We start from the raw sequence: 144,179 nt of genomic DNA on the forward strand, positions 1-144,179 counted from the left end.
AGGGCTTGATATATGGTGGAGGTAGACTGCTGCATATCCAAAACAACAAAGTCTACTAGGTAGTAAAATTTGTCAACTTGAACCAACACATCTTCAATAATGCCTCATGGAACTTTTACTGATCTGTTTGCGAGCTGTAGTATCATGGATGTTTTGTTCAACTCACCTAAACCCAACTGCTCATATATCGAAAATGGGAGCAAGTTCACACTACTCCCCAAATCAAGTAAAGCTCTCCTGATACGAGATTCACCAATCATGATAGAAATAGTGGGAGAACCAAGATCTCTGAGTTTTTGAGGAGTTTGACTCAATATTAACGCACCTTGCTTAGTCAAGAAAGTTTTCTTCTTTACGTTCAGTTTTCTTTTCACTGTGCATAGATCCTTCAGAAATTTTGCATATGCTGGAACTTGCTGTATGACATCCAAAAGTAGGATAATAATCTTCACTTTCTTGAATATTTCTTAAATCTCAGTGTGATACTTATTCTTCTAGCTAGATGTCAACTTCTCAGGATAAGGTACCACAAATTGATACTCCTTAATAGTTTTATCCTCCTTATTACCCGACTTCTTTAAATCTGAGCTTGCTTCATCTGATTTTTATTTTGCTTCATTTATCTCAATTGCAACTTCAGGTGTTTGAGCAACTGTTTGTTGATCAATAGGTATTTCAAGACGAGAAACTTCTTTTTCAGCTCCTCAAGGTAATGACGGCCTTTGCTGACTCTAAAGAATCCCTTAAAACATTATGCACTGGTTGTTGTTGTTGTTGATATACTTGGGGATTAAGTTGAGGCTACGCTGGAAATTTCTCTTTTTCTAAAGCATTCAACTATATACTCATCTTATTAATAGTACCTCGTACCTCATTTATGGTTTGAGTGTTATTCTGCATAAATTGTTAAAGAGTGTTCGCTATCTGTGCCACACTATTATCAGAAGGTTTCTTTGATGGAATAAGAGCTAAATTAGGTTGAAATCCTGGAGGTGCATAGCTCTGAGAGATTTGTTGCAGCTGATACTGCTATTGAGGAGCTGCAATTGGATGATATAGCGACTGCGGAGGCGGTGCATATGACTCAGGAAGTTTTTGAAACTATGAGGAAGATGGACTAGACTGATCATTCCTCCATGAGAAGTTCGGGTGATTCCTCCATCCCGGATTATAAGTGTTCGAGAATGAATGATTTTGAGATTTTTTGACCCAATTTGCTGATTGCATCTGATCAGATCTACTCTCTTGCTATACTGGTAGAAATAGACAATCTTGAATCTTATGGTTAGGGGTCTCACAAATAGAACATACCTCCGCTGATTTCGTAGCTTTCGCTTTCTCTAATTCCATAACCTCTAGTTTCTTAGACAAAGTAGCAACAAGAGCTTGTAGATTAGTCTCCTCTTTGACCTCATATTTACCTCCACCACCGATTGTTATGAGAGGTTATACTGCTATTGGTGCTCAATCATATCTTGTGTTCCACTATTGGGCACTTTCAGCTAAATAATCAAAGAATGATAAAGCCTGATCTAGTTCCTTGCTAAAGAACTCCCCGTTGCATATAGTTTGGACAAATTATTTACATTCAAGGGTAAGAGTAGTATAGAAATAATTGACTAACCTCCTAGATTCGAATATGTGATGTGGATATATATTCATCAGATCCTTGAACCTCTCCCAACAAGCCTGGAAGGTCTCATCACCTTACTACATGAAAGGACTGATTTTCTTCTATGGGTATTGGGTTCTCTGAAAAGGAAAGAATTTGTGTAAGAACTCACGCTGCATTTCAGCCCAACTAGTAATAGAGTTAGGTCTCAGAGAGTTAAACCATATTTTCACCTTATCTTTCAAAGAAAAAGGAAATAAGCGAAGTTTAACATACTCATTAGTTCCAACCCTATTAATGAATACGGTACGGACCAACTCAAAATATGTCAAATGTTGATATGGACTCTCAGAATCCATCCCGTGAAACTGGAATATCACAAATAACATATCATGCTTAATTGTGAAATTCGGTGCATCTTGTGGTAAAACAATGCAAGAAGGAATAGAAGTGTGCATAGGCTACTAAAAATCCTGAAGTGTACATGGTGCACCCATAACTCCCTAAAAAATTTCTTCAAAAAGATTACTCAAATCAATTTCAAAATTATTTGTAAAAGTAATAGGAGAACAATCAGATTTTGTGCTCTGTTTGTCACTACTGGTGCTAAGTGAAATTTTAAACAGTCTATATTGACTTTGGTGTATTCCTAAGAGGGGGGTGAATTGAAAATTTAAAATTTCTTCCTAGGTTAAACCAGATAACAGTATAACACAACCTAGGGTCTTTCTAATCATACACCAATTGAGCAGATAATGATATGTGGAAATTAAATCATGCGCAGCATTCACCATATATCAAATATAACATTCATGTGCAGTAAATAAATTGCAAAAATATAAAAAGTGCACACACAATATGATATCGGGGTTCAGCCAATACTGCCTACGTCCCTGCCTTGGCTCACATGCACAAGGATTTCACTATAAGCTCACTTCACAGGTGGAGCGGCACCTAATACAACCAGGTCAATTAACGAGGCTGACCTCAACCTACAAACACACCTTACCAGGATGGTGCCTCTAGCTTTCCTAACCGGGTCTAAGCCAATCCGAGACTATTCAACAGGCCTAGTCTCCCTCTTTTGGCCCATGCCTGGAATACAACGAATATTCAATATAAATTTTACGTACATGGAAATATGCTTCTCAACAAGCAGAAGTATGCTCAACCAAACAATGCACTCACATATGATAGGATATTAAGCTCAAGTGAGATTTTGTTAATCAAACTGTTAACTCTCAACAGAATATATATCAATGTGTGTATGTGAGAGTGAAACTTTCGATCTTAAGCTAATATGCTTCTTGTGCGAATAATCAAATCAATCTCTACAACCCTAAACAAATATCACAAAAATATTCCTCAAATGTAAAGCAGAGTAGATAATAGGGTTTTAAGCTTTCTAAAAATATTTTCTCAAAGCACAAAGCAAGCTTATGAATCTTGCAACGAGGATGCAAGATCTTAAGCCAAGTAAAGGTTTTTTCCAATCAAATATTTATGAATGAAATATTATAGGAAAAACCTTAAGCAACTCTCCAAAAATCAATGCACAATCAGATATGAATAAGGGAAAGTGTGAACTTGTATAATGAGTATGTAAAAACAATCTCACTCAAAATAAATGACTAATGAATATAGGGAGGGGATTTGGCAATGGATTTGAAGAGATATGGGAGTATAAATGATTTTGGCCAAAAAGATTTTCAAAGGAATTTGGCTAATCTCAAAACCCTAATCTCCTGTTAATTTTACAAATGAGGATGTATTTATAGAGTTGGGAAGAATTATAGTCGTTGGGGATATGCTGAGTATTTTGAAAAAAGATTAAGTGAGTTTAATTAAAATTAACCCAATTTACCTCGGTAAAAAAATGACCAACCCGAGAGGTTCAGTCGACCACTTTTGTGGTTCGGTCAATCGTGGTGCCAAGTTCGGTCGACTAGGGTAAATTTGAACTACAAGTACGGTCGACCATATTTGAGGCAATTCTTGAACTCCGAGGTTCGGTCGACCAGATTGAGTTCGATTGACCGAACCTGATGAACTTCGGTCGACCAAGTCGTGCATTGGGACTTCCCACATGTCCGTTCGGTCGACCAGGGCATTGCTTTACATTTCTGGTTGGTCAACCGAAGGGTCAAACTATTGACCCTAGGGAGGTTCAGTCGATCAAAGGGCCCTGAGTATTAGTGTTCAGTCGACCGAACATGTTAATTTGGGCATTTCAGTCATTTTCTTCTTATAAGATTGTCCCTATTCATATGATGATTAATTTTAAGACAATAAGACACATTTTTATGCAGAAATGAGGGTCCTAAGGTCTGTCTAAGTCCTTTAAGCATATGCCTTAAAAAATCGGTGTCGGTCGACCAAATCCCTAAGGTCCATCTATGGTCTTGAGCATTCATTCCTATCACGCATGATATGTAGTGATCATTAAAAACCTTTCCTACTTTACTATTACAGACCTTTGAAATTATTAATATTACAGACTCAGAATGAAATATAAATTACAAGACATAAATATGTTGGGTCTCCATTTTCTTCAAGTCCATGTGCATCATATGATACTGCTAATTTATCCTGCACACAAACTAGATCACACATAAGATCCTTGTGTTTCATGAGCATCAAAACCAGAAATTGAACTCAAAAAATCAACATTCTATTCGAAAGATCTCAGACCCAAGGCATCAAACATCAATTCAAATAGCAAACATTCACCAATATAGCAACAAACAAACGTGATCTAATTTTTCAAAATTTTTAATTTTTTTAATTAAAAATAAAAAAATAATTGGAAAAACACAAATTTTGAAATTAAATCTACCACTTCCGCGGCAACGGCGCCAAAAACTTGACTCACTCTAAAAAAGAGCAGCTTAGAAGTTATCCCAAGTATAGGAGTTCAGTTGTGTAATAATTAGTCCTAGGGTCAGATCGTCTCCTCAGGGAATGCAGTTTAATTCCAAACTTTGCGCAAATCCAAAAGAAAATAAGAAAAGAAAATTTTACTGAATATAGTTCAGATTTGGGTTCTTGAATTTTTGAGACTAACTAAAAATTAACCATGCATAAATATTACCAATCAACTTACTAGTAACTAATTTAAAATCAACCTTAATGTAAGAACAAAGACCCAACTTGACACCAGAATATTGAAATAATTAACTCCTACAATATCTCAACTAAATAAAAATGAACTAAACTAACTGATAAATAAAACTCAACTAAATAAATAAACTAGCTTTAATAGAAAACAACCCAAATAAGATTCAACTCCAATGTATAATAATAAAAGACTAAACTTGATAATATGAATAAACACCAACCAAATAAAAGTGCCAGATTTTATATTAAGACTAAGCAAAGTTAAAATCTAACAAGATTACTAAATAATAAGAAAAACAAAATTTATTAATAAAATACCTAGAGATAATATTTAAATCTCTACAAAGATTTTTGAATAAAAGAAAGAAAAAAAATAAACTCAATAACCCAAACAAACTTAAAATTCAACAAATATTCTAAAGCAAGAAAAATTTATTCTAAAGTAAGAAAAAAAAAAAAACAACTTGAAGCTAATAATATTCCCAAAGAAATAACTTTAAAATAGAATTAAGAAAGATAAAGAGATGAGGTATTAAATAACGGCCGTTACGTAACGGAAAATCATCTCTCTGATACCGTTACAGCCCGCATTAGCGGTGAGCAGAAAATTCACGTGCGTAACGCCCATTACAGAACCGTAACGGCCGTTACACTAACGTTATGACACATTACAGCCGACAGCCCCTTACACTACTGCGTACCTTCCTTATCTCCTCAAATCTGCTCCATTTTGTGTGTTTCTCTCCATCATCTAGCTTAGATCTCCTCATTTGAAGCCTCCAAAGAAACGAAAGCAGTTTCTTAGCTTCGATTTGTTGTGCTGTTCCCTCTTTCACTCTTCGTCTCTTTCGTACAACTTCAATCTACTGATCTGAAGCTTCAAAATCCCCAAAATCAGCTTCGATTTTTGCCTTGAAGATGTTCTTCGCAGTTCGCAGCCATCGCAGGTCAGATGACTGGCAGTTCGTCTTGAAGGTGTTTAATTTTTCCTTTAAAGGTGTTTCGATTTTTCCCTCTTCCTCAGTTCGTCTCCTTTGTCTAGTGTAAGAACCCAAAAATCAGCTTCCAATCTTCGATTTGTTGCTTGAAGGAGCTGTGCTCTGTAGGTCACCTCCATTTGCAGGCTCGCAGTCACAGCTCCAAAAATAAGTTTTGAAGCCTTCGATTCCCCCAAATTTTGGGGGCTTGCAGGTTGCATTTCTCTCACAGCTTCGGTGGGGACTCGGGACTCAGGAGTGGGTATGTTTCTTCAGTTCTTCTACTTCATTGGTTAATGTAATTTTAAATTACCAATTTATTCTAAATTAATAATTTAGTTTATTTTATAATTTCAGTTTATATTTATTATTTAATCAGTATGCAAATTTATAAATGATTATATAAGTAGAATTTATTAATTAAAATAAAAAAATTAGTATAAAATTATTAAAACATAAAATTTATAAAGTTACTTAGAGAGTTAGAGTACAACTTTTGTAAAAAAATTATAATTAATATTCTACATAATTATTTTTTACAAATACCTTGACTATTAATAATTTAATATTAGATCTAAAATTTATAATAAATCCTAAATTCTACACAATTAGTCAAGTCTCAAGTGACTCAAGTACACTACCTTTTAAATAATTAATTGTAAGATTTACAATTCCATATTTATTTTTTAAATTGTAAATTGTAATATAAGTTATTGTATTGTAATATAAATTATTGGGTCTATTGACTCATTTTAAGTAACTTGTGATCTTTAATCAATTGATTCTTTATTTTAATTACATTTCTCATCTTTTTACCCATTAAACTAATGCAAACTTTAAAAAAATATGTCTTTTTTTGTAAGCAGCACACGAAAAATTAATATAAAAATCATAATGTCTATAAAAAGCATTTTTTAGGTTGAATGAAGGTTGACAAAATTCATTAAAAAATCATGCATTAATGAATTTCATGCTTATATTTTTCGATTTTAGGCATGGTTGTTGCTATGCCGTGAAAAAAATAACAGCCTGTTAAGCCTGACTTTCCCGTTACGTAACCCACCGCTACCCCGCTTCTCCCTCGTCCGTCCCGCGGCACGCCATCGACCGATACTGCGACTGTTACCCGCTAGCCCGCGATTTTCGAACCATGGATGGATGAGATGGAGAGAGAGGAGATGAGAGACGGGAGAGCCTCTGCGAAGAGAGGAGGAGAGGACGAGAGAAGAAAGAGAGATTGACGAGAAAGAGAGAGATGAAACAGAAGTGATCAGGAAGAAGCCAAGCAGCAGCGCACATAGTGCCACGGACAGCAAAAAGACACAGCAGCATTGAACCAGATCGAGAGCACGCAGCAGTTGTAGCAACAGGAGCAGCAGTTGAAGCAGCCCCTAATACAGTTTCTGATAGCAATTCCATGAGGACTCCTGAATTGGTAGACTCCCGAGAGAGAGAGAGAGAGATGTCACGAGAGAGAGGATTAGGAGAGAACGAGAGAGAGAGAGAGAGGAGGGGAGAGCGGTGGGGAAGATAGAGAAGGAACCCGCGAAGAGGGACAGATTTGTTTGAGGAGAGAATGAGAAGGCCTGAAGAGAGAGAGGAGGTTGAGGGATGAGGCGGAAATGAGAGGAGAGTAGAGAGGAAAGGGGGCAGAGAGACAAAAAAAAACCAACCCCCAACCCTACTTTTTTTTTTATTTTAAATCAAAAGCAACTTGCCCCCACGTCTACTGAAGACCCAGGGCAAACGAGCCTCTCTTCTTTATCTCACGACCAGCATGGCTAGTCTTTTTTTCCAATTCTTATTTTGTCCGACCAGCTCACGGGAGCTTTACGTGACTTAGAATATGAACATCAAGAACCACACGAAGGGCCCCAAAAGAGAAATTCAAATTTGAGCTCACGGGAGCTTTAAACTTGGAAGAACGGCGCCAGCTTCAAGAGACACACCAGCCCCACCAGTGACACGACTTCATGCTTGAGTACCTATCCCCTCAGCAATATTAAACACATGATCCCTGTAAATGCATCTTTATCGTGAATGTTGATAATATTCTCAGCATTATACTTTATTAATAATGACTACCACAAAAATAAGGAATTTCAAAATTTATGATGAGGAGGAGAGCATAACTCAATTTTTATTAACACCAACGCTAATGATTCTGTTACAATTACTTATTTTACAGCAAGCACGAAAATTTCGGCCCCCCCCAATCTTCTAAGCTTATGAGAGCGAGTAATATTGAGGAAGGACTCAGTTAAATAAGCTTTATTTGTGTGGCTGAGCCTGAATTTCGAAACAATAAGAAAAAAAAGATATGCTTGGGATGAGAAACGCTCAGGAAAAGAGTAAATTTAGCATGAAGGGGGCCAAGAATTTCAAAAAACCCTATAATGACATTATAACTTTTGCTTTAAACATAATATTGAACAACATATTCCTTATCAATTCAACTTATACATATAGCAAACCTTGAAACCGACCTTCAAGTATTTAATCTTATGATATATTGTCCCACTTTTCCTTATCCGTTTCTATAGTCATATAAGCACCAAAATGATCCTTTTCCCAGCAAGACCTTTCCTTCCAGATACAGCCCCCCAACGTAATAAATACGAACGTAAACTTAGGCCTAAGGGAAGTCAGTCCGATTAGAAAGGACCAGTGTGGGTCACTGACGACCAAACATATAACCACCTAAACGTACGGTGCTCTTATAAGACTTAAAAGAGGAGTCCGAATAACACTCTGTGAGAAACAGTCGTTGTGCCATAAGCGCCCGAGATAGGTTTTAACTTCGTGCCATCTCACCAATTTAAAATAATACGTGAAAACTCATCACCGTTATCATATTTCTTAAAATGCGAAACATAGAATAAACTAACACAATTTTTGTGTTAAAAATATATATGATTTTATTTTTTGAATAGAAAGAAATGCTGAAAATTTACCCGAGGGGATTGGAACATGTCTTAACCCAAAATAGATGCAAGTATATTAAAGATAGTAGAACTGGTATAAATTAAATATGCGTAAAATAAACTCATGGAAATTTTATGGAATAAGTAACATAATTAAAATTTACGTACAAACATAAAAATCGGGTTAGAATTTAAAATAAAAAGGAACTAACATAATCAAATTTACTTACCTTCTTCTTTTACCGGGGTGTGCTACGAACACAATAACTATCTTTAAGATATGGAATCGGGAAAGAGTGGGTGAGTGATGAACTTTACTCAAATTCTCACTTCCACCACAAATTTCTTTCACTCACTAATCCTTCTCTTCCTTAGAAAATTGTTGTGAAAAATGAAGGTTGAGAGCTCCCTATTTATAGGAAAATTTTGGGGAAGAAATAGAATTTATAAAAGTGTGGGGAGATGGTGAAATTAAATAATTTTTTTAAAATTAACGAATGGGCAAGGGATTGGCAATGTATGGGTTGAGTATGGGTTGGGGATGGCTGCCATTTGGGAGTGCTTGCCACCATTCCCATTAAATAAATTTTTAATTAACTACTTACCTAATTAATTAATCATTAGTTATTAATTATTTTATTACTTTATTATTTTTTCTTAATCATTATTGTCATTATTATTATCATTGTTATTACTTATAAACTATTTTAAGTATTTATTTATTTTATTATTTATTGTGAAACAAGAATTAAATTTAATTTGAAAACTCAGGTGGGCCCCACATGATCTTGTGGGCCCCACACAACTTCGAGACCCGAATGAATCTACGTAACTCGAATAACTTCTTTATACGATTTTATGCATCCTACATAACTTTGAGACTCGTGTAAACCCTCCATACGGCTTCGGGACTCATGTGGGCCCCCACACAGTCTTGTGGGCCCCGCATAGGATACCTATATTATTATTATTTTATCATATATTCTTCAAATTATATCAGTTAAAACATTATTTTATGTACTTATTTACGTATATAAACAGTGTCTTGTGGCTCCGGGACTTATGTGGACCCCACATAGTCTTGTGGGCCCCACATATGATACCTATATTATTATCATCTTATTATGTATTTCTACAAATTATGTCTGTCAAAACACTATTTTATGTATATATACTTATTTACGTGTACAAACAGTGTCTATCCTGTTTATCCTATGAAATTCCATTTTGACCAGGCCGACCTCCAGGGAGCGACTGAGCCGCAATGGTCTCTGAGCACTCGCTAAGACAAGGTCTTTCTTAGGCATCAAACATGGAATCAAGGATCCTACAGAAAAACACTTCCGTATTGATATTAACTTAATGACTATTTTTATTATTTTATTATTATTATACTTTAATCATATATATATATATATATATATATATTTTTGGGTCATCACATATAATCTTCAATGCATAATTTTAAAGGCCTAATTACGCAACTTTGATGCGTAATCAGTCGTTGTCGACCAAGTCGCCCTTCTGTCATTCTTTTGTGCTCCCTAGTCGGATCTCGCGGGAAGTCAAGGATTCGAATCTTCAATATCTTCGACTTCATCGCGCCTCAGGGTCTTGATGGTTGAGCTGATGGTCAAGACTTGCAGTATCTTGAACTTTAAGAAATCTCAATATCTCAACATGGTCGCCCCTGAAGGTCTCTTGGTTAAACACTTCGTCGAGACTCTCAATACTTCTGAATTCTAGTTCTATTTCAGTATCTCAATGTGGTCGCTCCAGGGTGTCACTGTCATGCACTTGGTCGAACCTTACAGCATTCTGATCTCAGTCTGAACCTTGGAGTTTGCAGTGGAAGACTAAGTTGCCCTTATGGTTTGCTGGTCGCGCGCCACATGGTCGAGCATCATCTTCATGTCTATTCATGATCTGAAGCTTCTGGAGTTTGGCTAAATGACTAAATTTGAGCTTTGAATCCTTCAAATCCTCCTTAGCTTCTTGTAATGCCTAACTCCATGGTTTTAACCTATTTTTTCTGAAAAGACAAACAAACCTTGCATAGCTCTGAACAATGATAATTATGGGTAAATACCTAATAAAATGAGGATAAAAAAAGGTAAATAAGGGTCTGCAATCATGTATTTCAGGGACTCATCACATACACATCGCCATCTTGCATTCGGTTCCCGAATGTTCAGGTGGCACAATTTGAAATAAAGACTTCAATCATCGCGATGCTACCCAATTTTCAAGGGAACTCGATATAAAATCCTTATCAACATCTAGATGAGTTCTTGGAAATTTGTTCCACCTTCCGAATGCCTAATTTCAATGATAATGCTCTCCATTTTAGGCATTTCCCGTTCTCTCTAAAGGATAAGGCCAAATATTGACTGACATCCTTAGAACCGAACTCGGTGGCCAACTAGGCCACCATTCAACATGAATTTCTTAAAAAGTACTTCCCAATTGGGAAGACTAATAAGCTTCAGAGAGCCATCACAAGTTTCTCACAGATGGATGGGAAACTCTTTTTTGAGACTTGAGAGCACTTTAGGGACTTGCTCCGAAATGCCCACATCACCAAGTCCCCAAGTGGCAATTAGTCTAAACTTTTTATGAAGGGTTGGCTGAGAAAGATAGGTCCATGGTTGATGCATCGTGCGGTGGTGCTTTCCTCACCAAGAATAAGAATGAGGCAAGGATTCTCTTTGAAAATCTGGCTGAAAATTCTCAGCAGAACATGGTTGTCACTCGTAGACTACCTAATCCATCAAACTATAAATCAAAGGGAGTTTACGAGTTGGGCACTAGCCAAGACCTAGCCCCTATCTTGTATGCTATATCTAAAAAATTAGACCAGTGCTTGTCCCTAGGACCGCAAACAACGACGTATGCAGAGATATGTGCAATCTGCTCTGACCCTTCCCATACATGTTACAATTACCCTCACGCGCATTCCCAGCCTGAGCTTGTGCACGAGGAAGTAAAGGCCACCCACAATTGGTATGATAAGCCAACTAATGACCCCTACTCGAATACCTACAACCCTAGGTGGAAACAACATCCCAACTTCTCGTGGAGGTCGTAAGCTCCGGGTTTTCAAGCCCAAAGACCTCCACAAGCCCCGAATGCTTTGCCTCCATGACCATACCAAAATCTCCAAAGTCATCCTAATTCAGCCCCCAGATTTTAAACTGCCCAGCAGTCGACCCCCTCATAACCCAAGTACGACACATTTCAAGAGACGGTGCTAAGGTCCCTTAAGAATATTGAAGCTAATCACCAAGTGGATCAAAAACTCCTTCACTCTCACTCCCAATCCATTGCGAAGCTAGAAACCACTTTGGGACAACTAGTTGCCACCTTGAGTCAGAGAGATGAAGGCAAGTTGCTAAGTCAGCCTATAGTAAATCCTAAGAGACAATGTGGGGTAGAAAGTGAATCGGACACTGGCCCCTCATCATATTCTGAGCAGGCCCAGGCGGTAACCACATTTCAAAATGGCAAGCTGACAGCTGAAAAAGGCAAGGAACGACTGAGCATGGGGGGACCCAAGATGAAAAAATGCAAGCACCCAATGCTGATTCATGCACTCTTTCTTTCTTTAGTTGGGTACACAAATCATTGAGTCTCACACCCACCATAAGAAGAACCACACCTCACTTCACCCCCCATAGGGCTCTTCACGGCTACCTAATGACACATACGGCAGCCTCACTTGCACCCTCTATATTTAGGAAGGAGGCTTCCACTGAGTCCATTCGGGACATGTTTAAACAAGTGAGAATGGATAAGCCTCTCCTTGATGACATTAAGCAATCACATGTGTTCATAAAATTCCTTAGGGACTTGTCAACGTAGGGGATAGAATCAAGGGTACACATGGATGGTTTGGTTAAGCAAGTCGAGCATATGAGTTCCACAATACTAAAGCACCTTGTTCCTAAACTAAAAGACCCTGGCTCACCAACTATTTCATGTGTAATTGGTGATTACACCATTGATGGGGCCCTTCTAGATTTAGGAGCAAGTGTGAACATCCTTTCATACTCGGCCTATCAAAAACTTAACCCAGGAGTGTTGCAACCCACCTCGATTTTTTTATGCCTTGCTGATCGATCTTTTAAGCAACCTCGGGGTGTGGTAGAAGACATGGTATTCAAGGTGGGAGATGTCCATTACCTTGTTGATTTCATCATTTTATACCTGGAGACTTCCACAAACCCAATCTCTGTCCTTTTGGGACGACCATTCTTAGCAATGGCTTATGCTTGCATTCAATGTAGAACGGTGATTATGGACATCTTATAGGGCCATAAGCAACGTAGGCTGAACATATTTCATGCTTCCCAACATCCTCTGAATGTCGCCTAAGCTATGGACGAAGACGTGATTGACAAAATTGTTAGGGAAGCAACTCCTTCAATGCTATGGCAACACCCTTGGGAAAGTACGCTTCAACTTGACAACCCTACCACTTCTAAATTTGTGTACCCTTTTAAGCAAGTTATAATAGAACATGAGTGGGTCCCCAATTATGAACGTAAGTTGGGGGTATGCAACTTCGTATGTGAGGAAGAAAAGAGAGAAGCCAATGCTACTTGGGAACTAGGATGAGTCTAAATTGAGCTTTAATGCATTTGGCTGAAGACGATAACCTTAGTGCTTTTGGGAGGCAACCCGATAGCTTTCCTTTTCCTTTTAGGTTCTTATAGTATTTAGATTAGATTAATTAGAAGTTAGAGTCCTTAGAGCAGGTTTTAGGATGAGTTGGGGATGCGGCTAACGCGGCGACCATCATACACTTGGGCGATTAGGTCTAACCCTTGCATTGTGCTGAATTTCAGTATTTTTTAAGAGGGTCGTCCATGTCCGTGACCAGCACCAAACTGTGTGTGCCCTAGTCAACATCACAGCAACATCATTTAAAACAAGCTTTCCCACTCGACTCTTTTCCTATTTAGTCGTTCTCCTTTCGACCTTGTCACTAGTATCAGTCCACACTCACCATAATGTCTTCTCCACCATTGTACCAACTGTTGATACTAATGACATATACATGGTGCTTTTGGCTAGCATTGGTCTTTTGTGCTATAGGATATGTCTGCATGCATGCTATTCTGGTTATTGTATTTTGAAGGTACACTGTTTGTTCTTACTGGCACATTGCACTGTCCTATCCTTTACTCGAGTTCCTTTTTCTGTCCACACTTCCATAAGGACACTGAAGTTCTAAGTTGGGGGTAGGGGTGGCATACTGCATGGCACATTCATGCACAAAAATGACATAATTTTAAATTTTTGAAAATAAATTCCAGTGAACTATGCTAATATATTTTATACCCTCTACATACACCTATATAACCTAATGTTACATGCATAAGCTTTTAAGTTATATGATTTCATTATGCCCACTAACAATGTAGTAAATTAGTTGCGTAAAGATCCCATAACATGGCTAACAACTTGATATTACTCTAGGTCGTTGACTAGTGGTTTGTTCGGGTTAATACTGCAATGTAAACTCTAGTATTTGCATGGTACTTCACGGGGTTGAAAACACACTTACACATGATATGTAACACTTAGGATTCTTTGAGAGCATTGAGAGAACAACATTGACGACTGTGACACCGTGTGAGGTACTGTTGAGCCATCCATTCATTTCTCGAGTTTTTGATGTCAAACTCTAAGTTTGTAAAACTCAACTTTCCTTCTTTTGTTGGATTTCCTTTGTTAACTAGTCTTTGTTCTTGTATTTGCTAGCCTAGAGGTGACATCAAGTGGGGATATATAAACCTAAGTCTTGTAGCTTACTCAAGACATAAAAGTAAGCCACCCTTAGAGACTAACTTTTTCCATTGACTCCTATTCGAGCTACATTCCTATTGGAAACATGAAGACAAGATAAGAATGTGATGATTGTCTTAGCTGACCATGTTAAAAAATGAAAAAGAAAGAAAAATCTGAGTAGCGAATGTAGACACCCTATTTTTGCTCTAACCAAATAGAACAAGGGGTTCCCTTTTTATTATTATTTTATTATTACTTTCTTATAATTATTTTATTTATTTATTATTATTGTTATTATTAATTTACTATAATTATTATTATTACCTTATTATTATTATTATTATTATTATTATTATTATTATTATTATTATTTTATTCAAAATTGATACTTTATTATTATTATTATTATTATTATTATTATTATTATTATTATTATTATTGTTATTAATTATTATTATTATTATTATTATTATTATTTATTTTCCTATATTATTATTATAAGTAATTTATTATTATCACTATTATTTATTTATTATTATCATTATTATTATTATTATTTTATCTTTATTATTTTTATTTTTACTATAATTATTTATTACTATTTACTATTTAGTAGTACTATTATTATTATTACCTTATTGATATTTATATTATTATGATTATTATTATTAATATTATTTCCTTTTTCATTATTACCATAAGAATAAAAGCATAAAAAAAAAGAGAAAAAGAAAAAATAAAATCAAGAAAGGAAAGTTTCTTAGGGTTTTCAAAAAAATTCTTTTATAAAAGAGAGGCCAAGGGGCCAAGGAAGGGGGGGGGCGCACACACGGGCAGCACAGGACAAAGCCAAAGAAAATAAAAAAATCGTTCTGCTCTTCTAATTCTTCTTCTTCTTCTTCTTCCATCCTCTCTGTCTCTTTCATCTCATTCGTCTATCTCGTCGCTGCCTCGCATCCATACCCACAGTACCACTCGCAAAGCAGCAGTCGTCCTCTCCCATTCCAGCCATCAACTCTGGCAACGACCCACTGCTCCGACCACCGCTGCAACTTCGGCCAACCATTAGTCTCCTCTGCAGCAGCACCCGAGTCACCTTGCTGTGTTACACAGTCACCCAAGACTCCCAGCCGGCTGTCTCCAATCTTCTTCGGCAATCCATCCACTCCGCCTTCAGTTCCCCTGCATCACACCAGTCACAGAACGCCGCGGCAAGACGACGTTACACCAGCTCCGCCGGAGCAGAGCTCTTCGCACAGCCGCACTGCTGCCGCGGCACCATTGCCGAACACTCCATCGTCGCCGTGGCCATCTTTCCAGAACTAGAACTTCACGGCCAGCCAGCAAAGCCACGAGCCATCACCGCTGCAACTCCCCACAGGCCACCGTCATCTCCGACGAAGCCTCCACAGCCGCGTCAGCCTCGACTCCAGCCACCGGTGGTCTCCCCTGCTGCACCGACCACCCCCACAGTAGCCAACCACCAGAAACCCGAGCAACTCCATCATAGCCGCCCCCTGCTGCCAACCTGCTGCCCTCTGTAAGCCCCAGTAAACACACACGCGCACATATATATGTCTATATATATACATGTACATGTAAAGTTTAAATTTTTTATTATACATTTAATTGGGTTTATATATATACATATATTGGTTTTATTTTAAGTCTTAAAGTTCAAGTTTTTATTTTTATTTTTTCTCTTTTCTTTTATTTGCATGTGGGTACGTATTAAAATAATATCTATTGTGGTATTTAGTGTGCGTATATTAATATAATATTTGTTGTAGGATTTAGAAATATTTATATCTAGGCTATGAGTATATGTATATTAATACATTATTTGCTGTAATATTTAGTTAATGTTTATATCTAGGCTATGTATGTGTGTATGTTGATATAATATTTGTTGTAGAATTTAGTTAATATTATTATTATTATTATTATTATTATTATTATTATTATTATTATTATTATTATTTTGTTAGTTTTGGTTTGTCCTAATATCTAATGTCTTGATTTTTGCCTATGCAGGTATATAGGTTTTTATGATTTTTATGGTTATTTTAATTTTTGGTATACAGGGTAAGTTTTGATTGTATTATTCATATAAGTTAATTGTCTTTAATGCGGAATTTTTATAGTTGGAATTTGTCTAGATATTTAAAGTTTATTTTCATTTTATTCGTTGGATTGTTAATATTATTATTGCATGTTTAATACGTAACTAGAATAGTTATTGTAATTATTTACTTAATCCATATGTTTAGGGCTATTTAGGGTTCTCATTGTTGATGTATGTTCAATTTTAATTACTTAGGGTTTTCTTTATTGTATGTGTTATCTATACTAATATTAATATTTTCTGATATTTAGTATTCGTATTCTAATATTTTATCATGTTTACATATAAAGGTATCAATCATTATGGTAAGTTTAGTGTTTTGGTATATATTTTGCTATTATATTTAGTATTATATTGTATATAATATTATGGTATAATTATTATTTAGCTTCACTTATTAAGGCATTTTTTTTTTATAGATGGTATTACCTTGTATAGTATCTTGAGTGTTTTAATATATACATACATATGGTATTTTATTGCCTATTTTGAAAGTTGTAATATTTTAACAGATATGCTTATTATCATTACTATTTTTATATGCATTGTGATAATTTAATATTTTAACTTATTATCTTATTAATATATAGTAAAACCTCCCATACTAGTATTTTCCTATAAAAATTTTATATACAATTTCAAAATTTGGGAGCGTATTTTCTTAGATATTTTATTGATTTTTAATCCCTATGATTTTATTGCGGGGGTATGAGCCTTCGAGTATCACGTACCCTAAGCTCTGAGGGAATATATGTATATATATTATATTTATTTATTTATTTATTTTTCATGTTTATTTATAAATTCATAAAAAGGAGTAATGTAAAGACTTATTAGATTAACTTAGGGATAATTTCAAATTAATTAGGTACCGTTCGTAAGAACGGGCGCGTAGGGGGTGCTTGTACCTTCCCCTCGCGTAACCGAACTCCCGAGCCTAACTCTGGTAACGTAGACCCATTCTATCCTAACGGGGTAGTAATCATGTGTTCTAACTACACTAAAAGGTTAGTGGCGACTCCGATATTCCCTATTTTTCCTTGAAAATTTAAAATTGATTTTAATTTCGCCGCCCGGGGCACACGCGCTCCCGGGACGTCGCGACAGCGAAAATATATATATACACCTGCTCTGAGAAAAGATAAAAAGGTCAAGTTGAGGACACACACTACGAGTCTGCACGTATGAAGGATCTTCTGACCAATGCATTTGTTGAATTCACGCAAGTCTGGGAATAAGTTCATCTAGGGTGGTCTTGATTAAATGTGATGAGTGAGTGAGAAGATGCTAAGGTGAAGGACTTGACACCTCATTAAGGGCTGGGTCCCTTTCCTATAAGACTAGTCCACTCCACACTTCTAACGCTAGTTCTTCAAATATGTGGGACGTTTGATCATGACACTTTTCCTCACATATGAGAGTGAACCCATTTTCTTGAGTGAATTGTGAGGGAATAAACTAGTGAGGCTGATTCAAGAAAACCGTTCTGTAGGTGCCTCCGAGCATTCTGAGTGAGACAAATCATATATCATTCACATGCCCTATGAGGTGGCCTATTCATGCTTGGATTTACATGCTAATATTAACTTTGAATTATAATCATGGGTTAATCCTCTATGAGTAGCATCTTGAAATGGTTGTGTTATGTTGAGTTTTGCATGATTTAAACACTACGAAGTGTGTGTATAATGGAGTTGTGTATGAAGGAATCTTTATGTAATAAAGTTATATCTTTGCATGTAAAATGGTATGATTGTGTTGCATGCGTTTCAATCTTTTAAACTGGTGTTTGTAGGTATCGCCCTGGAAACCCTCAAGAGACTAAAACTCATCCACTAGGTTCAACCTAGGGGTTTAAAACCTTATTGCATACGGTAAATGCAATTGTATTTCCCGCGAAAGAGGATATAGGTGGGATTTGGTAGTTTTCTTAGATTTTACTTTGCTCAAAGACTAGCAAAGTGTAAGTTGAGGGTTGTGATGAGTCCCTAAAATACATGATTTTAGACCCTCTTTTACCTTTGTTTATCCTCATTTTATTATGTATTTACCCAGAATTATCATTGTTCAAAGCTATCCAAGGTTTGTTTTTCTTTTCAAGAATAAAATAGGTTAAAACCATGGAGTTAGGCATTACAAGAAGCCAAGGAGGATTTTGTTGACTTTTCAGTCCAATCCCTGGTTTTGATAATGAAAAACCACATGTTACTAATGTTTGTGTTGAAGTACTTGAACAGGTTAATCATTCAAAACATACACAAGAAAGACATGTGGTTGCCAGAAAGATCTCAACGAGCACATACTCCTGGTATAATTCATGGGAATATGAAGAGCAAAAGAAAGAAGAAGAAGTTTTCAGCGTATTCCTTTTAGTTTTTCAATTTGGTCTGTAATAAATTGCATGAATTGCATGATAGATTGCATAAGGTCAAAAAGACCATAGAATGACTATAGGAATCCCTCAAATAAATAAGCGTGTAACTCACTTTAATAGGTATTTAACTTAGGTCTTTATTTGGGCCAAAAATAAGTTGTGGACTAATTTGGTCAACTGAATCCTAGCAGTGTAAAATGCCTCAGTCGACCGAACTGAGTGGAAGTCAACATTTTGACTTCACTCGGTCGATTGAATCTTTTTGAACGTATTTTTCTTAGTCAATTGAACTCACACATGTGTGCTCCCTAACAACTTAGTCTACTGAACTTCCAGTTCATTTTTGATTGAATCGACCAAACCATAAAGTATAGCAGATTGAACTCAGATACAGTCGATCGAACCTTGAAGGGTTCAGAAATTGCCCTTAATTCAGTTGACTATATATATAGTTCAAAAGTGCCTCGGTCGACCGAACTTGGCAATTGGGTCGACCGAACTTATAATATAATCGACTGAACCCTCTCGGGTTGAACATTTTTAGCTGCAGTAAAACAAGGTTGATTTTATTTAACCTTCATTAATCTTTTCTAAAAAGACTCTTATGTCCCTCAACGGTTATATTTTTATGAATGTCTATATATATATATATCAATTCATTTGGAAAGATTAATGATGGATTAGAAAATATCATTAGCCAAAATTCTTTAAAATTCATAACCCTTATTTTCTCATATACAAGCTAAAAATCCATCTCTTACTCATCCTACTTGCTAAAATCTTTTAGTAAGAGTATTATTGAGATTGTTCATATTAGCTCATACTTTCATTGTAGCCGATTTTATTAAAAGTGAGCTTGAGAGTTCCCTTGTGATTTAATTCATGTCTTTAGTGGGAATACTCTCTAAAGCTTGTGAGTTGCATTATCGTTGCAAGTATTCAAAGGCTTGTTCTTGTGCCTTGTGAAATACTTTTCAAACAAGTTTGATTTCAAATATCTCGTATACTTTATACTTAATATTTGTTCTTTTGAATTCTTTGTGGTTATTGCTTGTGATTGATATACACATTTTTAACACAAAGATATACTCACACCACTCTCACATATTGCTTGATAATATTGACATTATCTTGTTTTTGAGACCAAAGGATCAAGCAATTAGTAAGGTGACCAAAAATCAAAGGTGCCCCAAGGTATATTGTTGGAAAATTTCCTTTTGCAAAACCTGTCAAGCGTAAAAGCCCCTTTCTTCTAGAAATGTTGATCTTGTTGGATAAAAGGAGAACTAATTTCTCCTTGTTGATTAATTGGTTAGACCAACTTCTATACAGATCCAACGACTTCAAAAGAATCTTCAAATATCTCTTTTCCCCGTTGGCAAAGTCAAGCAAGTCGTCCGCATATAATAGATGAGAGATTAAAGGAGTTCCCTTCAGAAGATAAAAATTTCCAATCCTGCCTTCCTAAAAAATGTTTTTTAATAATCTAGAAAGAATTCTTCCATCAAAATAAATAAATATGGAGATAGTGGTTCACCTTGTCGAAGACCCCGTTGAGACTTGAAGAAACCCCTATGTACCATTCATCATGATCGAAAACCAATTAGTCTTAAAATATTCTTCTATTAAGTTGCAAACATGACTAGAGAAGCCAAAACCCTCCAAGACACAAATCAAAAATCTTCAGTCAACCCTATCATAAGCATTTGCCATATCCACTTTTAATACTACATTTCCCCCTTTACTCTTTCTGTTGATTGAATGAACCATTTCCTACATTAGAGTAATATTTTCAAAAATACTTCTACCCAGGAAAAAAGCCCCTTACTCTGGAGAGATAATTCTATTCAGGCAATGTGTCAATCGACCTACAATAATTTTTTGAAAAAATTTTGTATGCAATAGAACATAGGCTAATTGGTCTGAACTTTTCAAAACTTCGTGGATCCTTCACCCTAGAGATAAGAACAAAATATGAAGATGTGAAAAATCTAGGTAGAGGTGCTCCACTGAAAAATTCCTTGGCAACTTCCGCAAATCCTCTTTAACACAATACCGACAAGATTTGTAAATCCTTATCCAAAACCATCAGGTCTTGGACTACTATCTTTTGGGATAGAATTTAGAACTGTTTTCAGCTCCATTTTTGGAGGATCTTTGACCAAGTACTCATTTTTTTTCATTAGATATCTCCCTAGAGATAAGTTGGCTCGAATCAGGTAAAGCTCTATTAGGCTGTTCCAAGAGAAAATTTTGAAACTTCCCAACCGCACCTTCATGAATTTCCTTGAGGGACGCCAAAACCATACCATCCTCTAAGACCATAAAATTAATCATCGAAGAGTTCCTTTTTTGGTTAATAACCGGATGAAAAAACTTGAAATTTTGATCACCCTCCACCAACCAATGCTTTTTCGCAAGCTGAGCAGCACGAGTTTCCTCTCTTTTTTCCTAATAATCCAATTCACATTTTGTAACCAAGGAAGTCTTCTCCACCTCCTGACTATATCCCCTTTGTAACTACTCCTCCAGGTGTATCAACCAATTCTCTAAATCCTTGATATTAAGGTCCACCCGACCAAAGACCTCTATATTCCACCTTTTTTAAAGAGACTTTAGGCTTTTTCAGCTTAGCAACCAACTTACATATGCCCAAAACCTAAACTGGTTCCATCCGAATCTAACGAATAAAAGGTAAAAACTTTTCATGGGAACTCAATATATTTTGATACCTGAAAGGAGGTGGCCCATGTCTTGTCGAGTGATTTGATAAGTGTATCAGCATAGGTTTGTGATCCGACGTCTTCCTCGTCAAGTATTCCAACTTAGCAATTTGAAAACGATTAATGAACGACACATTCACAAGAGCTCTGTCAAGCTTCGCCCATCTCCTAGTTGGACCAACATGCCCACTAAACCAAGACATATGCCCACCATGATATTTTAAATCAACAACACCACAATTGTTTAAACAATTATTAAAATCCTCCATAGTAGCCAAAGGTCTAGGCTACCCCCCAATTCGTTCCCTATCCTCCCAAATAATGTTAAAGTTCCCTACAATAAGCCAAGGATTCAACCCTACTTGTAAAGCTTGTAAATGTTTCCAAAGACCCCTACGCTCATAAAAGGAGCATTTCGCATAAACAAAGGTGACAAGCACTTTTGTCTCATTTAAGACCACCAATCCCGTGATCATTTGATTCGACATACTCACTATTTCAAAATCATCATGCTCATTCCACATTACCCACACTTTACCTCCCATTGCTTCATTCGAACAATAGTTAGGAAAATCTAAAAATTGAGCGAACGAAATATAAAGTCCTCAATGACCAACATAGAAATCGAACATTTCCTAACCAATTTCCTCAAGCGTTTCTTTGACGTGCCTATACCTTGCACATTCCACACCATCATTTTTGTGCTCATAAATTCAGTCTTACACGACGGGTAATAACCCATTGGGACTACCTCGCTTTGTTATTAGAAGCTTTTAACAAAGGAATTCTAGGTTGAGAAAAATTACCTTCCGAATCATAGCCTTTGTCAGAAGCCAGACCGTGTATTTTACTCTCATTCTCCTGAGCAAGCTGAAATTGTTCTAGGTCCAACCTCGTATCTCTTATGTCAGAAGCAGGTTCAACATTCTCCCCTTCCTCTATCACAATATTCTTTCCAAGTATCCCTTTACCCTGCGCTTTTCCACTTGACCGATGCACAACACAATCCTCAACCACCTCTAGGATTTCTTTTCCTCTCTCACTATCTTCATCCATCACCAATGTGTTATACTCTCTTTGCTCTTCAAGCTGAACCATATCGCTCTTCCCAATTGTGTAAAAATTATTGCTAGACCCAACCACATGCAGTCCCTTGTCAATGAGGACCGGGCGAGGACTACCCTCCTCTAAAATCTATTTTCCTTTATCCGTAACTAACTTTACCTCCTTTCGAATCACCTTATTTGTAGACACAATAATAGGATCCACCTCCACATTTTTACTTGCACCTTCTTTTAAACTCTTGTCCTTTCTTCGCACCTCTTTCCAAGCTTTGACCTCCTTTTTCTTTCCTTCAATCATCATCTCGTTCTTATTAATTGGTTTCTCCTTGATACGATCACCCAACCTACAAGAAACCTCTATATGGCCCTGACGAAAACACTTTTTGTAATAATAATCCTGCTTCTCACACACCACTTCCTACCAAACTTGATGTTTTTGGCCTACCACCAATGGAAAGCCACAATCTGGCTCCTCTTGCAAATCCACTTCCACACAAATTCTCGCCCTCGTAACGCGAGTTCTATATAGTGTGGCATTATCTATTCCAAGAAACTTTCCAAACCTTGTTGCCAAAATTTGAAGACAATCCAACTGATAAAAGAGCAACAACAAACCCGGTAGGAAGATCAATTGAGGAGCCATGGATGATTCTTTCTTGACATCAAAATCAACCGTCCAGTTGAACAAACGGAACTGGCAACTAGCCACAACCCATCCCTCCCTCACCTATGCTTGTAAATAATCTTTCTCATTCTCCAAGTGCAGCAACACGTGGTATTCATCCATAAAGCGAATCATCGAAACCTCATTGAAACCCCATGTCTTAATAATTTGAAACCACGACACATCTATTGACAGTCTCTTCGATAAGAATTTAAGAACAAGAGCAAACTTTAGATCCTCAGCCACTTTGTCCATCTCAACATCCGAAAACACAAATCCTAATTCACCGTTGATTATCTCAGGTTTCCTTAGTACTAATCAAAATTTGGATTGAGGTACAGGTCTTTGAAGTGCCTGCGCAAAAGAACTTCTTCCACCAAAGGTGTTGTTTTCCTTCTCAATGACTTTCCCATCCCGTATAGAATCCAACCCATCCATCTTAGGTCCAAACTTGATAGCCCTCTCAATCCCGCTGGTGACAAGGGTCACTAAAGGGCCGCCCATGAAGGGCAAGGATGAAACCAAGTGTACACTATAATATGTGATTTGAAAATTTGGGTTTTTGGATCTAGAATCTGGTTTGTGGCTTTAAAACTTTTTTTTTTGGGTTGAAACTTTGAGCAAATCGCGAGATCCCTAAAAGAAAACAGAGAAATTTAGGGAAGAGATCCATACCTTTGCTCATTGGACATCAGGAGACCAAGCTGTTCAGAGATTTACCTACAAAGAGGCAACGTCCAGTGATGGAGGCTGCAAGCGGTCGCGAGCAAAAGCAAAGGCTCCCAACACCTGCCAAACAATCGTGTTTGGGAATCATAATTTTGAAGTAATATTTTCTTAAAAATTAATTCATAATATATGACAAGTCCACCTATGTCCCTCTAAAAATCTATTTACCATTTACATGCCCAAAGCCTCAAGCATTTTTCAATATTCATCCACACTGGAGACTAGATCTTTTGTTGAAGTGACATTTAAGGAAAAATAAGAACTTGATATTTGGACCACAAATTTTAAGGTTACCATTTAAATTCATATGGTTTTTGAGGGAAAATACAATCAAGTATTGAGTATAAAATAAATATTTGTGTGAAAATTTCAATATATCCAAATTCAATATCAATTCAAATCCAATTCCTTTTCAAATATGAGGTGAATCTTTTTTCAAATATGAAAATATTCATATTCAATAATTAAAACGCTAAATTACAGTATACCTTAATTTTTTTTCAATAACAATTTTAAAACACTAAATTACAGTATACCCAAGAACAATTACACATACAATATGTTGACTTTTAGAGTTCGATTCCTGGTTTTGATTATGACAAATTGCATGTTACTAATGTATGTACCAAAGTACTTGAACAGATTAATCATTCAGATCACACACATGAAAGTGAAGTGGATGCCAAAAAGGATTTAAAACACATTATTCTGGTTGATTCCATGAAAAGTCAAGAGCAAAAGAAGAAGATATTTGTTTTAATTGCATATGCATTTTTGTCTCATTATTTGGTCTGAAATAATTTATGGTTTGTAATAACCGCATCACATGCATAATAAGTATTCATGCTTAACATGACCATAGATTGACCATTGGGAACCAAATGACCATTCGGTCAATCGACGCCGGATTTTTAGGGTTAGCTCAAAACGACCTTAGAAAGACCCTAGGACCTTGCACGGACACCTAGAATAAGTCCCCACTTTCATATATGCAATCTGGGGGAAAAAAAAAAGACTTAGGTCCTTAAAATGATAAGGCTTCGAGCGACCAAACCTTGGCGTTGAAAAACGCCTCGGTCAATCGAGCATTTGAAAAGTCAGAACGTTGACCTGACTTTGGGCAACCAAACCGAAATGAATGTAATGTTCTTGGTCGACCAAATCTTTAATTTTGACTTTTCCAACGACTCGAGTGCCCGAACTCCATGGTCATTTTGACCTTGGGCGACCAAACTTAAGTCCAGGAGACCAAACCTCAGACATTTTGAAAATCGCCTAATTTAGCAAACTGAACATCTTTTCGGACACCCGAACATGAAAAACTTACTTTTTCTCATGTGTGTGTTCGGGCGACCGAACCTATGGCTTGGTCAACCAAAACTCTCAGGTTGGCCAAAATTTACCAAGGGTTAAATAGGGTTAATTTGCTTTAACTCACTTAAAATAATTTTAATAATTCCCCTAGTGTTCCCAACTGTCATAATTTGTGGCATGTCTATATATATGGCCTAATTTGCTCAGATTAACAATGGATTAGCAAGTAAATTAGCCAGATATTCTCTCAAACTTTCTCTACAGTTTTTATTTCACATCTTTTAAAAACAAGCATACATTTCAACTCTCTTATATTCTTGCATTGCAAAATCTTTTAAAAGAAGAGAGAGCTCCATCTATTCATCCTCTTCACTTGCAAACTCATCACAATATAAAGAGTGATTGTGTTGCATTGTTGTGAGCTTACCTTCATATACTTCAAAAGATTAAACTCTCTCATACTCAGCATTTTGAAAAATCTTTTGAGAGTTTGTTTATAAAGTTTTCCAAAGCATTCATTCAAAACATCATCTGGGAAAACTTAGTATAGCTTGTAAACTTTGACATCTTCATTCCTAGATCTAAAAGCTTGCTTAAATTATTTGACAAAACTTGTTTTGCAAGCTTAAACCCTAGTCTCTGTTGTGCTTATTATCTGATAAATATCTGTTGATATTTTTGCTTAGGGTTTCATTGCTCCTTTGGTTATGTTTAATTGCTAGATTATTTGAATCAAAGGAATTCACTCTCATGTATATACAAGTATATACCCATTGGTTGAGAGTTGAAATATTGCTTAACCCAATCTCACTTGAGCATAAATATCATATCATATGTGAGTGTATTAATTGATTGTGTGTAGTGGTACATATTTGCTTAGTATAAGAAGCATATTTGTTTGTACGAAAAATATCATATCTATTGCATTCCTGACCTGCGGTCGGAAAAGGAGGACTTGCCTTATGAAAAGTTCCAGACTGACTCAGACATGATTAAGAGAACTAGGTATACCATCCTAGTAAGATGTTGTATTAGGTGTCGTTCCACTCATTAAGCGAGCCATACTGGAATCCTCTTACTTGTGAACTTGATGTAGGGACGTAGGCAGTATTGGTCGAACATCGATAACATATCTGGTGTAGCCTTTATTTTTTCGCACTCTCAATTTCAGCATATGTATGTTTTACGCTTGATTCATTATATGTAGTACATGTGTTTGATTGTTTGAATATCTGATTAGGTTTATAATTATATATAAAGACCCTAGGCTTGTGTAATACTGTTTGTGGAATTTGAATTAATCTAAGAGAAAAGTTTTAAATACTCAATTCACCCTCTCTTGGGAATACACCAATTACAACACAATATATAACAAATTCAAGGAAGTAAAATAGGAAAACAAAATAACCCTAACCTCAAAATTGGGAGTTTCCAAATGATGCTTCCAATCAACAAATTGAATGTGTTAGATACTAATTAATGAATCAAACTAACGAATATTTGAATCAAACTAACAAAATTTTCAATCAAACTAACAAATCTGAATTCAATAATATAAGAGCTTAAGGGTTTAAGAGTTAAGCTACATACCTTATCTCCCTTTTTTATACCTTTCTCCCCAAAGTTCGACGAACAACATTGAGCTCTCCAAAGGTCACCTGCTCAGGCATCCAATCGTTTGATCACTGTTCCTCTGCCCTCTGTTGTGCAACACTCCTCTACAACTCCACGATTCGTGAGAAAATGAAGGAGGAAGAAGACTTTGAACAAATGAGCGTCAAACGCCGTTCCATTTTTCAAGCAAAATTTATTGGGTGGTTCAGCGAGATTTAAACATGTCATGCGTTAAGAGCAGGAAGTCCTTTTCATTTAAAACTTATATAATAAGATTTGAGATGCATCAATACAGGAAAACAGTTCCCAAAAATTAAAAAAGGAAAAAACTCTTTTTACGAGGCTCTCTAAAAGTTTGGACTTTTAAAATGATCTCATGTTGGAAATTTATGGGGAATTGTAATTTTGAGTTCGCAAATCGCCAATTTGATAGCTTCTCTGCATTGAAATACTCAAAATTCAAAACCTGGTTTTACAGAGGGGTTGGCGACCTCCTTGTCTGTCCATTTAGCTAGTGTCCTCTGTTCGCTGATTGAGATTGGTGCTTGGGTGATGTTCAGCTGAGAATTGAGACAAGTAATATGGCAGGGATGGGGAAGAAGGTCGTAAGAGAAATTAGTGAGGCTTCTCGCTTCATTTGTACTGTAGGGTTCTGGAGAATGGCTGTGTTGTGGATATTCTCTCTTCTTATCTCCTACTTCAAGTTGTTGACCCGAACCTTCTTCTCTGGAAATCGTGACTCCTATACCCGATGCCCTCCTCTGCGTATGCCGCCATCAACCACTGCTGCTTGGCCCATCTGCATCATCACTGGTGTAAGCCTTCAATCAGTTGAAATATTTCCACCCCAATTGATAAATTGTATTAAGGGTTTCTTACAAATCGTTCTCCCATGTTCTTGCTGAATATTATGTTCATAATTCAACCACATTCCTTATTGTTTTTTTTTTTTTTTTTCCTGGGTTTGTTGGTTTCAGGCTACATCAGGTTTGGGAGCAGCGGCTGCCCATGCTCTTTCAAAGGAAGGTTTCTATATTATTCTGGGTAATCTGACCATCCTCCATTATTTTAATCCACACTCACTCAATTCAGCATGTTGTATGGTACATTTGCTTTCAGCTGTAATCTGATATACTTTGTCACAAGCACTGAGACGAACAAAACAAATATGTTGCATGAAAAGGTACTTTTTAACAACTTCTTACTCTCCATAGGATAACAACCTCTTACTCTCCATAGGACAGTATCTACCTTTCCCAGGATCTGTTAAACTACCTGAGAACTAGTGGCCTAAATTGAATTAAAGAGACCCCCCATCTGCTACAAAAAGGCAAGCCTCTATCCATAACTTGCAGCTCAGATAAACCACTGAGCTCTGTAAATGCAAAATCAAAAGTTGGTGTGCATCTGAAATCTCTTAAATCCACCCAAAGATGAACTGAATGAGGCATCAGTATTTAGAACCATGCAGCCTGCATCAGGAGACCACTGCCTGCAAGCATTCCTAGAAATTTGCAATACCAGCATGAGACGCAAATACAATGCAATGCCAACATGGCAATACGGAAATTTTTAAAAAAAGAAAAAAGAGAATACGGCACACCAAGGATACATTAATTAATTAGTATATATATATATATATATATTGAGGAAATTTTTTCATTTTAGATGACAAATATTGAGACAATTTGAATTTAAAATGAAACATAAGCATCATTCACACACAACTATCAATAGCACATTTTACAAGCTATAGTTATACAGTCATCAACTGCATTCATATTATAGAATGCTTTTTGCGACCTCTTAGCTTGGCCTTTATTGTGCGTTGGACTTCTTTTAGGGGGCAATCGTTTGTCGGATGCTTTTTGAGATCAAGAGAGTAGGGAGGAAATTAGAAGGTTGGAAGATGGTTTGCCTTTCGTTGGGGGTAGGATCACTCTCATTAGTGCTTCCCTTTCTAATACTCCTGTTTCCTTTTTATCCCTTTCCAAAATTCCTGCTAGAGTGGCCAAGACCCTCAAGACAATCAGGAGATATTTCTTGTGGTATGGTTTTTGGGAGGATAAGAGGGATCACCTTGTCAGCTGGGAACCTTGATATTGATATGAGACACAAATACAACACCATATTGGCACTACAATACGACAATTTTGAAAAAATGAAGATATGCCATGGCAAGGATACGCTGATTAGGTTTTTCCTTTTAGATGGAAAATATTGTGGTAATTTTGATTTAAAATGAAATATAACCATCATTCATGCAAAATCATCAATTACACATTTTACAAACTAGATTTGTACAATCATCAACTACATTCATGTTATAGAATATTGGTCCAACTAAAAAGAACAAGTCAAGGACATGGCTGACATCTTGACTTTCAATCTCTCAACTTCTCCTCAGGTTTTTTGGGGGCTTTTGTTAACATTGTTAATGGAGGCAATGAAACACCATATTTCGGTGTAAGAAGTGTCCCACAGTGTCGTCTTTTTGTTAGGAAGTGTCTGGAACTGGAAGTGCCTCAATGGTGTCCAAAAATAAAAATTAATTAATTAATTTCCTATGCATGTTGGATACATGTCAGAGACTGTCAGGCAGGTGTCATTATCTGACAGTAGTCAGATACTAACACTTTAGGCTTCCAAAAATGTCAGTGTTTCCCAGTGGGAGGTGGTCAGGAGACCTAAATTTGAAAGGAAGGTGGGGGGTGGTGCTTGGAAATATGGTTTCTAAAAGAAATCTGTTTAATTGGAAAATGGTTATGGAGGTTCCCCAAGTCTAGCTCCTTCCTGCATCAAGTTATTAAGAGCAGGTATGGAATGCAATAGAATGGGTGGGATACTGAGGGGATTGGCAATGTTACTCATGTGAGCCCCTGGAAGTTTGTTTTCTAGGCTTTTCTTTTCTTTCCTATTACTCACTTTATAGTGGGTAATGGTAATAGAATTCAATTCTGGGAGGATACTTGGGTTGGTGAGACGTTGGAGCTGTTGGTGCCGCATTTACTTAAATTTTCTCCTACTCATAATGCTCCAATTTCTGCTTCTATCTCCCTGAATGGGGATCTTTTTCTTGGGATTTCCATTTCTTTAGGAGTCTCAATGAAAGAGAGGTCTATGAGCTTACCTCTTTATTGGATTTGCTGGATTCTTTTTTCCCTAATTTGAGGGGGGATATAATGCTGTGGGTTGGGGATTCTTCAGGTCTTTTTCTTCAATTTTTTTTTTCTTAATCATCTTTTAAAATCTTCAAATCCCAGCTCTTTTGCCTGAGCAAAGCTGTTTGGAAAGCAACAGTTTCTTTCAACTGGGCTTTTATCTGGACTGTTGTCCTAAATAGAATTAATATAAATGACTTGCTATAGAATAGGAGACCTCATAGTCCAGAAGTTTGTGTGCTGTCCCATGAGGCAAATTAAATTAATATTTATCTTTTTATTCATTGTTGGGTAGCAAGGTGTCTTTGGAATTCTTTGTTCTCCTGTTACGGTGAGGATTGGGTAGCTCAGCAGAATGCATATGATTTTTTTTTGGTGAATTTTTGGGGTCTTGGAACGAGTAAAAGAGGCAGGATTTTTTGGACATGTGCTCTTTTTGCTATTTTGTGGGTTCCTTGGCTCAAAAAGAGTGCAAGGATCTTCAAAGATTGGAAGACTCCTCTGCCTTTTCTTTGGGAGAAAGTTCCTTTTTTTGATTATTTTTGGGCACATTCTTTTGGGGTTTTGGAGGAGTATTGCTGTCGGATGTTCAAAGGGATTGGAAGGCAGCATTGCTGTAATTTTGTTTTTCACTTTTCATGGAGGATATCTTATCCTCTTCTTCTTGTAATTATTTCTTTTTTGAATGAAGTTGTTTTATTTATCCAAAAAAAATGACAACGAGAGAATAAAAGCCGAATCTGGAAACAAGCCTGCCCAATACCAGGTGATGCCAACTAACCATAGGCTGAGAATTTCTCATTGCTTGCCAAGCACTTTTAATAAAGAAGAAACCTTGCTTGTCTGGCACCCATGCAAATTATCTTCTTCCTGATACTTCATCAAACTGTGCCAATAAGTGGGCTAACTTCTGCATGTTTGCATCTTTTTCCCTTTGTCGTGAAAGGAAAAAGTTTATTAGTAAAATATGAATTAGAACTATAGTGTCAGTAAAGCATAATTACAAGCAAGAGTAGCATAAACATAATGAAAGTTCTGGTGTGTTGCGGAATTGGTTCATTTATGACATGTGTGAGTTGGAAGTGGAGATGGCCATAGATGGTGAATTTGGGGAAGAGAACTCATAAATGTTGCAAGTCCATAGCTAGAATCATAACTCCGATGCAGAGTTTTGCAAGGGCTCAAGTATCTCCTGAAATGGTTAATGTGGGATGGAAACATGAATTATTAACCCATCAGCCATAGCTTGGGTAGCATCACTCTGCATTGATGAGCATAGGGACGATAGCAGTCACCTGATGTATTGTGTGGATGTGTATTGCTATTCTGCCTCCTTGCATATTTTGTTAACCGCCATGCCAACCTTGCCATCCCTATTCCCTTTTTAATAGCTAGATGGAGAAATATGGTAGGCATCCACATTGTAATGAACCGGATAAGGTGTGACTCATGGGCATGGTTGCTGAGATCCAGATTCACAAAGAAAGTGCCATTTTGGAGCAGGTCCTGAGTTGCAAGTGGATTTGTTCATGTTGACCCAAAACAACAATCATTCTGATGCCCCAATGGTGCCATAAGGCCCATAACATAAATTTGATATGGCCAAATAGAACTACAGCTGATTCATCCAACATATTATGTGGTAGAAGTTCAATCAGTCTTGAGCTTGCATGCTAGTTGAGTAATCCTGAGCAATAATTTCAGATGCAAACAAAACACCGGGGCAATTTCAAAATAGTTGTTCCATCATTTCCTCACATTGTAAATAGATTGGGCATATGGCCATGTTAATAATATAATTGCCAGACAGACTCAGCCAAGTAGGTGGGATACCCATAAGTATCTTCCACAGAAACGTGTTGAGGTTAGGGATCAATGGTAGTTTCCACATTCTTGCCCAGGTGGCTTCTGTGGAGGTAATTAGAATGATCTCTATTTGGGGAATATAACCCATCAAAGCTATGCTTCCAAATAAGTGATGACTGTATAGAACTATTTGGAACCAAGTTTGGAGCCAGCGATCAGTGAGTTCCTCCATGAACAGAGTCCCCCAACAACTTCAAGCAGAACTTGTCCATGCTCATTGAATAGGACACACATATAATCATTTTCAAGGTGGGTATTGTTAAAGCAAATGTTGGAAACCCCCAGCAGCTGCAAACAGAACTTATTATTGATCGTTGAATAAGGCATAGAAAAACCACTGATCTCTAACTGAATAAACTTCCACCCATAAATAACACTTGTCCAGCCGCAAGATGCACTGGAAGAGGGATGTAGTGGTAAGCCAGTGCCGGAAACCATATTGTGACAGTATTTGGCCCGGGGGAGGCTGCAGGTAAGTAAATCTGCAGATATGGCCATTTGCCATGCCTGTTTTTCCAGTAGAGCCTTGTTGAACACTTAGTGTCACGAAATCCCATGCCACTGGTAGTTTTGGGGCCACATAAGATAGACTATCTACACCAATGCAACTTCTTCTGCTAGTCATAAACTGAGTGCAGTGGCAACAGATGTCCTGACATATTGATGCAGGGATCTTGAAAGATGACATGATGTACACTGGTAGAGTTTGCAAGATGGATATGATTAAAATTTCATGGTTTGGGAAGAAGAGGGACTTCACCTTTGAGCCTGGAAGTTTCTGAGAAGCCATCACCCATCCATATTAGCTCACTTGTACTTATGCCATGTAATAGGAATTTCCAAATATGGATTGGGTGTTTGAAATATTTTGACTTTCAGGCTTTTAGCTGACATTGAAATATCTTCTTAAAGCAAGGCAGTGTGTTCAGACTGGAAAAAAGTTCATGCCTGTGGAATTTATCGCTTGCCCTACCAGACTACTGTAAGGACACAAGATATGGGATGATATGGCACAGCTATCAGAAGTGATCCTGAAAAAAATGTACAGCATTGGCATACATGAGACAATCAATAGGAGGGATATTCTGTGCCAGAGAAATAATGGGCAGTGCTGTAAAATGTTGGTGCATTCCAATGAAGCGACAAAGCATTTGCACAAATAATGATTAAATGGGTGATAGGGGATCACCTTGATGGAGTCCCTTATGTGGCTGGAGTGGTGGAGTAGGCGATCCACTAAATAATACTTGATAAGAAATTTAATACACTGATTGATATACTGAATCCATGATGTTGGCAATCCAATTTTGACCAAGAACCATTCTAGAACCCTTCAACTGAGTTTATTATAAGCCTTACTCATAACTATTTTAAATCCAACGAAAAAATCTTGACCATTCTTCTTCCGGTTGGTTTCCAAAAGCTCATGCTCAAGAAGAATATTATCAGAAACAAGAGACAACCCTGCCTGGAACAAACATCATTCGATGAGCAGAAATAAGTCCTGGGATGATGGATTTGAGCCAGTTAACCATGATCTTGGGTATGATTTTACAAAGGATATTAGATAAACTAATTGGTTAAAACTCAACTACTGATTTCAGATTATTAGTCTTGGAATGGGAAGTAAAAATGTCTTAAATGTTTCTTTGATAAAACTTGAGGGGGAAAAAAAGCCAATTTCCATTCTTGCGATAGCGATTTTTGTCAGGGTTAGAAATGTTGATGAAAAAATAGCAGGTATACTATCTAGATCCCATGCTTTAGGTGTACCCAGTGCAAACTGGTTTGCTACTTAATGCAAGCAGGTACCGGCCTATGAACCCATCTATCATACTCCCACTGCTCAATGATCTATGGACTCATTGCAAGCTGGTAATTCCGTACAAGTTCCATGAGAGATTCAGCCTGAGGGAGGAAGATGCCAAAAATGTCTGTGCAAGATAACAACCTTTATCTAATGCAGTTTCAATTGGCGCAGACTTCAGCCTTAATAAAGGTCCATAATGTTTGCTTTCGAGGACTTTTATTTGATACTTGTACTCCATAAACCGCAATATTCTGTTCAATAATTCTAGAGTTTGGAGGATCTTCTAAATGCCATGCCTCACAATATTGGCACCGTGTTTATGGGCTGTCCCACCAAAGCCATGAAATTTTTGTCTTGAAACTGTACTGTTCACTGCCTTACTAGCTCGAGGCATTATCAACCTAAGTTTCGTTACCTAATGGATATGAAGTTTACTTCATGCCCCAGGCTTCACAAAGATTTGAATGATTTTGGCTTGTCTAATTGTTTCTTTTGTGACTTTCGTCCAAATGTGCACTTTAGTGGTGCTTTGTTGTTGGCATGGGATTAGGAATTTCTTTTCGTCTCTATCCTTTGATGAGAATATGTGAACACTATATGAAATAGAATGGCTAACTCTATCATAAAGATAACAAAAGAGGTTTTAAGTGAATCTAGAGGGAGATACTTGGGCAGTAAAGAAAGTTGGTAATGGGATCAAGATGTCCAAAAAGTCATAAAGACAAAAAAAAAAACTGGTATAAACCATGGCAAAGTTGTAGAAATATAGAAAATCTTAAAAAGTATAAAGAGGCAAGAAAAAATGCAAAAAAGCTATTAATGAAGCTAAACATAGAGCTTATGATACTTTATATACTATACTAGATACAAAAGGAGAAAAAGACATTTATAAACTCGCTAGAGTTAAATAAATAAAATGCAAAAATTTAGGCAATATAAAATGTCTAAAGGACGAGAATGATAATGTCTTTATCAAAGTAGTAGACATAAAAGAGAGGTGGTGGAGATACTTTAATTAGTTGTTTAATGAAAACCAAGCTAAAAGCTTGAGCTTGGAAGTGACAAATGAGGAAAATACTAAAAATATGAGATTTGTTCGCAAAATTAGAGTCTTGAAGTTAAGATGACTTTAAAAAAGATGATAAGTGGGAAATCTATAGGACTAGATAACATACCAATTGAAGTTTGGAAAATTTAGGGGATAAAGAAAGTATATGGTTAACTAATCTATTTAACACTATAATTAAAACCAATAAAATACCAGAGGAATGGAGGAAAAACATGTTTAATACTTTTATACAAAAGCAAAGGCGATATTCAAAATTGTAATAACTATTGCAGAATTAAGATTATGAGTCATACGATGAAACTATGGGAAAAGGTAGTTGAACTAAGAATAAGACTTGAAATGAGAGTTTCAAAGTTGGTTTTATGCCTAGGAGATCGACAACAGAAGTGATTTATCTTTTAAGAAGATTAATGGAAAAGTTTATAGAAAAGAAGGGAGTCTGCAGTAGATGGAGTCACAACTGATGCTAGGACTGTAGGAGGTAAATCTAGAGAATTTCTAGTCACAATAGGTGTACAAGGTTCTACTTTGTGTCCTTATCTTTTTGCTTTAGTGATTGATGAACTAACTAAAGAATATCCAAAACGAGATCCCTTGGTCTATGTTGTTTGCAGATGATATTGTCTTGATTGATGAAAGGATAGTATGGAATTTAAGTTAGAACTTTGGAGAACCGTTTTAAAGTCTAAACTCTTAAAGGTTTTAGGATGAGTAGGAATAAGACAAAATATATGAAACGTAATTCAATAATGTAAGGTGGAGTATTGGAGAGAAGATTAAACTTGATAATCGAGAAATTAATGGCACTAGTAGATTGTGATATCTTGGATCTATTATAAAAGTCGAAGGGGAAATTGAAGAGGGTGTAATACATAGAGTTAAAGCGGGTTGGGTAAAATGGAGGAATGCATCAAGCATGTTGTGTAATAGTCGAATACCCTTAAAATTAAAAGGAGTTCTATAAGATGGCTATAAGGTCAGCCATGCTTTATGAATAAGAATGTTGGGCAACTAAGAAACACATGTACATAAAGTAAAAGTTTCTACAATGATAATGTTAAGATGGATGAGTGGTATAACATTATAAGATAAATTAAGGAACGAACATATACACAATAAATAGGCATAGCACTAGTCAAATACAAGATAAGAGAGTGGCGCCTTAGATGGTTTGGGCATTTGAAACATAGGCTTAGTAGCAGACTTGTGAGGAGGAGTGAGTTAATTATTGTTTTTGGTATTAAAAGGGGTAGTGGTAGAATTTAATAGTTCTTAAGCTAGAGGAGGAAAATGCTTTCGATCGGGGTGAATTGGTGGAAAAGGATTCTTGTAGCCAACCCCACCTAGTGGGACTTAAGGCTTGTTGTTGTTGTTCTTGTATCCTTGATGCGTAGGATCATTGCTTTTCTTTTTTTCATTAAATTGGATCATCATGATATCTCAATAGAAGATGTATCTTTTATTTGTGAGTATCCTAAACTGCATTCCTGTTACTTGCTTTTGGAGCAAATAGTTGGAACTCTCTAATAGACCTACTGTGGTTATATATAGGTGATTTTAACCAAATCCTATCCCTGTGAGATTAATTAAGTTTCCAGCTATCTACAATTTTGGGCACGAAGATTTTCAAACCCATATTTTTCATGCACATTGAATGGATTTGCATACTGGTTATATTTGGAGTTTGGACACATAACTGACAAGGCAATGCTTGTGTATAGGAATGCCTGGATGGAGCAATGATCAATGCCTAATGGTTATAATTTGGGTATTGTACGATCAGATCGCTCGCCACTAAGTCCCATCATAGAACTCGACCCTCCTATTGGGCCTAGACCTTTTTGATTTAAAGCTATATGACTGCAGCACCAAGACTTTCACCATCTTGTCTTTTCTGCATGGACCCAACAGTTGTCTGGATTCGCTGCGTATCAAAACAAATTGCTAAGAAATTGCAAATACTATGAAATTAGTTGATTCAGTGGAATCGGCTGTGTTTGGATGACTACGAGACTATTAATCTTCTCACAAACTTTTTTGCATCTTACTCAGCTATATCTGAATAATTAGTAATACTGCATGTAGGATAGTTTACGTGAGACGAACTGAAATAATTAGTTGGATTTTGAACATTTTTTCTGGGAACAAAAAGCATACGTTCGTTGATTTCTCCAAGGGGATTGAAATACAAGATATTTTCACTTATCTACCCTTAATGCCTCTTAGTGAATTGCATCTTAATGCTACCGGACAATAATGCAACTTGGATACGTGATCCCATACGGCTTCCCCAGATGGTTAGGGACCATTTTCTGTCAAACATGATACATCTCCAACTGAGGATTGGGATGCATTCTGTGAAACTGTGGAAGATTTGGAATGGCCGACACTTCCTGCAGAGCAATGTCACCAGTTGGACTGCCCCACAACATCTATCAAAATTGAGACAACTTTTTTTCAATTGGGTTCATTTAAAGCACTGGGTCCAGATGGTATGCCTGTTATTTTTTATCATCTCTAACATCTAACCATGCAAAAAGTGCTATCACAAGACTGGTAATTGGCTTTTTTTTGGTCAAATTTTCTCTTCAAAGAAATGAAGAAGACATTTTTAGTTCTCATTCCCAAGACTAATACCCATAAAATTAAAAGGAATGAACATATTCGCAGTAAGTTAGGTGTAGCTCTTATAAAAGATAAAATAAGGGAGGGACAATTCAAATGGTCTGGACACTTGCAACATAGGCCATATAGTGCGCCAGTGAGGAAGAATGAGTTAGTTGCTGTGAGGAGCAATAGAAAGGGTAGGGGCAGACCTAAAATAACTTGGAATGACATAGTAAGGATTTAATAGCCTTGAATCTGTAAAAAAAAAAATGGTCCATGATCGCATAAATTGGCAAAAAAGGATTCATATAGCTGACCCCACCTAGTGGGATTTAAGGCTTGGTTTTGTTGTTATTGTTGTTGTTGTTGTATCCAAGATTATGTTTAACTGGCTTAAATTGATCATTCTAGAGCTTATTTCTCTCCATCAAGCGGCGTTTTTACCAAGCAAGGTTGTCCCTAATAATATTCTTCTTGAGCATGAACTTTTGGAAACTATACGGGAGAGAGGCAGTGATGATTTTCCAGTTAGCCTTAAAGATGTCATGAGTAAGGCCTTTGACAAACTCAGTTGGAAGTTTCTGGGATGGGTTTTAGTCATGGTTGCATTTTGGAACAATAAATAGCTTCTAAGTTCTAATTAATGCCACTGCTGATTTTTTGGTGTAGTTGGCGAGCATTAGACCCTTTTTAAAAAATATAATCATACAATATGAATCAATGTCAATATTGAAATTTATTTTTAAAAAACATTCAATGTTTGATGATAAAGTCTGTCCACCTCAGAGACCAATTCTACCCTTACCAATTTATTGCACTAGTTTCATCACTGTAGATATGAGGGGCGGGATCTTAGTTATGCAGATCACACCTCATTTTTGTTTAGTGATGAAAAGCTGGTTTGTTTAAGCATCATGGAAAGCATTTTAGCATTTTCAAATCATGAGTCTAGTGTAGTTCCTCAAAACTGTGGTCAAGTTACATTCTTGAGCAATGTAATTTGACTGTCAAAATAACTTTCCAAGAAAAATAAAATTAACATTTTTCTCTTCCATCTATAAAAGGATTAAGAAACAAAAAGACACATACGGCATCAATTTTACCTTAAAATTGGGATTTAATTGGTATGCAGTAAGTCTAGAAAGTTTGAAGCCATTTACTCTAAATTAAAGAGAAGGAACTCATTTACTTGGCACAAGCTAAGTGGTAGTAAATTTGGACTTATACAAATTGATTGGAATGCTAATACAGGAGTCAATATTACTTGCTCGAGTCCTTTGAAATTTGTGTCTCAAATCTACCGTTTTTTCTTTCATAATGTTCATTATAAAGTGGATAATGGAGAGAGAATCTGCCATTGGGAGGATCATCAGATTGGGGATGTGCCTTTGTCGATTGGATTCCCTTGTCTTTTTTGGTTATCTACCCTTCATGAGTCCTATCTCAACCTTCCTCATTTTGCAAGAGGATGGCCATTCATGGGATTTTCATTTGGGAGGAATCCAAATGAGAGAAAAACTAATGAGCTTGCTTCTTTGGCTATTGTGCTTGATTCTTTTCGTGTTCAATTTGGAAGTAATAAACATATTTGGAGTTTGGATTCTTGTGGGGATTTCTCACGCAAATCTTTCTTTCCTCATTTGATCCATGACCCTAAAGTTAGCCCTTTTTCCTTTTGTGTTTAATCTCGAAAGCTGAAGTTTCTTCAAAGATCAAGGCCTTTTCTTGGACTGCAATCCTGGAGAAAATCAACACTAATGATTTGCTTTAGAAGTGAAGACTTAACAAAGTCCTGTCACCTGATGTTTGTGTCCTTTGGTTTAGTTGTGGGAAAACTGTGTCACTTGTTTTTATATTGTCCCTGCCCTTGGGTTCAATGGAATTACTTAGAATTTTTTGTTAGAATGGGTCTGCCCTGGTTCTTTGAAGAGTAGGCGTTTTGGTGAGGGGAAAGGAAGGACAGTTTTGTGGCGCTGTTCTGTTCTGGCTATTATTTAGGGTGTTTGGTTGGAAAGAAATGCTAGTTATCTTTAGAGGTGTTGCCCCTTCCAGTAGCATGCTTTGGTGCAGACTGGTTTTCCTTGCATCCCTTTGGTGCCTCAGCAAATGGATTCTTTCTTCATGTTTGTTTAGATGATGTGTAGTGGGATTATTTAGTATTAAATAATTAGAATGTCTTGTATTTACTTTCTTTTTGCTCAGCTGTTTTCCTTTTGTTGTGGGAAGATGCCTTGTTCTCCCTGGTTTCTTTGTTGTACCCGCCCTTTCTTCCTTTAATATAATTCTTTAGTTGTGCAAAAAAAAAAAAAAAAAACAGAAATAGTTTTATTTAGGTAATTGGAATCTTCTCCATAGTTTGACATTCCTGTATCACCAAGTTCCTTTGATATTTTTTCAGGAGGATTAAAATTATTGGCTGTGATTGTTTTCACTTAATCATGCAGATATCATTTTTCTCTATTTATTAGCAAGATTGACTTCTTATTAATATCCAAATTTTATAAGGGAAATTCATTTCATGTCTTCAGCTGGACGTTCTTCTGATTTGTTATCAAAGGTAAAACTCATTCATATGTTTTTTTGTGATTTTGCTTCCGCAATTATGCATATTTCTCAATATTTTCTCTTCCTGTTTGTGTGATAGACTGTGACAGAGATTAAACAATGGGACAAAGATGCACATATCAAATGCTTTCAGGTTGACTTTTCATCCTTCTGCTCAATCCTAAAGTTCGTAGAGTCCCTTAAGCAATGGCTTTCAGATTCAGACATGCATCATTCAGTACAGCTCCTGATAAACAATGCAGGAATACTTGCAACCTCGTGTCGATTCACAGTTGACGGACATGATCAGTAATTATCTCAAATTTTATCTTTTCAACTTTGATATGCTGTTCCTAATATGCTTTGACAAATACTTCATCTATTATACAGTGTCAAGTTGACAATGATTGCACTCAGGTGTATGCTATACATTATACTGCTAATTTATACAACTTGACATAGCTTATAAGCTTTTGGTAATGTTTCTTCTTATGAAAACTGCTCAATCATGCAGTTGCATTACCCTTTTTTTTTTTTTTTCATTATAAAAGAAGGATTCATTAATAGAAGAAGACCATACAGCTAAGAGAATAAGACATCTCCTTAACAAAGTCTGGAAAGTCCAGATAAAAAAACACAAAGGAACAACTTGCTAGAGAACAAAAGAGAAAAAAACCATCATGAATCAACACTCCAGCTCAAAACGCCAATTGCGCTGAATATCAAACAAGCTCACCCCCTTAAAATTCCCTTGTCCCACACACCAAAGAGAAGCCAAGTAAATGTATCTTTTCCCAAAGCAGAAACTGAGCCTTCTTACTCCCTAGAAAAATGTGTGCATTACCCTCAATCCACAGCCCCCAAAAATTGCAAAAAAAAAGCACATTTCCAAAGTGTTGCCCTATCCCGTTTCCTGCCAAATCCAGCAAAAGTCACTGCCAAAAAATCCTCCACTGTCTTAGAACTCACCGAACATTCGCATAAAATACCAAATAACTTATTCCAAACACTCCAAGCATAGTCACAATGAATGAATAAATGCGATGATGATTTTGAACAATTAAAGCAGAGAACACATATGTCTGGAGATATAGCCTTCAAAGGTCTCCTAACCTGCAGCAAGTTATTGGTATTGATTCTATCAAGCGCAACCAACCAGTTGAAAGCCTTAATTTTAAAGGGGACCTATTCAAAAAATCACAAAAAGATTTGCACGAATATACCCTCAAAGGATTTGAAGATGTAGACCATCTATCCTCTAAAGAAAAATGTCAGTTATTCAACAGGACTAGCAAAGAGGATAGCTCTCCCATCTCCCTACATTTAACGATCTATGGAAGTGGAAATCCCAAGAAGGCAAAGGACCACTTGGATCAACAACAAAAGAAGAAATGGACTCATAGACAGAAAAAGGCATGGAAAGAGGTGGATAAAACTACAATCCCCAACCAAGGATTTTTCCAAAATTGGATTTTATTACCTCTTCCCACTAGGAATTATAACTCTGAGAGATAGCTTTCTGCAGACTCTCCAAAGAACATCTAAATCTCAATTTAGTATCTCACCCATTTTTGTCTAATCCATACTTAATTTTAACAACCAAATGCCATGGAGATGAGTTCTCTAGTGGAAACTGCCAAAGCCATTTAGCCAAAAGAGTTGTGTTTTTAGACTCCAGATTTCCCACCCTTCTATTTAGACCTACCCACCACTCCCTAACTAACCAGATGATCCCTACTACCCCCTTCCTCCGACCATAAAAAATCTCTCATAATCTTCTCAGTCTTATTAGCAACCCCTGCCAGAATCTTAAAAATCAAAAGAAAATATAAAGGGATACTAGAAAGATAGACCTGGATTAAAGTGCTTCTACCACCAAGAGGAAAAAGAGCACCTTTCCACCCATATAATCTCTTAAGAAACCCTTTCCACAACAAGATCCCAAAGCGAACAGATCTAGGGTTACCCCCCAAAGGAACCCCAAGATAGGACAGTGACCATGCCAAAACACTACACCCCACCTCCGTAGATAGCTGCCTAACATTCTCAAAAACCATATTGACAATTGCTGATAACGCTCTTACCCATATTAATCATAAGTCTAGAAACTTTCTCGAAAAAATGGAGATCTAAAATATTCTTAAAGGATGGTTCATGATCCTCTGGAAAGAAGATAGTATCATCAGCAAATTGAAGGTGCGAACCCTTGACCCCTTCTCTCCCCACTTCCAAGATTTTCACTAAACCTCTATCCATTGTCCTATCCGCCATCCTGCTCAAAGAATCAGCCACTAAAACAAACAAAAATGGGGAAAGAGGGTTACATTGCCTAATCCCTCTCGTAGCCTTAAACTAACATTTATACTCACCATTTACTAATATCGAGTGGCTCACATTAAGCAAGCAGCCTCTAATCCAAAGTTGCCATCTCTCTCCAAACCCTTTCCTTACAAAGATCTTACCCAGGAACTTCCAATTCACTCTATTATAAGCTTTATCAAAATCCAAGTTAAAGATGATACCCTTCTTCTTCCTCCAGTGAATATTCTCCACAATTTGATTAGCAACCAAAACAGCATCCACAATTTGCCACCCCCCACAAATGCACTCTCAGCCTTACAAATTGTCCTATCAAGCACCATACTCAGCCTATTAGCTAACACTCTAGTGATTGAAATGAGGAATAGCTTCCCAAGAGGGGGGGTGAAGTGAATTCTTTTTAAATTTAATGATTTTTAAGCTATTGATTTTAATTACCTAGAAAACAAGATATATAAACGATAACTACACTTAAAAATACTGAAATTTAAATTCACAAGTCAATTAATGAAATCAACATAATTCAATCATTCAACCAAAAATATTAGAGTTTTAGTTGATTTTGCAGTAAACTCTTAGTATGCACTTTACTTGATCAAGATTTCCGCAGATTAACCAACGTATTCCCTTTTTGGGTTTCCGAAAATGATTAATCAAAACGTACTTTCTAAATATCAAGTACCTTTATTTCTTTCTCACTTAAGAATTTGCAACCTGCACATTTAAATCATACCACAATAGCAAGTAAATAATATAAAGTAAAGCAGAGAGAAAGACACAAGATTTTTACTAGGTTCGGCTTCAACACAGCCTACGTCCTCGCCTTTGGCAAAACACCAAAGGATTCCACTATATCAGTTCCGTTACCTGGTGCAACAATACCAATTTACAACCACTCCTTCTGTCAGGCTAGAGTCCGCCTCTCCAAACAATAACCCCTTTTTTGGTCCAACAATTCAACAACTCTGAATTATTTAAGAATGATGATAAAGAAATTTGTGTACAAAAGAGAACTCTCACAATAGAGTAGATTAGTACAATGATCAGCTCACTTATACTCCAAAGTAATTCAAATATAAGAAATTTGAAGCTCAACGCTTAGTATGAATTACCAAATGATTTTTCAAAGAAAATGAAAGATTCTGATTTTTTAAAGCTTTGCTTCAAAAATATAAATCAATATCAGATCAGAAAGTTTAAGCACAAGAAAATTTTAGATCCTTTGAGAAATTTGAATATTTGAAAATCACTTGATCTAAAAACCTTTGAAAAGTAGCTTGATCTAAAAACCTTGAAGGTTGCTTGATCTTAAACTTTGAAGATTGTTGGATCTAAAACTTTGAAGATTTCTGGATCTGAAACTTTTGAAGATTTCTGGATTTGAAACTTTTGAGAATTGCTTAATTTCAAAAACCTTTCAATATTGCCTCTATGATCATTATATTAAACCTTTGAAGCTTTTGACTATTTATAGATGTTTTTAGATGCCATCCATTACTCCCAAAGATTCCTAAAATTCATTTCCAAATATTTTGAAATAAATATGTTTAAAAACATGGTTTAATAAAATCTTCCCTTCTTAAGCCCTTTTTATTTATTAAAAAAAAATACTTTTTAGAGTATATATGTTTAAAAAATCTTTTTTGATTTTCTATGAGCTTCAAACCACTTTATATTTGAGTTTAACCTTTGAAGTACTTACATTAAGAACATCCTAAAATATAATTCTTTAATCTTCAATCTTGTTCTTCCATCATCTTTGTTGTTTCAATCTTTTATTTGAGTTTTTCACCAGTATAATTTTATTCCTTATGCTCTTTGTAATCCATAAGCTTTTCTTTTTGTTCTTCAAGGATTCTTTGTAATCCATAAACTATACTTGTGTTCTTCAATAATTCTTTGTAATCCATAGGCTTCTTTATGCACTTGGGCTTTGTCACTTTTCTGAAAAAATTTACTTGAAACATATTAAAGATATCATTGATTTGTTATCATCAAAATAAGAATTGTAAGCCTTATTAGGCCAACAGTGATGATTTTATAAACACTGGAAACTAAGCTAATAGGTCTATAGTCCAAAATCTTAATAAATTTATTCTTCTTCGGCACGAGAGTTATGAAAGTGGAATTGATATTCTTACATAAAATCCCATTCTCGTTAAATTTATTAAATACCTAAAGCAAATCATCCTTAAATCACCTTCCAACAATCTTGGAAGAAAGCCATATTAAAATCGTGTAGTCCTAAAGCTTCATCATTCTCCATTCCAAAAAACGTGGCCCTCACTTCCTCTTCCTTGAAAGGTTTTTCCAACCAACCAATCTCCTCGCCAGATAAAGGATCCCACTCTAAACCTTCAATTATTGGTCTATTAACATCCTCCTCACAATACAAATTAGAATAAAAATTAGTGATTTCAGCAGCAATTTGACTCTGATCAGTTATGATGACCCCCCCTATCCACTTCCAACTCTTTGATCAAATTCTTCTTCATTTTACCTGTCACTATCCTATGGAAAAATCTAGAATTACAATCACCATCTCTGATCCATTTAAACTTCGTTTTTTGCCTCCAACTTCTCATTTCTTTGAAAATCACCTCCTCCAACTCATTCTTCAAAGATACTCTTCTCATCTCTTCCTCCCCCGATAAAGTATTATCTTCTTCCTTGCTATCAAACTCAACCCACTCTCTTAAGGTGCTAGCCTTTGTAAACTTTAAGTATCCGAACACCTTCCTATTCCATTCTTTCAACTTCTCTTTTAACTTTTTAAGCTTTTGCATGAATTTAAAGCCTTCCCAACTCCTCTCCACATCCTCATTCCAAGAATTCCTAACTAAGGGCTAAAGGGAATTGTGATCCAGCCGCATATTTCCAAACCTAAAAGGAGTAGGTCCCCAGGAAACCTTTCTCAATTCCAACAAAATGGGGAAGTGGTCAAAAGTGGGCCTAGGTAAAATAGATTGAGAGAGATTAGGGAACTTGTCCTTCATCTCCTTAGAAAAGGAATCTATCAAGCATACTCGCCACCGCTCTAGCCCCACCCACCAACCACGTAAAATTAGCATTATCAAGAGGAAGGTCTCTCAAACCACAACTACCTAATAAAAGATTCAAAACTCAGCATAGTAGCAGTAACTCTATCACCTCCTTTCTTCTGTCAAGGAAACCTGATCACATTGAAATCACTTCCCATATCCCAATTAGGAGCACAAAAGTCGTACAGATAACCAAGCTCATCCCAAAAAGAGTTCCTAAGGGTTATGTTTGGTTCATGGAATGCTTATTCGTAGGAATAGGTTGGTTATAATAGGTTAGTTACAATTAATTATACACAAAAAAAGAAAAAAGAAAATTTTGTTACCGTAAAACAAGTAACAAAGTGAAACTTTTTATGAATCCATAAAAGGAATAGACGAGGAATAACTATTCCCAAATTTCACCATGGGAATGTCTATTCTTTTCTTATTACATGTTGGATGAAATAATAAGGAATATACAAGGAGTAGCTATTACATTTATTCCTAAAATTTCTCATTATATTCCATCTTATTTCAAGGAATAGTTATTCTGCGAACCAAACATAACCTAATAATTATATTTCAGTTGCTTCAGTCTTCTGTATTTAAGAACTTATGCATGTTGTCTTTTCTTGTGTTTACTAGTTACATACTATGATTACAGGCTCTATATTTTTCTTTATGTCTATATACAAAAATATACTGTGTCATGGAAATTGAAGTAGAAAAGGCATATTTTTGTCACTGAGGCCTACGGATTGTATGCTGATAACTTCACTATGTTTTTCAGAATGATGGGAACAAATTACATGGGTGCATTCTCTGTGACCAAGCTTCTACTACCACTTCTTGAAAACAGCCCAATTCCTTCTCGGATAATTAATGTTACATCCTTTACACATCTAAATGGTGAGAATTATTTGGTTATTTATGTATGTGCCCTTTTTCAGTTATCAATTAATGGAACAATGCATTCCTCCATGTTATCATACCCGAAAATTCCAGTGGAGCAATATGATATTTGATCTCAGACACAGCTTTGAGTATGCCAACATGATAAAATATTGGTCTTGATAGATGTTGCATGCCTGCGAATGTGCAGAGAACCAACTTGGTGAAAAAATTTGCCTGCCCCATATCAGGCAAAGAATGCACTGAAATGGTTGGTCATTGGCCATTTGACAATGACAAGATGCTTGATATATCAACATGAGAGAGAGAGAGAGAGAGAGAGTATATTGTGTTTGAAGTGTTATCCTGCATGTTGGCGTCCAAAATGGCAAAAATGCTCATTGGCATGTTTGACATGGCAAGAATTGCTAGTTTGGTTGTTCTTATTTCTCAACTTATTAGGATGTGTCAGGAGTTTCTATATTTTCTGGAGGGAGCAAACTCACATATTGTCTCCAGTATTTAATGTACAGATCAACAAGGAAACTGTTTCTGGAAAGTGCTTCTCAAAAGTGAAACAATACCCTTGTGCTCATATATATGAGTTTTCCAAGTGTAAGCCACATCATAAAGTTCACTCTTCTTATTCTTTGTATTAATCTTAACTAAAACATGTCATATTCTTTGTTGATAGTATGTTTACTGCTGTTCTCCTATGAGCTTCATCGGCAACTTGCATTGATGGATAAATCTCACCTGGTATCTGTCAAGTACGCCCACAAATTTGCTTTATTTTTTTTCTTGGTAAATTTACAAGTACTTCGTGAAAGTGAAAACTACCTGTCATTAAGGTGCATTTTTTTTGGAAAAAAAAATGTAGATGATTTTATAGGGAAGTATGAAGGGATTTTATTATACTTATGTATGTTTTGGTCCTTCGATGGATGCTTATAGTTGACAAGTTGCAGTTGAAAGGATTTCTTTTGGGTGGTCAAACACATTCTTTTAATTCTAAAATGAAAAATACCAGAAATGCATATAAGAGATCATAGATGATAGCTTGGATTGCTAAGCTTTGCCCATGAACAAGAATGTGGTTTTGAGGAGTATTATTTTGAGTGATTGATGCTTATCTCTCTATATCATTAAAGACATGGCCGACATTATGTACGAGAGGTGGTTGTGGCAGACTGCAATCTGGGTTGATGTGCTAAAGCATAGGGAAAAGTTAATAGAAGGCTAGTTGCCTAAAATTTTTTACAATGATCGTGAAAGTCACAAGTAGTTGCATGCAGAAGATAATCATTAGGTTTCAGGGTTGATGGCACTAATATACTTCATCGCACATAGGTTGGACATTGTTAAAACTAGGCTATTATAAGATGATGGTTGAATGGAATTGAGGACTTGGAAAACTAAACATCATGGGCTGGATTATTTACATATTAGATAAACTACAGAAGTATGTTTCACAAGCTTTTCTGGCAATGTTTGTTCTTGGTATTGGAAATAGTTCGCATTATATTCTAGTTCACTTCTGAAACTGTGCACTGTCTTATTACCTGTTTGGTATAGTTGATTTCTTTAATGTAGTGCTGAGACAAAAGACCATGAGTTGCACATGGAGGGTAGAGATTCTCATTGGGCTATTTGCGGGGAATCTTTTGGTCAAATGATTGCATCAAGATATGCTGGTTTCTTGAAAGATTTATGTTCTATAAATGCATCTATTTTTTTCTGTCCCAAATAAATTCAATAATTTGCATATAGTTATTATGTTATTGACTATTTATGAGTTATTTGCTTTTAGCTCTTCAATCATTTGAAAATTCTCTGCAAATGCTTCTCTCTGTTTCTTATCTCTTTCTTTTCAAGTCTCAACCAGCATAATAGCCATTTTTCTCTGTTCTTGCCACTTTTAACTGACATGTTTTCTGACAATTAGCTTGTGATAGCAAATTCTCTTACCTAAATTGTTCCTGGGGCCTAATAAATCCTCTTTTTTCAATACTTGTTGCTGAGATGTAACTACAGTATACTTGTTTCTTTGTTTATACCATCTGGTGAGATGTATAGGTGATTTTGCCTTCTTTCTTTCTTTAAAGCATCCAACTGAATATTATAGAAACCTTTCACTGCTGTCACCCCTTGTGTTCAATCTTTGATTCTTTCTGATCTCATGCATTATGTTATAGGTCTTTTTTTCTATATTTCTTATGTCATAACTTGCCTGATACCATAAACAGCACATTTCTGTTTCAATGAAGCCTTTGTTCCCGCTTTGTTGTTTTGAAATCATGTTAAATCTTACCCTGTATTTGGGAGCATGGTGAATTTGGACCTTGGATTTGGATTTGTGTGGTTTGGCAATACGTATTTTCTTCCAAATACATATAAATTTAAATCCGAGCCATGAAATCGGTGCTCCAAACACTATTTATCATTGAAATTACAACTTTTCTATCCAAAAATACTCTTAATCGTATTGGTTTCTGACTTGAATAATGTGCTTCTGATTTTGTTCATTATTGAAGTGCCGCGGATCCTGGAGCAGTGGAAACCAACATCATGCGAGAAATTCCTTCATATCTTTCGCATATAGCATTTATAGCGTTGAAACTTCTGGGTCTGTTGCAGCCAGCTGAAAGTGGGGTCAGTTCTATTCTTGATGCAGCTCTTGCCCCTCCAGTAAGTTTCTCATTTTTTTCTAATATTTGCTTCATCTGAATTGCAAATCAGAGTGAAACAAGTTGGTATTCTGATTAGGTGTGTGTAGAAATCCCGAGGATAATTAGAAATCCCGAGAATAATGGGCCAATGATACTAGAGATTGTATAGGGATTTCTAGTCTAATATTTAGGCAGATTTCATGCTCCTATTTTAGGCAATTCTTTCCTTATTGATATACGGTTTGTATTATTTATAGAGGAGTGATTGTACAGAATTAATTCAAGAAATACAGAAATTATTCATTCTGATTTCATGGTATCAGAGCTAGGAGATTAAACCTAGCTATCAATGGCAGAAACTGCCAGCCAAAGCAGAGGGTTGATAACCTCTGAATCTCACGAAGGTGAGAACGAAGCTATCTCCACCATGGGCTCAACAGGACTCGACAACTCGTCCTTCCAGCTCACGGTGGAGAAGATGAATGGCAAGAACTTCCGAGAATGGGCACAATCGATCAAACTTGTGATCGATGGCAAGGGAAAGTTGGGATTTCTTACTGGCGAGACACAGAGACATGCCCCAACCGAAGCTGCTGCCCTTCAAAAATGGAAATCGGAGAACTCCATGGTCACGGCGTGGCTGGTGAACTTCATGAAGCCTTTGATCGGGAGGCCTTATCTTTTCTTGCCGTTGGTGAAGGAAGTTTGGGATGCCGTCTGTGAGACTTACTCCGACGCCGAGAACTCCTCCCAAATCTTTGAGCTTAAGACAAGACTTTGGCAAATGAAGCAGGGAGAAAGGGAGGTTATGGATTACTATATGGAGATGATTGCTCTTTGTTAGGAACTTGATCTGAGTTTCGAAGAAGAGTGGGAATGCTTGGGAGATAGTCTCCAATGTAAAAAACGCCTCGAAAATGAATGGGTGTTTGAGTTTCTTGTTGGTTTAAATCGGACCCTTGATGATGTCTGTGGAAGAATCCTTGGTCGTCGTCCTTTACCATCAACACGTGAAGTTTTCTCATAAATGAGACGAGAAGGAAGTAGGCGTAAGGCAATGCTAAGGGAGACTGTCTCTATTGGATCAAAAATGTCTGCCTTGGTGTCTCGAGGGACTCTTCCAGGATCTAGCTCAAGACAACAGAAGGGACGCATGTGGTGTGAACATTGTCGAAAAACTGGCCACACTAAGGAGACATGTTGGGAGATACCCAAGAAACCAGTTGACTGGAAGCCATGGTAATGCAACAAAAATCGGGGCTACCAAGCCACAATTGATAATCCAATCGAGAAACCTCAAGGGGAGAAAAGCAGTAATAGTTCCAATTCAAGCGGTGCATTTAACTCTGAGCAGTTGGAACAACTCTACAAGATGTTCTCTACCTTTTAGACTTCGGGTCAGTCTTCCACAAATATTTCGTCGGGTTCTTTAGCCCAAAGAGCTAATTTTTTGCAAGCCTTGAGTATAACCTCTAGATCCAAAACTCCTTGGATTATTGATTCTGGTGCCTCTAATCACACGACCGATGCATATTATCTTTTCTCATCATATTTACCCTGTGTTGGAAATTTGAAAGTTAAAATTGTAGATGGATCACTCTCGTTTGTCGTAGGTAAAGGGAATATCCGACTCTCTAACTCTATCACACTAGAGTCTGTTCTTCATGTTCCTAATTTATCCTGCAACTTACTTTCCATTAGTTAGTTAACTAAAAATTCCGATTGTTTTGCTAAATTTCTTCCCTCTCATTATGGTTTTCAGGACCTATCATCGGGGAAGACGATTGACAGTGCTAAGGAGTGTGAGAGACTCTACTACTTTGAGGAGGCTAATGTGAGTGAACAACATCAAATTGCTATCTATGATTCTGCATCTGTTCTTAAGGATAGTGATATTTTGTTATGGCATTTTAGAATGGGTCATCCCAATTTCCAGTATTTGAGAAAGTTGTTTCCTTCCATTTGTTCGAATAAAACATCATTTAATTTTCAATGTGAGATTTGTGAAATTGCAAAACACCAACGTACTTCTTTCCTAAAGTCCAAATACAAACCAACCTCACTGTTTACTATGATTCGCAGTGATGTATGAGGCCCGTCTAGCACTCAATCGTACCCACACAAAATGGTTTGTTACTTTTATTGATAACCACGCTTGTATTTGTTGGGTATACTTGTTGAACGACAAAACTGAAGTGCGTTCTGTGTTTATTAATTTTCATTCCATGATTCAAACACAATTTCACATGAAAATTCAAATTATGCATACAGATAATGGCACAGAATATTTTAATTGTATTCTGGGAAATTATCTCCAGGAACATGGAATAATTCATCAAAGTTCTTGTGTCGACACCCCCCAACAAAATGGGGTTGCTGAACGAAAAAATAGACATATCTTTGAAGTAGCTTGTGCATTGTTGTTTACTACAAATATGCCAAAAATGTTTTGGGGTGATGCCATTCTCACAGCTACATATCTCATTAATAGAATGCCTAATCGAGTTCTCTCTTTTGCCTCACCCCTTCAAAATTCCAAGCATTTTTTCCAAACTCTCATCTTAGCTCAAATCTCTCTCTCAAACTGTTTGGTTGTACTGCGTTTGTCCATATACATCATCGACATAACTGGATCCACGCGCCCTCAAGTGTGTTTTTCTTGGCTATTCTCCTACCCAAAAAGGGTACAAATGTTATGATCCTGCAACAAAAAGGGTATTTGTTAGTCTTGATATTACTTTCTTTGAAACTACTCCTTTCTTCCAAAAGCCCTCGCTTCAGGGGGGAGACTTTGAGCAGTAAAGAAGCTCAAGTTTTGGACTTCAATACCTTTATTACTGAACCTGAACATGTCCCAAACACTGAACTTGTCCCAAACACTGAGCCTATCTTGCAAAATGCTTCTAATATGCCAAATACAAAAGAAAACTTGAATTCAGGGGGAGATTCCGGAAAACAATATAACAAGGAGATACTTGTCTACTCAAGAAAGCCAAAATTAAAGGACACAAAGAATATCATACCTAAGGCACCAAAAGAGTCAGAATCAGTGATAGATCCAAGCAACCATGAGTCTTCATCCACTCCTGATCAAGTAATGTCTTCAAGAAATCTTGGGTCCTCCTTTGATAAATCTACAGAAGCTTATCTCAATTTACCCATTGCTCTCAGAAAACAAACTCGGTAATGTACTAGACATCCTATTTCAAAATTCATGTTTTACAATACTTTGTCTATAGGGTGACCTCTAATCTTGACAGGATAAAAATTCCAAAGAATATTCAGGAAGCTCTTGAGATCCCTGAATGGAGAGAGGTAGTTATGGAGGAAATGCGGGCCTTAAAAAAAAATGGAACGTGGAATGTGATGAATCTACCGAGAGGGAAGAAACCAGTGGGCTGCAAATGGGTGTTCATTGTGAAATACAAAGTTGATGGGCAATGGAACGGTACAAAGCCCGCCTTGTTGCAAAAGGGTGTACTCAATCCTATGGCATTGACTACACAGAGACTTTTGCACCCGTGGCAAAACTAAATACCGTCCAAGTTCTCCTAGCCTTGGTAGCCAACCTAGATTGGCCACTCCAACAACTTGACATCAAGAATGCTTTTCTAAATGGCGAACTAGAAGAAGAAGTCTTCATGACAATACCAGTAGGCTTTTGTAAAAGGGGTGGAGAAAACAAAGTATGCAAACTCAAAAGGTCCCTGTATGGACTCAAATAGTCTCCAAGAGCCTAGTTCGATAGATTTACAAAGGTGATTAGAAGCCAAGGATATCGGCAAGGACAATCAGACCATACTATGTTCTTCAGGCAGTCTAAAGATGGGAAGAATACGATTCTGATTGTATATGTCGATGACATCATCCTAACTGGAGACAACATAGCATGGACATGTTGAAGAAAGTCTTGGCCACTGAATTTGAGGTAAAAAGATTTGGGACAAATGTGGTATTTTTTGGGGATGGAAGTTGCTAGATCAAAGAAGGGAATCAATGTTTCTTAGAGGAAGTATGTCCTAGACCTCCTAACTAAAACCGGCATGCTTGGGTTTAAACCAAGCGATACTCCCATTGAAGCAAGAAAAAGAAGAGAAGACATCGGGAAACCTATTGAACGAGGAAGGTATCAAAGATTAGTTGGCAAACTAATTTACTTATCACACTCTAGACCCGACATTGCATTTCCAATAACTGCGGTGAGTCAACACATGCATTCACCAAGGGAAAGTCACCCAGAAGCAGTGTACAGGATTCTTAGATATCTCAAGGGATCTCCGGGCAAAGGACTATTCTTCAAAAAATGTGAAAGGAAAGGTCCGGATGCTGATTGGTCCGAATCAGTAGAAGATAGAAGGTCCACTTCCTGGTATTGCACCTTTGTATGGGGAAACTTAGTGACTTGGAGAAGTAAAAAACAGAACATAGTGGCCAGAAGTAGTGCTGAAGCAGAGTTTAGAACAGTGGCACAAGGGATATGTGAAGGATTGTGGTTATGGAAACTCTTGGAGGAGTTGCATGTCATGGTAAAGTTCCCTATCAAACTCTACTGTGATAACAAAGCAGCCATTAACATCTCTCTCAATCCAGTCCAACATGACAGGACCAACCATGTAGAAGTGGGACACTTTATGAAGGAAAAGGTTGAAGAAGGAACCATTTGCATGACTTATGTTCCTACCAAAGAACAAACAGCCAACATCTTCACCAAAGGACTACCTCGACAAAGTTTTGATGATTTCACATACAAGTTGGATATGGTCAACATTTATGATCCAACTTGAGGGGGAGTGTAGAAATCCCGAGGATTATTAGAAATCCCGAGAATAATGGGTCAATGATACTAGAGATTGTATAGGGATTTCTAGTCTAATATTTAGGCAGAGATTTCATGCTCATATTTTAGGCAATTCTTTCCTCATTGATATACGGTTTGTATTATTTATAGAGAGGAGTGATTATACAGAATTAATTCAAGAAATACAGAAATTATTCATTCTGATTTCAGTGGGAGACCCCCTGCAATTGCTAATAGCACTGTTGGGCATATTAGTGTAAGATGATTCGCAATAAATTAGCTGGTTAAATATCTTATATTTCTTTTTACTACTGTCTACTGGGTGGCATAATGTATATACTATCCACTTTGCAGTTAGCAAGGTGGTGTTATATTAAATTTTTTAATAAAGAGGCATGTAAAATTTGTTCAAATTTTTCACTGATTTTGATACCCGCTTATAAATGGAGTCGTTCCAAACAAGGAATTGAAAATTCAACAACTTTAAACACATTTAATTTCATAGACAAATGTTAGGTCCTCTATTATATAGATGCCTCTATATGGATGGGATTGTCCTTACATCAGAAATGATGGGTTTGTGGTTTTGAGCTTCTTGGTGTGACCGAAAAAGGAAGAAAAAGAAGATAATGATGCATGATGATGAAACGGTACTTGACATGAAGTTGTGTTGACCTGAGGAAGAAATAAAAAGAAAAAAGGAACCTCATAAATTATCCTAGATTGAGTTGTATCAATTGTGTTTTCATATGCTAAAAAATAATAATTCCTTCAATATATGGTTTCTTGATTTGGTGTTCTTTAACGGTGCATTTGTTTTGCAAGCTAAAGTGGATGTGTGCCAGTTTTGGCTCAATTCCCTCGAGGAGTCGAGGCATTGTTCACTCTCATGATTTTACTCCATAAAAGGCACCTATTCAAGCTTGAACCATTCTTGTATGTCCAGAGTGGCTCACACCTTTGTTCAGGACCAATAGTACCCTCAAGGTGGCCCAAACACCAGTGAGGTATTGTTTGTGTTTGGTCCACTGGGGCTCACAAGATTGAAGCCTGAACTATCTTCATATGGTCAAGATATCCCTAGACTTGTCTGATGCAGGATCATGATAATAAGCTTGATAAGCTCATGTAGCTTTTGTTTGGTGATGCCATGTGACGGATTGGACAGGTTAAGGTAGGAGATGGCATCCAGCTCCCTCCCTGATGGGTAGCAAAAGTGAAGGTATTCTGTAGGTATAAAAACCAAGAGTGATAAAATAAGATTCCACCCACCGATGCCCTCATATCCCTTGCAGATGACAAGCTGAGTGCGGTATATGGTAATTATTATAGCCAAGTCTAGTTGACTCCTGCAAAACAAATGCACTCTCAAGTAGTTAGCATGCTCTCGATTAAGTGCTATAACTGGTATCCTTTTTCTGAGCTTAATAACAGTATGCTGTTTCAAAATTTTGGATTGGATTTGGTGTCATTCTATGCTCTCTAAAGGAAAACTTTATTAGCAATATATCTGATGAAGTTTGTGCTCATCTTATTGTTCAGGAGATATCTGGAGCTTACTTTTTTGGTGGGAAGGGTAGGACCATCAACTCTTCTGCTCTCTCGTACAGCACTAGACTTGCAGAGAAACTGTGGGCGACCTCATCTGACTTGTTCCTAGAGTTGAGGCTGGCAACAGATAACATTCCATCTGCATCATCTGATTAGATATTAGTGTGGCTCTTAATAAAGGAACTAACACTGCATCTTGTAGCACAGAGTTTAATCTTTTGTTTTATAAAATGTTCAAATTTGACAAATTCATGGCAATTTTGTATTGTAATTTGTTGAGATTCACACAAATCAAAATCATGGCTCAATGTGCAAAAGAGAATTTTGGTTGTAAGAGAAGCAATCCCATAAGATTGCTAGGTAGGGGTGAGCAAACGGTTGGTTCGGCCAAATTCGGTTAATTAATCGAAATAACCGAAATTTTTAGTTTATAAAAACTGTTAACCGAATTACCTTTTCGGGTAATTTGGTTAATCGAATTTAACTGAATTAATTTGAAATTAATTAATAAAAACTGAATATAATTGTCGATTTTTTATCAATTCCAGCTTAATTAAGCACCTCATCTATTAATTTTATTAATAAAAAATATATTTTGTTATTGAACTAAGAGTGGAATTTACATTGTTATGTTACCTACCATTAGCTTAATTAAGCAGCTCTTAACATATGCTAATTTATATTTAAATTTTAATTGTTTTGATTAACCGAATTAATATTCTTATTAATCGAATCGATTAACTGAATTTTGTAAAACCATAATTGAACCGATCGATCCTGTTTTTTTAATAGAATTGAGCTGACCAATTTTGGTCAGTTAATTCGATTAATTTGAGTTTTTCCAAATTATGCTCACCCTAACAATCATTCATTTTAATCTTGCGTCTAATTGCTTAAGTTATAATTTATTGGTTTTTCTATTTACATAAGTAATCTCTGTCACCATTTTGTTGTGAAAAATTATTTGTATTTTTTATTTTGGTTTCTCAAAGAATTATTAAGAATCATCTGTATAACATTTGAGTAAAATAATGAGTAACAATAAATAAAATTTGATACTATTTACTTACAGATTTTTTGAAAAATTTAATATCACTTTATTTTAATTTTTAGCATTTTTCAAAAAATATTTTATTATTTTTAATTTTTTTGACTTTTTAGTTTGCGTACGAAAATGTAGAATTTAAATTTTGGAATTTGAGTTGTGTAAATTATGTATTTTCATTTTAAAAATTTATAGAAACTCATATCTATTTAAAAATTATATAATTTTTAAAATTTTATTTTTGCTATTATTTTGAAATTTAAAAATGAAAAGAGAACATTATTTTGCACAACTAAATAATTTTTTATTTTCTACTTCTTGATACAAATATTAAAAAAATAAAAATTAAAAAAAAAAAAACAGAATGAAGTTTTTATAATTATTTGAAAAATTAAAATAAAAAAAATCACAACTAAAGGAATAAGTTTTGTTAAAAAGTGGATAGTGAGGTTTGATTGTATTTAAAAATAAATATTAATTATTATTGTTGATAAAATAAATATTGTTATTATAAGTGTTATATGAATTTAAAATATTTAAAAACAATAATATTGTTTTTCAAAATATAATTAATAGGATACATAAAGGTATTAATTATTAAAAAATTTTAATAACAGCCCCAAAAAATAAAATGATCTTTTTAATTAACATTTTTAATTAATGATTTAAAAACATTATTAATATTTTAATTAGAAATTTAATTTTTTTATGTTAATTAATATTTTAAATTATAATTTTAATATTTTTCATTAAATAAATTATCATTATCATCTAGATTATCTAGTTACTATTTTTATTAACACTATAAATAAAAATTTTCATCATGATTTAAATTTATAAATAAAAACATTTTTTTTTTTTAAAAAAAGTGGGCTGTCACAGGAAGTCTGGGTTTCTTTAGACGAAAGCAGAGGCGGATGGGGGCGGAGGAATCGGTCGGATGGTGGAGGAGGAGGAAGCTGGTGAGGAAGGAGAAATCTTTTCAGATCTTGACAAATGGCGAGGAAAGAGAGGGCGCAAGTAGGAATCTTTGAGGAGGAAGCCGGCGAGGGAGAGGAGGAGGCGGTGGCGGCGATGCGAGGAGGTAATGGCAGTGGCGATGCGAAGAGGAGGCAACGGAAAGAGAAGGGATTATTATTCTATAAAATTACAAACTTGCCCTTGAATTTCTTTAAATTATAGAATTGCCACTGCGTAAGTACCCACTTGCAAAAAATCACCCAAATAATTTCTCCAAAAATTACTTATTTTTATTCCAATAAAGTGATTTACAAAAGTACTTATATTAAGTATTTATTTTTGTTTAAGTTGAACAATACTTATTTTTATTATAAAAGATGTAGGAAAATTAATAGAGATGAGACGAAAATTTTACGTTATTCAGCTATGCCTACTCCACGAGCAGATGAGATCAAAAATTTACTATCTCGAGAGGAATTATAAGACGATTTGGAACCGACTTTGTACAAAATATCTTTCTTCTCTCTATCTCTCCTCTTCTCTCATCATTTCTATATGTCTACTTACTTTAAGCATGTAAAGTGTTTGTCAAAATAAGAGAGAGAGTGGAGGATAGTAAAGAATTTATGATGGTGGAAAATGAAAGGGTGACAACAATTAATCTTTCATGGTTTTCATAACACTTCCCCTTGTATATCACCATATATTAACTCCTTCTACTAAGATTTTTAAGATGTCTCATTCCGATGAGATAAACTAATTTCTTGAATGTTGTAGTAGGCAAACTTTTGGTGAACAAATCTACTAGATTATCACTTGATTAGATCTGTTGAACATCTATTGTTGATTTTTTTATTTTGATATCTATTTTGATGCTGACAAAGTACTCGTATTTTATGTATGTGCTTAACGTGTGAACAGGTCTATAATTCAGCACACACATAAAAGAAAAAAAAAAAAGTGAAAGTCAAGACAGGACTTAAAGCTCATTCTAGCGTATTCCATAGAAGATCAAAGAGTAAAAGAAGAAGAAGAATACATTTGTTTTATTTGTAATGCATTTTGTTTCTATTTGGTCTATAATAATGCATATTTTGCATTATGTGGATGAAAGGTCAAACATGACCATATACTAACCTTAGGGAACCAAAAATTTTCTGGAAAAACTTTTCATAAAATGTCATACTCATACTCAACAGGTTTGAAAAGTTTTTGGGTCAAAAACAGGGCAAAACTTGCATTTTAAAATGACCTTGGTTGGCCAATCCTTTCGCGTAATAAACGCCCCAGCCGACCGGTGTAGTAACCGGGAAAAATAAAATTAAAATAATTATAATTATAATAATAAAATTAATTAATTAAATTAACAAGTAAAATGAATAGTATGATAAGGAATATATATATATATATATATATATATAAATAAGTTATTAGGGTATACATGTAATACATATAAGTTAAAAGTAATAATGATATATATAATATATGTAAGTTATCTTAAAGTTAGCTTCTCCAAGAAGCTTTGTTTAATTAATAGTTATCATGATATTAATATATATATATATATATATATATATATATATATATACATAATAGTGCAAGCTTCTCCAAGAAGCTTGCTTTAAGTTTGGAAGTGCTCTCTCTCTCTCTCTCCTCTCTCTCTCCTACTATTCTCTCTCTCTCTCTCTCTTCGATTTCGGGCCAGTTTTACGCTGGATAGACAAACCGAAGTCATCATGATGCTCCTGGTAAAGTTCTCTACAAATCTATTGGAGCAAATCTTTGGAGAAAGCAATTTGGAAATCATCCCTAAGTTGAGGTAAGACTTTTTAAGTCAAATTTGAAGTTGTGTCAGTTGAGAAAAGTGTTATACGCATTGAAATATTAAAGTTTAATACTGGGAGTTTTCGTTTCTAGGGGTATTGATTGGGAACGTTGGGAATCATCCCTAAGTTGAGGTAAGGCTTTTTAAGCCAAATTTGACTTAGTGGTAGTTATATAAAATGTTGTATGTACGAAAATACTGAACTTTAATTCTGCGAGTTTTCATTTTCAGAATGTTGAGTTGAGAACCCTGCAGGTGTAGGGGAAATTTTCTTATGGACATTTCAGGAATCAGGTAAGGGGATAAACTAAGTTAGTTTTGTTTTGAGAAAATGTATGTGTATATATATATTTAGCATCTGATTTGCGAAAAATGTATATATATTTATATATATGTTTTATTTGCAAAATACTGTGAAAATGATCGTATGATTGAATACGTGGAAAATTTATTCAGTGTGACATGAGTATAAAAATGTTGTGAAATACTGTTTTCTGGGAATGGGGATGATATGGATTTCTATGATGAAAAATCGGCGTACGGGCCGAGATATATATATATATATATATATATATATATATGTGTGTGTGTGTGTGTGTGTGTGATTTGCCGGCGTACGGGCGTGCTATGTGGATATGTTTGCCGGCATACAGGCCGTGCTATGTAGATGAGATTTGCCAACGTACGGGCTATGCTATGTGATTTGCCGGTGTACAGGCCGAGCTATGTGATTTGCCAGCGTACGAGCTATGCTATGTGATTTGCTGGCGTACGAGCCGAGCTATAATAAAATGTGTAATTCCGGCGTATGGGCCGATGATTTTCATGAAATATGTATATGTGAAAAATGATATGATTGATTTGATAATTATTGATATGAGATATCCATGTATCACGATTTTTAGTATATGTATATGATATCAGAACTTGGTTGGCTTGGTCTAGGCTAACACTTGCACGGTACCGTTACTATGTGTCCATGGTCCTCGTGATCATGATATCTGTGTAAACGTCGCTGTACGAAGTGGTGTGAGATTAGATGATCGATGTGGTTATTTTCAAGAAGTATGCTGTTATCGCCCCTGGTGTATGGATCAGTCTGGGTAGACCTATCGGACCTACAGACTACTGTTTGACTTAGTAGGGTCGACCAACCATTGTCAGGTCCCGCCTTCGGGTCACACAACCCAGTCATGTGGGGTAATACATGACAACAGCTAGCTAACCTACCAGGATTGTTTTATGTTATTATTATTATATGAGATGAAATATGATTATGAAAAATACAGTATGTTCTGCCATGTTTTGATGGTATATGTATGTTTTTCCCAGATTTGATAAACAGTACTGAACATGTTATGTATGATATATGTTGAACACAGAATACTCATTTGCCACACACTAGTATTAGTTTATTTTCCCTTACTGAGAGGTGTCTCACCCCTAAACTTTACAAATTTTTCAGGAGTCCCAAATAGGAGAGCATGAAAAGCCCCGCTGACATAGTATGGTTTATCTGCCCTTTTTGAAGGGTAAGTTTTTGGTAGGGATAGTATGGCTTTGTGGGAATTGTCCCTAGATTTCATTTTTGGGATGTATATATGGAAGTACAGTGATTGTAGTAACTCTGGTACATTGTGATGTATGATATGATGGTATGTATATGATTGTACATTTTCTGCTGCGTAGGCTTCTATTGTATGTTCTGATGTATCCCTGGTACTCACGGGTCCAGGTGAATTGTGACCTGCTGAGCTAGAATGTGAGATCATATTTGGCTTGTTTTAAAGTGCCTTGGCCAACTAACCTATAAAGCCCCAAACCTACCATGTGGGGCCCGGAGTGTTATGAGACCAATCATATGTCTCTGATACCATTCACACAGTAGAATTAATTAACTAACCTCAATTGAAATACCAGAGTTCTATATATATACATATGCAAATCCATAAAAGGTGCAATCGAATCCTCCATATTACATAACTAGGATAATTTAACACAAAACACTACATAAACCTGTTCTTTTATCCACACACCAACAAAACCCCGCCCAGAGCTTTCTAAGCTCGATCACCTGGAAGACCTGTAAATATTAAATAATCATCGGGGTGAGACACCTCTTAATAAGAAAGAAATAAGTTACAGCGGTGTGCTGCTGAAGTGTTTAATATAATTTCAAAATACCCATACAATCATATTTCACTATCGAAAGCAGTTGAGAGAAAATGCACCCTTAATCACCTCATTGTCAACTTCTCTATCGCCCAATCACATACACACGTACATAATTATTTTTTTACCAATAACTCCCAAGAATAGGGAAGTCTACTCGCCCGAACAAGTAGATTCCCTCGGCTCTAGTGCTAACATCAGGGCACTCACCTTCCTCAGTAAGCCATCGAGTTATGTATCCAGGTATAGTATCTAAGAATAGGGAAGGTCATGCACCCATACAAGTGGCTTCCCTCTACTCTTGTATCCACAAATAATTACCAGAGTACTCGCCTTCCTCAGCAAGTCTACTTTTCCATGTATACTTAAGTAATTAAAGTCACATGCAACCAATAATAACCATTTCACAAAGTTCCACATGTACACACATATCACAATCAATCCACACAAGATTTACACATTCCACATTCTCACCCACACAGAGTCTATATCCACACAAAATACAACGTCCACACATGACTCTAATCCATATAAAATACATATTCACACAGGATTGATCCACACAAGACTATCATATATACAACATATATGTCCACACAGGACTATCAACCACATAGGTAACACGGTCCATATAGGACTAATCATCACACAGATACAATACAAACCACCTTGTTCATGGTAAATAAGTAAAACAAACTTCTCATACCACTGTCAATGTTTTACCCCTCAATATAAAAGCCCATATAACAACCTCCTCATACCACTACCAACGTTATATAACGATTATATCATGTACGATATAACGACCTCCTCATACCACTGTTAATGTTATATCGCAATTTACATGAACCACAACACAAATCAATATCAAACCGACCACTCAAACACATCAATGCATCTACCACAGTATACGCAATCAGACAGTATCCACAACCAACCAGTATTTTCATCCAAATAGAAATCGCAGCCCAAACAGTATTCATAATCACACCATAAATCATAATTCCACAGTACTCGCAACCATTTAATTATCAAAGTTGTTTTCAAGCCACATGATTTTTCCCCGTATAATATATAATCAAAAATAGTATTTTTAGTACTTGCACTATTCAAAAAATTATACCTAAATATATCGAATTTTATACCCAAAAATTAACCAGTTTAAAATTAATAAAAATTTTTTATAAAGTATTTCCCCTTACCCGCTCCTCGGATTCAGCCTAAAATCGAACAAACACGAGACCCTGTAATCCAAAAATCCCAACTTACTCAAATCTCAGAAAAAAAAAAAAAACACTCATTTAATACTTTCTAGACTCTAAATAATTATATTTGTTAAGAAAATTTCAAAATAACTCACTTACCCTGATTTTAGGATGTTTTCCAAACTTCTCAAATCAAAATTCTATTTTGCCTATGTTGTAGAGAATCTTCCCAAGAGTCTTGTTGTAGCTTCCAATCGTCGAATTGGGCTAAATTTGAGCCAGATTCGAAGAGAGAAGGCAAAGGGGCCATTTTTAGAGAGAGAAACAGAAGGAAAAATGAATCTTTCCACTGAAATTCTAATTTTTTTCCTATTTATAAGCAACTTGCCACGTAGCCTCGTCGACGAGGCATCCGGACTCATCGACAAGCCCAAGAACACCGCTAGTGGAAGAAACCGGGAGCTCGTCGATGAAATTCATATATATGATAAATCTCTCTTGATAAACCCTTGTCGACAAGATATGCATACTCGGCGACGAGGCTTAGAAGATTGCTCATCGATGAAAAAAATCCAGTTCGTCAACGAACGCCTGCTTATTACCCTTTAAAAAAAAATTTTCCCCTTTCCCTTTTTATTATCTTTCTTATTATTTTAAATAGTTAAAATTTTCGAGGTCGTTACGTTACTTGAGTGCTTTAAATATGCTTAGTCGACCAGCCTTTGTATTTTGGCCATATTTGCGTGCCTCAAGCGACCAGCCATTTTAGAACAAAATACCCTAAGCCGACCAATCTTCAAAGCTCAGCTGACCAAACCTTTGCTCGACAGGCTATTTCTCGCAATTTGCAAAATCACCCAAAGGCCAACCGACCTATGGTTTCCCCAGTCAACCAATTCCCTTTGAAATTTAAATCTTAGCTTGAGTCAACCGACCAGTGAAGCCTATAGTCGACCGAACTTCTCAGGTTTGACCATTTTTCAGTGCTTAAATGTAATTATTTTTAATTAAACAATCCTTAAAATTCCAAGCATGTCCCTAATGGTCAGAATTAACAAGAGGCCTATATATAGCCCACTCATAAGTTTAATTAGCAACGGGATTAGCTTGAAAAATTCTTTAAAATTATTTTGTGCTTTATTTCACATACTCTCTCATATTCAAGCATAATTCTTTCTCTTTCTCATATTCTTTGTTAAATCATTTTAGAAAGAGAGCATCGGTTTTCCATCTTCACTTGCAAATTTATTGCAACTTGAAGATTGTGGTTGAATCAATATTGTGGGCATTCATTAAATTTATTCATAAGCATTTACTCTCACTTGTTCATTAGTTTTTGAAAATCATTTTTGAGAGTATTTCCCATATTTTTTTTCTTTGATAAATATTTGTTGGGAAAACTCTTCTTTGCTTGTGAATCTTTGAGCATATTCATTGCAAGATTCAAAAGCTTACATCGTGTTTATTGGATAAATATTTTTGTAAGTAAATCTCCAACATCTCTAATACTTTATTTTGAAAAATATTTTAGGAGATATTATTTGGGTTATAGATCATTGAAAAACACTTCTTGAATACTTTTTATTTAGATCAAAGATCATTATCATCATTTTCTCTTACATTATTTCATAAATATATTTTTGAGAGAAATACCACACACACTCACTTGAGCTTATTTCATATCTTGTGTGAGTGCATTAGCGTTTCATATTGTACATCTCTACTTTTGTAGAATCATTTTTATTTATACAAAAATTTATTAACTTTGTATTCCAGGTGTGGCTTGAAGAGGAATACACCGTACTGTAAGGTGTACAAGTTTGGCTCTAACCCGATTAGGCGAGTTGAGGAAACTCCGCCTCGTAAGGAGATTTGGTGTGGTTCCACCCAATAAGTGAACTGAGGAGACTCCGCCTCATAAGGAGAACTGGTTGTGGCTCAACCCCATAATTGAGCTAAGGTGACTCCACCTTGTAAGGAGAACTGGTCGTGGCTCAGCCCCGTAATTGAGCTGAGGAGACTCCACCTCGTCAAGATTGTAAAAGGCGTCGCTCCACCCAGTTAAGTGAATATATAGTGGAATATTCTAGATGGTTGGCTTGAGGTGGGGATGTAGATAGTATTGGCTGAACCTCGATAAAAATATTGTGTCTGTTGTTCTTTCGCTACGCTATTTAATTTCCGCACTCATATGCTTATATTAAATTTATTGTGATTTTTATATTTATTTCAAATATCTGCATACGTTTATTTTTGTGATATTAGTGTTTGCATAGAAAAACCTTAGGTTGTGTAATACTGGATGTGGTTTGAAATTGAACACACTTAAGCTAGGAAAAAAATTTTAATACCAAATTCCCCCCCCCCTCTTGGGAATACACCATAACTGTCATCTATATCACAATTCTTCTATAGTTCATGTGTATAGAAGAAATTTGGAGAGATATGCTTCGTTCCGTCACCCTTTATGTATCCTCCTCTTAGTTGAGCTATACATGCAGTGTTGTCTTCATGTAAAACTGTTGGAATACCCTTGATTGATTGAAGACCACAATTTTCTTGGATATGAAAAATCATTTATTTGAACCACACGCATTCTCTACTAACTTTATGGATAGTTAGCATTTCAGAATGATTAGAGGATGTTGCTGTAACCATATGCTTTATTGATTCCCAATAAAATATAGCAATTTTTTCATATAAAAAAATATATATATATCCAGTTTGAGATTTAACATTGTAAGGATCATATAGATATCCAACATCTGCATATCCTACTAATTGAGACTTGGAATCAAATAAGTAGAATAGGCCTAAATCAGATGTACCTCTCAAATAGCGTAGAATGTGCTTAATTCCATTCCAATGTCGTCGAGTAGGAGTAGAGTTATATCTTGCTAGTAGACATACAAAAAATGCAATGTCGGGTCTTGTACAATTGGCTAGATACATTAAAGAGCCTATAACACTTAAATATGGTACTTCAAGACCAATAAATTTCTCCCGTCCAAATGGATCCTTCTTAACATCAAGTGATCGCACCATCATTGCAAATCTCAAAGGATGAACTTTGTCCATATAGAATTGCATTAATATCTTTTCAGTATATTTAGATTGATGAACAAGTATTCTGCCATTTATATGTTCAATCTATAGGCCAAGACAATATTTTGTCTTTCCTAAATCTTTCATCTCAAAATTCCGTCATTAAATAATTAGTAACTTTATTGAGCTCTTCAGGAGTCCTAACTAAATTCAAATCATCAACATAAATAGAAATTATAGAAAATTTGGATTCTGATCTTTTAATAAAATAGGATAAATTGGATCATTTATGAATCCTTCTTTCATATGGTACTCACTTAATCGATTGTACACTGTGTTGTTCATAATTGCTTTAACAACACCACCCAATTAAAGAAGGTTAGAAAGTTTACTTGACTATAAATTTCGGGTTTTGCTTTCATTCAAGCATTTAAATCTTTTAGGGACTGTCATAAAATTTCACTAATCCCATTATCCCTATATGTAATGCTTGTTACTTTTCTACGTTCCTCGGACTCATTTTAGTCTGTTGAGCGACTAGCTAGCCGAATTAAAGACTTTGAAAGTGTTCCATCTATACGGAGAATATGTCTCCTCTAAGCCATGCCATCAATTCTGCCGAAACCTTGTGCCACAGCCTTGCTTTTCTACGCTAATTTCTTATTTTTCATTTCACTTCCCACAAATACCCATTTGTATTCAATGGTTGACATCTTCTATGGCTGTACTACATTCCAAAAATTTTCCCGTTTTATAGAGAGTTAATTCTAACAGGATTCTCTTTTCCTTTCGCCAATCACTTCTATAATCAACCTTCATGCTAGATTTAGGTTCAATCCTCATTCTTTGGGTATAGTCCGTAAGCCCACTACATATTCATATGTTGTTGACAACAACTTTATTTCTATCCCACATTTCTCATGCTTAATGAATTGAGATCTCATTATTATTTTCAGGTACATGTCCCTTTTCAAGGGATGTCTTTTCAAGAGTTTTCTCTTTAGGAGATTCCTCTTTATGAGGTTTCTCTTCAGGAGGTCCTATAATAGGGATTTCATTTTCTGGAGAAATGGGTTTATGAATGTCGAATGGATTATCCATCTCTGTAACTTCTTCTTGAGTATTTTTCATATTTCAATTTTCTCCTTCTGGGAGTTTTATTTTTTGTACCAATAGGCCTTCCACGTTTAACTTTCGGTTTAGGTTCATTAGCTGGTTGTTGTCCTTGAAAGACATAAATGCGTGCTAGAATATTTGCAATAGGCATATAAGATTTTAGTATGGTCTTGGTATCTGCAAAAGAATCTAGTAACTGATTTGCAATCCCATGCAAATGTATAATCTTCTGAACTGCAAGTTCCATGTGATTTCATGTTATGCTTCAGGCACTGATTTTTCTCCTCGTAATGTAGGGAATACTGCTTCATCAAAATGACAAAATGACAATCTTGAAACCATACTTTAAATAAATCACCTGTTAAAGGTTCAATATATCTAATAATAGAAGGGGAATCAAAACCAACATAGATACCAAGCTTACGTTGAGGACTATTTTTAGTTCTTTAGGAGGGTACAATAGGACATATACTGCACAACCAAAGTTCTTAATAAGAATCTCACATTGTTGGCTCAGAAACTAAGTTGTATGGGTGAAGGTTTACTGTAGCAGTTGGCTTTATATGACTAACATGCAGCATAAAAATACATGTCCCAATAAATAAAGGCAATTTAGTGTCTCTAATCATAGGTCTACATGAGTTGAAGTCTCTTAATAAAATTCAGTTTAAACCTTTTGTGTATGGGTATAAGCAAGACGGGAATGTTTTAAAACATCTATTCCAAGTGACACTGCAATGTTATCACAAGTCGGGTGTAATTCACCAACATTATCCAACGAATTAATTTTAATTAATATCAAGCAAAATACAGCTTTAAATATAATAGTTTAAAGAAGTTTAGCAAAAGCAATATTACGAGTAGAAAGTAGAGAAATATACGACCATCTAGTAGATGCATCAATTAAGACCATGAAATATCTAAATAGTCAAGATGGTGGATGTATTGATCTGCATATATCATCATGAATTCTTTGTAAGAAACTAGGAGATTCAAGACTTACCTTTGAAATGGATGGTTTGACAATTAATTTCCCTTAAGAGTAAGCAGTACCTATGAAATCACTTGATAAAATAATCTTTTGATTCTTTAGTGGATGATTATGTGAATTCTCAATAATTCTTCGCATCATTACATCTCTAGGATGTCCAAGACGATCATGCCAAAGTGTAAATAACTTTGGGTCAATGCACTTCTAGTGCAAGGCATTATATGAATCAACTACTTTAATCTTTGTATAATACAATCCAAAAGATAAAGTTGATAGTTTTTCTAAAATTTGTTTCTTCCCAAAAACAATAGAAGTAATATAAAGGAATTCTTTACTACCTTCATTTGTAGTTTAAATGTGATATCCATTGAGTCTTAAATGTAACGACCTGCTATTTAACTGGGGTTTATATATATATACTGCAAAATTTATAATACTCTGATACCTACTAGATCAAACCAATCCATCAACCTAAATAGCAAGAAGTGGAATTCATATAAACACAACCAAGAAAATATATAATACCAGAATGCTAAAAGGTTCCTCAAAATATACATATATGATTGTTACCCAAAATACCCTCAACTAGGTTAGGGCTATACATAATTACTCTAAAAAATACTCACTCTACTAATGGGGTTGTACTGAAGCCCCTCTATCTGCGAGTTTGATCTGTTGGCCTACCTAGATAACCTAAAAAATGTTAAAGTAATGGGATGAGCTAACGCTCAGTAAGACGAAATATGCTATTGTTAGTGTGTGGCAAATGAGTTACAATAGTGAGAAGATTTGTTTATATATAAACATATATAATTGAATCTGAATATATAGTACAAATAATATAATAACCATCATCCCATGTTGCTTAACATAACTGTATTTTTAGGTTTCTATACGTAATACTTCTACTATACATAAGTACGCCCTCTGTTACTGTAAAATTGTATATACATATATTAGCTGAAAACTTCCCCGGATGGATGTATGTCATGATTTAACCCCTCATGACAGGGTTGTGTGGATGGGCCAACAGATCAAGCTCCTAGGCATTTGATCGACCTACATATCACGTATTATCCGAATAGGTGGTTGCACTCTGTACTGAATATCTGTATATAGCAACGGTACTGTGTTCTGCTGTCTGATCCATCAGGGTCTGATACTAAATGATACATTACTATATACAATCTATCTGTTTTACCATGATTCTATAATATCTGTATTAACCATGACGCTGTGATAAAATGTATCTATATCAACTATATTTCTGAAATAAACTGTAAAACTGTATAATCATGGTATTCTGAAAATACTATAAAATATATTCCCTGTCTGTATAATCTGTAAAATATAAATTGAAAATACTGTAAAACATGTTTATGTACTATATTCATATTCTTATGCCACATAGTAATTTAAAACATTTTAAATGTATTTGATACACTATATAAATTCCTGCTATGAAATACTAATCTGATAAAAACATATATCTCATACTGAAATCATACTAGTATTATCTAGCATAGCATATTTTCCTTACCTGATTTTTGTTAAAATCTCCCTACTATGAAGGGTTCTACACCCGCAGGCTTCTCCACTCAACACCCTGAAAACGATAAATCTCAAAACAAAACATCATTATTTTTACATCTATTACATTTCTTACGATTGCTACTAAACCAAATTTTGCTTAAAAGACCTTACCCTGAATTTGGGATGAAATCCAACTTCGTCCCACCAACGATCCACTCCAGCATACTTGGAGAGAACTTCCCCAGGAGCATCGTGGTGGCCTCAGATCATCGATTCGGCGAATGACGGGGCCGAAATCGAAGAGAGATGGAGGTGGAGTCATAGGAGAGAGAGAGGAAGTGAATTTCTATAAATTTTCTATGTAAAAATCCAACTTTCAGCTATTTATAGAGTCGGATTTGTCGACGAGACACGTCACCTCGTTGGTGAGTCCTGTAGAAATTTCTTCAACGAATCTGCACCCTCGTCGACGAATTTCAGACTTTCAAAAATCCTCTCTTGGTATCTTCTCATCGATGAGACAGAACTTCGTCAACGAGACCCTAAAGAACCCTCGTCAATGAAACCCCTGTGTTCGTCGACGAGGCCTAGGAAATTTCTTGGAATTATCACCTCCAAAATGCAATGTCGTCGATGAAGTCGACTGGCTCCTTCTGTTACTGTTTCCATTTTCCTCCTTCTTTATTATTTAAATATCATTATTCTTCGGGTCGTTCTATTCTCCCCTCCTTATAAAATTTCATCCTCAAAATTTACTATTCATATAGCTCATCATCCCTTAAAGGCAAAATAGTCTACTTATTTTATTACCTGCCCTCACTTATTGCGGAGGAATACCGTGGTTACATGGGTAGTTTTGGGAGATTACAAGTATAAAAGAAAATTCTCCCAAAACCAAAATACTACCTATCATATACTCTACATTATAATTACATTGTACAAAATAAAATTATCACTACTTAAATAACACATCACTGCCATTACCCACTAAACAAGTGGGGGTATTTCTATCTAATCTCGCTTTCAAGCTCCCATGAAACTTCTTCTATCACGTGATTCCTCCACAGGACTTTTACCAGCGGTATCTTCTTATTACGTAATTCTTGTTCCTTTCTATCTAAGATCTGTACTGGAGCTTCCTCGTATAACAAATCACCACTAAGTTCCAATTCAGCATAGCTGATGATATGGGAAAGATCTGGGACGTATTTCCTCAACATAGAAACATGAAACACGTTGTGAATCCCGAATAGAGATGGTGGTAAAGCCAGCCGACAGGCAATTGGCCCAATCTTCTCAAGTATCTCAAATGGGCCAATGAACCTAGGGCTCAATTTACCCTTCTTCCCAAACCTCATAATTCCCTTCAATGGTGCTATTTTCAGAAATACATGATCGCCCACTTCAAATTTCAGTTCCCGGCGACGAGTATCTGTGTAGTTTTTCTATCGACTCTGTGCTGCAGTGATTCGATCTCGAATGAGTCGGACTTTATCATACGCTTGCTGAACTATCTCTAGCCCCAAAACTCGCCTCTCACCTAGCTTATTCCAATATAAAGGGGAACGGAACTTTCTACCATAAAGTGCCTCATAAGTAGTCATGCCAATGCTAGCCTGGTAGCTATTATTGTAAGCAAATTCCACCAATGGCATATATTGAGTCTAGCTACCCCCAAAATCTAATACACACGCTCATAACATATCCTCAAGTATTTGAATAGTTCTCTCTGTCTGACCATCTGTCTGAGGATGGAATGCGGTGCTGAATGCTAGCTGAGTTCCTAATGTCTCCTGCAAACTCCTTCAGAACCGCGATATAAAATGTGGATCACGGTCCAAGACTATGGATACCGGCACTCCATGGGGTCGAACAATATCTTGTATGTAAATCTCTGCTAACTTGTTCATAAGTTAGCTAACCTTAATGGGCAGAAAGTGCACTATCTTCGTCAACCTATCAATCATTACCCAGATGGCATTCTGACCATGCGGTGCCGGCGATAACCCTATAACAAAATCCATGGATACGTGGTCCCACTTCCATTCAGGAATGAAAAGTAGCTGCAACTGTCTTGTTGGCCTATGGTGCTCAGTCTTAACCTGCTGGCACGTCAAGCACTACCATACAAATTCAGCTATCTCTCTCTTCATCCCACTCGACCAGAAGTACTCTCGCAGATCTCGATACATTTTAGTGCTACTTGGGTGTATGGTGTATAAGGATCTGTGAGCCTCCTCCAATATAGTCCTCCCGATCTCGGTATCTGCAGGAAGATAGAGTTTAGTACCAAATCGTAGGGCACCGTCATCTGATATGCTGAATTCCTCACCCAGACCATCTCGCACCCTAGCCATTACCTCTATTAACTTTGCATCGTCACCCTGAGCTACTTTAATCCTCTCGTACAGCATAGGCTGAACTACTAGGCTGGCAACAATCGCCTGAGGATTATCTTCTACCAATTCTATACTAAGTCTCCTTAAATCCATTAGAATTAAGTGCTGAATCTCCATGGCTGCTAACATTGGACCCACTGATTTCCTACTCAGAACATCAACTACCACATTTGCTTTCCCCCGAGTGGTAATTAATGGTGTAGTCTTAATCCTTGATGAGTTCTAACCATCTCCTTTGGCGCATATTCAACTCTTTCTATGTAAAGACGTACTTTAGGCTCTTGTGATCAAAAAATATTTCACATTTCTCACCATATAAGTAATGTCTCCAGATCTTCAGTGCATGTACAACTGCAGCCAATTCTAGATCGTGAGTAGAGTAGTTCTTTTCATATTCTTTCAACTACCTGGACGCATACGCTACCACCCTACCATGCTGCATTAGTACACACCCAAGTCCTCTCAAAGACGCGTCACTGTAAATCACATAACCATGACCTCCTGATGGAATCGTCAGTACTGGTGCAGTGACGAGCCTCTGCTTTAATTCCTAGAAACTCTGCTTGCATTCCTCATCCCACACAAATCTAGCATTCTTCTTGGTCAAATGTGTGAGAGGTCCTAACAAAGCCGAAAATCCCTCCACAAATCGTTGGTAATAACCTGCCAGTCCCAAGAAACTTTTGACTTCCTGCACGTTCTTCATCCTGACCCAATTCACTATCGCATCAATCTTACTAGGATCCACTGAAATATCATCTCCCGAGATCATGTGGCCTAAAAATGCAACTTTCTCAATACAGAACTCACACTTACTAAACCTGGCATAGAGTTTCTCTTCCCTAAGTGTCTACAGAACCTACCTCAAATGCACCTTATGATCCTCAAAATTCCTTGAGTACACCAATATATCATTAATAAAAACTACTATAAACTTATCTAGATACTGGTGAAAAACCCTATTCATCAAGTTTATGAACATAGTTGGGACATTCGTCAGACCAAAAGGCATAACAAGAAATTCATAGTGCCTGTACCTGGTCCTGAAGGCTGTCTTTGCAACGTCCTCTACCTTTACTCTCACCTAATGATAACCTGATCTAAGGTCGATCTTGGAATATACCCGTGTACCTTGGAGCTGATCAAACAAATCGTTTATATGAGGTGGAGGATATTAATTCTTAATTGTAACCTTGTTGATTTCTCTATAGTCAATATACATCCTCAAATACCCGTCTTTCTTCTTTACAAACAATACTGGAGCTCCCCATGGCGATACACTGGGTCGTATAAATCCCCTATTCAGCAAGTCTAGCAATTGATTCTTCAATTCTCATAAATCAGTTGGAGCCATACGATAGGGAACTTATAAATTGGTGTTGTCCCTGGAGGCAAATCTATAGGAAAGTCTACCTCGCGTTCGGGAGGCAACCCTGGTAGCTCCTCTGGAAAAACATCTAGAAATTATCGTACGACCGAGGTGCTATCAAGCTTCGATTCATTCTCTGACGCTTCCTTTACAAAAGCCATAAACCCCTGACTTCCATCCCGAAGTAATCTGCTTACCTGTATAGCTGATACTATTTGCAACTGAGCATGTACACACGAACCAACAAACCTAAATTCTTGCTCACCAGGGGGTCTGAAAACTACTTCTTTCTAATGACAATCAATATTGGCGTGATTAGTTGTCAACCAATCCATACCCAGTATTACATCAAACCCACACATCTCAAACACAACCAGGTCTACTGGTAGCACTTTCCCCTGAATTTTAATAGGATACCCTCTGAGCACTCTCTGACATCTCAACACTGACCCAAATGGTGTAGCTACTGACAGTCCTCTATCTAATAACTGAGTCTCACTTCCATATAATTTAACATACGATGTAGAGACAAAGGAATGAGTAGCACTTGAACAAAAAATAATAATAATGGAATGTGATAAAACAGTAAAAGTACCTGTCACCACATCCGTAGCAGCCTCAGCATCACCCGGCGTCAGAGCGTAAACTCGCGCTGGGGCTACATTCCTCTACTGGCCTCCATAAAGCGCCTGATATCCTCCCCGAGCTGCCTAATGTCCTCCCTGATAGGGCCTAGGAGCTAGAACCTGGTTCTGCGGCCCTAGGCATGCACGTGCCATATGGCCAGGTCTCCCACAACAGCGGCATACGCCTCTTCCTGCCAGGCACTCCCCTGAATGACATCTCCCGCACGTCTGACATACCGGAACATTCGGCGCACCCTGATTCCCACAAGGTCTTGTCATCTGCCTCTGATCTCCCCTATCACGACCTCCTCTCCATGGACCCCTACTGAAGCCAGCTTGAAAGCCCTGAGGCGCAAGCCTCCTCCTCTGACTCTGAGTCGCTATACCCCTCTGTATACCACTCTTAATGATCGCAACTCTGTCTACAACTCCCATAAATGTCTGAGCTCTGAAGCCAATCACAGGCTCAAACAAATTCTGCCTCAACCCCTCCTCAAACTTTCTTGCCTTTTTCTCTTCATCAGGTGCCAGATGTGGAGCAAAACACGACAACTCGATAAACCGAGCTGCGCACTGGGATGCAGTCTTCTACCCCTGTACCAGATGCATAAAATGTACTACCTTTGCACTACGAACAATAGCAGGGAAATACCGCTCGAAAAATAGCTCCTTGAATCGATCCCATGTCACTGGTATTGGAACCGGCCTCTGCTCCTCTATCAATCACGCTGATCTCCATAGGCGCTTCGCCTCCCTTGTCAGCTTAAATGCTGCAAATACTACCTTCTGCTCATCTGAACAAGGAAGCATAGCCAACGTCTCTTCAATGTCCTGGACCCAATTCTTAGCTACAATTAGGTCATCTCCTCCAGCAAAGGATGGGGGCTTCATCCGCGTAAACTGCTCGATTGAACAGCCACACTCCCCAGAGCTCTTGGAAATCTCAGCCATCACCTGCTGAGTGACGCTGTGCAGCACAACATCTGTATCTCCTCCACTAATGCTGGAAGGTCCTGGCCTATCCTCCCTAGTATTCGTTCCAATGCTTCCCGGGTCCATCCTAAAAACAGGAAACACACATAAGCACCTTATCTCCTACATAGACCTATCCTATACCAATTCAAAATTAACTATGTTCCCTGACTTTAACTCAATATCTAGTTCTGTCACCTAAACACACAATCCGACAATAGTTTACTACGATTTTCTTGAAATCGTCACCTTAGGAAAAACACAGAAAAAACCATGGTAATCCTGTACCCAGACACAGAACAAACCTCAAATCCTTTTCCAATACTCTGGTATTACTTCTGTTGCACTCTAAAGTCTACAGAACCTAGCAACCTAGGCTCTAATACCAAATTGTAACGACCTGCTATTTAATTAGGGTTTATATATATATATATATATATATATATATTTATATACTACAAAATTTATAGTGCTCTAATACCTACTAGATCAAACCAATCCATCAACCTAAGCAGCAAGAAGTGGAATTCATATAAACACAACCAAGAAAATATACAATACCAGAGTACTAAAAGGTTCCTCAAAATATACATATAACACTGTTGTAGACACCCCATTTTTTCCCAGGCCCAATATAATAAAATTTTTACTATTATTAATATTACCGTTATTTTTATTATTTTATTATTATTACTATTATCACTATATTATTATTATTATTATTATTATTATTATTATTTATATTGTTATTATTACTTCATTTTTATTTTTGTTTTTATTTTTTTGCTATAATTATTATTATTACTATTATTATTATTATTATTATTTTATTATTGTCATTTAGTATTTTTTACTATTACTATTAGTATTATTATTATTATTAGTCTTATTATTATTATTTTATTGATGGTATCTTTATTATTTTTACTTTTACTACAATTATATATTATTATTATTATTATTATTATTATTATTATTACCTTATTGATTTTATTATTATTATATAATTATTATTATTACTATTACTATTTTCATTATTACCATAATAGCAAAAGCAAAAAAAGAAAAGAAAAAGAAAAATAAAATAAAAAAGGAATTTGTTTTTTTGTTTTTTTGTTTTTAGGGTTTTTCAGAATTTTTTTATATAATGGTGGAGGCGCACAGCACAAGAGGGCAGCACAGGCCAGCGCTGAGGGCAGGCCAAAAAAAAAACACCCAACCCCTCTTCACCCATCCATCTCCCTCACCACGCTCAACCTCACAGAGCTACAGGCTCTCTTTCCTTCCTTCTCTCATTCTCTTTCGTGCAATAACCAACCCCCTACGAAGCTATCTCGCAACTCTGGCAACCGGCCACCTACAGCACCATCCGCAGCCGCCCTAGCTCAAGACATCATCTCACGGCAATACCATCTTCTCCAGTTCCGGCCACCACACGGCTGCCTGTCTCCCATCATCATCCATGGCAGGCCCTCCATTCACGGCCACTTCAGACTTCCTCATTCAGAGCACCACCGCAGCTCCATGGAAGCCTCAACAGGAGCAGCAACCCTCTGCGATCTCTGCTGCACAACTCCAGCAACCAGCACAACCACCGGGTAGACCTCCAGTTTCAGGCGACTCCAGCTACTCCGGCGACACCCTACCCTCTCCCCCTTTCTCTTTTCTCTTCTCTTATCTCCTTTCTCCCCTCCTTTCTTCCCTAATTTTTCCTTCTTCTTTTTCTCTGTTCAGGTTGTTCCGCAACACCGACCAGTCCGACGTCTCCTCATGCCTAGCTCCGACCATCTTCCACAGTGGAACTCCAGCTGCCCGGCCACAACCCCGTCCAGCCACCACCTTGCTACCGTCGCCCTCACCAGTTCCGGCAACCACCCAACTCCGGCAGTACCCACGGTGACCCCCATGCATGTATCACGCACGCACACTTTGAACACACACGCACGCTGTCCCTGTTCCCTGCACACACAGCACCCACACATGTATGTCTTTTGTTTTATACATATTTAAAGATTTTTATTTATTTACATATTCATGCTCATATTGTATGTTAATTTTGCTCTAATGGTATCATCATTGTCTTTATATTTTTGTCATCACTTTGTTATTAAGGTGACTAATATTATAGGATGGTTATTATATTTTGTGTATATATTAACTATTATTGTTGAAAGGAGTATATTGTTGATTTAGTTTAATATTAACTTCCCCCATTTAGGTTTTGTTGTATTTGTTTGTATTCCTAATGTAGGTAGTTGTATATATGTTGACATCTAAGGTTCATGTTTAATCATAGTTATATCATATCATTAGTATTTTAGAATTTTAATCATATTGTATAGCATGTTAGGACTTTAGTAGGTTAATATTTTAGTTGTATTATATATAACATCTTAGAATTATAATTGTATATGTATTTAGTATTCTAGAATTTTAGCTATATTATATATCTAGTATCTTAGTATTTTGGTAATATCATGTATTTAGTATGTTAGAGCTTTAATTACATTATATTTGGTAAGTTAATATGGTATTGTTTATTATGGTATTTTTTTTCATAGTATATATGGTATTAGAGCATTTTATTATTATTATTGATATTCTTAGCATTTTAATATATATAGAGGACTACTTATTATGGTATCTTTTGTATATTAGCATGAATAACTGATTGACGGTATCTCTTAGTATTTTAATATATAGGGGACTATTTATTATGGTATTTTTAGTGTACTAGCATATATATAACTTATTGGGATATTTTGAATGTTTTAATATATAGGGTATTACTTTTTGTAGCATCTAAATATATATGGTATTTTATTACCTATTTTAACATTTGGAATATTTTAGTAGTTGCTAATTATCCTATTATCATATATTAAAACCTCCCATACTAGTACTTTCCTACTAAAAAATTTTATACGATTTTCAAAATATGGGAGTGTATTTTATTAAATATTTTCTATTTTTTTTTCCTATGATTTTAATGCTGGGGTATGAGCCTTCGGGCTTCACGTACCTTTAGTTCTGAGGGAATATGTAAATATTTAGATTTTACATATATTTTTCTATTATTTATTTACTTATTTATTTATTTATTCACTTTGCACATGTATTAATAAATTTACTAGAGGAGTAATTTTAAAAACTTTTTAGATTAACTTAGGAATAATTCTAAACTAATTAGGTACCATTCGTAAGAACGGGCGCATAGGGGGTGCTCGTACCTTCCCCTCGCGTAACCGAACTCCCGACCCCAACTTCGGTAACGTAGACCCATTCTACCCCTAACGGGGCAGTAATCATGTGTTCTAACCACACTAAAGGTTAGTGGCGACTTCGACATTCCCTATTTTTCCTTGAAAATTTAGAACATATTTTAATTTCGCCGCCCAGGGCACATGCGCTCCGGGACGTCGCAACAGCTGTTACCCAAAATACCCTCAACTGGGCTAGGGCTATACATAATTACTCTCAAAAATACTCACTCTACTGATGGGGCAGTATTGAAGCCCCTCTATCTACGAGCCTGATCTACTCGCCTACCTGGATCACCTGAAAAATGTTAAAGTAATGGGATGAATCATCACTCAATAAGACGAAATATGCTATTGCTAGTGTGTGGCAAATGAGTTATAATACTGAGAAGATTTGCTTCTATAAAAACACATATAATTGAATCTGAAAATATAGTACAAATAATATAATAACCATCATCCTATGTTGCTTAACATAACTGTATTTTTAGGTTTATATACATAATACTTCTACTATACATAAGTACGCCCTCTGTTACTGTAAAACTGTATATACATATAATAGCTGAAAACTTCCCTAGATGGTTGTACGTCATGATTTAACCCCTCATGGCAGGGTTGTGCGGCCCGAATGAGGGATCTACCCTAACTGGCCAACCAGAAATAAATCACTATACTCCATTAGTATGATCAGCCCTCCTCAACCCATATCTAATGGGGAGTCTGTCCGCTCCTAGACATTTGATCGACCTACATATCACGTATTATCCGAATAGGTGGTTGCAATCTATACTGAATATCTGTATATAGCAACGGTACCGTGCTCTGCTGTCTAATCCATCAGGATCTGATACTAAATAATACGTTACTATATACAATCTATCTATTTTACCATGATTCTATAATATATGTATTAACCATGATGTTGTGATAAATTGTATCTGTATCAACTGTATTTCTGAAATAAACTATAAAACTGTATGTCATGGTACTGAAAACTGTATAATCATGGTATTCTGAAAATACTATAAAACATATTCCCTGTCTGTATAATCTGTAAAAACATAATCCTGAAAATACTGTAAAACATGTTTCTTGTATTATATCCATATTCTCATGCCACACAGTAATTTAAAACATTTTAAACGTATTTGATACACTGTATAAATTCCTGCTGTGAAATAATAATCTGATAAAAACATATATTTCATACTGAAATCATACTAGTATTATCTAGCATAACATATTTCCCTTACCTGATTTCTGCTAAAATCTCCCTATTATGAAGGGTCCTACATCCGTAGGGTTCTCCACTCAACACCCTGAAAACCATAGATCCCAGAACAAAACAACATTTTTTCTACATCTATTACATTTCCTACAATTGCTACTAAACCAAATTTTGCTTAAAAGACCGTACCCTGAATTTGGTATGAAATCCAACTTCATCTCACTAACGATTCGCTTTAACAAACTTGGAGAGAACTTTCCCAGGAGCGTCGTGGTGGCCTCAGGTCGTTGATTCGACGAATGACAGGGCTAAAATCGAAGAGAGATGGAGGTGGAGCCATAGGAGAGAGAGAGAGAGAGAGAGAGAGAGAGAGAGGGGGAGTGAATTTCTATAAATTTTCTACGTAAAAATCCAACTTTCAGCTATTTATAGAGTCGGATTCGTCGATGAGACACGTCACCTCGTCGACGAGTACTGTAGAAAGTTCATCAACGAATCTGCACCCTCATCGATGAATTTCAAACTTCCAAAAATCCTCTCTCGGTATTTTCTCGTCGACGAAACCCATGTGTTCTTTGACGAGGCCTAGGAAATTTCTTGGAATTATCACCTCCAAAATGCAATGTCGTCGACGAAGTCGACTGCCTCCTTCTGTTACTGTTTTCATTTTCCTCCCTCTTTATTATTTAAATATCATTATTCTTCGGGTCGTTACATTTTATCTTTAAAGCTTAATAGATTTCTTCTGGATCTATTGAAATATAAAGGTTCATTCATTTGTAATAAAGTACCATTGGGTAATTTTATATTAGCTCTTTCAAAGTTTTAAATCAAATTTGTAGAACCAGATATTGTATTAACATTTTTTGAAGATATATTTAAGTAATGGAAATATTTCCTATCTCGAATAATTGTGTGTGTTGTAGCACTATCAGTTAAACAAAATTCTTCCAAAGATATCTTAGAATCGATTAAAGCTTTAAGGCAATTCACACTACAACACATATTTAAAAACCATTATTATAATTGATCATAGCAACAATAAATACGATAATTTATTTATTGAAATCAAAATACAATATCGCTTACTTTATATCTTAAAATATTACATCATTATTTTCGTCTTGATTTATAAGGAAATCAACAATATCCAGATAAACGGAGTTGGATGATCCAGCATTAAGATTTATTGGAACAACTTAATCAACAAAATTTGTTTCAACTTCTTTTCTCTTTTCCTTTTCTTTTATAGAGGTTTTGTATGGATCTACCGAGTGTCTGGGCCTACAATAAGTATGCGACTAATGGTCTTTTACTCTGCAACTATAGCATTTATTTTCATTATGTTTGGGTCATTGATCCTGATCATTATCCCACTTCTAGGGGCCATCCCTCTTCTAGGGGTCATCCCTCTTCTTAGGGATTGTAGCCTCATGTCGATGCCAATGATTATTTTGAACATGGGCACGACCATGCCTGCAACCTCGTCCTCGACCACAAGATGTATTCATATTCACTTCAGGGAATGAGGTTGAGCTCGTTGGACGAATTTGGTGATTTTTCATCAAAAGCTTGTTATTTTGCTCAGCAACAAAAAGACATGATATAAGTTCAGAAATTTTAGTAAATTTTCTCTCCCTATATTGCTGCTGCAACAACACATTAGTGGGATGGAAAGTAATAAATGTTTTTTCAAGCATGTCTTCATCAGTAATATATTCACCATATAATTTTAGCTTCGAACTAATCATATGTAGAGATAAGTTATATTACTGACTATTTTAAAATCTTGCAACCTCCGGTGCAACCATTCATGTCGCGCATTTGATAAAATCACAGTCTTTTGATGGTCAAATCTATAGTTTAAATTTTTCCATAAGATAAGTAGGTTTTGATAGTAAGGTATTCAGTCTTTAATTCTTCATTTAAATTATGACGAAGGAAGATCATAACTTTTACACAATCCTGTTGGGATGCGGATTTTTATCTAAAATAGTGTTTCCTAAGTTCATTGTATTTAGATGGATATCAACATCAAGAATTCATGATAAATAATAGTTGCCTTTAATATCAATAGGGACAAATTCAACTTTTCTTATGTTCGACATTTGAATAAATTAATAATAATAAGGCAATTTAGAAAAACAAAATGAAAAAACTAAAATAAAACTGAGATAATAATAGATACAATATTACTTTCACCCTTCCAAGGATACTTAAATATGTTTTTTCAGGAACATTATTTTTTTCTCAATTTATACTCTTCAGGAGTATGATTTCAATTATAATATGGAAATGAGTAATAATTTACCGCCTCTTCCAGAGGTTAAATTTACTACCTCATCTGAAGGATAAATGTCTCACCTTTTTAGAAAGTCGATTTTAACATCTCTTCGGGAGATTAAAAATATATCATATTCAAGAAGTAAATATTTATCATCTCTTCTAGAAATTAAATACATAACCTCTTCACGAGGTCTATCTCTTCAGGAGATTAAATATATAACCTCTTCAGGAGGTCTATCTTACCATCTCTTCTAGATATTAGTACTCCTTGAACTTTAAAAGACATATTCTCTTATAGAGAATATTATGCTCTTGTGGAGTAAAACTTACAAAAAATAAATTAAATATGATTTAAAGAAATATCTCAGATAGTTAAAGTCTCATATTGATAACGTGTTATAAAAGATGCAGAAAAATAAAGTGATGAGAAAGAAATTTTATGTGGTTCGGCTATGCCTACTTTATGGGCAGATGGAATCAAAAACTTCACTATCGCGGAAGGAATTACAATATGATTTGAAATCAACCTTATATAAAATATCTCTCTTCTCTCTATCTCTCCTCTTCTCTCAACCTTTCTATATGTCTACTTACTTCAAACATGTAATGTGTGTGTCAAAATGAGAAGGAGAGAGTGCCCTTTTATAAAGCAATAAGTATAGCAAAGAATTTATGGTGGTGGAAAACAAAAAGGTGACATCCATTAATCTTTCATGGTTTTCATAACTTTTTTTGTAATTATCTTTTTTGTAAGTGTGAAGTGTTCTAGGTATATATTTTTTTTAAGTACTATTAAATAGGGGCTTTAAGCAATTACAAAATGGCTCTCAATTTTGAAAATTTATTCAAACTCATATTTGTTCAAATATACAATGAGCACACAACGACTCTTTGATTTGTGGGAAAAAAAATATAATATTTTTTATTTTTTTTTCTTTGTATTAAATTTTATTGAGTACACTTTTTTAAAAAAAATATATAATTAAATTTCAAAAAGATAAATATTTAACACATAAATTAAATATAAATTTATTAATTTCATATATATTTTATTTTATTTTATTTTTATTCACTTTTTCATGATTTGAAAAATTAGAACAATATTTTCCAAGTTCAATTGCAAACAGGTACTTACCTTTACTAGAGAATTTGAAATAATATAAACTAAAATAAAACTCAACATAAAAATACAATTAATTCCATCCAAATTTATCCACATTCAAATTCAATAGTTTGAAATCCAAACTCGCACAACTGAGGGAATATGCTGCTTACCCAAGATTTTTTTGTAACCTAAAACTCCTAAACACCCAGTTAATAGCTAAGCCAACACTAAGAATAAAGCTCCAACAATGGCATATCCTGCTTACCCAAGATTTTTTTGACTCGTCTTCAGAAAATGAAATTACAAATTGTTGTGGTTACCCACAGAAAAGGAAAAACCGCCAATGTACAACCATACTAACAAGAAAGGACGCAAGCACAACAAAGGTATCCCCTTCAATCCTCTTCACAGCACCACGGAGCCAAGATCAAAATTTGACGCGCAAAATATATATATATATATCTCACGACTAAATTTTTTTCTATCTGGTGTAGACAGACTACAACATAAGAACCTTTACATGCCTCAAAAAATCCCAAGTACTGCGTCAAATCAATCCAAGTTCATAATGCCCAGAATGGCTTTGGGGTCACCACTGCATTGGAGTTCATTTGCAATGACAATTCTGCAGATTCCTCAGGCTCTTCATCTTCCTCCCCATATTCCACTAGCTTAATCAAAGTATCTGAAACGATGGAATAGCTCAAGATAGCAGTGGCAGAATTAGAAGCACAATAACAAGTATTACAATATGGGGAAATATTTCCAACCTCAGAAGCCGCTTCATCCAACCTCCCATATATGAGAGGTGAAAGCAGCAGCTTCTAGCTCTCAACCAAAATTATGGCATTCAAGCTGCCATAATAAAATTTAGGGCCTATTTAGTTGTTGAGAACAGATTTCCATTTTTCTCTTTCAGCTTTTCAAAGAATTACAAAATTGCCACCTAATTTTTCAGTTTCCTCACCCACATAAATGATAGAAAACTAGAAAATAAGTACGCATTTTTTGTAATTATTTGGGAAACTGGAAATGGAAAATGAATACCATTTCCCACAATTAAATTGGTCTATAGCATCTGAAATATAAGAAACAAGGTAAATTAGTAAAATACCTGGAACAGCATCAGATTCTGACTTATTCATCACATTGTTGTTCGCCTGTGCTTTCAAAACTGGCGTTGATGAAATGAATTTTGGGGCTGCTGGAGGTGGAGGCATGGTCTTCACTAGGGGTGGAGAAACGAATTTTGGTGGTGCTGGAGGTGGAGGCATGATCTTCAGTGGGGGTGGGGGCATGGTCTTCGGTGGGGGATGGGGCATTCCATTGGATGACGGCTGGACCAACTTCTTTGGAGCTGGCATGGTTGAAATGTTTCTAACTGCCAAATCCGCTGTAAGATCACTTGGCTTCAAAATTTCTAATCCCTGTAGTTTTTTTTTTTTGAAGAAAACAATCCAAAACAAATTCCTCAATATCAACTAAACAGGAGATATAGTATCACAAAAAAATACGAACAACAAAAAATGCAAGGCAACATGGAATTTAGATAACTCTGAATTGTATCAGAAAACAGAATAGAGGAAAGCAATGGCTACAGTGATGGAGAAGCTGATGGGCAAAGGCTATAAAGAGGAAAAATTGCGACATCCAATGCACAAGGCTCCTACTTCATGTGGGAGTCTGCCGAGGGGATAATACACCATCTTATCTTTACATTGGAGAGGCTGATCCCATGGTTTGGACCAGTGACCTTCAGGTATGGGTAATACCCTTACCAATGGGTCAAGACTATTAAATCATGTTTCACATGACTTTGATAAGTCTTCCAGAACACTGGCTCAAACGTAAGACATATTGCTGCATCAACTTGAGAGAATTTGATGAATAGATCTAGTGTGTGCTGTGATTTTCCTTTTTTTCCCCCTTTTTCTTTTTTGAATTGTCAGTGTGCAGGGTTTCGGGCAGGGGGGTGAAAGACAATGGCACTTCATTTAGTTATCCAAATACTATATATTTTTTACTTTAAAATCAACAGTTAAAAGCAGATTGCTAGGTTCCACCCCCTAAAAAAATCAAAAACAAAAAAAATGGTACTGTTTGTATTAAAAGCTATGTAATGTACAGCAGAAAACCAGTGCATAGAAACTTGAATCAACCCATGATAAAAAAATTTCAAGCTGCAAGCACCATCCCACAGCACCTCCAGAGCGGAAAACCCTGTTAACATACAACCAATTGTCCACTAGAGGTCCAGTATCAGCCTCTTAGCTTCATAGAAGGTCAGAGAAAATACCTGGAATGTTAAGTAGCAGAAGTCAGCACAAGATGCAACCAACAAGGAACAAAACATTTTATCACAATTATCTATTAATGAAGATGGTCAAAATAATTTTAAACACACATGCTAATAAGACAATTAAGAAGTGTGTTTCCACTAAAAATAAATGAACACATTGTAGACTGTAAAGATAATACGCAGCCTTATCTCAATATTTGGAGAGGCTAGCTACCCTGGGCAATCTGAGATAGCCATTAAATTCCACTAGTCTGAAAACCACTCATGGTTGCTGATAGCACTACCACATCCAAAATGCTAGCAACACATAGACCAACCAAACAAAGTTTGATCAAGGTTGCCACACTTGAGCTAGCGAGAGCCCTCAAAATCTACAAAATATTATTTCAGGAGTGTTTCTCCTAGCTTCAATTACACTCAGAATGACATCACAAAGTAGCACACAACTGATTTATGACAAAGGGCTTTGCAGGCTTCTTCACATGATAAAGTAAGATCTTATCATGTCCCCTCTGTCCTGTGAATAAAATCTCGACATGGCCAGTACATGTCATTCATTTGGTGAGGAAACTTCTAAACAGAATTAACTGATAGTGCCTTTCTTTGTATCAAAGTAATGAAAGGTCATTTATGACACATGGTTAAAGTCCGTAAAACCGATCAAGCTCTAAATATGTATAGGGTTGTCATCCCAAACACACATAAGCCAGCTGTTCGCCTACAGATATATAGCATATACAATCCTCCTCAGTCAGTATTCCAGCATATGCGATAAATTCTATATGGTTAACTGATTCAAAGTCAACCTAAGCTCAAGTACAAACTATTTTAAGAAAATTCAAAGCCAAAGAATCCTTTCTATTATCATTTTTTTCCCACAAAAAACATAATTTATTCAGCACTCACAAACCAGTTAAAGTTCCCTTCAATTGAAGCTATAATTACAAGTAGAGAACATTGATTGGTGTTTGCATGACTCCCAGTAATTTACAAAACCTAAATCTGCTGACAATAATTTGAAAGCAATATGTCCAGTTATTGCTCTCTTTAATTTTAATTCCTTTTCATATTCTCTTTAAATAATTAAAGAGGAAATGAAAAGGAAAATACGGTACCTCACAGCTACATCAGAAGGGAAACTACTAGGGAGAAAATTCACTGATACCTGGTGAGATTTTGCAGGGCCCTTTGAAGCGACGGGTAATTCCTGAAACTTCCGCCTCTGTGGAGGTTGTTTCTCCTTTTCAGGAGAGGAGTTGACACTTGATTTTGGCATTGTATTTGCTGCAGATGTTATTGTAGCAGTCGCAAAAGCAACAGGGGAATTTGACTGCCTAAGTGCCAGGGCAACCTGCTGTAAAGGTGTTGCTTGAGGATATATCCCACCATATCCACTATAGCTTGTTCCACTGGTTAATGACGGCAGTGGATGGGAAACAATATTTGGTTGAGACTGGCTGCAGTTAACCAGTCCTCTGGACTGCGATATCAACCCTTGAGAAAGGACACAATTGACTGCAGTAGCTGTAACTAAGGGAACTGAAGGTGCAGCAGGCACAGAGCCCACATTTGATGACGTCAAACCAGCATCTGAGTTTTCATTTCCTTTAAGCTCAGTAGCTAAATTCTGAACTCCGGCCAACAACTGCTGTGGGGGCGGAACAGCATTATAAACCTTCAATGATGAGACTCTGTGAACCAAAAAATAACCAAAATTCATTCCTAATGCAAACAGCAGCTCAAAGTGAAATAATTTGATTGTGATTCACCAACTAGTCAATAGAAACCATTCTTTGAATGAATAAAGTAGTGCTATGCAGATAAAGGAATTAAAAGCTCCAATGCCAAGTCTTTTTCTCCATAACCAATTTTATCCATAGGGCTGCAAAAGAGACAAGGCAAGCTGAGCCAAGCCATAACATGTTCAAGCTCCTTCGTCAAATTTAAACCAAGCTTGGTCTTGAGCATGAGCCAAGCTCAAACTGGGCTTAAGCATACTTATTCAGGCTTTTTTATTAAAGTTTTACCCAAGTTTGACCTAAGCAGAGCCAAACCAAGATTTACTATCAAAGTTTAATTGTTAAATTTTAACTAAAATTATAAAAGTTGATTTGAACTTTAACCAAACTTGAATAAATTCACCTGAGCCTGCTTCCAAGCTTTGGTTAATTTTAATTTAAAGGTAAGCTCCTTTTCTATCAGAAAACAGAAATTATATTAAAAGAGGCATCAAGGGGACGCCACCCAAGTACAAATGAAACAGCGAGAGAGAAACATCGTTGACCCATAAGTATCAAGAAAATCAAGAATTAGAAAGGCGTCCCTTTCAACCTGCCCAAAGTGCCAGCAAGAGATCATAGCAGTACAATGGTTCATGGCAGCCTGAATAGGAGAGAGAATTCCTTCAAAGGCTCTTCTGCTCCTTTCTCTCCACATCGTCCAGAAAATAGCAAGGAGAATAAAGGAGAGAGATTGTCTTTCTTATTTGATCTGATCTCTTTCCAAGCCCACAGTTCACCTCCCACTGTAGCTGCAGCAACCCACTTCCACTTTACAATGAAGGTGGCTAAGTTCCAGAATTTCTTGGTCCACGAACAATGCGGAAGAACGTGAACAACCGATTCCTCCTGCTATAGACATAAAAAACATCTATTGACAAAAGGGAAAACTTTTTTCTTTTTCTGAGGGTTGTCCATAGTAAGGATTTTTCCAAAAGTAGCTTCCCATGGGAAAAAGGCAACCTTTGAAGTGGCTGTAGTTTTCCAAATCAGCTTCCTAGGGATGTTAGTGCAGCTCCCAGCCGAGGAACTAAGGTGTTTGTAGAAAGTGCTGATAGTGACGTTCCCATCTTTCCTCAAAACCCATTTGGGCTCATCGGAATTGGCCTAACAGTGAGATTTATAGAGAGTGCTGAAAAAATCTGGAAGAGTATCAACTTCCCAAATCGAAAGCATTTCTATTCAAAGAAATATCTCAATCAATCCCTTGACTGGTGAACTCCGTGTGTTGGCTAATAAGGGCATCTTTGTTGTTTGCAAGTCAGAAGATGGAAGAGAAATAGGAGCCGAACTGGGAACCATTATAATGGAGACCATACCTGGTAGCAATGACATCACTCCAGAGGTAGTTTTTCTGTCAAGAATCTCCAAAGTTATTTTCCCATAAGGGCCTTGTTAAAGGCAATAAGGGATCTAAGGCCAAGGCCGCCCTTTTGTAAAGGTTGTTTAACTACTCCCCATTTAACAAGACGATATTTGAAAACCTCACCCATGTTGCCCCAAAGGAATCTTCTTTGGATACCCTTCAGCTTACCAACTACAGGGATAGGGAAAAGAGGCATGAAGTAAGCCAGCAGATTGGACAAAGTACTTATAATAAGAGTGAGTCTACTCCCTTTTGACAAGAAGTTCCTTTTCCAACCAGCGAGTTTCTTTTCGAACCTGTCAACAATGGGATCCCAAATACTTTATTCTTAAATTTTGCTCTCAAAAGGAGGCCGAGATTGGCAATAGCGAAGGCACTGAGTTTACAGCCAAATAAACTCGCAAGCACGTAAGTCCACTTCAGCATTTTCGCACAAATTCAATTTTAGCCTAAAATTGCTTCAAAACTGAGGATGCATCTGGTCTAGTGCATCCTCACAAAAGATGATAGTGTCATCCACAAAAAAGGAGGTGGGTGATTTCCATGAAGTCATGTCCCTTCCAATCCTAAGATCCTTTAGAAGGCCGCTTCATTTGCCCAAGTTATCATAAGATTCAGCACTTCCATGACCATGATAAGGGGGTCACCTTACCTTAGATCACGAGAAGATTTGACGAAATCAATAGGGCATCCATTAACTAGAATTAAAAAAAATGATGTTGATATACACAGCCGGATCCATCTACACCAAGATCCTCCAAAACACATTCTCATGAGAATGTGCAGCAAAAAAATTCAGTTAACATGGTCAAAAGCCTTCTTCATATGAAGGTGTGCTTGCACACCACTCCTCTTTTCCCACCTTTAATGTAGACCCCAACAACTTCATTGGCAACCACAGCAGCATTCATATTTGCCTACTTGCAATGAAGGTGTGCTGGTGCGTTTTGACAATTTCCAAGATTGCATGTTTCAGCCTAGTTGCCAGGACTTCGGACAGGATTTTGTATAAGCTGCCAACCAAGCTGATTGGGCAAAAATCTCTGATGTTACAAGCCCATGGTCTATATTAGGAATCAAGGAGATCAAGGTTGAGTTGATACTGGACACAAATTGTCGTTTCTATGGAAGTCTTAAAAAAAAACTCAATGATGTCCTGCTTAAGAGGATCCTAGTTCCTTTAGAAGAAAGCCATATTAAAGTCATCCAGACTGGGCACATTATCCCTGTAGCAACTCTTAAAAGCTTGAAGAATTTCCTCTTTCTAGAAAATGCCTCTGAAGCCACCGGGTTGTGGAGAGGCTCGGGATTCTAAACATAATCCAATCAATTGTTGGTCTCCAAGGCTCGGGTTTGGTGTACAAGGTTTTAAAAAAGTTGCAAATGCAACTCTTGATTTCCCCCTCATCCACCAACATCTCTCCCTCCACTTCTACTCTTGCTATCATATTAAATCTACAGTGCCCATTAGCTGGACACTGGAAGAAACTGTTACTTCTATCCCCCTCCTTAAACCAAAGAGCTCTAGATTTTTGCCTCCAAGTCATTTCTTCTAATGAGATGATATGCGCAAGATCTCTTTGGCAAGCTAACCTTTTAGACCTATTTTCGGTATTAAGACCCTCTCTGGTTTCCTTATCATCTAGCTCCTTAATGCTATCAAGAAACTACTTTTTTGTCATAGTGATGTTCCCAAAAACACTTTAGTTCCATCATTTCAATTTTACTTTGAGCAATTTCAGCTTTGAGGCAACCACATAGCTGGCCTTCCCTTCAACTTGCCCCATTGACCTATTCAACAAACTCTTCATGTCTATAGCACATGTTCTCAAATGGAAATGGGGCTGGCCTGCACTTGACTCCCCTATACCAATGACGATTGGGAAGTGGTCTAAGATAGGTGAAGAAGCAAGGGTTGGGTAATCTCTGGGAAGCATTCCCCCCAATTAAAGGAAATTTAGAATCTATCAATCCTCGAGTGTGACCTCGAGCTTGACCACGTGAAAAAGCCACCAATGAGAGGGAGGTTTATGAGAGTGTGCTTGACGAAATCATGAAACTCTTTCATGCAAATAGATTTAGAAAAAGTCCTATTCCTTTCGTGAGGATAAAGGATCATGTTGAAATCAACCCCCATGACTCATGGATGATCCCATTTGTCTTTATTTTCTGCAAGTTCTTTCCACAAAAAGATGTTTGGAAGGCCCTACACCTGTGCCATAGGCCCCAATAAAGTTAAAAAAAGAAATTATCTTCAAGACTCTTAAACAAACAAGTGAAGGCATCAATGGACTAGTCCAGCAATTCCATAACCATGTTATTCCAATAAATAAGAATACCTCCTGCATTATCTGTTGCATTCAACTCAATCCATTTTCAATTCTTAAATCCCCATAAGCTGTTAACCAACTTGCTATCCATGGAATTCAACTTTGTTTCCTGAAAACCAGTTACATCCCCTTTCCAATCATTGACGAACAAACTGATTACAGATCTTTCTGTTTTGTAATTTAGTCCCCTCACATTCCAAGAGATGACTTGCTCAACATAGGATCAGATCACCAATCCAGCTGCTCCCAGCCTCTCCCACATCAAAACACCCTCCTAGCTTGTCATAGTTCACCGAGCATTCAAGTCTCTTTAGATGCCTACTTGTGCCTTTTAAGAAGCCGCTGTCTTGTGATTTTTTTTCCCAAGAAATTGTGCCTTCTTCTCTTCTTTTCTTCTCGATTACCTCAAATAAGTGCCTTGCACTTTCATCAAAACCTATGAAAGATTCACCGATAGTCTTACTCGCCAAATTCATTTTGCGAAGCATCCAATTCAACACCTACATATTGAGATCAGGGCTATCAAGTCCCAACTCATTTAACTCTCTCAAAGGCAGACATGGGGGACTGATGAGTCCCTAAAATGCATGATTTTAGGCCCTCATTTACCTTTGTTTTGTTTTCTTTTATTATGTATATGCCCTTCGTTATTATATTTCAAAGTAATACAAGGTTTGTTCTTGTTTCACGAAAAACAGGTTAAAACCGAGGAGCTAAGCAATACGAGAAGCCAAGGGAGTATTTGGGATGCTTAAAGCTCAAATCAGTTGTCTAGCCAAAAACCTAATGCCTCAAGACACATAAAAGCAAAAAAGACTTTGTTCGAACATGTGGTGCGACCAGCTAACGCAAGGGGCAACAAGGGCAAAAGCTGCAGACACCAAGGTCCGTACTTAAGAAGAAATGTTGCAAGGTTCGACCAAGTGTTCGACCATGTGACCCTCAAGGGCGACCAAGTCGAGATACTGAAGCTTATTGTATTGTGCCCACAAATACCGAGAGTCTCGACCAAGTGCTCGACCAGGAAGACCTTGAGGGGTGACCAGGTCGAGTTCTTGAGCTGAAATGAAGATTGATATACTGAGAGTCTCGACCAAGTGCTCGACCAGCAAGACCTTGAGGGGTGACCAAGTCTAGATCTCAACCAGCATCTCGACCAGCAAAAACAGGGGTGCGACTTGGTCTCCAGCGACGATCTTCTGCGCGAAATTTTGTGCTAAACTTTCCTATTTCGAAATTCAAACCTTGTAAACCCTAATGGGTATAAATATTAGCTACAAATATGTTCTAAGGGTTCCTCTTTGGCTGATTTTAGGTTAGTCACAGACCTAGAACACCATTGAGAGCCAATGTACATTAGTTGGATTAGATTTCAATATCAGTTCTAGATTGTGCAGGAGGTGTTCAACGGCCTGTGACAACCGGCGGCGTTCTTGCATTTTCCACGAAGATTAGATGGTCATTACATTGCATGGACAATTGTTTGTGATACAACTCGAATACCAAGGGGTGATTTTTACATGCTTTCAATTTACTACTTTCATTTATATGCTTTCTTTTAATCGCTTTCATTTACTGCTTTGATTCTAATGAAAGATTGCAGATAAGGATAAACACTACTATAGTCTCTACCAGATAAAAGTAGTTGGCTACGGAACCGTGGAGGTGTTCGATATCGTTGAGACAGGGTATACTCTGGTTCCCGACCGTGCTCCGAACAGTTGGTGCACCCTTGCTATCTTGTGCTCTCGAATGACCCTCTCCTGCTTGGCCTGAGATACTTGGGTTAGTACTTCTATGGATAGCTGGTGGAGTGTAGTCAGAGGCAAGGCGTCCAGCATCTGATTCAAGTCGAAGCATCGCTTTGTAGGAGTAGGGTACTTTAGATTTTACATGCTTTCCATTAGTTGTTAGAAACACCACAAAAATCTCACCTTTACACTTCTTTTTATACAAAGCTTTAATAAACTAATCTGGAAAAGGTTGATAACTGCACTCTAATTTCAGTAGATAGATACCCGACTTCCCCACTTTCTACTGAACTTGGGATTAAATTAGGTTTTATAAATATTATTTTTTCTAGTTAAGGACTCAAGCCTTGGCGAGCCTACCAGGGACCATCATCAACAATTAACAAATTTGTGATCCACATCAAAAGCTGGATTGAGAGGCTTGCCAAAAGCAAGGTTGCCCTCCAAAACAAGGCAGACATGCTCTATCAAGTTTTTCTTGACCTGCTGCAAGTTAAAAGACCTAAAGAGGACATGCTGTGAGTCCAAAGAGCCAAAAGGCCACAGCTTGAAGGGAAAGGGGTGAAGGCCGCTGGTTTATCAGGTGGAGTGGGGGGGACCGGGAAAGTGGGAGGCTGAAGGTGGAACCACCTGGGCCTGAACAAGAGGGGCTTGACCTCGAAAATTGCACAAGGTAAGAGGTGAACAGAGCTAAGCCCAGAGGATTTGGAAGGAAGGACCTTAGTAGCCTCTTAGACAACACTCGTGAAGGATCATGAATCATCACGCACCTTCTCCACCAACTTGGATAGAAACTTGGTGATGGAAAACTTGATATAGGCCCCGCAATGAGGGCAAGCACATTCAGCCACTAGGAGAGACAAAAACATTTCTACTGAGAATTGCAAGGAAGCTCAACTGGAACGACAAGGGCACCTTTGGAAGGGCTGGAAGGCTAGGGATCAGTCTACGCCCTAGCTCCTTCGCAGCTGAGCAAAATTTAGCCTAACCTTTCAAATCGAGACCCTTCAAAATGGTGATGACCCTCAAGCCTCCATTGATTTCAGTTGGGGCAAGGAACTTGCCAAAACAATTTTCTCTAAGTTGGATTAGCAACATCTTCTCCTTCGACCTCCAACATTGAAATCAAAAGGATGGCTTTACAATGATGGAGCTCTTGAAATCATTAGGGGCAGACAAGGGCCATTTGATTTCACCTGCATCAAGAAAGATGGGGACCCTCTTGCCTATTCCATCTTCAATAACCCTAAGGAGGTCGACCTTCTCACCATCAAGAGCTAAATTGAAGGACTTCCTTTCAATGAAGATGGCCAACCTGCCATTACATTGCATGGCAGAAAGAGGGAGTACACAAGAAGGAATGGGGATGGGGGAGAAGAACGAGGAGGAAGGTTTCACAAGTCACCCTATACTTCCAACTAAGGATGCACAACTTCCAAGGTTCAAGGAGAGAGAGGTTCGAACAAAAGGGAGGGGTTGACAAGAGAGCTTCGGAGTGACTGTAAGGCTCTAACAAAAAGCAATAAAGCTTCCAAGGATTGATGACAAAGGACTACAAGGAGAAGAGAGCGGCTGCGAAAAGCTCTAGGGCTCCGACGAAGTTCCTGCTCGAGGCTAAGAAGAAAGCTTTGGCTAAATTAAGGCCATGACGCTTCAAACCATTTTAGACAAAGCTTGTTTGAAACAATAAGGAGCTTCCCCTACTTATGCTTAGGAAAAGCCAAGTACTTATGAAGAAAAACCCTCCAAAGAAGGGCACACCATTTCCCTTCAAAAAACATCAATTTCTTATACCATGTTCAACTTGAGCACAATACATGAAAATATGAGCATTTGCCTCACTATTCTTGAAACAAAGAACACATTTGAAGGTAAGCTTATTTAATAAATTTATGAAACGAACATATACTTAAACACAAATATGGAGGGGTGTAGTAATACTACCATGTCGATGTTCGTACCAAAGATAGCAACTTCAAAGGGTGAATGAGTTTGCAACTCGTCTTTTACTTGAGGTAGAGAGTTAGGGTTAGGTTTGTCAAATTGGAATTAAGGAATTGGGGAAAGTAAATATGAAGACCGAGAGAGTCAAATTAAGTATGTTGTAGGCATCTTCATAGCCACTTCTATTTGGGGCTTTAAACGCCAACTTCTAAAAAGGCCAATATGAGCCTATAAACGAGCCCAAATAAGCCTTTATATGGACTGTTCAGAAGCCTAAACAAGTTGAGCTTAACCATGTTCAGGCTTGTTACATAAACGAGCCTTAAAATAGGCCAGGGAATCATCCATTTATGCAAATGAACAAGTTGAGCAAGCCCTTATCAATTTGTGCAACCAACTTATGAACGGCTTAATTAATTTGCAGCCCAGGTACCCAAGTCCTTTTTGGGAATTGGGGCCTAACTAATCCACAGGATGGATGAGCCTTCCCTTTATTCCCCTCCTCCACATAAGTACGTACAAGATTCAAACCCCTACTGACAACACACATTGTCCATGCCTTGACCAATGGTGTAACTCACAGTGGATCGAGTGAGATAAATTTTTGTATCACTAAATTATGTCAATTAGATAAATAAATGCAAATTAAATCATCTTGGAATAAATATAAAACAATAACAAGCCTTAAGTCCCATTGAGTGGGATCGGCTATGTGAATCATTTTTTGTCAATTCACTCAATCAAAGGCATTTACTTGGCATGTGTTTCAAATGCCCAAACCATCTATGCTACTCTCCCTTATCTTCATCTTGAACCGGTGCTATATTGCAAATACGTTTGTTTCTTAATTTATCCTTTAATGTTATACCACTCATCCATCCTAGCATCCACATTTCGACCATTTTTACTTTTTTGACTATGTTATTTCTTAGTTGCCCAGCATTCAAATCCATACAACCTGACTGGTCTTATAGCCGTCCTATAGAACATTCCTTTTAATTTTAGTGTATTCTACAATCGCACAGCACACCGAAAGCAATCCTCTTTTTACTAAACTGTTTTAACTCTATGCACTACATTCTCTTCAATTTCTCCCTCTGCTTGCATAAATGATCCAAGGTAACGAAATTTAGTGTTGTTGATTTCTTGATTATCAAGTTTGATTTTTATCATTAACATTCATCCTTGCATGGACGAAATTGCATTTCATATATTTTGTCTTGTTTCTATTTGTTCTAAAACCTTTAGACATTAACACTATTCTCCAAAGTTCTAACTTAGAATCTACCCCACCATTACTTTCATCCATGAAAACAATATCATCAGCAAACAACATGCACCATGAGATCTAGTTTTGGATATTCGAAGTGAGTTCGTCAATCACTAAAGTGAAAAAACAAGGGCTCACAGTAGAGACTTGATGTACACTTATTGTAATTGGAAATTCTCTAGACTCTACTCCTGCAGTCCTAAGGTTAGTTAGTTATTACTCCATAAATATCCTTAATAACACCAGTAAATTTGTTGCAAACTACCTTCTCTTCTAAAACCTACCTAAGAACGTCCCTAGGTACTCTAATCATATGCTTTCTCTAAGTCCATAAAAATCATATACAAGTCCCTCTTCTTTTCCCTAAATTTTCCATTATCCTTAGTAGGTATAGCTACTATTTTCGATATTTTAGGCATAAAACCAAATTGATTCTTTGAGACACTTGTTTCCATTCTTATTCTTTGTTCAATTACTCTTTCCCATAGCTTTGTATGACTCAAAAGCTTAATTCCACAATAGTTATTACAATTTTGAATACCACCTTTGTTTTTGTATATGGGTATTCTTCATTCCTCCAACATTTTCTTAGCTTTTATAATAGTGTTAAATAGATTAATTAACCATGTAATTCCTTTATCCCCTAAACATTTCCAAACTTCAATTGGGATGTTATCTAGTCCAATAGATTTCCCGTTTTTCATCTTCTTTAAAGCCATCTTAACTTCAGCAACTCTAATTTTGCAAATAAATCTTCGATTTTTAGTCTTTTCCTCATTTGTCACTTCTAGGTTTAAGCTTTTAGTTTGATTTTCATTTAAAAAATTATTACAATACCTTTACCAAACGCCACCTCTCTTTGATGCTTTCTTCTTTAACCAATACATCATCATTCTCATCTTTTATACATTTTACATTACCTAAATCTCTGCATGTCCTTTCTCTAACTCTAGATTGTTTATATATGTCTCTTTCCCTTTCTTTTGTATCTAGTATAGCATATAAATTATCAAAAGCTCTATGTTTAGCTTCACTGAAGAGTTTTCTTGCCTCCTTTTCAGCCTCTTTATACTTTTCAAAGTTTCTATATTTCTACAATTTTACTCTTTTTGTTTTTACTGCTTTTTAGGCATCTTGATTTCACCACCAACTTACTTTGTTGTCCAATGTTCTTCCTTTGGATTCACCCAAAATCTCCTTTGCTATCTTTTTAATAGAGCTAGCCATGCTATTCCACCAAAATCTAGGGTAAACTAGAATAGCATGAGCAGCTCTGCCATACTTTGTTTTAGCATGTCCAGCCATGACCAGAACACCATAGCATAACTTAAACCTAATTACCTGGAAGCATCACACTCTGCACTGATTGTATCCAAAAGATTCTCGGCCAACAGCTTCGCATTTTCAAGACTTCTAGGATTATTACTTGACAAGAATAAATGCAGTGGTTGTTGTCCCTCTGCAAGCAGAAGGAAAGAGCATAGGCAACACTGGACACCAAATGAAATGCTCAATAGTATTAATGAGAGGTTTGTCAAATCATAAAAGCAAAGTACCATCACTATACAAGCACTCAGGATTTCCTGAACCTCGTCCTCTCAATAAGACAGTTGCTCCTGTTTCATTCATAATGTGATTTATATATTGGTCCTGCACAAACAAAACCAAACCACCACCAACACAAAAACAAACTCCCCCAATCGTATGGAGATGTTAGAGAAAGCTTCAAACATTAGAATCTCTCGCCTTCATTATTCGCAATATAAGCATCAAATTAAAGAATCAAACAGCATAATTTAGAAAAGAAGGGCAGGTGAGCAAAAAAAAAAATTTATTTTGAATGCCATAAAATTAGATAAGGAGAAGCATTTAAAACAAAATCAAACAAAAACATCTAAAAAAGCATAAATTAAATACGCTAGCATATATTACCTACAGTTATATGATTTAAACGCCAAAAATCATTCCCTTAAAGGCAACCACACCATCAAACATCAAGAGAGAGAGAGAGAGAGAGAGAAGGGGCTTACATTTGGTCCACGAATACGAGCAACAATATTCAATGATGGGTCTGTGTCAAAGCCCAAAAATACACAAGTGCTCAGTGCCTGAGGAACCTGGTTCCATTAGAGAATCATATTTGTTGTGTTAACCCTCTCAAAACAGAAGCAACAAAGGTGGTGGAAACAGAAGTTTTAAACCTTTACTCCGTTGTTCAACGTTGACTGAAAAGTTGATGGAACTGGCAGAGAGTTCTGACCCTGTTTTAGAATCTCTTCAACCATGGCTGCTGCACGATCTACTGCCCTAATCCGTTCTGCAGTCTCTTTTAACTGGCAGTAATCCATAGTTTGATGAATTCAAAATCAAATTAATTAAATCATTATCAAAAAGATCACGCAAAAAACCCTTTCTATCAAGTGACGAAGCATTGCTTCCAACAAAGCATGGGAAATTGGATTTCCGCATCTTGAGAGATAACAAGCTCAACCCACAAATGGGATGTGCATGAAAAAATGGAGTGAAAATTTTGAAGGAAAGAAAAATCTAGAGTTTACAATTGTTTTTTTGTACTTTATGAGCTACCAATAAAAGATTTTGAACAGTCTAGAATCAAATGAATGGAGAAACTCTTTCTACTTTCCTTTTTTAACATTTTTTTTTTATATGAGTAGGAATGGAACTATTTGTTTATATTTCAATAACCAAATCAAAATTTTTGACTGAAGCTCAACTGATGATGAAGGTTTCACAGCATTTTGCTAAAACATATAGAAAAAACCATTGAGAAAGATAATCAGTTATGATATAAAGTATATACTTAAACATACAAAAGATTGCATTGAAATTTGAATAGTAGGAATCAGAGCAACATCAAAAGTCCAAGATATTTCAAATATTTTATAAAAATCAGTCTACGTCTCAAAACCACACTCACATTAGCCCCAGCAGAAATGTGAAGATACAATGGTTTCTCGCCATCTGGCGGCACATTTGGAGGTCGATACTTGCCCCTGCAAAGGCAATTCAGAACATGCATAAATGTATAGGAAACCATTATAAATTGCCTTGCGCTGCTTTGACAGATAACTAACCTAGTTATCACCACAGCGCCAGTGCACTTTTGAATCTGCAAGGGTTAACATGACAATGTGTCATTTTTCTTCCAGAAACAAGAATAAAAGAAAATTTTCTAATACATTCTAAGGACAAAATATATTTATTACTAATTGTTGAAAACACACAAGACAAAGAAAAAATTGGCGTCAAATGAGAAAAACATCACCTCTTCTTGTGTCTGCCGTTTTGTGAGCTTGTACCGAACAGAAGACTCTGCATCATTTATGACAATTTCTCGTGCTATTAATTCATCTTGGATCTTGGGCTAAAACAGCAGAATTATTTCAAATGAAGCCAATAAGTAATGTGAAACAACTAAGGACACTACAAAGGAGAAATAGAAATAAACTCTGAAACAATTTGGTCTTCAACCTTCATTTCAATTTTCATGTAGTGGCTTTTCTCCAAATCATCATCCGCACAACAATCAAAAAGACAAAAGAAACTAAATTTTCTTGAATTTTTTTAGGATAACTATTTCATTACAACTTTCCAATGCTAGATACAGTCAAAAGAAAGCCAACGCCTGTAACCAACTGGTCAAAATTAAAATAAAAGGAACCACTTTTTGCCCCACAACTATAAAAGCTCAGAGCTTGCACTCTATGCTGACTAAAACCTAAACCCGGAGGAGCAAACATGGCATTTAAAATAAATAACTGCAAAGAAAACAAAGTAGTTAACAAAAAAGTTAACCAACAATATCAAACTGAAAGATGGCATGAACTTACACTGCCATCCTTTATTTCCACAAAACATCATATCTTAAAAACAAACAACAGACAGCAAAGCAAAGTCTAAGCCACACAAGGATTGTAAAATAATAAACACTGCAAAATATATATCTCACTTGATTTAATTTTTGGATTGCAGCAGCTGAATGTTGCTGAATTGAAGGAGCTTGGAACGCCTGGGGTACAGGTGCACTGCTAGATGCAAGTGGATTCATCAAAACAGCAGCAGGAACCGGGGCCACACCTGGAAGTGTAACACCAACAAATGACCCCACATTGCCCAACGGGAGGATCCCTGGTGCAGCCACTCCAGCTGAAACCAATGACTCAGCAGGCTGATCCCATTTTCTCTTTTTCCTGCAATGCATGTTGGAATGTGAGATGCCACAAATATATGTTATTTAAAAATAGTCGTGTAAGGAAAAGCAAATGTGTTTAAGAGGATAAAAAATAAAAAATAAATAAATAAAAGTTCAGCAACGTATTTCCAATTACACTTCTCCAAAATCATTTATTAGCTAAAATTCGTATCTTGCCTGCAACACTGAATGTTAGACAGAGAGAGAGGGAGAGGGAGAGAGAGCGATCAGAGATGTGAATCCATACGTGTGAATCCATACACGTTAATAGAGACAGGTGGATCCATATTTATCTGTTTTTCTGGGTCTTTTGCCTCAAAAAAAATTAACAATAAATTGTCAAAACTTTTTCAAAAGTTTACAGTCGGACTCTAAAAAATAAAATAAATACATAATTAAAAAAAGGACATCTCAAATGTTTGATAAGATTAGAAGCTAGTAGAAATCAGAAACTTGAAAAATAATTTTACATAAGCCGTTGTTAAAGCACTCTACCAATTCAGTAATTTATGTTCCAACCAAAAAAATTAAATATAAGAGCACTTCTCATAAACCTAATCATAAATTATCAGAATCAAATGCCAAATTCGAATAACAAATAGAAGCGCAAAACACTAAACTATCACACATGCTTGGCAATATAAAGGTTGGAAATAAGAGCCATTTGCAGTTGAAAGCATGCCCAAAACTAATCAACATGCGGATCGAAGACTGACAGGTTACTTAATGTATGAGAACTAAAAATGTGACAACCACAGAAAAATCGAATCTTTAAATAATTCATGCCAAAAAAATTATTAGAAACAGCATAATTTAAGAGTTGAATAATTTAGGTATTGAGAATCGTACCTTTGCTTTGACGCCGCTGAGGCTGAAGATGATGCATCATTGATAATGGACTCATCGGAAGAAACCCTAGTCTCCTCCGTCATCTTGCTGGTCACGTTCGTTGTGGAGATGAGGAGCACGATGAGCGAACAAAACAATCTATTATTTCTTGGTGGGTCTGGGTCTGGGTCTGGGTTTGGGTTTGGTAAGTAACCACATTAAACATGGGCTACTTGAATTTTTCTTTCATGCTCCAGATTTTCTGGGTTTGGGTTTAGGTTTGGGTTTGGGTTTGGTAAGTAGCCACAATACACGGGTACTTGTATTTTTTCTTTCGAAGGTCACGTTTTCTTTTACAGCCGTTGGAATGATGGAAAAAAAAAAAAGGAAAATAAGAAAAATTTCACTTTTTCATATGTGCTTATTAAGTAAAGTAAGAAAAAAAATAAAAAGTATTATTATTTTACACATAATTAATGTTTTTTTTTTAATGTTTAATTATATTAATGTAATTTTTTTTAAATGATATTCAATATAGAAAGAGAACACAGTAGAAAATGAATTTTCTTCTTATTTTCCTTTTCTTTCCTTTCCTTTTTGTCAAATAAAATCCTTAATTCAAATTGATAATTAGTAAAGGAAAGAAATAAAAATGAGAATTGCTTTTTTTATTATATTTTTATTAAATTTTATGAAAAATAAATTTTGTTTTTGGATTGCTAAAAGATAAAATAAATAAAAATTAATGATGTGTAAAATTAAATTTATGTTTACTAATTTGTTATATCTATTTTTTTTATTTTTCTTGTTAATCAAATATTAAAAAAAAGTGAATTTATTTGTCTTTTTATTATTATTTTTTAGTTCCAAACAAGAGGTAAAGAATTACAAATTTTTTGTTAGTCCTTGATAAATTTTTCCTTGCAAAAAAAGATAAAAAAAAAAACACAAAAACTTAAGATTTCACAAAATCCATTTACCAAAAGAAAAGGTGGAGGCGGAGAATTTCACATTATTTAGGAAGCTTCCAACTTCAAAAAATTATCACAATTGTTTTCCTTACGACAAACATGTTGAATATGACAAACCCTGTCCCAATAAAAAGGGGATTGTATGTCAAAGATTTAGTAGCAATGTTTTTTCTGAATCAAACACGAATGCGATTTTGCCAAAAGCCTTACTCCAAGCAAGCTCAAGCTTAGTACTAATGTTCCATAATTCAGCGCAATTGTTCATTGTGCTTTTAACAGTAATTGTGAACCTAGATGTTGAGAATTCCATTTGTGAGCTTGTCCCACATTGAAAAATTAGAGTGGATGATGGGTGCTTATCTACATGGATAGGCCCAAGATCTAATAAGCTTAAACTTTTGGATCAAGTTGGTGTTCACCCATGTGTATCAAAGCCACCCGGTTCCTCCGGTCCTAACAAGTGGTATCAGAGGCGACGGTTCGTAACTCTGGGTGAGCAACATTGTAAAAAGTCGAGATGTGAAACTAATTCTCCTGACATGCTAACAGTTGGAAGACCAAGTGTATGACCGATGCCAATAAAGATCATCTAGGCTGGGGATGGATTTGAATAGGGTCAAAACGTGAGAGGTAGGATTGGTTTGGAGGCACGTGGAATGTAATCCAACGCACGTAAGGCGCCAGTGGTAAGACCCACTTGAGCAATTGTTAGGGAATTAGGCTTATTCCCATAAGGGAGATGATTTCCGTTTAAGGGGGAGCGGTTAGAACTCACAAGTGAGGAGGAGATTGTTGAAAATTTCACTTGTGAGTTTGTCCCGCATTGAAAAATTAGAGTGGATGATGGGTGCTTATATACATGGATGGACCTAAAACCTAATAGGCTTAAACTTTTGGGTCAAGTTGGTGTTCACCTATGTGTATCAAGCCCGCCCATGGGCTCCTCCAGTCCTAACACTAGAGACTAAAATCCTCATATAGATATGAAGGAACTCTCTTACCTTACAATCACAAGGTTGTAAAAGGAGCTACCATCAGTGTTGACATAAACAAAATCTTCCTTCAAGCTTACCTAACTAAAAATATGTACAATCCTTCTAACCCTCCATGTTAGCCTCCTTAATTTTGAGAAAGAGTGTGGAATCGTTGATTTAAGGGAAAACATGTTAGGTGTTTCCTTATCATAGGATATCTATATAGTATGCAGGTGAGAAAAAAAATTTGGTGCTATTTTAAGTTTCTTGGAGTGCTATTAAGGCTGGCACATATCCAAACAACCAACCCTTTATTTAAGAAACTTGTCATCCAACTAGTATCAAGAACAATGCTCTATTAGGGTTTAACCTTTGGACAACCTAGAATAGCATGGCTAACGATTCCATAGCAAAACCACAGTGAGCATAATTCCTATAAGATGTTAGATTGCTTTTTGCTTTGACCTCATTCATAAGGAGTCATTATCTAAATGCTAACCAAATGAAGAATTTTAATTTCTGGAAATTCAAAAACTAAATTTAAGTCCAAAAGAATCTTAATTACCTTTGTCATATTTCTTGAACAATGTTAATATGCACCCCTAGAGGGTTCTGCACACCAACATCGTATTGTGGTAGAAGTAAGAAATAGGAGTAGACATGATAATCTTTCACCATTCATAGGTATACAAACTTTATGGAAATCCCATGATAATTTTCCTTCAAACAATTTCCCCTAAAGAGACTAGAGATCATGAAAATTTATACCTAAAAGATGAATAGACAACAATTTAAGTTTGTTAACCCTCCTCAAGTCTTTATAGATCTCTTTCCAAGCAACCAAGGCATGAATAGGCACCACATGAGTGAAATTTTACCATTATGGAGATTTTTGGATTTTAAGAGATTAACCACTTATTATTTCAAGTAAAGATTTCAACTACTGATAGTCATTTTTTTTATCAAACATATAAAAATTAAGCTAAAGTAATAAAATTCTCAAGATAAACAATTGAGAAAAATGAGATTTTCATAGAGCGGTTGACTAGCAACTTATGGGTGATTCGCCAATGCGTTTTCTCACAAATTTTCTTCTCGCCTATGCAAAGTGTTAGAATCAAGGAAAAATTCTTTGTTCATTTCACAATGTTTAATTACATGGAATAGTAGGTAATTATATACAAGGGAAAAAATCTACTTTTGGAATACACTAATTTTAAGGCTAAAATTAGGGTTATCCCTTATATCAAGGGATTTACAATCAAGGCTTTGATACGAGGAATTTACAGTTAAGGCTTTTCCTAGAATCTCTCTAATTAACAACAACTCACGCCAACACTCCCCCTCAAGTTGGGGCATACAGGTCTTGCATGCCCAATTTGTCAAGTGAGTTGTAAAAGATTTTGCTACATACAGCCTTTGTGAGTACATCTGCCAACTAGTCTTCAAACTTAACAAAAGGAAATCAAATTGTCTTGTCCTCAAGATTTTTGTTTGATGAAATGTTGGTCCACTTCCATGTGTTTAGTTCGGTCATGTTGGATAGGATTGTGTGAGATATCAATTGCAGCCTTATTATCACTAAATAGGTCCATCTCACAACTTGGGGCAAAACCTATTTCAATTAGTAGTCTCTTAAGCCAGAGAAGTTCACAAAGACCTTTAGCCATTCCACGGAACTTAGCTCCAGCACTTGGCAAAGCCACCACATTCTGTTTCTTACTTTCTCAAGTTACAAGATTCCCACCAACAAACATGAAGTACCCTGAGGTGGATTTTCGATCTGATATATTTCCTACCCAATCTGCATCTGTATATCCCTCAACTTTGAGGTGTCTGCTTTTTGATAACATAAGCCCTTTCCCTAGAGATGACTTTTAAGTATCGAAGAATTCTGAGCACCGCATCCATGTGATCCTCACTTGGACAGTGCATGAATTAGCTTACTACACTTACCACATAAGCAATATCAGGGTGAGTGTGTGATAAATAAATAAGCTTTCCAACTATCCTCTGGTACCTTTCTTTATTTGTTGGCACATGGTCTGGGTATTCTCCCAGTTTGTGGTTTTGAACAATTGTTGTATCAGCAGGTTTGCATTCTAGTAGTCCCACCTCAAATAGAAAGTCTAGGACATATTTTCGTTGGGAAAGAAATATACCTTGCTTTGATCCGGCAACCTCAATTCCCAGGAAGTATATAAGTCCTCCTAGATTTTTCATTTTGAACTCAGTTGCCAAACGCTCTTGGTGTCTTGATATTTCTTCTAGATCATCTCCTATAATAATCACGTCATCTACATAAATTATTAGATTTGTGACCTTACTCTAATGATGCTTTAAGAATAGTGTATAATCTGAGTTGCTCTGTTGATAGCCATATTTCTTCATTGCCAAGTTGAATCGCCTAAACCATGCTCTAGGTGATTGTTTCAAGCCATACAATGCTCGATGTAATTTGCACACCATCTCAACTTTGGAAGTTGTTGTATAGCTTGGTGGAACATCCATGTAGACCTCCTCCTCCAAATCTCCATGGAGAAAGGCATTTTTTGTAAGAACCCGACCCGTGAGATATGGAATAAATAAATAAGAAAAGGGGTAAAATAGTAATTTGAGCAGGCTTCATCGATGAAGCCAGTGTTTTTGTCGACAAAGGCCCTTCTATTGTTCGGTGACGAAATGCAAAGGTTCATCGACAAGAAGAAGCCGAGAGATTTTGGGAAATCCTGAAATCTTAGGCTTGTCGACGAGGCCACCGTGACATCGACGAATTTCCTTTGTTAGCTTGTCGACAAAGACACTGCCTCGTCGACGAGGTTGGCCGGGTCAAAGGCTCTATAAATATCCATTTCCTTTGCTTCTTAGCTAAGTTATCAAAATTCTCTCTCTTTCTCTTTCTCTCTCTCTCTCTCTCTCTCTCTCTCTCTCTCTCTCTCTCTCTCTCTCTCTCTTTTTCTAGAACTCGAAGCTCCACTCTCTCTCTCTAGATTTCTTCGTCATTTGTCATTAGAATCGACGATCCAACGTACTGCGAGGATCAGGGAAGGAATATCTACGTGTCCTAAGGAACAGATCTTCATTTTGAGGTCTTCGGTTTTTGACCCAAAAATCAAGATAAGGCTCGATTTTCATTTCCGTTTCGGTAGATCTGTAGAGAGTAAGATTGTAAGCAATTATTGTATTGTGAATTATAGGTTTTGGGAACCCAATTCGCTATTTAGGAGCCGTAGAGTTCATGTTTGGATTTTCGAGGAAAGGTAAGGGGATTTTGTTTATATCGATTATTTTTTAAATTGGATTCGGTAGAACTGTGGTTCACGATCCTATGTATGTTTTGGATAGTTATTTGGGGAAATCTAACGAGTAAAAATTACGAGGTTTTCAAGTTACAGTTTTGGGGAAAAAGGGGGCATCGGGTTGCATCTCTGGTTTCGTTGGAAAACCGTGGATATATTGTTGAGTATATTGTTTTATGGAGATGATCATGCCTTGAATTGTTTTAAATTGTATTATGAAAATCATGGTTTTGTGATTACCAAATAAGTGTGGAATGAACTGTTATATGAATATGCATTGAATTGTGATATGCTGAAATGAGGTATAGGAACGTGCGTTCCGAATTGTTCCAAGTTGTGAAAAAGTGTCCGACTCTATATTCGAGGGTTTGAAATACCACCTGCCAGTGACAAGAGTGTCCGGATCTATATCTGAGGGTGTGAAATATCTCCTCTTATCGGCTAATCACTGAAGGGTGTGGATCCACCAGATGTACCGCTAGATGCCATGGGAGCTTGGGGCTACGCCATGTATCGGTGATGTCGTGTAATGCGGGTCGGCTTCGTGCCGAAGAGTGTGATGACACTGGGTTGATTGATCATGTGTGTGTTGAGAACTATATTGGAACTATTTTGTGGAAATACTGGAACTAAACTGTGTATGTTTTATGTCATGATAACACTCATATGTCACACGCCGATATAACTTGAATCTGCCTTACTGAGATGTGTCTCACCCCTATGATACGTATGTGTTTTTAGGTCCTTCGAGTAACCGGAACTAGCGTCCTTGTGTTGGGAGCATGGTGGTTAGTTTACTGCACAGAGTACTTGTGTAAGTACTTGGACTGTAACAGGGTTGTCGTTTTGGGTATTGCTGACACCCTGGGTTATATTTTGTAATATGGAGCTTAGACTCTGTTTGTATAGACTCTGGTATGGTACGATGTATGTATGGAATAAATTTTTCTGCTACGTATATGTCATTTATGTGAATGTGTATAGGTTGTATGGGAACCCCACGGGGTCGGAACCTCATTCATTATAGTATCATGTGTGTTTTGTATGATACAGGGACAGGTTAGGTTACCACATCACACCGTGGGGCCCATTGCCAGGTTCGAGGCGTGACATTTTTTACATCAAATTGGTACAATGGCCAATCAAGGTTTGTGGCAAGGGATAATAATACTCTAACCGAGTTCAATTTTGTTACCGGTGAGAAGGTCTCTTGGTAGTCTACACCATATGTTTGGGTGTAGCCTTTTGCTTCTAGTCTTGCTTTGTATCGATCAATCGAACCATATGCTTTGTGCTTAATGGAGAACACCCATTTACACCCTATTGTCTTCTTTCCTTTGGGCAAGGGAACAAGAGTCCAAGTTTTATTTTTTTGCAGTGCCTCCATTTCTTCCTTCACAGCCTGGGTCCACTTAGGATTTGTCAGGGCTTCATGAATATTGGTGGGAACACTACCCAAGGAGTTTGTGTATGAATGTCCTTAGTGGTTTGGAAAGCCTTTTTGTAGACGCATAATTGGCTAGTAGATACTTTGAGTTTCGTCCTCCAATGTCCGAAGAGTATCTATTTGGTGGTTTCCACGATTATACCTGAAAGGTAAAGTGTAGCAAACATGGATATCTATATCATTAGAGTTTGAAGGTCTAGGAGTGTTTACCTCAGGGATATTCTTAGGAGATGGGTCTTCGGGTACTACATCGTGAGGGGGATTTTCTATTTCAACTTCATTTTTAGGTGATGTAGACATATCTCTAGAACCTATATATGCTTCTAAACTCACTCCTTTTTCTATATTGGGTTCCTCATTCACATAAATTTTAGTGTTGTGTTTGTTTGGCAAGTCAAAATTCAGCCAATTTGGCTTGTCATTACTAATCTGCCCTTGGCGAGGAGATTTGGGTATGGAGGAAGAGAAAAATGTCTTGGACTCCAAATAAAGTGACATCCATGGTCACATAGGTGCGTTTGGTGGCCGAATCATAGCATCGATACCCTTTTTGGTGTAATGCATATCCCAAGAAGAGGCATCGAATGGCACACAAATCCAGTTTCGTGCGCTAATTTTTATGAAGGTGGACAAATGCGACACATCCAAAAATCTGAGGAGGAAGTATCAAGATCGTAGGTAAGGGACCATATGTAGATAGGGTCTGTAATGTAGACTTGAAATTCAAGACTTTGGAAGGCATTTGATTGAGGAGATGCACAGTCGTAGCAGCAGCATTAGTCCAATGGTGACTAGGCACATGAGCCCCAAGTAATAGGGCTCGAGCAGTTTCAAGAATATGGCAGTTCTTTCGCTTAGTGACACTATTCTGCTTAGGAGTCTATGAGCAAGAGGTTTCATGGATAAGCCTGAAACAGGTGATTCACATACTCACCACTGTATCTGATCGAAGAATCCGAATCTTAGCTGAGAATTGGGTTTGAACCATTGTGTGGAAGGATTGAAATATAGTCAGTACTTCATTTTTATGTTTCAATAAGTAGAGCCAAGTCATGTGAGTACAATCATCTACAAATATCACAAACTAGCGGAAACTAGATATTGTAGAAATTGGGGAAGGACCCCATACATCTGAGTGAACTAAATCAAAAGGAACAATACTTTTATTCATACTTAAAGGATAAGTAACTCAATGGATTTTAGCAAGAATGCAAGTCTCATATTTCAAATCAAATATCGAAATATTGGAAAATAAATCCTGAAACAAATATTTCATATAACTGAAGGACATATGCCCTAACCGACGGTGCCAAAGCCAAATCTGTCTCTCTTTCTTGTCAACCGGAGGATGCATATGATGTGCACGACCCATACTAAAATTGTCAACATAATAGAGCCTCCCTTTCCTAGTACCCCCAATGATCTCCTTGATAAGAATATCCTGAAGTAAACAAAAAGTAGAATACATTAGTACAACACAACTCAAAGCTTCAGTAACTTGGCTCACAGAGAATTGTTTGTGGGAAAGAGAGGAAACAAGCAAAGTATTAGATAAGGATAAAGTGGGTGACAAATCCATGGTTCTTGCCCCTGTAACTGGAGATATAACCCCATTGGCGTTAGTAACGCAGGTGCCCCAGGGTTGAGATGTTTTGGAGAAATCATTTTCATCGAATGTCATGTGATCGGTAGCTCCCAAGTCAAGTATCCACAAACTTCTATCACCATCACGAGATGAAGTACAAAGAGCAATAACATAGTTACCAGGTTCCGAGATCGATGAATCACCCTAGGTGATCTCCATGTGGTGCGAGAGGGAGAGTTTGGGCTCGGCTGCAGCTATTGCAACCTAACCTGTTCCTTCATCAGTAACATATTAACATTTTTTTGCCTGAAGTTCATTCCACCAATCAGGATATCCATGTAGTTTGAAGCAATTATCCCGGGTACGTTTCAGATTACCACAATGGGAACACTTGGTGCCATCTGAGGGAGAGAGTTTCTTCCTAGAAGAGGTTATGGTCTTCCCATTGCCTAGCGATAGAGATTAGGTAGAATTTGAAGTTGAATGGCCAATCTTGAAGCCTTTTGAGGCCAAAACTACTCCTTGAGTCTCGGCGGATCCACCGGTGATCATAACAGCTTGGCGGACAGCTTCCCGATGAACAAGACCATATGCTTTATTGACTCCATGAGTCCAATCCTATTTTGATAATGACAAATCACTTGGTATTTGACCTATGCAATTGAGTTTGTGAATAGGATCATGACTTAGAATGCACAAACAGTAAGCTTGATATGGAAGTCACGAGGAACCTAAAGTACATATCACTTGGCTCAATCCATAGAACTAGAGGAATAAAAGAATGAAGAATCAAGCTTAAAGTTCAAGATCTTCAATGGGAATGGGTATTTAGAATTGAATGTATTTACATATGTCATATGATATAATTTGAAGCTCAAACATTCACTAGACTGACCTTAGGACTCATGCATTTCATGAAAGATTCATTTACATTGGTTCTAGGTTGAAAGAATTTTTAAAGGCAAATTTTAGAGACCTCGTCGACGAACCCCATGGCCTCGTTGACGAATGCATGAAGGCCACTCGGCAATGAATAGTGTTGTCTCGTCGACGAATGTATATCAAGAGCCCAAAAAGTTCAGACAGTGCTCTCGTTGACAAACTCATAGCCTCGTCGATGAACGAGTGTTGTACACTCATTGACAAACGTACCCATTCGTCAACGAAGGTCGTGGAGCAGAACGATGTTCCAGTGCAGACATGGACGTAAATATGATATTTTAAATGATCTAAGAGCCAAAAATTGTTTAGATGGCGAGATTGCTTATATACGCTAACCCTAAACTCTAAAAGAATACTTTTTGCCTATCTCTTGAGAGCCTTGAACATATTGCATCAATCTTTGGCATACTTTTGAGAGCTTTCATTCTTGGCTAAGAACTTTTTCCTGCACTCCAAAGAATTCATATTTGTTTGGGCCTTCGCATCTTCAAGATCCAAGCAAATACACACACAACTTCTGCTAATCTAGGTTTGACCTTGAGGTTTGGAAAATTATTTTATTGAGTATTCAATATTTTATTAAACGGTCGTCTTCTTCATTATTTGTTTATCTAAAAATATTATTGGGAGCAAGAAACCTATTTTCCTATAGTTATTTATTTGAAAAGTCTTTTAGGAATAGTATCCTAAAGCTTGAATCTTTGTGACACTTAAAGTTATATTTTTTCTTCAAAAAGATTTACATTATTGGTGCAAAAGGTACTTGAAAAATAGTGTTTAAATCTTTGTAATATTCAAGGACACATTCTTTATTCAAAGATCTAAATATTATAAATTACTTGATAGCAAGAACTTAGATCTACGTGTTATTCAAGATCATTTTTACAAGGGATCTAATTTTATATTCTTGCATAAGGTACTCTAAAATCAAACCCTAAATTCTCCAAAGTATTTATTTATAAAAATTAATTTTGGGGAGATATTGATTAAAGGGTAGATTTGTGAAACATCTTGTTGGCCTTACAAGACTTAACATCCTATTTTGATACTAACAAACAAGTAGAACTTAACATGCTTTGTCTAGTGATGTATTTTCAGGATTCAATGATGAATGCAAGGTTAAAGAATTCATGAAAGCTTGTACTTCAAATAAGGATGATTATATCAAGCTTGAGGCATGGATTAGAACTTGAAGATCATGAGAACATTGATATTAAAGAAAAAGTTTCAAGAATAAAAGTTCAAGTAATCAACATGGAAAGCTCAAAGATAAATGAAACTCAAAGTCTGAATTAGTGATGAAAGATCAAGAGAGATAAATAATTGAAAGCTCACATCAAATTCAGGATCATTAAAGCTCAGCAATAAAGAGAACTCAAAGCAAAGAGGAGTCGAATCAGTTTTTAGGACAAGCTTTGTAAGTACTACAAAAATGGTTCAAATATGATTTTTCATTTTGAAGCTCATTAGGCAAAGAGACTTAGAAACCTGAGTTTTAAAGTCTTGGAACATATTTTTCAAAGTTAAACAAGTTAATATTCCAAGTTTAATTACGCAAAGATGAGAGAGATAAAAAAAATTTTAAATAAGGAAAATATGATTGACAGACGACTGTCTGTCTTTGACAGTCAACTGTCATATTAAAGAACCTTAACTAAGTAGACAAAATCATGACAGACGACTGTCAAGTACTTGACAGACGACTATCAGTGACAAATGAGATGACTGCGTAGTTTATGTCAGACGACTGCCACCCTTCGGAATGTTTTAAAAAAACTGAGTTGTTCAACGACAGATGACTGCCATCCTGATGACAGGCAACTGCCACCTTACTGTTTGTGAAATTTGTATTTGAAATGCATGGACAACCGACTACCAGAGACCACACAGTCATCTGGCTTGCGGCAAATTTCAAAATATTCAACGGATATATTTTTGAAATTTCCATTACTTGAGGCCCAAATTAATATAAAACTTGGACCCTACTCCAAGTAAACTTGGGGAACAAGCTAGATACCTTTCTACATCTATAAATACCCTTAAGTTACATTGATTTGTACACCAAGAAATCAATTTAGCAATCAAACTCTCTCTCAAGCGTTTTGAAAATATCAAAGCTCTTTGTTGCTCACAAACTTCCATGAAGTTATTGAAGTCTTGCTGATTCTCTTACTGATATTGAGCCACAATTGCTAATTCTTTCATCTATTGAAAGATTTCCACGGTGAAAAATCTCTAGAACTTCAATATGAATTTCGTATTGTGAATTTTATTGAAGTATATAGTTTTGAACTGTACTAATCAGCTCTTTGAAAAGCAATTCTTTGTACATATATTTGGTTTGTATCTTGTAGATTGATGATTCCGAGGAATGTTTGGATCATTGGCTAAGCAAGGGGATATTGCTTAGAGAGGCAGCTCTAGCCTACTGAAGGAGTGTGTAAAGGTTTGTTCTGCCCGGTAAAGGAATAGGTTTAGTGAATCCTTTGGTAGTTTACCAAAGGTAAGGACGTAAGCTGGGTATAAGACAAACCTCGTAAAAATCCCAGTCTCACTCTCTCTTTCCCTTACTCTTTATTTTCAACAAATTTAAATTGTGTGGATGGTTTAATTGGTAATCATACAAACTACGTAATTTGGAAGTTAAATAAACTTAAGGTTTAATTTTTGATTTGGGATTGCGGAAACCAAAAGGGAGTACATTGGTTAAACCATTCTTTACAGAAACCATACGGGAGTACGTTACTTGGTTAAACACCCAAAGACAAATTAACTATAGAGTTTATTTAAATTCTAAGTTGTTTGGAAATTAAGCTGAGGTTTGCATTGAAGGAACGATTTCACATTCACTACAGTGATTGGTTCAAAATTCATATCCACAGGGCTTATATAAACAAACAAATCATCTCAAGTTCTTATATTACCAAAGTGCTGTATATTTTAATCTTGGTTTGGTTGTTTGCTTTCAAATTGTGGCTGATTGGTTTAGTTGATTGATTACTTGAATAATTGAATGTTTGTGTGGTTGTGGATTAAATAAAGAAATAATTTTTTGCTGAAAGATTGAAGAAGCAACAAGAAGTTAAAAATTCCTAAAAGGATTTAAAAGAAAAATTTTAAAACCCAATTCACCCCCCCCCCACTTGGGACTACACCTTACTTTTCACATCTCATTCTTCATATAAAGATCATATTGCTACATACATATTGAGTTTCATGTTTTATCATATGATTATGTGCTAGGATTTATCTTATACTCACTAGCTTGGTTAGAAGCTTTTTGAGTTGTTACCGAAACTGTAATCTTTATATTGTATTCACGGTTCAGGCTATGAACCAGGGTTGAGGAGGAAGCTACGTCTCTTGTAAGCAGCAGATTGTAAGGGAAGTTCTGTCTTAGTTAAAGGAGCGAATATTTAGTGGAATCCTTGAGTGGGTTGCTCAAGACGAGGACGTAGGCTGGGGTTGGCCGAGCCTCGTAAAAATCGAGTTTGCATCTCTCTTCCCTTAATTCTTTTTAATTTCTGCTTGCATTTAAATTATATGCTTTTTGTGTATGTATTGAACATTTGGTTCGTTTGTGAGTAATTGAGCAAAATTGTATGCTTGATAAAGACACATTAAATTGATTAATTGAGAAACATTGAGCTATTTGTTAAGTAGCTTGTAAGTTTGCAATAGATAGTTTTCAAAATTAGAACTTGAAGGACTTAATTTTAAAATTACCCAATTCACCCCCCCTCTTAGGATAACACCGAAATTCACATTTGGTATCAGAGCAGGTTTACATATACTTAACCATTATTTTTATAAAAATCACAATGGCATACATCAGTATAACTCCATTTGGTGAAGGACACTCGTCCACTAGACCACTAATTTTTTGTGGTGTAAATTACACCTACTAGAAATGAAGGATAAGTATATATCTTTTAAATGTTGATTGGAAAGTGTGGAGAATAGTTTCTAAAGGAAACCATGTTCCTATGAAAGTAGTTGATAAAGTAAATGTACCTAAGACTGAAGATGAGTATACTGATGATGATTGGAAATCTGTTCAAATAAATGCTACTGCTATAAACCTTCTATACTATGCACTAGACGCTAATGAGTTTAATAGGGTAATGCCCTGTAAAACTGCTAAAGAGATATGGGGAAAATTAGAAGTAACATATGAAAGCACTAAGGAAGTAAAAGATAGTAGGATAGATATGCTCACTAGTGAATATGAGGTATTTAAAATGACTGCTGATAAATCTATTCAATCCATGTACAACAGATTCACATGTATCACGAATTCATTAAATGTTTTTGGTAAATCTTACCCTACTTATGAGTTGATCAGGAAAATCCTTAGGGGACTACCGCCGGTTTGGGAAGCTAAAGGTACTGCTATAGCCAAAGGAAGGAATCTGAAAGAGATGTTGGTTGATGAACTGATTGGTTCACTCATCACATATAAGCTAGCAATAAATGAGAGGAAAAATGAGCAGAATAAAGCAAAGAGAGTTATAGCTATTAAGGCATCGTCTAGCAGCTCTAGTGAAGGAAGTGGCTCATAATCAAAAGATGACATGGCCTTGCTAACAAAGAAATTCGGAAAGTTCCTAAAGAAAAATAAGAAGTTTAATAGAAAATTCTGGAACTCAAAATCAGAAAGAGGAGAGTCTAGCAAGAGGAAATAGAAGGAAGATCGGCCAACTTGCTACAATTACAGAGAGGTTGGATACATCAAGCCTGAATATCCTAAACTAATGAAAGCCTCCAAGAAAAAGAAGAAGGTTCTAAAAGTCAGTTGGGACAGGCACATCACAAGTAGTTCAGACACTGAGTCTAGTGATGATCTGGTAGCCAATCTGTGTCTAATGGCACATGATGATCTTGAGGTGCAATCATCTTTCTTAGCATCTTCTTATTATTCCAATGATTCTGAAAAAAAAATAGCATGCTTTCTTATAATGAATTGCAACAAGAATATTTGTACACTCTTAAAATGCTTGAGAAGAAAAATAAGAAAATTTCTGATTTGAAATGTAGAGTAAAAGAACTCTCAAAGTTTATTGAAAAATAGAACAAGTCCCATGCATCTATGATAAAAGTAAAGGATTTAGAAATTGAGGAATTGGAAAGAAATTTGAAAGAGAATTCTAAAATTATTCTTTAATTCACAAAAGGCCAGAGTAACTTTGAAAGACTTCTTGGGGCACGAAGAAATTCCCTAGATAAAGAAGGACTTGGTTTTAATGGAAAAAAAATTTGAAACAAAAACATCTTTACATGAGTTATTTTGTAAGAGAATCAAAAGCCTATGCTCCATTAAAAGACTCTTATAAATGTACTATATGCTTTAAATGTAAAAGGATGGGTCATATAAAATTTGATTGTCTTTTTAAGAACTAAGAAGTTAAAATGAAAAAGGTATGGAGAGTTAAAGGAGATTCAAGCACTAACCGCCATGGACCCGAGAAAAAATGGGTACCAAAAATAGTTACTTAAATGTCTATTGCAAGTGTGCTTGAGATTATCCTCCTCAAAAGATAGATGGTATATGGACAATGGATGTTCACGTCATATGACTGGGGATAAGGCTAAATTCGCATCCATCACACCAAAGGATGGAGGATTTGTCACTTTTGGGGATAATGCAAAAAGAAGGATCATAGGTGTAGGTAAAGTTGGTAACGATCCATCACTTATTATAGATGATGTTTTACTGGTTGATGGTTTAAAACATAACTTGTTAAGTATAAGTCAACTGTGTGATAAAGGTTATAAAGTAGCTTTTGAACATGACAAATGCATTATTGAATACAAAACTGATAACAAAATTCTATTCATTGATGAGCGTCATAAAAATGTATATACCACTAGCTTTGATAACTTAACTTCTCAACGTGTAATATATTTCTCTACTATGAATGAAATTAGTTGGATTTGACATAGGAGACTAGGACACACAAACATTGACTTAATATCTAAACTAGTTAAGGGAGACTTAGTTAAGGGATTGCCTAAGACGAAATTTGTGAAAGACAAAATTTGTGATGCATGTCAACTAGGAAAACAAGCAAGATCTAGTTTTAAGAGGAAGAAAGTAATCTCTACTACTAGGCCACTTCAAATGTTCCATTTAGATTTATTTGGTCTAAACCCAATTCATAGTTTATGAGGAAAATCATACGCATTTGTTATCGTTGATGATTATTCTAGATTTATATGGGTACTATTTTTAAGTCACAAAGATGAAGCGTGTGAACAACTTATTAAACTGTGCAAGAAAAATAAAAATGATAAGGGATATACTATCACTAAAATCCGAAGTGATAGGGGTAGAGAATTTTTAAATTAAGGTATGAAAGAATACTATGATTCATTAGGAATATTTCATAACTTTTCAGCTCCTAGAACACCATAACAGAACGGTGTAGTTGAAAGAAAGAATATGTCCATACAAGAAATGACCAGAACTATGCTTAACAAATATAAACTACCTAAGTACTTCAGGGCTGAGGCAGTAAACACCGCCTATTATGTTATAACTAGAGTCTTGATTAGACCATCTCTAAATAAGACTCCATATGGATTATGGAATGACCATAGACCAAACATCTCATATTTCCATATTTTTTGCTACAAATGCTTTGTACTTAAAGACAATGAACATTTAGGAAAGTTTGATGTGAAATCTGATGAAGACATTTTTCTAGGATATGCCTTAGATAGTAAAGCCTACAGGGTATATAATAAACGAACATTAACCATTGTAGAATCCATTCACGTTGTATTCGATGAATCCAATCCATTTGCTCAAAAAACTGATGAGGATGAAATTGAGATTAATAAGGAATTTGAAAAATTATCTACTGAAGATAATTCAAATAAGAGAAATGAAGTTAAGGAAACATCTTCTGAAGATAATCAAGTAGAAAAAGAAGTTAATGAACTACCTAGAGAATGGAAGTACATAAAGAATCATCTTATAAATCAAATTATAGGAGAACCATCACATGGAGTAACTATACGATCCTCACTTAGAAATATGATTAGTCATTTTGCTTTCTTATCACAAGAAGAACCTAAGAATGTGAGTGAAACATTTGAGGATGAATCATGGGTAATATCTATGCAAGAAGAATTGAACTAGTTTGAGAGAAATAAAGTCTGGACATTAGTTCCTAGACCTAAGGATAAGACAGTTATTGGAACAAAATGGATACATAAGAACAAGAAAGATGAACATGAAATAGTGGTTAGAAATAAGGCAAGACTAGTAGCTTAGGGATATAACTAGGAGGAAGGAATAGATTTTTAGGAAACCTTCACACTTGTAGCTAGAATGGAAGCCATTCGAATGGTGTTAACTTATGTTGCCTTTAAGAATTTCAAACTGTATCAAATGGATGTCAAAAGCTCATTTTTAAATGACTACGTAAGTGAAGAAGTATATGTAGAACAACCCCCAGGTTTTGAATATCATAAGCATCCAAATCACGTTTATAGACTAACTAAAGCCTTGTATGATTTAAAGCAAGCTCCTAGAGCTTGGTTTGAAAGGCTAAGTGATTTTCTATTGAAAAATAGATTTACTAGAGGAAAGATTGACACGACACTCTTTATAAAAGCTAAAAATGAAAATTTGCTCCTAGTTCAAATATACATAGATGATATCATATTTTGAGCAAATAATGAAGAGTTGTGCAATGAGTTTGTAAAGTGTATGCAAAATGAATTTGAGATAAGCATGATAGGAGAACTTAACTTTTTCCTTGGACTTCAGATCAAACAAGCAAAACATGAAATCTTTATAAATCAATTAAAGTACATTAGAGACTTGCTCAAAAGGTTTAATATGGAAGATGGTAAAATTCTAGGAACACCTATGAGCTCTTCTTTAAAATTAGACAAAGAAGAACAAGGTATACCAGTAGATGTTAAGCTCTATCATAGGATGATTGGTAGCTTACTATATCTGACTGCTAGCAGGACTGGCATAATGTTTAGCGTATGTTTGTGTGCAAGATTTCAAGCTGCACCTCAAGAGTCCCATTTATTAGTTGTCAAAAGAATACTTAGATACTTGATTGGAATCATTGAACTTGGATTATGGTATCCTAAGTATACCTCTTTTGAGATTATTAGTTATTCGGATGTTGATTTTGCCGCTAGTAAAGTGGATAGAAAAAGTATGAGTGGCACATGTCACTTCTTAGGACATTCTTTAGTATCTTGGTTTTTAAAGATGCAAAATTCAGTTGCTTTTTCCACAGCTGAGGCAGAATATATAGCGGTTGGAAGTTATTATGCTCAAATGCTTTATATGAAACAACAACGTTTGGATTTTGGATTATACTATGACATAGTTCCTATAAAATACGACAATACGAGTGCAATAAACATCTCAAAGAATCCTATATCACATTCACGAACTAAACACATAAAAATTACACATCATTTTCTTCATGACTATGTGCAAAAAGGAGATGTATCACTTGAGTTTGTAAGCACAGATGAACAATGGGCAGACATATTCACAAAACCACTTCCGGAGGATAGGTTTATCCAAATTAGACGTGAATTAGGTCTGATGCATAGTTGACAAGTTGCCTAGAGTTATATTAGACTACATAATTAAGGGGGAGCAACTTAAATTAGAATTCACATTTCACATTTGGTATAAATTTTTTACATTTGGTGTTAAACTTAAAGGATGGTAATTGCATGTTAAATTTTTACGGATACATGACATATGTTGATGCTCACATAAACTTTTGGACTTTAATGGACTGATTTGCTTATCCATGTCTATGTAAATGAAATACTATGTATGTTCACATTGAAATTTGATTCAACAATACAGATATACCTTAGAAAGGGGAAGAAGTAAATTGAGTAACACAGAGAGATATATTCCACAGTACAATTTTAAAACATAGAGGTTGAAATTTATTTTGATTGTAAATGTGGGATATATTTATATCAGAACAATTTTTTTTATATACCTTTTTGTTGATGTCAAAAGGGGGAGAAATTAGTAAGCAAAAATATATATTTTTTCTTTATATTTTTTTCTCCTTTGAAATAAATGGGAGAACGAAATAAAAGGGGAGAAATATATGGAGAAGTTGTACTAGCAAAAATATTGCATATTCTACAATGTGTATGAACTTCATTGCATGTAAACTATATTGCTATACTGCTGAATTCTAAATTATGCATTATCTTAGGGGGAGCCTTGTTAGACCTAACCCATTTTTGTTCATGTATTTTTCATCATCAAAAAGGGGGAGATTGTTGACTCTATGAGTCCAATCTTGTTTTGATAATGATAAATCATTTAGTATTTGATCTGTGCAATTGAGTTTATAAACAGGATTATGATTTAGAATGCACGAACAGTAAGCTTGATATAGAAGCCACGAGGAACCTAAAATACATATCATTTGGCTCAATCCATGGAACTAGAGGAAAAAAAGAATGAAGAAGCAAGCTTCAAGTTGAAGATCTTCAATGGAAATGGGTATTTAGAGTTGAATGTATTTACATATGTCATATGATATAATTTGAAATTCAAACATTCACTAGACCGACCTTAGGACTCATGCATTTCATAAAAGATTCATTTACATTGGTTCTAGGCTGAAAGAATTTTTAGACGCAAATTTTAGAGGTCTCTTTGACGAACCCCATGGCCTCGTTGACGAATGCATGAAGGTCACTCGATGATGAACAATGTTGTCTCGTCAACGAAAATATATCGAGAGCCCAAAAAGTTTAGACAGTGCTCTCGTCGACGAACAAGTATTGTACACTCGTCGACGAACGTACCCATTTGTCGACGAAGGTCGTGGCGCTGAACGATGTTCCAGCGTGGACACGTATGTAAATATGATATTTTAAATGATATAATGGCTAGAGATTGTTTAGATGGCGAGATTGCTTATATACACTGACCGTAAACCCTAGAAGAATACTTTTTGCCTATCTCTTGAGAGCCTTGAACATATTGCATCAATCTTTGGGATACTTTTGAGAGCTTTGATTCTTGGCTAAGAACTTTTGCCTGCACTCCAAAGAATTCATATTTGTCTGGGCATTCGCATCTTCAAGATCCAAGCGAATACACGCACAACTTCTACTAATCTAGGTTTTATCTGAAGGTTTGGAAAAATATTTTATTGAGTATTCAATCTTTTATTAAACGGTCATCTTATTCATTATTTGTTTATCTAAAAATATTATTGGGAGTAAGAAACCTATTTTCCTATAGTTATTTATTTGAAAAATCTTTTGAGAATAGTATCCTAAAGCTTGAATCCTTGTGACACTTAAAGTTATATTTTTTATTCAAAAAGATTTACATTATTGGTGCAAAAGGTACTTGAAAAATAGTGTTTAAATCTTTGTAATATTCAAGGACGCATTCTTTATTCAAAGATTTAAATTTTATAAATTACTTGATAGCAAGAATTTAGATCTACGTGTTATTCAAGATCATTTTTACAAGGGATCTTATTTTATATTCTTGCATAAAGTACTCTAAAATCAAACCCTAAATTCTCCAAAGTATTTATTTATAAAAATTAATTTTTGGGAGATATTGATTAAAAGGTAGATTTGTGAAGTACTCATTCTACATATAAATATCATATTGCTACATACATATTGAGCTTCATGTTTTATCATATGATTATGGGTTAGGATTTATCTTGTACTTGCTAGCTTGATTAGAAGCTTTTTGAGTTGTTGTAGAAATTGTAATCTTTATATTGTATTCATGGTTCGGGTTGTGAACTGGGGTTGAGGAGGGAGCTACGCCTCTTGTAAGCAGCAGATTTTAAGGGAAGCTCCATCTCAGTTAAAGGAGCAAATTTTTAGTGGAATCCTTGAGTGGGTTGCTCAAGGTGAGGACGTAGGGCTGGGGTAGGCCGAACCTCGTAAAAATCGAGTTTGCATCTCTTTTCTCTTAACTCTTTTTAATTTCCACATGCATTTAAATTATCTGCTTATTGTGTATGTATTGAACATTTAGTTCATTTGTGAGTAATTGGGTAAAATTGTATGCTTGATACAGACACATTAAATTGATTAATTGAGAAACATTGAGCTAGTTGTTAAGTAGCTTGCAAGTTTGTAATTGATAGTTTTCAAAATTAGAACTTGAAGGACTTAATTTTAAAATTACCCAATTCACCCCACTCTTGGGATAACACCAGAATTCACATGTTTGTTCAATTGTAGGGAATGATCGCATCTGTAATATATCGCTGCGAATGTTATCAAGTCTTTCATCTAGGTCATCCAAGAAGGCATACACTCGGTCTTCTTGAAGCATGTCGTTAAAGTGTTGAATATCAACAGCGCATTCCATGGGGTTTTGGCAACGAAAATCAATCTCACACCATAACTCCTGAAGATCATTGAAATATTTCTCAAGAGAGCTACCCGCTTGTTTCATACGAGTTACATGTCATCGGAGGTCATATACCTAAGATGTATCGCTTCCGTAAAAATAAGTAGTTGCAATGGAGTCCCATACCTATTTTGCAGTCGAAAATTTAATGAAGTTGCTGATCAGTGGTGGGTCCATGGAGTTAATTAGTCATCCCTGACAATGGCGCTGTTTGTGTGCCACTTATCGAAAGTATGGATCAGTCTGTGGAGGTTGGGTAACATCGCCATTGATAAATCCCAACTTATCTTTGTCACAGATATACATCTCGATAACTTAGGACAAAAGAGCATGATTGGAACCGTCCAATTTAATACCAATTGAAGTAGTAATACCTTCGATGGTCTGGGTAGAGGCTGGAGTTTTATTCAAGACTTCAGTCATTCTGGTGGTTAGTTATGTGATGATGACAGTGGAGTGAGGGTCATTGGATTCGGCCATGGGTGTGACAGAGGTGTTAGGTTCAGCCATAGATGTGGCAGAAGAGAAATAACATAGTAGAGAAGAGAAAAAAAAAAAAAAGGAATCTTCATCAGGGGCTGGGTGTGGCGGAATGAGTGCTCTCTCAGCTAGATCACATGGCGAATTGGGTGGGCACCAGCGTGGCTTCGGCCTTCTTCGCGTCGCTCGAGCGCTGTTCTGGCAAAAAAAGAATAGCATCGCCGACATTGATGATGAGGATAAAGAGGAGGCCAAGGACCGTCTTCGCTAGCGTTCAAGAAACTCCTTCTCACAACGCTGTCAACTCCTTGCCCATCTGATCTTTGCATCGTCAGGAGGCAAAGCTTTGTTGCAAACGACCGAGGATGGGTTGTCGAAGTCTACAGAGGGGTTCGGATTTGTGACCCTCAACAGATGACGGCCAAAGTCACCAAGGCTATAGACGACGGCGGCTGGTAGGGTTAAGGAAAAAAGCTAGGTTGGAACCATGCTCTGATACCATGTTAAAATCAAGGAAAATTTCTCTATTTATTTCACAATGTCTAATTACATGGAATTGTAAGTAATTATATACAAGGAAAAAAAATCTAATTTTGGACTATACTAATTTTAAGGTTAGAATTAGGGTTGTCCCTTATATCAAGGGATTTACAATCAAGGCTTTGATATAAGGGATTTACAATTAAGGCTTTTCCTAAAATCTCTCTAATTAACAACAACTCATGCCAACACAAAGTACTTGGCACTAGCCTCTCGTCATTCAACTAGTTTCTTAAGGGCAATTGGTTGGACTAGGAAACTTTGAAAATTTGTCTAATTTTTTTAATTGGATGGTTCTCTATTATTGCCACATGTCCTAAAACATTCAAGATCATAATAACTACTGTAGACACCCTATTTTTACCCGAACAAAATACAACAAAAGTATCAGTATTATTATTATTATTATTATTATTATTATTATTATCATTATTATTATTTTTATTATTATTACTATTACAATAAAAATAATAAGAAAATAAAAATAAAAAAAGAAAAGAGAGGAGGGGCGATAGACTAGGGTTTCTTGTAAACCCCCCCCCCCTCTTCTTTAAAAAGCTCTCCCACGCACAGGTAAGTGGCACGACCATTTAGGGGGGGGGGGGGGGGGGGGGGGAGAGACCAATCAAAAAAAGAAGAACCTAGGTGCTCACCATATCCTCCATCACCTTCCTCTCTCATGGCCACAACCTTCTATTCATAACGGCAATACCCACATCCTCCATCTCCCTATCTCTCTTCCTCTCTGGTTGAGCTCCACTCCCCCTCTCCATCACTCTCCGTCTATCACGCATATCACAACCACTCGCCACCCTATCCACGCCACTACCACCATGCGGCTTCACCCTCACCATCATCACCATCACCAGCAACAGTCCCCCTCGTGACATCTCCGACCAACATCTTACCATCTTAGGCCAGCCACAGACCCCACTCTGCAGCACCTCATGGCTCCCACCTCACCAGCAGCCCATCTCTCCTGTAGTACCAGTTGACATGCCACCGAAGACGTCTCATGGCCACCCATCCACACCTCAGGCACGACCAGCATCCTCTCTCACTAACTGTCGCAGAAGTAGCAACCTAGCAACTTCGTCATCGTCCTTGCCATCGTCGTCGCCCCTCACCCTCGCCATCACTGTTGGTTCCCGGCAGCACTCCACGATTTCCTCTCTCTGAACCCACACACACACCCATGGTAAGCCCTATGCAGGCCACACACACACACATAAATATAGATATATATTATTTATTCCTTGTAATACTTTGTTTCAATAGTTAATGTTTATAGTTTTATTGTTATTGTTGTATGTTCTTTTTGACTAATATTATTGGAGTATTTTGAGTGTTATAATAATTGTTTTTATAGTTAAAATTAGTATTTATTTTTTGTTATATTATTATTATTATTATTATTATTATTATTATTATTATTATTGTAGAGTTAATACTCATGTTTATATCATTGCATATATAAAATTGTTGCAGGATTTTTTTTACGTCACAATGTTTTTTTTTTACAATAAATATTCATGTTCATACCCTTTTTTTTATTATTATAGTAAAATTTTTACTGTGGAATTTTTATTGTTTTAATATTTAAAGTTTGAACTTTTGTTGATATTGTTGTTGATATTCACATTGTAGGGTTTTTATTGTTGCTGTATTTATATGCATGTCTGGATGTTTGTGGTATCTATTGTATATATAAATGATTAATATTATTGTTGTAGAATTTTTTTGATATTATATATTTATTATATTGGTATTAGCATTTTAATAATGTTGTATATTTATTATTTTGGTAATATTGTATTAAATATTTAATAACCTAGGGTTTTATTGATATTATATATTTTGTAAATTAATATTTTTAGTTATATGTATGTTAACATGTTAGTAAATATTACATATTTAGTAGTTTTGTATTTTTGTAATATTACATATTTAGTGACTTAGTGCTTAATTGATGTTATATATTTGGTATATTAGTATTTTAGTCACATATTTAGTATTAATTATTTTTAGCATCTTAATATATTTAGTATTAACTATTTTTAGTATATTAATCTATTTAATATCTTAATATATTTAGTATTAACTATTTTTAGTATATTAATAAACTAATTATCTTAATATATTTCGTATTAAGTATTTTTAGTACATTAATATATCTAATATTATTTATTTTTAAATGTTTAGTATTATGTATGTTTGGTATGTTTTAGTATATATAGAAACATGTATTTTATTATTGTTAATATTCTTTAGTATTTTAGTATGTATAGCATTACTTATTAGGGTATTAATATTTATCATTATTATTATCATAATTATTATTTTGGTTTATATTATATGTTGTGTTATTTTTAGTATTATATATTTGTATTAACTTAATTATTATTTTGTTATTATGTTTATTTTTATCATTAAATATTTTCTCGATTTTATCCCTATGATTGTAACAAAAGGGTATGAGCTTTTCAAGCTTTGTGCACCCTGGTTCTGAGGGAATATTTATATTAAATATATCTTGTGAATATTTGTTGCATGCACATTATAGTTTTCATAATTTTTCAGAGGGAGTAAGATAGAAGACTATTAAGTTTATTTTGGGATAATTTTCAATTAATTAAGTATCGTTCATAAGAACGGGCGTGTAGGGTGTGCTCGTACCTTCCCCTTGCGTAATCGAACTCTCGATCCCTGCTTTGGTAATACAGACCGATTCTACTCTTAATTGGTGTTGGAATTGGTATAATCCTAAGAGAGGGGCTGAATTAAGTTTTAAAATATTTCAGCCAATTTAAACATTTACACTGATTCACCATAGTTCATATCACATTCAGTATAATAGGGTGTATGAAAAATGGTGAAGCTATTTATTCAAACATACACGTGCGACATATCTCATTTAACTCAAATGTGTGCATGTAAATAATTATAACAATAAATAAACAAGCATACACATATGGAAATTAAAGTGCAAAAAGTAAATGAGATAGAGAGAGACACATACAATATTTGTTATCGAGGTTCGGCCAAACTAGCCTACGTCTCCGCCTTAGGCATAGCCCCTAATGATTCCATTATCTCTGCTCACTTAAACGGGTGGAGCAGAAGCCGTTACAACCTTTCCTTATGGGGCAAGGTAAACCCCAGCTCAATTACAAGGTTGAACCCAACTTGTCTTCTTTACGGGGTGAAGACTCTCCAGTTCAATTTCTTAGGCTGGACGGAACCAGTCTCACTTACGGGGCTAAGACTCCCCAGTTCAATTTTTGGTTGAACCCAACCGATACAATAAAAAAAATTTTGTAAATAAAACATGCTTCTAAAATACAAGCAAAGATGTAAACATTAAAGCTCAAAATACATACACTCTCTTACGATATGAAATTTTGCTCAGTATAGAAAAGGTGCTTTCAAACTAATTTTTGTAATCTTTGAATATAATATGTATGATGAGGACCTCAAAGATTTAAACCCTAAATCAAATATTTCTCCAAAATATTTGCAATAAGAAATATGAGAGCCTAGGGTCTTACTTTCAAAAGCTTTGCACACACAAAACAAAATACAAGCATTTAAAACTTTTTGTGCAAATCAAAGCAAGGATATATTTCACTAATAAAATATTTACCATTGAAATATGTGAAGAAATCTCAAAGCTTTACTCTAAAAAATGTTTCTCAAACATGCTAACAAGAGAGAATAAAACTCTTGAATAAAATAAATGCCCAAATAAAAATACTCTCTTGTAACAATGATTTTTAAGAAAAAAATGAAAGAGAGTTTGGAGAGTATAAAAATTGACCCCAAAATGATTTTGCAATAAAAAAGGTTGTTTAGGGGAACTTTGATTAAGAAATAATTTGAGAGAATTTTAATGCTAATCAAAGTTGCTAATCAAAGCAAATGAAGGGCTATATATAGAGTTTTAGGAAAATATGACCGTTGGGGACATGGAGGTCATTTTAGAAAAAGATTAATGATGTTTAATTAAAATTAGCCTCGTTTACCTATAATAAAAATTTTGTCAACCTGAGAGGTTTGGTAAAACATATTCAAGGTTCGGTCGACCATATTACTAAATTCGATTGATCGTGTTAATTTTGAACTACAGATTTGGTCGACCATCTCAGGGTAACTTTGAACCTTTTGTAGGTTCAGTCGACCATGGCTAAGGTTCGGTTGACTACTTATATGGTTCGATCAACTGTGGCTAGTTTGAATTACAAGGTTTGGTCAACCAAGTAGCTAGGGTGTTAGAGGTCAATGGTTCGGTCGACCGAGGACGGTGCGTTCAAAATAGAACGGTTGACCAAGCGAAGTCAACATGTTGGCTTCTAACCTGTTCGATCGACCGAGGCATTTATACTGCCAAGGATTCGGTCAACCGGACTTTTAAATTAAGCCCAAAAAACCAAGGTCGACCGAAGTCTATTTTTGCCCTAAATTTGACCCTAAATTATTTTTAAATCTTTTATATGATTTTAGTCTTTTAGGAAAAGGTTTTCTGTGAAGTGTGTTGATCCCTAAGGTTTGTCTATGGTCATTCTGAGCATTTTAACCATATCATACAAATGTATGCATTATTACAGACTAAAGATATGAAAATTAAATGCATTACAACTAAAATAAAAAAATGTATTCTTCTTTTGCTTTTCATTTTCCCTGAAATTCGCCAATAGTGTGTGAGTTTTATGTCCCTACTAGCTTCCATTTTATGGTATCTTATGTTCGTGCTGGAATGAAAACTTATTCACACTAAATGCACACATAAGATACTGGTGGTTTATCCGCATCAAAATAGGGATCGAACTCAAAAAGCCAACAATTGGGTAGTAATCAAGTGTTCTAACCACACTAAAAGATTAGTGGCGACTCCATTCCTATTTTTCTCAAAAATTAAACATTTCATTTTTCATTCGCTCACCCAGGGGCACCCTTATGGCCGAGATGTCGCGAGAGTCTAGCAACTCCGTTGGGGAAATTCACTTGAGAGTCGAGCTAGTAATTATTTAGGAATTATCTCAAATTTAAATTTGACAAGTCTTTTAATTACTCTTAATTTTGTGAATATTTTAATTGTTGATATTTTGTTTCCATAATTTTTGAATAATCATGTTAATTATGAATATTTTGTTTCCATTTTTTGAATACGCAAGTTAAGTGTGAATATTTTGTTTCCATAATTTTTGAATAAGCATTTTAATTGTGAATATTTTGTTTCCATAATTTTTGAAAAAAGCATTTTAATTGTGAATATTTTGTTTCCATAATTTTTGAATAATCATGTTATTGCGAATATTTGGTTTCCATACTTTTTTGGATAAGTATGTTAATTGTGAATATTTTGTTTCCATATTTTTTGAACAAGCATGTTGATTGTAAATATTTTATTTCCATATCTTTTGAATAAGCATATTAATTGTGAATATCTTGTTTCCATATTTTTTTTTTGAATACACATGTTAAATATTTTGTTTCCATATTCTTTGAATAAGCATGTTAATATTTTGTTTCCAAATTTTTTGAACAAGCGTGTTAACTGTAAATATTTTGTTTCTACATTTTTTTTTGAATAAGCATGTTAATTGTAAATATTTATTTCCATATATTTAAAATAACATGTGAATAAAAGTGGGGGATAGAGGGATTAGGCTAATCTTATAAATTCACACACTTTCGCACGCTCTATACCCAGGCTTTCCCTACTAGGATTAGATAGCAGTGTAATAGCATTTGTCCCTTCATAGCAGAGTTTGATGGGATCCGTGAACCACTCCGCTCAGTGCAAAATTTATCTGTACCTTTATGGGGGAGGATTGAAGTTCAATCTGGGGACCTTGTCATCAATAAGGAATAGAGCCTACCCACACATAATTATCTAGAATCCCTTGCTTAGGATAGAGCCCTGAAGAACCACACATATACAAACCTACCCCGAGTTGGGACAGATGCTCCATCCTTCTCAGTGTGGTCTCGTGTTTGTACATATTGCTTTGAGTTGTATGATACTTTTACTAACATTTTGCACATCCATTTTACTTTACTAAGGGTCTAGAAGAGATCCAATTCATTCATGGAGGACACCATGGTTTACTGGGATTCCGAATCCAAAATCTGTCTAGATCACTTAAGGCTTTTCGTATTTTTGAATATTGTATGAAGACACCCTTTTAAAGAATCAAAGTTGTAACGAAAGGATGAAGATCTGCTTCGTGAACCTTTCTTAAAGTACACTAGGTTGCATACATGTCCATGTTGTTGTTTGTGTAGTTATGAATTGCACCCATCCTTTAAGGATCCATTGCATCCAATGGTCATGCATTAAACATTTATGCATTCATGCGTTACACAATCATACATTCGTGGTTCTAAAAAAGGGAAGTTTTGGTCCACTCTCCTAAGGAAAGAAGCGGCTTGAGTAACCAAAAAGCAACATTGAGACCACTATGCATCCGTACAACACCAGGAGAAAGGAAAAAGCAATGAGTGACCAACCGGAAAACCGCGTTATGGGTATAGAGCAGAACCAGGAAGAAATGGGTAGCAACGTCAAAAACATCTAGATGCAAATGAATAAGATGATCGAATTATTGATGGCTACTAATAAGAAGAAACTTGTTCAAGTCTCAGAACCAAAAACAAAGTCAGATCCCACACACCCTCCAAGATTTACTCCAATTCATGGGCAAACCTGAGTTCCCCCTTCATGTCTGGCAGATGGTTCAGGGCCGACTGCACCACCATTCATTCCCACTATGCCAATTCAAAGGTTCCCTGTCATGGGGACACCCCGAGTAATAATTTCATATATGGGGATCAAAAAAGCATAAATTGAGCAATGGTGGGATGAAATAGAAGAGCATCTTCGGGAAATGGAGGGTACAAGCCAATTTGGGTCCATCGACGCTAGCAATCTCTACTTGGTGCCAAGGGTGACACTACCTCCCAAATTTAAGACTCTCGATTTTGAAAAGTTCGATTGAACTAAGTGTCGTAGGATGCACCTTTGCCTATACTAATAAACTCTTGATGCACTACTTTCATGATAGCCTAACTGGGGCAGCTGTTAGGTGGTATATTCAATTGGACAGGCCCAAATTCGTACTTGGAAAGACCTGGCCCAGGCATTTTGTAGAAACCTAGGAAATTTAAATAATAAGAAAATAAGGAAAAGGAGGAAATTTGGTTTGGTAAAGACCAAATCGTTGATGATTTGGAGAGGGGCACAGAATATCGTCAACAGTTTTGTGAGGGGTACAGAAAATCATCGACGGTTTTCTCCGTAGTGCTGAATATAAGAATGTTCTACGAGCCATTTTTGTTAAATCAAAACAAAATCTCTCTCTCTTTCTAAACCCTACGACCCTAACCCCTTTCTCTCTTCATTTTTGCTCTGATTATAGCCTGTTTTGACGATCAAACGCTACCACAAGGTTCGTGGGGTGATTCTCTACAAATTAACTGGAACAGAACGTTGATTTGGGGTTTTGGGGCACCACTCCAAAATCAGGGTAAGTAAGGTATTTTAGGGTTTAATTGTTAATTTGGAGTATATGGGACCTATGAAATGCTAAATGAGAAATATTCTAGGGGTTGAGTTGATTAATTTGGGGAAAATATAATGTTAGGGTTTTGAGCTTCGAACGCCGTGGGGCATGGATTTAGGATTGTTAGCAGGCCTCTCAGTAAGTCAGGTAAGAGGATAGGTTAAGTCAAGTATTTTCAGAAAGTTAATTATTGAATATATAGTATTTGATTTAGAAATTTATATATATTTTAGTATAGTTTTTGGGAATACTGATGTTGAACTGAGGAAACTTTGAAAACAGAGTTAATATTATTTTGTCAGCAAAATATGTTTTCCCAGACTAGATAATATATTAAAGAGTAGTACTCACTTGTGTGTGACATGGGTATAAATTTTACTGTAAATAATGGTATGTTAGAATATTTTATGAATTCACAATACAAGCATGATTTGACAATAGTTTTTTTTTAGAAAAACTATAAATAGTTCAAAAATTATATTTTCAGTATATTATGATATTCATTCAGCACAGATGTTGTGATTCTTCAGCCGGCCAGATGTCGTGATTATTTCAGCCAACTCAGATGTTGTGATAATTTAGCCGGCGTAGATGCCGTGATAATTCAGTCGGCTCAGATGCCGTGATAATTCAGCCGGTGCAGATGCCACGACTAGATATATTTGTAACAAATATTCAGGAATATTATTATTATGATAGATTTTACAAAAAAATCATGAAATAGTATTGTTACAATTATTAATGATATATACTATATGATAGCAGAACCCTGATGGACTAAGTATGTAATGAGCACGGTACCGTAGCTAACTAGTCAGATCAGACAGTGTAAGCCCTGTGTGCTAACCCGAGAAGTGTTGCAAAGAGCAGGATGGGCATACCAGGTTGGGTGGGCAATCATGCGTAGTTATGTCATGTTTGACTTAACCTGATAGGCCAACCAGAGTTAAGTCCAGCCCATGAGCCGCACAACTCGAGTCATACGGGGTTAATTCATGATTTAGCTTTCCATCTAAGGTATAATTTCAGTAATATATAGATATATAGCAGATGATTTATATGTATATAGAAATTTAGTATGGTACAGTATGTTATGGTGATTTATGATTATTTAGATTTATACAAAACAATTTTACCTGACTTGTCAAATGTAGTTAAACTATCTACAAATTTTCCTTACTTTATAAATACAGTTTATCACGAACAGTATATGTTTATAACACAATAACATTCATGTTTCCACACACTGATATTAGTCTATCTCCCTTACTAAGAGGTTTCTCATCCCAGCAATATAAACATTTCAGGAAAACCAGATAGACTAGCGAACCAAGCTCTGAGATAGAGGAGGCTGATTGTGCTACCTTGGCTAAAGGGGAAGTAGTTGGGTTGAAATCAAGATGGATTTTTTGGGGGGTATGACCCTAGGGTATTTATGGTCCTTTTTGGGATGTATTTGTGTATTTTGGTTAATGTAAAACTCTGATATTGTATATAAGGTTGAATAAGTCATGGTTTCTGCTGCATAGTTGTCATGTATGTGTGGACAGGTATATCCCTAGTTTCCTTTGGGGTCTAGGTTGATTTAGTTTATGTATTATGGTATCAGAATTATTATAATTATTATTATTATTATGTTGAAAAAAAATATAGCAGAATTTTCAGGGTGTTACACATTTATTACTCAATACCGTCATGTCATAAAAATGACACCTGATTGTATGTCATTGCAGATAATGAAAAAAGAAGTCTACTGAGACCTTTACAAAATATGCTTATAGATGGATGGATGCCTCGATCCAAGTATATCCTCCAGTGGACGATAGAGAGGCAATTTCCCTGTTCATTAGCACTCTCAAAGATCCCTACTTTGGGCATCTCCTTAGTAGTACACTTCAGAATTTCATGGACATGGTATCCACAGGAGAGAGAATAGAAATGACTATTAAGTTAGGGAAGGCCAAAGGCATGAGTACAGACCAGGGGCTGGTCAAGAAGTGGACTAATAAAAAGAAAGATTAAAAGGCCCATATGATTCAAAGAGGCTATAACCAAGGGCCAAAAAGAAAATTTGTTTTTGAACACTCTGTTAATCAGACTGTCCATACAAGTGCGAGACCGCAATTTGTTTCTTCCAGGCCCACTCCAGCCCAACGGAATGTTCGAACACATGATAAAGGCATCTAGAGAAATGCGAGAAGAATAAATCCTATTGCGATAATGTATTTAGAATTATTCCCACAATTTTTGGAAAGGAACTTGGTTTCAACCATTCTAGGAACTGTCATTATGGCACCTTTTCCACAATGGTACAACCTAGAAGCCAAGTGTGCATATCACGCTAATACCCGAGGGCACACCATTGAACGCTATTGGGCGTATAAAAATAAGGTGCAAACACTAAGAGACTCCAGAGGTTAGCATTTGATGATAAGCAGTCAAGGATCCAGAGCGATCCTCTACCCAATCATGGGAAAGGCAATTAGTGTGTTGGGAAAAAGATCTGGGAGTCGAGACTAGGTAGAGGGGCATATTAGTTATGAATCCAGGAGATTCCTGAATCATTGGTTTTACCCATCAATTGCAGAGGCAGAAATATCGAACTGGCAAACTCTTGACTATCCAATCCTCTTCATATGACGCTTTTGTTTTCTTTATTATTATTTTCCTTCTGTAATCCAATGACGTTTTTGTCTAAAAATTGTTCTTTCATTAATAAAATGAATTATGCATTTCCTCACATCACTTGCATCATGAGTTCAGTTTCCAAAAATTTGTTTGCTGATGTTTCGTGCAAAGATAAAAAAAAAAAATAATACCAATATTCATGAGCCAGTTGATGTTAATTTTGAAAACCTAATCTAGGAGGTGGAAGTAGCGAAAGATGAAACAATTTTCCTCGTATTATGAATTCAGATGTTGCAAAGAAGTATCAGAACTCAAGTAGAATCTCAAAGTAATTCAGTAAAATATCTGTGTTGTGCCAAGAATTTCATGTCAATTCACTATTCATGTTTTGATCAAATGATAGATAACCATCTTTGGCCGATCAATTTTTGCCATACAAGAACCAAACATTGATTTATCACTTGTTAAACTCTTTGAGCCTAAGTCCTAAACCATTTTCTTCTAAAGTCATTTTCCCAAAAGTCTAACCAGGTTCAGGATTTCAAGTGTCCGACAAATCTTATAAGGCAACATTTAGCTACCAAAATGATGGCAAACCATCTTTTCTACTATCAAGAAAGAAAAATTAAGCCAATAAAAATCTCTTGCAAACCCTTTTGAGCTTAAAAAATTTCAATTCTTAATTAACCTGTCAAAGTATCACTCCCCACACTGGGGCAGTTTTAAAAAGATTAGTCCCAAATGGAGTCCAAATCAAAATGAAGTTAAGATTCTTTCATGAAAAGAAAAGCAAAAGGTGCAGTAAAAGAAGAAGATGCATAAAAAAAAAAAGGAAAAATAAGGAAAAAGAAAAAAAGAAATAAGGGACATACTTCATATGTGATTTTTGACCAATTTACCCTTGATAAGATCGATAATTTTGAGCCTTGTTTAAACTTTTCTTCTTTAACCTATACCCCCAACCTACATTATGGTTCAAATGAAATTCCTAACCTGATTGGTATATATTGTGGTATCTAAAGATTTGTCAAACTCGTTATTAAGTCTAAACTAAGTAATGACTTGATTCTAAAAATGTACGTAGGCAACTTGTTCAAATAGACAAGTGCGGTCAATATCTTGCAAACGCCTCACCACAAACTAGGGCAGAAAATGTTATTATGGGATGGGATTTTTGAGCCTTAGTTTCCCTTTTCTTCTGAAAACCTGTATCCCTAAGCCAACGTTTCGTCCCGAGTCTTAAAGACCATCTTGAGATTGAAACATGGGCTGAACTTAACTAAACTAAAGGTGACAGTCAAACAAGAGAATTTCAATGGTTTTATAGTAGAATAGGATGCAAGAAGAGAAGTATCCCCCGATAAAATTGGGGTAGTTTGTGAAAAAGAGGAGAAATTCAACCATTCAATCTGATAAATTTACATGAACATCATACGACTTTCGAATACTAGTATAAATCTTTCCTTTGAAAAAGCATGTGAGCATGGTAAAACTTCTATTTTGTGCATATGACCTTTTGATTTAGCAAATTGATGTCCTAAATGCATAATCATTCATTCTTAAAAAAAAATAAAAAAACTCTTCAAGGCTTCAAAAGAGGATGGATAGTGAAAGGGTTTCAGAACCACTAAAAAAAGAAGGTCCCTATTAGAAAGGTATGATACGAGAAGAATCAGTCACAAAATAATCTAACTAGGGCAAATGTCATGTCGAGTTTCAAGAAAGCCAATTCAGAGATTTGCTTATTCAAGTAGAATTAAACAACATGGCAGTTAGCGATTGCATATGCATTTAGCTGGGGCAGATCCTATGTTCAGGTGCCTTCATATCAGAGTGAAAATTGAAAACATGGCCAAGATCAGTGATAAATAAAGGTAGCAGGGGCAGATTCCATGTCGAGTTCCAGTGGAGCCAATTTAGGTTCCTTCATATTAGAAGTAAAAATTTAAAACATGACAGACAAAAGTAACTAGGGTAGATGTCATGAAAGCCAATTCAGATATTTTCTTATTAAAGTGGAATTAAGAGCATAGTTAGGAGCATTCATAGACACATTTAACTGAGGCATATTTCATGTTGAGCCAAGTCAAGTGCCTAGGAAAGGAAAATTCATGCATCAGCATGCATTTCATGCATTACATAGAAAGGAAAACAAGTGCATACTTATTTTTGCATCATAAGCAGAATCATGCATACATATAGTAGCAGAGCACCATGCATTCATATTTTTCTTGTTGAAAATGCTTTTGAACTCCTTCCGACATCCTTGATTGAGCAATTCTCGCTAATAGGTGAAACCGGGGCAACTGAACCAGGTATGAGTTATTTGCTTTCAAACTGGGGCAGCGGACCCCAGGGACAAGTGGATCAATTCATCGAAATCAGGACCCTACACCTAAGTGGATTTCCCTAGTGGAGTAATTATTTTCCAAACTTTGATTTCACACCTTAATACTGCTTGAGCAGTTGATGTGGCTTGGATCATCGTATCTGCTGTGGTTCAGATTCTTACATTTGCAGCAAGCCATTTTGAGTTGTTTTGGCTCGGATTCTCGTATCCGCTACGACTCGGATTCTTACATTCAAAGCAAGTCATCCTTGTGTTGTGTGGCTCAGATCCTCGTATCCACTACGACTCAAATTCTTGGCTCAGATCCTCGTATCCACTACGACTCAAATTCTTACATTCGTAGCAAGCCATCCTTGTTTTGTTTTGGCTCAAATCCTTGTATCTGCTACGACTCAGATTCTTACATTCGTAGCAAGCCATCCTTATGTTGTTTTGGCTCGGATCCTTGTATTCGCTACGACTCAGATTCTTACATTCAAAGCAAGCCATCATTGTGTTGTTTTGGCTCAGATCCTCATATCCACTACGACTCAGATTCTTATATTCGCAACAAGCCATCCTTGTGTTGTTGTGGCTCGGATCCTCGTATCTTCTACGACTCAGATTCTTATATTTGCAGCAAGTCATCCTTTTTTCGTGTGGCTCGGCTCCTCTTATCCGGTACAACTCAAATTCTTACATTCCCAGCAAGCCACCGTGTGTTGTGTGGCTCGGATCCTCGTATCCGCTACGACTCGGATTCTTACATTAGCAGTAAACCATCATTATGTTGCTTAGTTTGGATCCTCATAACTGCTACGACTCGGATTCTTACATTCGCAGCAACCCATCATTGTGTTGTTTGGCTCGAATCTTCGTATCCGCTATAACTTGGATTCTTGCATTCAAAGCAAGCCATCCTTGTGTTGTTTTGGCTTGGATCCTTGTATCCACTATGGCTTGGATTTTTACATTTGAATCAAGTCATCCTTGTGTTTTTTTGGCTCAGATCCTCGTATCCACTACGACTCAGATTCTTACATTTGCAACAAGCCATCCTTGTGTTGTTTTAGCTTGGACCCTACGTACTTTCGCCTGGATTCTTACATTCAGTGTAAGTCAACCCTACGTACTTCTTCCTGGATTCTTACATTCAGTGCAAGTCAACCCTGCATACTTCAGTCTGGATTCTTACATTAAGTGCAAGCCATCGCTGTGTCCCTCAGCCTTTATTCTTACACTCAATGCAAGTCAACCCTACGTACTTCCGCCTAGATTCTTACATTCAGTGCAAGTCGTCCCTATGTACTTTGACCTGGATTCTTACATTCAGTGCAAGTCAACCCTACGTACTTCAGCCTGGATTCTTACATTCAGTGCAAGTCCTCCCTATGTACTTTAGCCTAGATTCTTATGTTCAGTGCAAATCATCCCTGTGTACTTCGGTCTAAATTCTTATGTTCAGAGCAAGTCATCCTCATGTGCTCTCAAACCTGGTGCAAGTCATTTTCATGGGTTGTCTCTTTTGTTATATTTGGCTCAGTCAAAAATATGCTTCTTTAATCTTTATAGATTTGTTGTCAAAAGATAGCTTTTCGTCATCTTAAACAACAAACCTAAACCGACATATTGGGAAGGATGGAAGTAGTGTAGGGATTTGATTTGCAATCAAATTAAAGAGCTTTGAATTGATTGAATTTAGGGAATTAAAGAAAATTATATTTGAAAACCATATGTTTTTGGAAAGAAGATTGAAAAGAACCGATTTGATTTGTAGTTGATCAAAGAAGGGATGAGTTGAAAAAGGATATTTGATTAGATTTGAAATGAGGATATTTGAAATTGTTGGAATTGGTGTGATCCCAAGAGGGAGGGGTGAATTGGGTTTTAAAAACTTTTTGGTTACTTTAACCATTTTTCCGATTCACCACAAATAATATCTCATTCATAATACGAACGTGTATGTAAAATAATTAAACTATGAGTGTAGGCATACACGTATGTAGTAAATCTTATTTAATTTAACGTGAGCATGCAAATAGTTATAACTGTAAATGAACAGGCACACACATATGGAAATTAAAGTTTATAAAACAAATGAGACAAAGGAGAGAGAAACACACTATACTTGTTATCGAGGTTTAGCCAAACCAGCCTACGTCCCCACCTCGAGCATACCCCCCAAGGATTACACTATCGTTACTCACTTAAACGGGCGAAGCAGAAGTGGTTACAACCTCTCCTTACGAAGCGAGGTAAACCCCAGCTCAATTACAAGACTGGGACCAACTTGTCTCCCTTATGGGGCGGAGACTCCCCGGTTCAATTTTCGGGTTGAACCGAGCCGGTCTCACTTATGGGGTTGAGACGCCCTAGTTTAATTCCGGGATGAATCCAACCGATACATTAAAAATAACTTTTGTACGTATTAATTCGCTTCTAAATACAAGCATGGATGTACACATTAAAACTCAAATACATGCACTCTTTTATGATATGCAATAATGCTCAATAGAGAAAAGGTGTGTTTTCAAAAATAAAAATAAAAAAAAATCCAATCTTTGAAGAAAAATATATATGATAAAATGCATCAAAGATTTGAACCCTAACAAAATACTCTCCCAAAAATATTTTTCAAAAACAAACCGAAGAAGCTAGGGTTTTTGGTCTTAATAATATTTTTGCAAAAACGAAGATGTGTGATCTTTGATGTTGAGATTTCAAAGATCAAAATAAAATAAGTATTTCTCCAACAAAGTTTAGCAATAAAAAGTATTTTGAGAAATTAGGATTTATGCTCAAAAGTTGTTTATGCAATAAACACAATCAAAATAAATGCCCAAACAAAATAAATTCTCTCTTACAAAAGAATAGTAATAAAGAGAGTTGGAGAGTAAAAAATTTAACCCCAAAATGATTTTTGAAATAAAAGTGTATGTGGGGGTGTAGTGACCTAGAGGAATTATAGTATTTAAATAATAAAGAGGGAGAAAAGGAAATTAAGCGTTTGTCGACGAAGTGGCAGTTGGGCTCGTCGATGAGGGTATGCTTCATCAACAAGAAGATACCGAGAGTGGGTTGGACGATTTTGAATTTCATCGACGAGGAGTGAGTTCGTTGATGAAATGTCTTCATGGCCTCGTCGACGAGATGACGTGGCTCGTCGATGAAGGTCATAGTATAAATAGCCCTAAACGCCATTTCTTGGCTGATTTTTGCAGCAAAACTTCTCTCTTTTCCTCCCTTCAGTTCTCCTTACTTCTCTCTAAGATATCGGGCCGATCTCTTCCCGGTTCGATGATCTGAGGCCACCACAACACTCCTAGGGAAGTTCTCTGCATATCTACCGGAGTGGATTGTAGGTGGGGCTAGTTCGGAATCCATCCCAGATCCAGGGTAAAGCTTTCTACTCAATATTTGACTTTCTGACAGTTGTAGGAAGCCTAGTACGTGTAGAAATACTAAAGTTTAGTTCTGGGAAATATCATTTTCAGAGTGTTGAACGGAGAAACCTGCGGCTATAGGACTGCTTTCTTAGAGGCTCTTCAGGAATCAGGTAAGGGGATAAACTAAGTTTGTTGTTTTATGAAAATTATAAGTAAAATTGTATAGCATTTGATTTCATGAAAATATATGTATATAAATATATATATATATATATATATATATAAATATAATACCCATTTTATATGGCATGAGTAGATTTTATGATGAATTATCGTTTTATGGGAACATGATAATATTATGGATTTTTATTATGAAATGCTGGCGTACGGGCCGAAAATTTTATATATGTTTTGCCGGCGTACGGATCGAGCTATGGATATGTTTTTTCGGTGTACGGGTCGAGCAATGGATATGATTTTTTGGCGTACGGGCTGAGCTATGAATATGTTTTTCTAGTGCACGAGCCGAACTATGTTAAAATATGAAATACCGGCGTACAGGCCAATGATTTTCATGATGTATATATATATGCAAAATGATGTGATGATATTGATTTGGAAATTAATGTTTTGAAATATCCTTGTATCACAGTTTCATTATATGCTATATGTTATCAGAATCTGGTTGGCTGGGTTTAGGCTAGCACTTGTATGGTACCGCAGCTATGTGTTCATAATCATCATGATATTGTATTAACACTACTGTATGAAGTAGTGTGAGGATGGATAGTCGATGTGGTTTTAAGAAGTGTGAGTGCCCCTGGCGTACGGACCAGGTCTGACAGACCCATCATACTTACAGACTGTACTTTTGACTTGGTAGTAGTCTGCCAACCATTGTCAGGTCCCGCCTTCGAGCCACACAACCCAGTCATGTTGGGGGTAATACATGACAACAACCAACTAACCTACCAGGATTGTTTTCATATTATTATTATATGAGATGAACTATACTATGAAAATTTAGTATGTTTAGCCATGTTATGATTATACATGTTTTCCTAGAACTAATACAGACATATTTACTTGATATGCTTATATATGCTTTATGTATAACACAGATAAACTCATGTTGCTACACACTAGTATTAGTTTATTTCCCTTACTGAGAGGTATCTCATCCCTAATTATATGATCATTTCGAGAGCCCCTGATAGGAGAGCGGATAAAGCTCCGCTGAGGGAGTTACAGCTGGTTTGCCCTTTATGAAGGGTAAGTGTTTTGGTAGGGTTAGATGGATTTTTTTAAAAGTGACCCTAGGTTTCTTTTGGGTTGTGTATTATGAATATGTAGATACAATGGATGTAGTAACTCTAGTATTGTGATGAGTGATGATGGGTATATGATACTTTATGGTTTATGTTTCCTGCTGCTTAGGCTTCCATACTATACTTCTGATGTATCCCTATACCCACGAGTCTAGGTTGATTATGATATGATGAGCTTGTCATGTTGGTTTTATTATATTATGAAAAAAAATATGTGGAAATTAAGCAGGTTGTTACAGTTTCGTATCAGAGCCTCGGTTACTAGGTTCTGTAGACTTTAGAATGTAGCAGAAATGATACGAGTGTATAGGAAAATAATTTAAGGTGTTGTTCTACAGTCTAGACGCAGAACTTCAATGGTGGTTTCTGTGTTTTTCTTGGGGTGACGATTTTAGGAAAACCATAGTAAACTATTGTCGGGTTATGTTCCTAGAATGTAGGATTGGAGCTAGGAATAAGTTGAGGATTTTAAGATAAGAGGTTAGATTAGGCGGGTAAATTATAAGGATAGGATTACTAAGTTGCGTTTGTTGTTGTTCAGGATGGATCCAGGAGGAGGTAGTGCCCATGCGAGTGGCAGTGATGGGGTAGGGCCCTCGAGTGTAGGTGGGACAGACTCTGACGCAGTATTACGTAGCATGGCTCAACAGGTTATGGCTGAGATCACTAAGAGCTTCAGGGATCTGGGTGGTCCATCTGCAGGCCATGGGTGTACCATAGAGAAGTTTAGAATATGAATCCTTTGGCATTCTCAGGAGGAGTCAATCTTGGAGCTGCTGAGAACTGGATGCAGGAAACCGATAAAGTCTTGGTCGTGTTGTAGTGTACCGAAGAGCAGAGGGTCCTCTTCGCCACCTATAAACTGATGGGGGAGGCCGAGAGGTGGTAGTGCTACGGATCTAGGATTTTGCTGAGTTAATCGATAGAGCAACCTTGGCAAAGATTAGTGAGCGTTTGGATGCAGAGGAGTAGGGACAGAGGAAGAGATCTGCATCTTCGAGCTACTAGTAAGGTACTAGACCGAATCAGTGGAGGAGAGGGAACCATGGCAGAGGACATAGGCCGGAGACTGGAGGACGCGAGGTGCAGGTAGTGTAGGGTCCTCCTGTCTGTCAAACTTGTGGAAGGAGACACTAGGGAGAGTGTCAAGCAGGTGGAGTTGTCTGCTATCACTACAGTAGACCAGGGCATATGGTGCGAGATGTCCTACACCACCAGATGCTGCTCCGGCTCCTAGACTGTATCAAGGAGGCTATCAAGCTCCACGAGGGGGCCAACAGAGGAATATGGCTCCAGCTAGAGTGTTCACTCTGACGCCGAGTGATGCTGAGACAACAGGTGACGTGGTGATAGGTATGGTTAGTATGCTTTCTTTTAAAGTTATTGTATTGTTTGATTCAGGAGCTACACACTCGTTTGTGTCTTCGGAGTGCACTAGACTATATGAGGCAGAAACACAGTTGTTAGACACCGAGTTGTTGGTATCTACACCGACTAGGGCAGCAATGAGGTGTGGTAGAGTGCTCCGGGGTTGTTTAGTTGATATTCAGGGAAAAATCCTGTCTGCCGATTTAATAGTGCTAGACATGCATGAGTTCGACGTAATATTTGGTATGGATTGGCTAGCAGCTAATTTTATTAGCATAGATTGTCATGCATGAGAAGTGATATTCAGACGTCCAGGAAGAGTAGAATTCAGGTTCGTAGGGTCACGAGTGCAATCCCCACCCTAGTTAGTTTCATTTGTTTAGGCAAGGAGACTACTGTTGAGTGGTTGTCAAGGATTCGTGGCATTTGTGAAGGAAATGACAGGGAATGAATTGAAACTTGCTAGCACGCCTGTATTAAAGGAGTTTATAGATGTTTTTCCAGATGAGTTACCAGGCTTGCCACCCGATCGTGAGGTAGATTTTCCTATTGATCTACTTCCAGGTATAGCGCCGATTTCTAAAGACCTTACCGAATGGCGCCAGCAGAGTTGGTAGAATTGAAGAATTAGCTGCAAGATTTGCTTGATAAGGGCTTTATATGACCTAGTGTATCTCCGTGGGGAGCTCAAGTTCTGTTTGTAAAGAAGAAAGACGGGTCTATAAGGATATGTATAGATTATAGGGAGATTAATAAAGTGACGATCAAGAACAAATATCCTCTACCCTCTATAGATGACTTTTTTTACCAGCTCCAGGGCACACGGGTATATTTGAAGATTGACCTCAGATCAGGATATCATCAGGTAAAAGTGAAAGCAGAAGACGTCTCAAAGACGGCCTTCTGGACCAGGTACGGGCATTACGAGTTCCTTGTTATGCCATTTAGTCTGATGAATGCTCCTGCTATATTTATGAATATGATGAATAGGATTTTTCATCCATATTTAGATCAGTTTGTTGTTGTTTTTATTGATGATGTACTGGTCTATTCGAGGAGCTATGAGGAGCATGAGACGCACTTGAGGCAAGTTCTGCAGACGCTACTGGAAAATAAGTTGTACGCTAAGTTTAGTAAATGTGACTTCTGACTTGAGAAGGTCATGTTTTTGGGGCATATTATATTTGGAGATGGTATTTTTGTGGATCCCAGTAAGATTGAGCCGGTAGTGAATTGGGCTAGACCGAGAAACATCCAGGAGATTAGGAGTTTCTTGGGGTTAGTTGGATATTACCATTGTTTTGTTGAGGGTTTCTTAGCATTATCACAACCTCTAACACGACTGACTAAGAAGAATGTTAGATTTGAGTGGGACGAAAGCTGTGAGTAGAGTTTTCAGGAATTGAAGTAGACGCTAGTCACTAGACCAGTACTGATCATCCCATTAGGAGGTGAGGGTTATGTCATTTACAGTGATGCGTCCTTGAAAGAACTTGACTATGTATCGATGTAGCATGGTAGGGTGGTGGCGTATGCTTCCAGATAGTTGAAAGAATATGAAAAGAACTACCCTACTCATGATCTTGAATTGGCTGCAGCAGTGCACGCATTGAAGATTTGGAGGCATTACCTGTATGGCGAGCGGTGTGAGATCTTTTCCAACCACAAGAGTTTAAAGTACTTTTTCACTAAGAGTGAATTAAATATGAGGCAGAGAAAGTGGTTGGAGCTTATTAAAGATTTCGACTGCGCTATCAGTTACCACCCAAGGAAGGCTAACGTGATAGCTGATGCGTTGAGCAAGAAGTCTAGGGAATCAACGTTGTTGGCTATGGAGATCCAATATCCGACCATGATGGATCTGGAGAGACTCGACATCAAATTAGTTGGAAGTGATCCTCAGGTATGTATCGCCAGTTTAGTAGTGCAACCTACTCTACAGGAAAGAATTAAAGCTATTCAGAAGGAAGTCCCAGAATTAGTAGAGGTGGTGGACAGTGTGCAGAGTGGTCAGGGGGAGGAATTCAGTATTGCAGATGACGTGACGGAACTTTGCAGTTCCATTCTAGATTATGCGTTCCTGCCGATACTAAGATCAGGAGGAATATTTTAAAGGAGGCCTACAGATCTTTGTATATAGTTCATCCTGGTAGTATGAAAATTTATAGGGATCTGTGAGAGTCGTACTGGTGGAGTGGTATAAAGAAAGAAATTGTCGAGTATGTAGCCCAGTGTTTGATGTGTCAGCAGGTGAAAGCTGAACACCAGAGGCCAACAGGGCAGTTGCAGCCATTATTTATCCTAGAGTGGAAGTGGGATCATATATCTATGGATTTTGTGTCAGGATTGCCGACGGCGTTGCACGGCCAGAATGCTATTTGGGTGATTGTTGATCGTTTGATTAAGACTGCCCATTTCTTACCTTTCAAGATCAGCTACTCCCTCAATCGTTTAGCAGAGATTTACCTTCAGGAGATAGTTCGTTCACATGGGGTGCTAGTATCGATTGTGTCAGATCGAGACCTACACTTTACATCACATTTTTGGAGGAGTTTGTAGGAAGCTCTAGAGTCTCAGTTATCGTTTAGCATGACATTCCATCCTCAGTCAGACGGGTAGACTGAGAGGATGATACAGATATTGGAAGATATGCTTGGAGCATATATGTTAAATTTCGGGGGTAGTTGGACTCAATTCATGCCGCAAATGGAATTTGTGTATAATAACAATTATCAGTCCAGCATTGACATGGCACCATTTGAAGCATTGTATGGTAGGAGATGTCGTTCTCCTTTATTTTGGGCCAAAATGGGTGAGCGGTGAGTTGTGGGACTAGAGCTGGTGCAGCAAGCGTGTTATAAAGTTTGACTCATCAGAGACAAGATCAGTGCAACTCAGAGCCGACACAAGAGTTATGCTGATAATCACCGCAGGAATTTGGAATTTGATGTTGGTGATCATGTATTTCTGAAAATAGCTCTGTTAAAAGTGGATATGCGATTTGGGAAGAAAGGTAAACTCAACCCTAGGTTCATCGATCTGTTTGAGATTCTAGAGAAAGTGGGACCGGTTGCCTACAGGTTAGCTTTACCACCCATGTTATCCAGGATGTACGATGTATTCCACATTTCTATATTAAGGAAATACGTCCCAGACCCTTCTCACGTGATCAGTTACGGTGAATTAGAACTCAATAATTCACTAGTGTATAAGGAGGTGCTAGTACAGATTCTGCATAGGAAAGTACAGGAGTTACGTAATAAGAATATTCCTCTGGCGAAAGTTTTGTGGAGAAATCATGCAGTAGAAAAGGCTTCTTGGGAGTTCAAGGATCAGATAAGACAGAAGTATCCACATATATTTCAAGAAGATTAACTAGGGTAAAATGTAAATAATTAGGTAATATTTCTTTTGCAGGTACATGTAATAGTTTAATTAGTAAGTGGTATTTTAGTTTTGGGAGAATTTTATTTTGTTTATGTAATCTCCCAAGACTTGAAATGTAACCACGGTATTCCTTCGCCATAAGTGAGGGTAAGTAATAAATAAGTAGACCGTTTTACTTTAAGGGATGATGAATCATACGAATAGCAAATTTCAAGGAAGAAATTTTTATAAGCAGGAGAGAATGTAGTGACCCATAGGAATTATAGTATTTAAATAATAAAGAGGG

General features: G+C 36.4%; 2 protein-coding genes and 1 non-coding gene across 7 annotated transcripts; 1 reads left to right on the forward strand and 2 right to left on the reverse strand.

Moving 5' to 3' along the window:
* Window positions 1-11,111: 11,111 nt before the first annotated feature.
* LOC131147395 (small nucleolar RNA R71) lies at window positions 11,112-11,216 on the reverse strand. Its single transcript, XR_009134778.1, has one exon. It is a non-coding gene; the product is annotated as a small nucleolar RNA R71 (small nucleolar RNA).
* A 16,108-nt stretch (window positions 11,217-27,324) lies between these two features.
* On the forward strand, window positions 27,325-55,672 carry LOC131162358 (uncharacterized). Of its 3 annotated transcripts, none has more exons than XM_058118741.1 (9): window positions 27,325-27,845; window positions 28,008-28,074; window positions 40,072-40,100; window positions 40,188-40,396; window positions 46,220-46,338; window positions 46,783-46,935; window positions 47,015-47,090; window positions 48,855-49,008; window positions 55,330-55,672. In XM_058118741.1, the coding sequence occupies exons 1-9, from the start codon at window positions 27,612-27,614 to the stop codon at window positions 55,492-55,494; spliced, it is 1,206 nt and encodes a 401-aa protein (XP_057974724.1). In that variant the 5' UTR covers window positions 27,325-27,611; the 3' UTR covers window positions 55,495-55,672. The 3 variants fall into 3 exon arrangements, with proteins under 3 accessions (XP_057974724.1, XP_057974734.1, XP_057974744.1); XM_058118751.1 differs by having other exon boundaries at window positions 46,840-46,935; XM_058118761.1 differs by lacking the exon at window positions 55,330-55,672 and having other exon boundaries at window positions 27,419-27,845; window positions 47,015-47,079; window positions 48,855-49,003.
* A 26,898-nt stretch (window positions 55,673-82,570) lies between these two features.
* On the reverse strand, window positions 82,571-100,425 carry LOC131159288 (protein RIK). 3 transcript variants are annotated; one of them, XM_058114056.1, is made up of 12 exons: window positions 100,279-100,425; window positions 99,187-99,427; window positions 98,503-98,601; window positions 98,312-98,346; window positions 98,155-98,230; window positions 97,418-97,549; window positions 97,247-97,333; window positions 96,773-96,866; window positions 96,558-96,675; window positions 85,943-86,468; window positions 83,593-83,905; window positions 82,571-83,163 (listed from the first exon to the last, which is right to left on the reverse strand). In XM_058114056.1, the coding sequence occupies exons 1-12, from the start codon at window positions 100,359-100,361 to the stop codon at window positions 83,042-83,044; spliced, it is 1,926 nt and encodes a 641-aa protein (XP_057970039.1). In that variant the 5' UTR covers window positions 100,362-100,425; the 3' UTR covers window positions 82,571-83,041. The 3 variants fall into 3 exon arrangements, with proteins under 3 accessions (XP_057970039.1, XP_057970056.1, XP_057970047.1); XM_058114073.1 differs by lacking the exon at window positions 82,571-83,163 and adding an exon at window positions 84,682-84,774 and having other exon boundaries at window positions 83,766-83,905; window positions 100,279-100,391; XM_058114064.1 differs by lacking the exons at window positions 82,571-83,163; window positions 83,593-83,905 and adding an exon at window positions 84,563-84,774 and having other exon boundaries at window positions 100,279-100,402.
* Window positions 100,426-144,179: the final 43,754 nt, after the last annotated feature.

This window comes from Malania oleifera, chromosome 1 (genome assembly GCF_029873635.1).
Source record: "Malania oleifera isolate guangnan ecotype guangnan chromosome 1, ASM2987363v1, whole genome shotgun sequence".
Taxonomy (NCBI): Eukaryota; Viridiplantae; Streptophyta; class Magnoliopsida; order Santalales; family Ximeniaceae; genus Malania; species Malania oleifera.

Excerpts from the sequence above, each read along its gene's own strand:
- LOC131162358 (XM_058118741.1), top strand. The coding sequence starts at position 27,612 with ATGGCAGGGATGGGGAAGAAGGTCGTAAGAGAAATTAGTGAGGCTTCT. Across the intron at positions 40,101-40,187 it reads CTTCTGATTTGTTATCAAAG|ACTGTGACAGAGATTAAACA; the intron begins GTAAAACTCATT and ends TTTGTGTGATAG. Across the intron at positions 49,009-55,329 it reads ATGCAGCTCTTGCCCCTCCA|GAGATATCTGGAGCTTACTT; the intron begins GTAAGTTTCTCA and ends CTTATTGTTCAG.
- LOC131159288 (XM_058114056.1), bottom strand. The coding sequence starts at position 100,361 with ATGACGGAGGAGACTAGGGTTTCTTCCGATGAGTCCATTATCAATGAT. Across the intron at positions 99,428-100,278 it reads TCAGCGGCGTCAAAGCAAAG|GAAAAAGAGAAAATGGGATC; the intron begins GTACGATTCTCA and ends CATGCATTGCAG. Across the intron at positions 98,347-98,502 it reads AACGGCAGACACAAGAAGAG|ATTCAAAAGTGCACTGGCGC; the intron begins GTGATGTTTTTC and ends TAACCCTTGCAG.